Source organism: Tamandua tetradactyla, chromosome X (assembly GCF_023851605.1).
Source record: "Tamandua tetradactyla isolate mTamTet1 chromosome X, mTamTet1.pri, whole genome shotgun sequence".
In the NCBI taxonomy this organism is placed as follows: Eukaryota; Metazoa; Chordata; class Mammalia; order Pilosa; family Myrmecophagidae; genus Tamandua; species Tamandua tetradactyla.
In genome coordinates this window covers 122461028-122604382 of record NC_135353.1, presented here as the reverse complement: position 1 = coordinate 122604382, position 143355 = coordinate 122461028, and the positions used below count along the sequence as shown (strand labels likewise).

General features: G+C 43.3%; 6 protein-coding genes, 1 long non-coding RNA gene and 1 pseudogene across 10 annotated transcripts; 3 read left to right on the top strand and 5 right to left on the bottom strand.

Annotated features, from left to right (window-relative positions):
• Positions 1-1138: 1138 nt before the first annotated feature.
• On the top strand, positions 1139-5409 carry LOC143670229 (high mobility group protein B3-like; annotated as a pseudogene).
• Positions 5410-34041: 28632 nt separating this feature from the next.
• On the bottom strand, positions 34042-35540 carry LOC143671314 (uncharacterized). The gene is made up of 3 exons (XR_013169542.1): positions 35426-35540; positions 35206-35251; positions 34042-34628 (listed from the first exon to the last, which is right to left on the bottom strand). It is a non-coding gene; the product is annotated as an uncharacterized LOC143671314 (long non-coding RNA).
• Positions 35541-36003: 463 nt separating this feature from the next.
• Positions 36004-46818, top strand: ARAF (A-Raf proto-oncogene, serine/threonine kinase). Of its 2 annotated transcripts, XM_077145619.1 has the most exons (16): positions 36004-36112; positions 37439-37593; positions 37732-37835; positions 38576-38678; positions 38768-38922; positions 39034-39132; positions 40500-40641; positions 40745-40772; positions 40845-40996; positions 41090-41292; positions 43688-43864; positions 43968-44014; positions 44552-44670; positions 44878-45009; positions 45921-46055; positions 46235-46818. In XM_077145619.1, the coding sequence occupies exons 1-16, from the start codon at positions 36106-36108 to the stop codon at positions 46367-46369; spliced, it is 1893 nt and encodes a 630-aa protein (XP_077001734.1). In that variant the 5' UTR covers positions 36004-36105; the 3' UTR covers positions 46370-46818. The 2 variants fall into 2 exon arrangements, with proteins under 2 accessions (XP_077001734.1, XP_077001733.1); XM_077145618.1 differs by having other exon boundaries at positions 40745-40996.
• A 5-nt stretch (positions 46819-46823) lies between these two features.
• SYN1 (synapsin I) lies at positions 46824-88210 on the bottom strand. 2 transcript variants are annotated; one of them, XM_077145622.1, is made up of 13 exons: positions 87756-88210; positions 75886-75943; positions 75701-75792; positions 74614-74770; positions 74354-74443; positions 52879-52941; positions 51944-52086; positions 51778-51852; positions 51581-51683; positions 50090-50236; positions 49675-49762; positions 49002-49593; positions 46824-47911 (listed from the first exon to the last, which is right to left on the bottom strand). In XM_077145622.1, the coding sequence occupies exons 1-13, from the start codon at positions 88130-88132 to the stop codon at positions 47776-47778; spliced, it is 2121 nt and encodes a 706-aa protein (XP_077001737.1). In that variant the 5' UTR covers positions 88133-88210; the 3' UTR covers positions 46824-47775. The 2 variants fall into 2 exon arrangements, with proteins under 2 accessions (XP_077001737.1, XP_077001738.1); XM_077145623.1 differs by having other exon boundaries at positions 46824-47873.
• Positions 57023-60714, top strand: TIMP1 (TIMP metallopeptidase inhibitor 1). Its single transcript, XM_077145620.1, has 6 exons — positions 57023-57175; positions 57978-58106; positions 58894-58973; positions 59156-59282; positions 59513-59637; positions 60446-60714. The coding sequence occupies exons 2-6, from the start codon at positions 57986-57988 to the stop codon at positions 60614-60616; spliced, it is 624 nt and encodes a 207-aa protein (XP_077001735.1). The 5' UTR covers positions 57023-57175; positions 57978-57985; the 3' UTR covers positions 60617-60714.
• Positions 88211-95809: 7599 nt separating the features above from the next.
• On the bottom strand, positions 95810-101416 carry CFP (complement factor properdin). Its single transcript, XM_077145826.1, has 9 exons — positions 101269-101416; positions 101031-101181; positions 99599-99774; positions 98979-99149; positions 98650-98841; positions 98299-98472; positions 97840-98031; positions 97571-97682; positions 95810-96041 (listed from the first exon to the last, which is right to left on the bottom strand). Exons 1-9 carry the CDS (start codon positions 101345-101347, stop codon positions 95876-95878), a joined length of 1413 nt encoding a protein of 470 aa, XP_077001941.1. The 5' UTR covers positions 101348-101416; the 3' UTR covers positions 95810-95875.
• A 5277-nt stretch (positions 101417-106693) lies between these two features.
• Positions 106694-120618, bottom strand: ELK1 (ETS transcription factor ELK1). Its single transcript, XM_077145828.1, has 6 exons — positions 120406-120618; positions 112509-112782; positions 110101-110556; positions 109009-109449; positions 108180-108281; positions 106694-108095 (listed from the first exon to the last, which is right to left on the bottom strand). Exons 2-6 carry the CDS (start codon positions 112716-112718, stop codon positions 107997-107999), a joined length of 1308 nt encoding a protein of 435 aa, XP_077001943.1. The 5' UTR covers positions 112719-112782; positions 120406-120618; the 3' UTR covers positions 106694-107996.
• A 1180-nt stretch (positions 120619-121798) lies between these two features.
• On the bottom strand, positions 121799-132978 carry UXT (ubiquitously expressed prefoldin like chaperone). 2 transcript variants are annotated; one of them, XM_077146677.1, is made up of 7 exons: positions 132913-132978; positions 132623-132735; positions 131599-131680; positions 131413-131480; positions 131029-131136; positions 122102-122165; positions 121799-121893 (listed from the first exon to the last, which is right to left on the bottom strand). In XM_077146677.1, the coding sequence occupies exons 2-7, from the start codon at positions 132724-132726 to the stop codon at positions 121840-121842; spliced, it is 480 nt and encodes a 159-aa protein (XP_077002792.1). In that variant the 5' UTR covers positions 132727-132735; positions 132913-132978; the 3' UTR covers positions 121799-121839. The 2 variants fall into 2 exon arrangements, with proteins under 2 accessions (XP_077002792.1, XP_077002793.1); XM_077146678.1 differs by having other exon boundaries at positions 132840-132956.
• Between the last annotated feature and the right edge of the window lie 10377 nt (positions 132979-143355).

The window sequence follows — 143355 nt, the reverse complement described above, 5'->3', positions numbered from 1 at the left end:
CTGAATGAAGCTGCATGTGAGGTATAGGTTTTTTGTTTTTGTTTTTTTTGTTTTTTTTCTTTCTATTATTGTTTTAATTCTTATTCTGTTGTCTTTTTATTTCTTTTTCTAAATCGATGCAAATGTACTAAAAAATGATGAATATGCAACTATGTGATGTTATTAAGAATTACTGATTGTACATGTAGATTGGAATGATTTCTAATTGTTTTGTTAATTCTTTTTTTAATTAATAAAAAAAAAATAAAAAAAAATAAAATGGGTAGAGGGAAATACTAGTGGCCAATGAGAGGGAACGTAAGGGGTATGGTATGTATGAGTTTTTTCTTTTTTCTTTTTATTTCTTTTTCTGGAGTGATGCAAATGTTCTGAGAAATGATCATGGTGATGAATATACAACTATGTGATTATACTGTGAGTCATTGATTGTGCACCAAGTACGGAATAGTCATATGTTAAGAATGTTCATGTTGTATGTTGATTGGTTTTATTAATAAAAATTTAAGAAAAATGAATGGTTGTTACAGAATGAAAAACTACAAAAGAAAACTTAAATGAATATGGAAAGTTGTAGGAAGTTCATGAATAGAGAAATTGTGGTCAAGGTTAAGAAAAGTTTGATGGATCTATAATATACTAATACAAAAGTAAAACTTAGTTTTCTGTTAAACTGACAAAGTTTTCTTAAACTATCATTCCATCTTCAGTACAGAGTTTTCCTTAAGTAGTAGTGTCAAAGCAAAATGTTCATAGTTTGGCAAAATAACTTGTGTCTGTGTTAACATTAGCATAACTTTAGTTGTTCAAAATAAAACTTCTAAGTCTTCTCCTAACTTTAAATAAAAAAACATTGTTTCAAACCTGACTACCGCTAACATTTTGCTTTCTTAAAGTCAAACCCTAAAAATATCTTTTTATTCCAAACAGCTGCAAAAAATTTTTCTTTCACTTTATAAAAAGTAAGTGTTAAAAATAGCTAAATTCATTTAATATATTATAAGTTGCATAAAAGCATTCGCTGTTATAATTAAACTTCCCTGTCAACTACTTTGTTTCAGTCTAGCACTTCTCTAAAAGTGCTTGCAGTAAAATACAAATTAAAAATTCATCTTCGAGACTGACAAACAGTACTGTCAGGATGGCTATAGGTGACCCCAAGAAACCAGAGGGCAAGATGTCTGCTTATGCCTTCTTTGTGCAGACATGCAGAGAGGAACATAAGAAGAAAAACCCTGAGGTCCCTGTCAATTTTTCAGAATTTTCCAAGAAGTGCTCTGAGAGGTGGAAGATAATGTCCGGGAAAGAGAAACCTAAATTTGATGAGGAGGCAAAGGCGGGCAAAGTATGTTACAATTGGAAATGAAGGATTATGGACCAGCTAAGGGAGGCAACAAATAGAAAGATCCTAATGCTCCGGAGGGGTCAAGATGGCAGCTTAGCAATGTGCGTGTTTTAGTTCATCCTCCAGAACAACTACTAAATAACCAGAAACAGTACAGAACAGCTCCCGGAGCCACGTCAGTGACCGGAAACACAGTGTACCCCAGTCGGGACCAGCTGGACCAGCTACAAGCCTCCCCAAAACTGTGAATTCCCCAAGCTGTGGTGGCCGGTGCCCCTCCCCCACAGGTGGCTTCCAAGAGGAAAAGGAAAGAGACTCTAAACCTGGTCAAGGCAGAGGTCGAGCATTGGCCTCACGGAAAAAGAAGAAAGGGGAGGAAACGGAGGTTTTAGTGGCTGTGTCTCTACGGAGACTTGGCAGCTTCTGGATTCAGCAGCGGGGCTTCTCAGGCTGCAACTGCCCCAGGCATAGGTAGAAACGGGCTGCTTTCAGGGCTGTCTCCCACCTGTGCCTTCCCCAGGGGAGGGGTGAAGCCCAACTCAGGTGGAATCCCTCCATCAAAGAACTCAGACCCCAGGGCTTGGTAATTTGAAGCCATTAAAACCAGCCTACAACCTCTCCTCCATCTCCACCATGCCCCCAGCAGGGAGAGTCTTCCAAACTTAAAGGAGCCGGAACATCTTTGCTGGTGCAACCTGCAGGCAGACGCGCCACATACTGGGCAGGATAAGAAAAATAGAGCCCAGAGACTTCACAGGAAAGTCTTTCAACCTGCTGGGTTTCACCCTCAGGGAAAACTGGCGCAGGTGACTCCTTGCCCCTGATAGGAGGCCAGTTGGTCCGGGAAAACCCAGCTCGAGTCTATAATACCTACGTAGACCCTCCTGAGTGTGTGTGGGGGAAAGGCACCACACAAGCAGGGCAAGAAACAAGAAAACAAGAACTGAAAAATTCTCCTCTGTTAAACAAAACTTAAGCTAAAGGTCCAGATAAAGCTGAATGGAATGTCAAAGAACAGACAGACAACAAATTCATCCAGCAAGAAAACCCTAGATAAAAGAAGTGAAAACAATCTCCAGAATAAACTAATTAAGGTAATTAAATGCCTAGACACCAGCAAAAAATAACAGATCACACTAGGAAAATTGAAGATATGGCCGAGTCAAAGAAACAAACCAACAATTCAGATGACATACGGGAGCTGAAACAACTAATTCAGAATGTACGAAAAGACATGGAAAACCTCATCAAAAACCAAATCAATGAATTGAGGGAGGATATAAAGAAGGCAAGGAAAGAACAAAAAGAAGAAACTGAAAGTCTGAAAAAACAAATCACAGAACTTATGGGAATGAAAGGCAAGGTAGAAGAGATGAAAAAAACAATGGAAACCTACAATGGTAGATTTCGAGAGACAGAACATAGGATTTCTGAACTGGAGGACAAAACATACAAATGGCCAAAAGGCACATGAAGAGATGCTCAACATCCCTGGCCATTAGAGAAATGCAAATCAAAACCACAATGAGATATCATCTCACACCCACCAGAATGGCCATTATCAACAAAACAGAAAATGACAAGTGCTGGAGAGGATGTGGAGAAAGAGGCACACTTACTTATTCACTGTTGGTGGGAATGTCAAATGGTGCAACCACTGTGGAAGGCAGTTTGGTGGTTCCTCAAAAAGCTGAATATAGAATTGCCATATGACCCAGCAATACCATTGCTAGGTATCTACTCAGAGGACATAAGGGCAAAGACACAAACGGACATTTGCACACCAATGTTTATAGCAGCATTATTTACAATTGCAAAGAGATGGAAACAGCCAAAATGTCCATCAACAGATGAGTGGCTAAACAAACTGTGGTATATACATACGATAGAATATTATGCAGCTTTAAGACAGAATAAACTTATGAAGTATGTAATAACATGGATGGACCTTGAGAACATTATGCTGAGTGAGACTATCCAAAAACTAAAGGACAAATACTGTATGGTCTCATTGATATGAACTGACATTAGTGAATAAACTTGGAATATTTTGTTCGTAACAGAGACCAGGAGATAGAAATAGGGTAAGATATTGGGTAATTGGAGCTGAAGGGATACAGACTGTGCAACAGGACTGGATACAAAAACTCAGAAATGGACAGCAGAATACTACCTAACTGTAATATAATTATATTAAAACACTGAATGAAGCTGCATGTGAGAATGATAGAGGGAGGAGGGCTGGGGACATATTGAAATCAGAAAGATAGATGTTAAAGATTGAGATGGTATAATCTAGGAATGCCTAGAGTGTATAATAACAGTGAAATGTACAAGGTACAATTTTAAAAATGTTTTTGTATGAGGAAGAACAAAGGAATGTCATTATTGCAGGGTACTGTAAATAGATGGTAATTAATATTTTAAAATGTCACCTTCTGTGTGAGACTAAAGCAAAAAATGTTTATTTGCTACAAAATTAATATTTTGACTAGTGCATTTCCTAATATAACTTATGTAGATAGTTTGATTGAACGCCATAAGTACTTGGAATCTCACGTAGGACATGAGATTTTGTTGGTTTGTCCAGAGTGATGCCCCAATGAATCCCAGAGTGATTCGATCAGTGAGTGGAAAAGTATCTGCAAAGCCCCCTTCGGGGAGTGGTGAAAAGGGGGAGAAATTCAACTTCTCCAAGTTGAATTCTTGATATTCTCACAAACAGTGTGGACAACCAAACCTATAGGCAGAGCCCCCAGTCTTGGGGTTTGTTCATATGAAACTTAACCCCACAAAGGATAGGTCAAGTCTACTTAAAATTTAGGCCTAAGTCACCCCCAAGAGAGGCTCTTTTGTTGCTCAGATGTGGCCCCTCTCTCCAGCCAACACAACGAGCAGTCTCACCACACTGCCCCTCTCTACGTGGGACATGACTCCCAGTGGTGTGGACCTTCCTGGCAAAGTGGGATAGAGATCTTGGAATGAGCTGAGACTCAGCATCAAGGGATTGAGAAAAACCCTAGAATGAGCTCAGACTCAGCATCGAGGGATTGAGAAAACCTTCTCGACCAAAAGGGGGAAGAGGGAAATGAGACTAAGTGTCAATGGCTGGGAGATTCCAAACAGAGTTGAGAGGTTATCCTGGAGGTTATTCTTATGCATCAAGTAGATATCATCTTGTTATTCAAGATGTAATGGAGAGGCTGGAGGGAACTGCCTGAAAATGTAGAGCTGTGTTCCAGTAGCCATGTTTCTTGATGATGATTGAATAATGATATAGCTTTCACAATGTGACTGTGTGATTGTGAAAACCTTGTGTCTGATGCTCCTTTTATCTACCTTGTCAACAGATGAGAGGAACATATGGAATAAAAATAAATAATAGGGGGAACAAATGTTAAAATAAATTTAGTTTGAAATGCTAGTGATCAATGAAAGCGAGGGGTAAGGGGTATGGTATGTAAATTTTTTTTCCTGTTCTTGTTTTATTTTTCTGTTGTCTTTTTATGTCTGTTTATGAATTGATGCAAATGTGTGGGAAATGATCATGATGATGAATATGCAACTATGTGATGATATTGTGAATTGCTGAGTGTATGTGTTGCGAATGTTTGTGCTTCTTGTAATTTTTTTAATTAATAAAAAATTTTTAAAAATCCCACTGGTAATGCAAACGAAATATAAAATAACAAAAAATAAAAAATAAATTAAAAAAATTTAAAAATTGATCCTAAAGCTCCAAAGTGGCCATCGTCTGGGTTCTTCCTCTTCTGTTGAGAATTTTTCCCCAAGAGCAAATGCACAAACCCTGGCATTGCTATTGGAGACCTGGCCAAAAAGCTGGGTGAGATGTGTAACAACCTGAGTGACAATGAAAGCAGTCTTGCAAAGATAAGGCAGAGAAGCTGAAGAAGTAAGTAGGAGAAGGATGTTGCTGACTATAAGTCTAAGGGAAAGTTTGATGGCGCAAAGGGTCCCCCCTGAAGTTGCCCAGAAAAAAGATGGAAGAGGAAGAGGAAGAGGAGGAGAAGGAAGAAGACGAGCAGGAGGAGGAGGAAGATGAATAAAAAACTGTTGCCCTGTCTCTTCGTGAATACCTTCGAGTAGGGGAGCGCTGTACCAGACACAGCTGTTATTTGAGGCATGTCTGTTGGCCTCATTAGGTTTAATTACAAAATTGGATCATCATCATACTGTAGTCTCTCAAAGTGCTCTAGAAATTGTCAGTGTTTTTCATGAAGTGGCCATGGGTGTCGGGAGCACCCTAAAACTGTATCAAAATTGTACATATTTCCAAACAATTTAAAATGAAGAGGGTCTTTTCATTTTAAAATGTTTGGAAATATGTACAATGGTGTTCTCCTCACTCTGTGCACTTTGCTGTTGGTGTGACAGGCATTGAAAGATGTTTCTGGCATTTGTTGGTTTGTTTGTTTTCTAATTTGTAAGGTGGTATTAACTCTGGTTTCTGGTATAAATCGTGTTATCAACTGTATATATAGTTTGTAAAAAAAGTGAATGAAACGAGGGAAATTCTCAGATGGTTCATGCTGGGCGTCGAGCCAGTGGTGGAGATGCCTCTTGTCAGGGCCACAGCTCAGCGCATGCGCCGGGAAGCTGGGTGTGTTGACACTGCAGTGGGCATCCACTTAGTTTCAGGTTGCCTTGTTCTTGTATGTAGTGACATAGCATTCTGCTGCCATTCATAGCTGTTTAAAGAGGAGGGAAGGTCAGCTGGCATGAAAAGCGTTTGGATTTTTTTTTAACTAAGTGTGGTAGTTTTAAAACTCTTTTCCAACAAACCGTAGAACTCTTCATTGTCAGCAAAGTGAAGAGCCACTGAATCAAAGTTCAGGAACCATCTGTACTTAAACACAATTTGCAACGTTCTGTTATTTTTTTTTGTATGTTTAGAATGCTAAAATGTTTTTGAAGTTAAATAAACAGTATTACATTTAAACAAAAAATTCATCTTCAACAAAAGGAAACTTTTAAAAGAAGCAAGGCAAGTATTTAAATTATTGTTCTACCTGTTAACTAACTTAACCTTAGTTATATTAGCAAAAAAAACTAAACCTCTGTTTTAACCTAAAATTCCTAAAAGATAACATAAAAATAATAAAGCAGGCATAAGAGAATGTTGTATATGACAACTCATCATGGCTAGGGTCTATTCTATCTTATTTCTCCTCTCCTCTGAAGACAATTTTAATTCCACTTTGCTTTAATCTGCCAAAGCTGCCAGAATGCAACATACCAGAGATGGATTGGCTTTTAATGAAAGAGGATTTATTTAGTTAAAAACTGACAGTTCTTCAGAGGAAAGGCAGCTAACTTTCATCTGAGGTTCTCTCTTACAGGAGAAGGCATAGGGTAATGTCTGCTGGCCTTCTCTCCTGGCTTCTGGGTTCAAACAACTTACCCTGGGGCAATTCCTTTTTGCATCTTCAAAAGTCTGGGCTGAGCTGTGAGTGCTGAGATGAGGTGTGCTGAGCTGCTTGGGCTGTGCTGCATTGTGCTCTCTTCTGACCTCTCTTTTTTAAGCCTCCAGCTAGTTAAATTAAACATCACTCATTGCGGAAGGCACTCCTCTTAGCTGACTGCAGATGGAATCAACCATAGGTGACTTTCACATGCTAATATTTCAAATTCAAAGCAAAAAAGCTAGGTACCATCACTTGGCCAAGTTGACACCTGAACCTAACTAACAGACATTTTAAAATTTTTTTTTATTAATTAAAAAAAATTATAGGAAAGAAACAAAAAAATTCTTAGTATATGCTCATTCCATTTTATATATACAATCCGTAATTCACAATATCATCAGAGTTGCATATTCATCACCATGATCATTTCTTAGAACATTTGCATCAATTCAGAAAAAGAAATAAAAAGACAACAGAAAAATAAAACAAAAACAGAAAAAAAAATTTTACATACCATACCCCTTACCCCTCACTTTCATTGATCACTAGCATTTCATATTTTAGCATTTGTTCCCCCTATTGTTTACTTTTATTCCATATGTTCTACTCTTCCATGTTTCTTGATGATGATTGAATAATGATATAGCTTTCACAATGTGACTGTGTGATTGTGAAAACCTTGTGTCTGATGCTCCTTTTATCCTATTCAATCATCCTGAAGATGATTGTATAATGATATAGCTTTCACAATGTGACTGTGTGATTGTGAAAACCTTGTGTCTGATGCTCCTTTTATCTACCTTGTCAACAAAGGAGTAGAACATATGGAATAAAAGTAAACAATAGGGGGAACAAATGCTAAAATAAATTTAGTTTGAAATGCTAGCGATCAATGAAAGTGAGGGGTAAGGGGTATGGTAGGTATAATCCTTTTTTTTTTTTCCTTTCCTGTGTTCGTTTTATTTCTTTTTCTGTTGTCTTTTTATTTCTTTTTCTGAATTAATGCAAATGTTCTAAGAAATGATGAATATGTAACTAAAATGATATTGTGAATTACTGATTATATATGTTGATGTTTTATTTGGTTTGTTAATTTTTTAATTAATAAACAAATTTTAAAAAGAAAAAAGAAAACATGGCTACTGGAACACAGCTCTACATTTTCAGGCAGTTCCCTCCAGCCTCTCCATTACATCTTGAATAACAAGGTGATATCTACTTAATGTGTAAGAATTAACCTCCAGGATAACCTCTTGACTCTGTTTGGAATCTCTCAGCCATTGACACTTTGTCTCATTTCACTCTTCCCCCTTTTGGTTGAGAAGGTTTTCTCAGTTCCTTGATGCTGGGTCTCAGCTCATTCTAGAGTTTTCCTCCATCCCTTGATGCTGAGTCTCAGCTTATTCTGAGATTTTTGTCCCACGTTGCCAGAAGGTCCACACTCCTGGGAGTCATCCCACGTAAACAGGGGGATGGTGGTGAGTTTGCTTGTTGTGTTGGCTGGAGAGAGAGGCCACATCTGAGCAACAACAGAGGTTCTCTTGGGGGTGACTCTTAGGCCTAATTTTAAGTAGGCTTGACCTATCCTTTGTGGGGTTAAGTTTCATATGAACAAACCCGAAGACTGGGGGCTCAGCCTATAGCTTTGGTTGTCCCCACTGCTTGTGAGAATATCAAGAACTCACCTTGGGGAGGTTGAATTTTCCCCCATTCTCACCATTCCCCAAAGGGGACTTTGGAAATACTTTTGTATTCACTGTTCAAATCACTCTGGGATTCATCGGGGCATCACTCTGGACAAACCAACAAAATCTCATGTCCTACCCAAGGTTCCATGTTCAACCAACTATCTATATAATTTATATTAGGAGATGCACTAGTCAAAATATAAATTTTGTACCAGAGAAACATTTTTGCTTTAGTCTCACACATAGGTTGAAATTTTAAAATATTAATTACCATCTATTTTAAGCACCTGCAGTGATGACATTCCTTTGTTCTTCCTCATGCACAAACATTTTTTAAATTTGTACATTTAGTCACTATTATTATACACTCTAGGTATTCCTAGATTATACATCTCAATTTTTATCATCTATCTTTCTTTGACTAACACACGTTTTTAATACCCCTTCTCATAATTATACTACTCCTCATTTTAGGGCCCTATCTCTTACATCTCTTAATCAGTTTTATCTGCAGAACTCTCCAAGCAATGACAAATCTAGCTGTCAGTGACATGCTACTCCTCCGGCAAAAATACAGGAACCAGTCATTGCCTCAGGAGGAAATGTAGGGACAGCTCTATGCCCTCTACCATCCAGAAGCAGATACAGAAAACAGAACTTTGCTCTTCAGTATCCCAGGAAAATTAAAAGGAAAAGGCTGGAATGTTAGGCAGAACCCCTTTCCCCATGACGTGACCAACCCCTAGCAAATATTCCAGGAAACTTCCCCCGCCCATGATTTCCAGGAAACCACTGAGCCCACCCCAGCCCATGCCCTCTTGCCCTCTGGCAGCTGTAATCTTGCAAGAAACTCCTCTTACCCAATATCCGCCCTCTGACAGTTGCAATCCTGCATGACTACAGCGGCATTTAAATTTTAAACCTCGCTGATGAAAAGCTGCCAACTCCCTGTTTAGCCCTTGGCTTCTAAACCAACCAGTGAGAACGTGCCAATTTCCCACATCCAAATGGGACAATGAAAATCCATCATCTCACTTTCCTTATTTCCCACCAATCATACTACATAAACTGTACTCTTTCTCCTGCTCAGGGCTATTGCCATCTTTGGCTTTAGACTGCCTGTGATAGAGGTAGGAAGATAGCTTGCAATAAAGCTTCTTTGATCGAGTTTTAGTCTATTCTCTCTCCTGGGTGAAAAAAGCTATCATTTGATACATTTAATTTTTTTGTTTATAACATTAATTTTAATTTTAACAGTTAATTTTGAGTATTTAAGACAAGTAATTTTAAATGCTGAAAATCATTTTAATGAGTATGATTGCTGAATCATTATACTGATATTTCTTTTAGTCTCCAGTATCATAGAGCAACTAGAAGTAAAAACCTACAATTGTGGAATTGTAACCCATACCAAACTCTGAAATCTGTTCTACAACTAATTGTGGTGCTGGGCTTTGAAATTTATTGCTTTTTTGTATATATATTATATTTCACAAAAAAAAGAAAAAAATGATTAAAAAATAAATATTCCTTCTAGCCTCCAATGTTCTGGAGCAGCTAGACGGGAAAATCTGAGACAAACTCTGGGATCTGCCCTGCAACTACTTGTTGAAGAGTGCTTTGAAAACTATTGCTTCTTTTCTTTGTATATATGTTATATTATACAATTTAAAAAGCTTTTTAAAAAACTACAACTTTGACCATATTGTTCAATTTTATCATTACAAAATTTGTTCTTCAAGGTAGGAAGATGGAAGATGTGGGTAGGAAGACACAGCATACTTGTTTAGATTTTTAGTTTGACTTAGAACTTCAATATTGATATACATGATATGTAGCCTGTATTTGTTGTCTTGCTTCAGGACCTGCGAGTCATGGGCACAGGGTCAAGAATTGCCCAGACGTCCTTCTGAGAGAGAAGCAAGTTTGAAAGACTTGCTCCATCAGATGTCAGAATGTATATATTAGGGCAGTGTGGTAATGGTTCAGGGTTAGATGAATAGATAAATGAAGTTGATAGGAAAGCACAATAGCATGTCCTACATGGAGCTCGATTAAGATGCTATTACATTAAGAATTACTGATTGCATATGTAGAATGGTATGATTTCTAAATGTTGTGTTAATTTCTTTTTTTCTTTAATTAATAATAAAAAAAAAGATGCTATTACAGACTTCCAGGTCAAGATGGCGGCTTAACAACACGCGCGTTTTAGTTCATCCTCCAGAACAACTACTAAATAACCAGAAACAGTACAGAAAGCTCCTGGGGCCACGTCAGTGACCAGACACACAGCGTACCCCAGTCTGGACCAGCTGGACTGGCTGCGAGCACCCCCAGAACTGTGAGTTCCCAAAGCTGCAGCAGCCAGCACACCTCCCCCACAGGCCACTTCCGAGACGGGAAACGAAAGGACTTTACCAGCAGCAGGGACTGGGCACGATCAAATGCCAATTGTGGAACTAATTAACAAACTCTGACTACTAAAAATAGGCCCCCAGCTTAGGCGAACCTGATCAAAGCGGAGGTTGCTCATTTTTGCCCTGGCACCAAGGGGTCAGGACTGACAGAAAAAGGGGGAAAAAAAGAAAGAAGTAAACAGAGGTTTTTGTGGCTGTGTATCTACAAAGGCTTGACTGCCTCTGGATACAGCAGAAGGACTTTTCAGGCTGCAACTGTCCCAGGCATAAGCAGAAGTGAGCTCTTTTGGGGGATTATCTGGAGCTTGCACCTTCCCCAGGAGAGGAGTGAAGCCCTACCCAGGTGGAATCCTTCCATCAAGGAATTTAGACACCAGGGCTTGGTAATTTGAAGCCATTAAAACCAGCCTACAAATGGAATGATTTCTAAATGTTGTGTTAGTTAATTTTTTTTAATAAAAAAAAAACCAGCCTACAACCTCTCCTCTATCTCCACCATGCCCCCAGCAGGGAGAGTCTGCCAAAGTTAAAGGTACCGTATCATCTTATGCTGGTGGGACCTGCAGTCAGACAAGTGCCACATACTGGGCAGGATAAGAAAAACAGAGTCCAGAGACTTCACAGGAAAGTCTTTCAACCTGCTGGGTCTCACCCTCAGGGAAAACTGGCGCAGGTGACTCTTTCCTCCTGATAGGAGGCCAGTTTGGTCTGGGAAAATCTGGCTGGGGTATATAATATCTAAGTAGACCCTCCTAAGTGTGTGTAGGGGGAAGGCACCACACAAGCAGGGCAAGAAACAAGAAAACAAGAACTGAAAAATTCTCCTCTGTTAAACAAAACTTAAGCTAAAGGTCCAGATAAAGCTGAACAGAATGTCAAAGAACAGATAGACAACAAATTCATCCAGCAAGAAAACCCTAGATAAAAGAAGTGAAAACAATCTCCAGAATAAACTAATTAAGGTAATTAAATGCCTAGACGCCAGCAAAAAATAACAAATCACACTAAGGAAACTGAAGATATGGCCCAGTCAAAGGAACAAACCAACAATTCAAATGACATACAGGGGCTGAAACAATTAATTCAGAATGTATGAACACACATGGAAAACCTCATCAAAAACCAAATCAATGAATTGAGGGAGGATATAAAGAAGGCAAGGAAAGAACAACAAGAAGAAACTGAAAGTCTGAAAAAACAAATCACAGAACTTATGGGAATGAAAGACACAGTAGAAGAGATGAAAAAAACAATGGAAACCTACAATGGTAGATTTCGAGAGACAGAACATAGGATTTCAAAACTGGAGGATGAAACATCTGAAATCCAACAGGAAACAGAAACTATAGGGAAAAAAATGGAAAAATACGAGCAGGGACTCAGAAAATTGAAAGACATGAATATACGTGTTGTGGGTGTCCCAGAAGGAGAAGAGAATGGAAAAGGAGGAGAAAAACTAATGGAGGAAATTATCACTGAAAATTTCCCAACTCTTATGAAAGACTTAAAATTACAGATCCAAGAAGTGCAGCATACCCCAAAGAGAACAGATCCAAATAGACATACTCCAAGACATTTAATAATCAGAATGTCCAAGGTCAAAGAGAAAGAGAGGATCTTGAAAGCAGCAAGAGAAAAGCAATCCATCACATACAAGGGAAGCCCAATAAGACTATGCGCAGATCTCTCAGCAGAAACCATGGAGGCGAGAAGACAGTGGGATAATATATTTAAATTATTAAAAGAGAAAAACTGCCAACCAAGAATTCTATATCCAGCAAAATTGTCCTTCAAAAATGAGGGAGAAATGAAAACATTTTCAGACAAAAAATCAATGAGAGAATTTGTGACCAAGAGACCAGCTCTGCAAGAAATACTAAAGGGAACACTAGAGACAGATACGAAGACAGAAGAGAGAGGTGTGGAGAAGAGTGTAGAAAGGAAGACTATGAGTAAAGGTAAAAGGAAGGAAAATTAGATATGACATATAAAATCCAGAAGGCAAAATAGTAGAAGAAAGTACTACCCATACAGTAATAACACTGAATGTTAATGGATTAAACTCTCCAATCAAAAGACATAGTCTGGCAGAATGGTTTAAAAAACAGGACCCATGTATATGATGTCTCTACTCAAAGGCCACGAGGCCAAGGACACAAATGGACATTTACATGTTTATAGCAGCATTATTAACAATGACCAAGTGATGGAAACAGTCAAAATGTCCATCAACAGACAGTTGACTAAACAAACTGTGACATTTACATAAGATGGAATATAATGCAGCTGTAAGACAGAATACAGATATGAAGTATGTAACAACATGAATGGACCTTAAGGACATTATGCTGAGTGTGATTAGCCAGAAACAAAAGGACAAATACTGTATGGTCTCACTGACATGAACTGACGTTAGTGAATAAACTTAGAATATTTCCTTGGTAACAGAGACCATCAGGAGATAGAAATAGGGTGAGATATTGGGTGACTGGAGCTGAAGGGATACAGATTGTGCAACAGGACTGAATATAAAATCTCAGATATGGACAGCACAATGCTACCTAACTGTAATACAATTATGTTAAAACACTGAATGAAGCTGCATGTGGGAATGATGGAGGGAGGAGGGCTGGGGACATAAATGAAATCAGAAAGAAAGATAGATGTTAAAGATCGAGATGGTATAATCTAGGAATGCCTAGAGTGTATAATAATAGTGAAAGGTACAATGTACAAATTTAAGAAATGTTTTTGCCTGAGGAAGAACAAAGGAATGTCATTATTGCAGGGTGTTGAAAATAGATGATAATTAATACTTCAAAATGTCACCTTATGCGTGAGACTAAAGCAAAAAATGTTTATTTGTTACAAAATTTATATTTTGACTAGAGCATTTCCTAATATAACTCATGTAGATAGTTTGATTGACTGTCATAAGTACTTGGAATCTCAGGTAGCACATGAGATTTTGTTGGTTTGTCCAGAGTGATGCCCCGATGAATCCCAGAGTGATTTGATCAGTAACTGGAAAAGTATTTGCAAGCCCCCTTCAGGGAATGGTGAGAGTGGGGAGAAATTCAACTTCCCCAAGTTGAATTCTTGATATTCTCACAAGCAGTGTGGACAACCAAAGCTATAGGCTGAGCCCCCAGGCTTGGGGTTTGTTCACATGAAACTTAACCCCACAAAGGATAGGTCAAGTCTACTTAAAATTTAGGCCTAAGAGTCACCCCCAAGAGAGCTTCTTTTGTTGCTCAGATGTGGCCTCTCTCTCCAGCCAACACAACGAGCAGTCTCACCACCCTCCCCCTCTCTGAATGGGACATGACTCCCAGGGGTGTGGACCTTCCTGGCAACATGGGACAGAGATCCTGGAATGAGCTGAGACTCAGCATCAAGGGACTGAGAAAAACCCTAGAATGAGCTGAGAATTAAGATCAAGGGATTGAGAGAACTTTCTCGACCAAAGGGGGAAGAGTGAAATGAGACTAAGTGTCAATGGCTGGGAGATTCCAAACAGAGTTGAGAGGTTATCCTGGAGGTTATTCTTATGCATTAAGTAGATATCACCTTGTTGTTCAAGATGTAGTGGAGAGGCTGGAGGGAACTGCCTGAAAATGTAGAGCTGTGTTCCAGTAGCCATGTTTCTTGATGATGATTGAACAATGATATAGCTTTCACAATGAGACTCTGCGAATGTGAAAACCTTGTGTCTGATGCTCCTTTTAGCTACTATATCAGCAGAAGAGTAGAACATACGGAATAAAAATAAATAATAGGGGGAATAAATGTTAAAATAAATTTAGTTTGAAATGCTAGTGGTAAATGAAAGCGAGGGGTAAGGGGTATGGTATCTATAACCTTTTTTTTCTCTGTTATCGTTTTATTTCTTTTTCTGTTGTCTATTTCTTTTTCTAAATTCATGCAAATGTTCTAAGAAATGATGAATATGCAACTATGTGATGATATTAAGAATTACCGATTGTATACGTAGAATGGAATGATCTCTTAATGTTTTGTTTGTTAATTTTTTTTATTAATAAAAAAAGTTAAAAAAAAGTAAAGAGAAAAAATACACTAGTGTTAAGGACTAGAAATATTCACATTTAAGGAAAATGCCTTTTCAAGTCCTGATATGCATTTGAAAAGGCATTTTTCTTAAATGTGAACATTTCTAGTTTTCAGTGCTGTCCTTTTGCTTATTAAATATTGCTTGCCTAAATGACTTCCAAATTGCATGGGACTCTATATGTTTCTTTTATTTAAGTTCTTCATTAAAAGTGGTTAAGCACACAAGCTATTTTTGTTTGATATTTTGAATTTTATGACTGCATGAATCTAATGAAATCTCCAAATGTTAATGTGCTGTTTTGGTAATTATGTTTGGAATAAAGTTTGATTTTTTAAATTTGTTTGCTCTTTTATTTTTTAAAACTTAAAAAAAATTATATAATATAACATTGTTCTAGTTTGCTAGCTGCCAGAATGCCACACATCAGAGACGGATTGACTTTCAATAAAAGTGTATTTATTTAGTTAACATATAGTTCTTCAGAGGAAAGGCAGCTAACTTTCAACTGAGGTTCTTTCTTACGTGGGAAGGCACAGGACGATTTCTGCTGGCCTTCTCTCCAGGCCTCTGGGTTCCAACAACTTTCCCTAGGGTGATTCCTTTCTGCATCTCCAAAGGCCTGGGCTGAGCTGTGAGTGCTGAGATGAGGTACGCCGAGCTATTTGGGCTGTGCTACATAGAGCTCTTTCATTTAAGGCACAGGGTGATCTCTGCTGGTCTTCTCTTCAGGCCTCTGGGTTCCAACAATGTTCTCCCGGTGATTTCTTTCTGCATCTCCAAAGGTCTGGGCTGAGCTGCGAGTGCTGAAATGAGGTATGCTGAGCTGCTTGGGCTGTGCTACATTGAGCTCTCTCATGTAAGCACCCGCCAATTAAATCAAACATCATTCATTGCAGCAGGCACGCCTCTTAGCCGACTGCAGATGTAATCAGCAACAGATGAGGTTCATGTACCATTGGCTCATAGCCACAGCAACAGAACTAGGTATCTTCACCTGGCCAAGTTGACAACTGAATCTAACCACCACAAACATATACAAAGCAAAGAAATAAAATGTTTGCTCTTTTTAAAAATCCATCCTCTTTGATGTTCTCTTGTTGTTGGGTATTTCTTATTACTAGTATGTTCCTTTTTTGTGTGGTGAATTGGTCTATTAATTTTCATAGCAAATACATATAGCATACTAACTCGACACTTAGCAACTTCACCTGAGGACTTGGTAGGTAGAATAAACTTGTTTATCCATCTTTTTTTTTGGTTCCATATAAATTAATTTTCCAGATGGCTTAACTATAAAGCACTTTGTTTTTTAAAGGTTTTTTTTCCTCAAATATAATAAACTTTCCTTACAGAATATAAAAACAACAACAACAACAATACACTAGCAGCATACAATAGCAGATTTGAGCAGGCAGAAGAAAGGACCAGTGAGCTAGAAGACAGAACATCTTGAATTGGACAGACAAAAGAACAGACAGAGAAAAGAATGGGAAAAAATAGAGCAGCATCTCAAAGAATTGAGTGATGGCACAATGCACACAAATATACACACCATGGGCGTCCCAGAAGGAGAAGAGAAGGGAAAAGGGACAGGAAGAATGTGATGGTTTGAAGCTGTATGTACCCCAGAAAAGCATGTTTTCAAAGTTAATCTATTCCTGTGGGTGTGGATCCATTGTAACTAGGATCTTTGATGAGTAGGATCATAAATTAAGATGTATCCCACCTCATTCAGGGTGGATCTTAATCAACTTACTGGAGTCCTTTATAAGAGAATGAAATCAACACAGAGAGAAAGACACAGGAGCTGAGAGAGAAAGCTATAGAAACCGAGTGGAAACCACTGAAGCCAGAGGCTGGAATTAACAAAACCCAAAAGAGAAGAGAGACCAGCAGGCACTGCCATGTGCATTGCTATGTGACAGGAATGCAAGATCACCGGCAGCTTGTCATTGAATTGTCTGATGATGCCTTGACTTGGACATTTTTATGGCCTCAGAACTGTAAGCTTGTAAACTAATAAATGCTCCTTGTCAAAAGCCAGCCCACTTCTGGTATATTGCGTTTCAGCAGACTAGTGTTAGAAAGAACTCCGTACCTGAAAGAAAACAAAAGCGCATCCGATTGTGAAGAAGAAAATAATTTATTCACAGTCTTGCAAGAGCGGGCAACTAGCCAAACACAAAATGGTGGCTGGAACACCAAATAATAGAATGCATAAATATTTTACCTATGCCTAGCATGCGGGTCTCTCCCCTGTTTCTCCGCTGATTGGATGCTTCAGAAGTTACAGCCTATCTGGATAGTCTAACTAATTCAAACTTCCCGCCGAAGATTCCCCCTTTTGATTATGCTTTACATTTTAATGACCCTGGCCATTAAGGATTTGGTGCCAATCTAGGCTTGCATCAGAGGCTCTCCCCTTTCCCCACCTGCGTCACCTTGTGTGAAAACTAAACTTAGCTTAATTCTTACACTATCAGATTGTAACAAAGACTACTTGAGGAAATAATAGCTGAAAATTTCCCAATTCTTACAAAAAGACATAGGTATGTATATTCAAGAAGCACAACATATTCCAGACAAAATAAATCTAAAAGCACCCACTTTGAGACATATACTAATCAAACCATCAAATGCCAAAGATAGAATTCTGAAAGGAGCAAGAGAAAAGTGGTTTGCCACATACAAGGGATGCCCATTAAGACTACATCCTGATCTCTGATCAGAAAACATGGAGATGAGAAAGGAGTGGCATGGTATATTTAAGACGCTGAAAGAGAAAAATTACCAGCCAAGAATTCTTTATCCAGTAAAATTGTTCTTCAAAAAACAGGGAAGAAGGTGCATGGATGGTTCAGTGGTAGAATACTCGCCTTTCATGCGGGAGACCCGGGTTCAATTCCAGGACCATGTACCTCCCCCCCCAAAAAAAACATGGAAGAGTTTAAAATATTTACACTTAATCAGAAGCTTAGAGAGTTTGTTAGTTTGTTAACAAGAGACCTTCCCTAAAGAAATACTAAAGGGAGTTCTCCATATTGAAAAGAAGACTGGAGATAGAGGCTTGGAGGAGAGTGTAGAATTGAAGATCATCAGTAAGGGTAACTAAAAGGATAAAAAGAGAGACAAAAATAAGGTGTGACAAATAAAAGCCAAAGGATAAAATAGTTGAGGTAAGTAATGTCTTTACAGTAAAAATATTGAATATTAAATTGGGTTAAACTTCCCACTCAAAAGATGCAGAGGGTAGAATGGATAAAAAGTATAATCCATCTATATTTGAGCTACAAGAGACTCACCTTAGATCCAAAGGATACAAATAGGTTGAAAGTAAAAGGATGGAAAAAGATAGTCCACCCAAGCAGTAACCAAAAAAAGATCTGATACTAATATCGGAAAAAAATAGAGTTTAAATGCAAAACTGTAAAAGAGACAAAGAAGGGCACTATATATTAATAAAGGGGCAATCCACCAAGAAGAAATTACAATCATAAATATTTATGGACCTAATCAGGGTGCTCCAAATACAAGGCAAATACTGGCAAAACCGAAGGGAGAACTAGACACCTCTACAATAATAGTAAGAGACTTCAATACACCATTCTCCTCAATAGACAGAACATCTAGACAGAGGATCAATAAGGAAACAGAACCTGCATAATATGATAAATGAACTAGACCTAACAGACACATACAAAACATGAAGGATACACTTTCTTCTCAAGTATTCACAGATCATTCTCCAGGATAAATCACATGTTGGGTCACAAAACAAGCAGTTCTCAATAAATTAGAAATGATTGAAATTATGCAAAGCACCTTCTCTGATCATAAAGGAATGAAGCTGGAAATCAATAACAGGTAGAGAACTGAAAAATTCACAAATATATGGAAGTTAACACACTCTTAAACAATCAGTGGGTCAAAGGAGAAATTGCAAAAGAAATTGGTAAATATCGCAAGACAAATGAAAATGAAAACACAGCATATCAAAACTTACGGGATTCAGTGAAGGCAGTGTTGAGAGGGAAATTTATAGCCCTAAATGCCTACATTAAAAAGGAAAAAGAGATGTCTGCAATGGTTGCAAGATGGCATCGGAGATCATATCTCTGCTATGCTCACCTACCAACTGTCTGATTTTGTGTGAAAATCCAGAGAAAGACAGTTGTCAGCTCAGCTATTGCTAATGTAACCACAGGAGCTATTGACCTTCAAAGATGTATCTGTAGACTTCACCCATGAACAGTAAGCATTGCTACATGCATCTCAGAGAATGCTGTTCAGAGAAGTGATGCTGAAAAATATCAATAATTTGGTCTCAGTGGGATGTCAGGTCTGCAAATCAGATGTATTTTCCCAGTTGGCACAAGGAGAGGAAGTGTGGAGAGAAGGAATGGGATTTCACCAAAACCATAGTCCAGGCAGGAAAAGTGCCTGTAAACAGCAAGAAATGATAGTCATGCAACTTACCTGCAGGGAAAACAAATTTAACATCATGTCATTGCAGATATTTCACACTCAAAAGAATTCCTTTCAATGTAATTATTTGCAAGAAGATTCCACTATCATATCCACAGTGATCCAACATGCAATAATTCTCAAGGGAAAGAAACCTTATTTAAGCAACCACATGGAAAAGTCCTCTGTGACCAGTCACCTTTTAATTAACATAAGCAGATTCATGCTAGAAGTAAGTCATATGAACGCCATTGAAGTAGTCTTTAGTAAATTTAGTAAAATTTCTGGCCACAGACAATACAATAGAACTAAAACTGGAGATAAACCATATGAATGCCTTCTATGTGGGAAACTTTCACTGGATTTTTTTCAACTTAGACAACATGAGAGATCTCACCTTGGAGAGAGAAGCCCTATGAATGTTGTGATGGTTAGGGTCAACTTGGCCAGATGATATGCCCAGTTGTCTGGTCAGACAAGCTCTGGCCTGACTGATGCTGGAAGGATAATTCATGGCTTGTTTATAAACTGGAAGGATGGTGTATTAAATCATAAGTCAGTTGATTGCAGTTGTAGCTGATTACATTTGTGAACAACTAAGGGTGTGTCTCCTGCAAATGAGATAATCGAGTCAGTTGAAGACTGTTAAAAGGGAAGAGAGACTTTTTCACATGTTTCTGTAGCTGGCAAGCCTCTCCTGCAGAGTTTGTTGAGACCCTTCTTTTGGAGCTGCTAGCTTCACAGCCAGCTGTACAGATTCTGCACTCTTCCATTCCCAAGTTGCATGAGATACCTTTATAAACCTCATATTTAGATATCTCCTGTTGGTTCTGTTTCTCTAGAGAATCCTGACTAATACAAATGCCATCTCTGTGAAAAAGCCTTTAATCTTCTAATCAACATGAGAGAAGGCACACTGGAGAGAAAGCCTATGAATATTTTTTATGTAGGAAAACCTATGGTCAATATCTTCATCTTAGACAACATGAGAAAACACACACTGGAGAGAAACCCCATAACTGCCATCTACATGGGAAAGCCTTTACTCATTGCTCTACCCTCAGACAACATGAGAGAACACACACTGTGTAGAGAAACCCTATAAATGCCATAATATGTGGGAAAATTCAGTCAATACTCTTATCTTAGACAACACGAGAGAACACACACTGGAGAGAAAGCCTATGAATGTCATCTATGTGGGTAAACCTTCATTTATTGTTCTGCCTGCAGACAACAAAAGAGAACTCACACTGGAGAAAGAACCCATGAATGTCATTTATGTGGGGAAGCTTCCACTCAAAGTTCTACCCTCAGGCAACATGAGAGAACATACAGCGGACAGAAGCCATAAGAATGTCATTTGTATGTGAAAACCTTAATTTTTCTACCCTTAGACAATGTGAAATTATTCAAACTTGAGAGAAACCCAATGAGTGTCATCAATGTGGGAAAGCTTTCACTCAATATTCTGACATTAGATGGAACGTGAGAACTCACATTACACATACTGTCAATATGGAAAACTTCAGACATAGCTTTAAGCTTTAACCACACCAGAGAACTTCCATACTGAAGTTTGTAATCAATATGGTAGTGCCTTTAGCTATCTCTATTATTTCAGTTAATATAAAGAAATTCATATGGGAAAGAACTTTTATGAATGTCATCTATGTATCAAGGCCCTTAGTAGCTGAACTGATGATATAGCATATGAGAGAACTCACAATGTAAACTGAATGGAAGTACAGAGTCCTTATCTATCACTCTGACAAGCTAGAGAAATTACACATGAGGAATTCTATGTACATAAAGCAGGAATGCTGTAATTTGTAACTTATCTCCTAATATATATATATATTATATATATAATATATCTATATATATAAATATATATTTATACATATATAAATATATATATATTATATATATATATAAAAGAGCTAAAATAATGGACCTAACTGCATACTTGAAGGAACTAAAGAAAGAACAGGAAACTAATCACAAAGCAAGCAGAAAGAAATAAAGATTAGAGCAGAAATAAATGAAATCAAGAATTAAAAAAAAAATAGAGAGAATTAACAAAACCAAAGTTTGTTCTTTGAAAAAAATCAATAAAATTTGCAGACCTTTTGCTAGGATGACAAAGAAAAAAAGAGAGAAGATGTAAATAAATTAAATTGAAAATGAGAGGGGGTCATTATTACTTACCCCATAGAAATAAAAAGGACCATAAGAAGATACTATGAACAACTGTGGCCAACAAATTAGACAACTTAGATGAAACAGACAATTTCCTAGAAGCACACGAACAACCTGCTAGATATATACTCAAAAAATAATTGGAATCACAGGTGCGATTACACACCAATGTTTATAGTGGCATTATTTACAATTGCCAAAAGATGGAAGCAACCCAAGTGTCCGTCAACTGATGAATGGATAAACAGATTGTGGTATATACATACATGATGTAATATTAATCAGCTATAAGAAGGAATGAAGTCCCGATGCATGCAACAACTTGGATGAACCTAGAGGACATTATGTTGAGTGAAATAGGCAAGGCAAAAAGGACAAATGTGGTATGATCTCACTAATATCAACTAAATCTATTGAGCAAACTCGTGGAGTTAATTTCAGTAATATAGGTTACCAGAGGATACAGTGAGGATAGAGAATGGGGAACTGATTATTAATTTGTGTTGAATTTTTAAAGAAGTTTGACTGCAAATGTTTGAAAAATGGATAAAGGTAATGGGAGCACTTTATCATATGTGTAAATAACAGCATTGAGTTCTGGGTATGATTGGGATGGAAAGGCAGAGTTTAGGGTGACGTATATCACTAGAAGAAAAGCTAGAGGATGAAACGAGGGACTGTATAATATAGTGAACCCTCTTGTGGATGATTAAGGTGGCTAATAGTACAAATATGAGAATGTGTTTCAATGAATTAGAACAAATGCATGTCACAACTATAAGGTGTCAATAATAAGGTGGTATATGGAGAAAAATATATCTGTGATGGTTAGGTTCTGGTGTCAACTTGGGCAAGTGATGAGGCCCAGTTGTCTTGTCAGGTGAGCACTGGCCTGACCTTTGTTGCAAGGATATTTTGTGGCTGGTTGATAAACCAGAAGGCTGGTGTATTAAATCATCAGTCAGTTGATTGCATCTATGGTTGATTACATCTACAATCAACTAAGATGTGCCTCCCACAAGATAATCCAACCAGTTGAAGGCTTTTAAGAGAGGAGACTCACAGCTTCTTCAGCCAGCGAACCTCTCTTGTGAAGTTCATCAAGACCCTTCATTGGAACCACCAGCTTCACAGCCTGCCGTATGGATTTTAGACTCTTCCATCCCCACAGTTGCATGAGACACCTTTTTTTAAATCTCATATTTACAGATCTCTCCTATTGGTTCTGTTTCTGTAGAAGACCCTAACACAGAAGGGAAGAGGGAAAGAGGAAGGGAGGAAAGAAGGATAGATAAGTATAGACAGATAAGCGTGATGTGCTATTAGGGCTCAACTATTTGCTGTGTGATGAAGCAAGTTACTTGACTATGTCTCCATTTTCTCGAGAATGATGTTTCATCCTCTGGGCTTGAGAGGGCAGCAGTCCCACCCTTTCCAAGGGCCTATGCAGTGGCCCTGTTCCCTCCCAACACCAGGACGAGGGTCACAACAATGGAGAGGACTGGGGAGACAGCCTTGTTCTTGGCCCCACCCTCTCCAAGCATTTGAGCAGCACCCAGACTCACTGCCGCTTAGCATCTCCAAATGTCTGTGTCTCTTGGTTTCTTCTCTCTGCCCTCCGTGTCAGCTCTGAGCTCTCTCCATGTTTTCTGATTTGTATTCTCTTCATAGAGGACTCTGGTAAAAGGATTAAGACCCACCTTGAATGGCTGGGGTCACATCTCCATGAAACCAATCCAATCAAAAGGTCCCACCCACAACTGGGTGGATCACATCTTCATGAAAACACTCTAATCAAAAGGTCCCACACAAACAATAGGACTGCCCACATAACAGTGGATTAGAAGAGCATGGCTTTTCTGGGGTACATAACAGTTTCAAACCAGCACAATGACCATTATGTGATCTTTGAGTCTTTTTTTCATGGCTATTGCTGTGAAGGTCTAACAATACATTATTGTTGTTATTAAAATATATACACATTAAATATGTGGAAACTGAGGCACTGAGAGGAGAAAGAAGTTTTCCAAGGTCACGTAGCTACATAGTTGGACCTGGGGATACTGACACACTTCAACTAGACAAGGAATTCAATCTTAAGGTAAAGTATTCTGAGTAATTTCAGAATTGTTTTCTCATACTACATGGTCATACACAGCATTTATATGGGAGACACAAAAATCATTAGGGATTATTTTATATCTACCTGGGTCTATATATAACATATATATTGTATCAAGAATGATATGTAGCAAAGACCACATGTGGATTATTTGTGCAGAAATAAACATGCTCATGAGAACTTGTTTGGATTACATTTATTTGAAATTTAATTTACAATGGTTTTGTAAATTGAATGCAAAGTTATTGAATACTTGTGATGCAAACCAGCAGATGTTCATTTTTTCCCCCACCTATGATGGGCATATGGGTCAGTGTGTCTGTTTGTGCTTGGAATAACTGTTTTAACCATGACAAAATGCTTTCCTGATCAAAAACAAAAATGCACATTTCAGAACCACTTCCTTTGGGGACATGATTTGTGTTGGTTTGTTTAATTAATTAAAATTTTTTAAAAAATTGAACAGATTTGTTCTAGTTTGCTAGCTGCCGGAAGGCAATATACCAGAAACTCAACAGCTTCTAAAAAGCGGAATTTAATAAATTGTAATTTAACAGTTTTTAGGCAGTGGAAATGTCCATTAAAGCAAGTCTATAGAATGTCCAAGCTAAGGCATCCAGGAAAAGATATCTTGATTCTGGAAGGCCGATTAAGTTCAGGCTTTCTATCTCTAGTGGAAAGGTACATGGTGAACACGGTCAGGGTTTCTCTCTCAGCTGGAAGGGCACATGGCGAACATGGCATCATCTGCTAGCTTCCTCTCCAGCTCCCCCGGAGGCATTTTCCTTCTTCATCTCCAAAAGTCACTGGCTGGTGTTCTCTGCTCTCTCAGATTCTGCTTTCTCCAAAATGTTTCCTCTTTTATAGGATTCCAGTAAAGTAATCAAGCCCCACCTAGAATGGGTGGAGATATGTCTCCACCTAAAACAGTCTAACACGCACTCGAGTGAGTCACATCTCCATGGAGACAATCTAATTAAAATTTCTAACATACAGTACTAAATAGAGATTAGAAGAAACCGTTGCTCCCACAAAATGGGATTAGTATTAAAGCATGGCTTTTCTGGGGTACATAAACTTTTTCAAACTGGCACAATATTGAATTGCAATCTTTTCCAAGGGTTGGGCCAGGGGTGTGTCACTGCCCACGGCATCCCAAAGGTTGTCTCCACTGCTCAATGTTTGTAGGTTTATGCTACTTCCTTTGTTTGACTATTAAATATTTCCATTCCTGAACTTTGTTTTATTTTTAAGAAATAATAATACTAAAAGATTTCCTCATCAGAGTAAATATTTAATAATAAAATTGTTTCAAAATTATAGGACTGTTACTTGGATTAATTTTTCCCCAGTGATTTGATCCTTGGGTTTGGAAATTGCATATATAGAAACCTACACATTTGTTTAATTTTATGAAAAAATGCATATGCCTATAGCACACAATGAATTTTAAAAAATAAATTTAAAACAAAAAAACTCTATTGGTGTAATGATGTGTTTTTCATCACTTCAGATCATAGGGATAAGAAATTCAAATTACTGCTCAATGACTCTTTAGGAGTGATTTTTTTTCTTTGTATGGTACAGTCACATTTCATTATTTTTCCATGTATCTCGTTACTGCAGCACCATTCGTTGAGTTTTTGTTTGTTTGTTTTGTGGAAGTGCATGGACCCGGAATCCAACCCGGGTCTCCCCTATGGCAGGTGAGAATTCTACCACCGAACTGCCCTTGTACCCCCAGGAATGAATTTTTAATAAGGAAAATGCAAGTTAAAAGTAATGTATAGGTGCACTTACTTCTAAATTTCCCACCCTTCTGACCCCAAGTCTGTGTATCAAAAATCTCTTAGGGCGGGCCACGGTGACTCAGCAGGTAAGAGTGCTTGCCTGCCATGCCCGAGGACCCGGGTTCGATTCCCGGTGCCTGCCCATGTAAAAAAAAAAAAATCTCTTCAAGGAGAGCCTCTATTGTTGCTCAGATGTGGCCTCTCTCTCCAGCCAACACAACAAACAAACTCACAACCCTCCCCCTGTCTATGTGGCACTTGACTCCCAGGGGTGTCGGCCTTCCTGGCAACGTGGGACAGAAATCTTAGAATGAGCTGAGACTCAGCATCAAGGGATTGAGAAAACCTTCTTGACCAAAAAGGGAAATGAAACAAAATAAACTGTCAATGGCTGAGAGATTCCAAACAGAGTGGAGAGGTTATCCTGGAGGTTATTCTTATGCATTAAGTAGATATCACCTTGTTAACCAAGATGTAATGGAGAGGCTGGAGGGAACTGCCTGAAAATGTAGAGCTGTGTTCCAATAGCCATGTTTTTTGAAGATGATTGTATAATTATACAGCTTTTGCAATGTGACTATGTGACTGTGTGAAACTTGTGTCTGATGCTCCTTTTATCTACCTTGTAAACAGACGAGTAGAACATATGGAATAAAAATAAATAATAGGGGGAACAAGTGTTTAAATTTAGTTTGAAATGCTAGTGATAAATGAAAGCAAGGGGTAAGGGGTATGGTATGTATATATTTTTTCTCTGTTATCGTTTTATTTCTTTTTCTGTTGTCTTTTTCTTTTTCTGAATTGATGTAAATGTTCTAAGAAATGATGAATATGCAACTATGTGATGATATTGAGAATTACTGCTTATATATGTAGAATGGAATGATATGTTAAAAAAAAATCTCTTCAAGGAATATCCAGAAGTGGAAACTTCCATTCTTTGCCTTATTAAAGCCTTATGACAATTACAGTTGCACCGTCACTACTTTAAATGTAACATTAAATTGCTCTTTTCTAAGCAGGTCTGGGGAACATCACCTCCCACTGCCTGGGACAGCCAAAGCCCACCCCACCCCATCCCACCCCGGTGAATATCAATTGGTCTGCAAATAGTTGCTCAGGTTCTGCGTGTCTACTTTATCTTGTCACTCACAATCAGAGCTGAGATTAAGCCTATCAATACCCGCGGCATCCCTAAACCCGCCTGCACTGCACTGCCATTGGCTGACCTCATTGCCATTCTGAGGCGTGGAACCGAGAATAGATTGGTGCAGATCCCTCCGTTAGCCTAAGGTAACTAGTAGTAGAGGTCTGAGTCAGGCCTGTGAGGCCCTCATCTAGGACTCGGTGTCTACCTCTGTAAAATGGGTATGCGAGATCATTTCCCCTCCCCACGCCCCCGAAATGTGCAGTTGAGAAAGAGATGGTGCGATGGGGTCTCAGCAATGGCATTTTCCTGGCGGCAGCAGGGGCAGGCGAGGTCAGTGGTGTTGGGAAATGAGTGTGGCATGTTTTAGAGGACACTCTCAGGCAACCAGGATTGCTGGGGTTAACCTAAAATTCCTTAAGGAATTGCTCCTAGCCTGCACCCTTGTGAAACTCTTTTTAATTAAACTTGGTTTCCTGGAGCTCTCTCTTCTCCACCCCCCCCCCCCCCAAGACCAACATGAATCTCAGTCTACTCAACTGTAAAATATGTAGCATTGCAACAGCGTTGGTGAACACTTACGATTTTTAATTTTTCCAACGACATTTTTTTAACTCTGAGAATTTCAAATGAATAGCAACAATAAAAACCAATAACTACTTTAAAATTTCTAGGTGGGTGATTTAGATGGGTATGTCAGAATAATCAGCTAGGTCAGGTTTTAATATATGGTGCCTCTGATGGTTTTAATGCACTGCTGCTGATAAAACCTCAAATCACTTAAAAATCCTTCATGTCGCAAGATAGCGGCTTAACAATGTGTGTGTTTTAGTTCGTCCTCCAGAACTACTAAATAACCAGACACAGTACAGAACAGTTCCTGGGGCCACGTCAGTGACCGGGCACATAGTGTACCCCAGTCTGGACCAGCTGGACCGGCTGCAAGCCCACCCAGAACTGTGAGTTCCCAAAGCTGCTGTGGCCGGCGCCATTCCCCCACAGGCTGCTTTCCAGAGGGGAAAGGAAAGGGACTTTACCAGCAGCAGGGACTGGGCACAATCAAACACCAATTGTGGAATTACTTAACAAATTCTGACTACTAAAAATAGGCCCCCAGTTCAGGTGAACCTGGTCAAAGTGGAGGTTGCTTATTTTTGCCCCGGCGCCAAGGGGGCAGGGCTGACAGAAAAAGAAAAAAAAAAAAAAGGAAGGAAACAGAGGTTTTGGTGGCTGTGTTTCTACAAAGGCTTGACTGCCTTTGGTTATAGCAGAAGGACTTCTCAGGCTGCAACTGTCCCAGGCATAGGCAGAAGTGACCTCTTTAGGGGGCTTTTCTGTAGCCTGTGACTTCCCCAGAGGAGGGGTGAAGCCCAACTCAGGTGGAATCCCTCCCTCAAGGAATTCAGACACCAGGGCTTGGTAATTTGAAGCCATTAAAACCAGCCTACAAACTCTCCTCTGTCTCCACCACGCCCTCAGCAAGGAGAGTCTGCCAAAGTTAAAGATACTGCATCATCTTACGTTGGTGGGACCTGCAGGCAGACAAGCACCACATACTGGGCAGGATAAGAAAAACAGAGTTCAGAGACTTCACAGGGAAGTCTTTCAACATACTGGGTATCACCTTCAGGGAAAACCAACGCAAGTGACTCTTTCCTCCTGATAGGAGGTCAGTTTGATCTGGGAAAATCCAGCTGGGGACTATAATATCTAAGTAGACCATCCTAAGTGTGGGGGGAAAAAGGCACCACACAAGCAGGGCAAGAAACAAGAAAACAAGAACTGAAAAATTCTCCTCTGTTAAATAAAACTTAAGCTAGAGGTCCAAATAAAGCTGAACTGAATGTCAAAGAACAGATAGACAACAAATTCATCCAGCAAGAAACCCTAGGAAAAAGAAGTGCAAGCAATTTCCAGAATAAACTAATTAAGGTAATTAAATGCCTAGACGCCAGCAAAAAATAACAAATCACACCAGGAAAATTGAAGATATGGCCCAGTCAAAGGAACAAACCAACAATTCAAATGACATACAGGAGCTGAAACAATTAATTCAGAATATACGAACAGATATGGAAAACCTCATCAAAAACCAAATCAATTCTCTCCAGCCAACATGACGAGCAGTCTCACCACCCTCCCCCTCTCTGCATGGGACATGACTCCCAGGGGTGTGGACCTTCCTGGCAACGTGGGACAGAGATCCTGGAATGAGCTGAGACTCAGCATCAAGGGACTGAGAAAAACCCTAGAATGAGCTGAGAATTAACATCAAGGGATTGAGAGAACCTTCTCGACCAAAGGGGGAAGAGTGAAATGAGACTAAGTGTCAATGGCTGAGAGATTCCAAACAGAGTTGAGAGGTTATCCTGGAGGTTATTCTTATGTATTAAGTAGATATCACCTTGTTGTTCAAGATGTAGTGGAGAGGCTGGAGGGAACTGCCTGAAAATGTAGAGCTGTGTTCCAGTAGCCATGTTTCTTGATGATGATTGAACAATGATATAGCTTTCACAACGAGACTCTGCGAATGTGAAAACCTTGTATCTGATGCTCCTTTTAGCTACTATATCAGCAGAACAGTAGAACATATGGAATAAAAATAAATAATAGGGGGAACAAATGTTAAAATAAATTTAGTTTGAAATGCTAGTGGTAAATGAAAGCGAGGGGTAAGGGGTATGGTATGTATAATCTTTTTTTTCTCTGTTATCATTTTATTTCTTTTTATGTTGTCTTTTTCTTTCTCTAAATCGATGCAAATGTTCTAAGAAATTATTAATATGCAACTATGTGATGATATTAAGAATTACTGATTGTATATGTAGAATGGAATGATATCTTAATGTTTTGTTTGTTAATTTTTTTAGTTAATAAAAAAAGTTAAAAAAAAACCAAATCAATGAATTGAAGGAGGATATAAAGAAGGCAAGGAATGAACAAAAAGAAGAAATTGAAAGTCTGAAAAAACAAATCACAGAACTTATGGGAATGAAGGCAAGGTAGAAGAGATGAAAAAAACAATGGAAACCTATAATGGTAGATTTTCAGAGACAGAGCATAGGATTAGTGAACTGGAAGACAGAACATCTGAAATCCGGCAAGAAAAAGAAAGTATAGGGAAAAATATGAGCAGGGACTCACGGAATTGAAAGACAATATGAAGCTCACGAACATACGTGTTGTGGGTGTCCCAGAAGGAGAAGAGAAGGGAAAAGGAGGAGAAAAACTAATGGAAGAAATTATCACTGAAAATTTCCCAACTCTTATGAAAGACTTAAAATTACAGATCCAAGAATTGCAGCGTACCCCCAAAGAGAATAGGTCCAAATAGACATACTCCAAGACATTTAATAATCAGAATGTCAGAGGTCAAAGAGAAAGAGAGAATCTTGAAAGCAGCAAGAGAAAAGCAATCCATCACATACAAGGGAAGCCCAATAAGACTATGCGTGGATCTCTCAGCAGAAACCATGGAGGCAAGAAGACAGTGGGATGATATATTTAAATTATTAAAAGAGAAAAACTGCCAACCAAGAATTCTATATCCAGCAAAATTGTCCTTCAAAAATGAGGGAGAAATGAAAACATTTTCAGACAAAAAATCAATGAGAGAATTTGTGACCAAGAGACCAGCTCTGCAAGAAATACTAAAGGGAACACTAGAGACAGATACGAAGACAGAAGAGAGAGGTGTGGAGAAGAGTGTAGAAAGGAAGACTATGAGTAAAGGTAAAAGGAAGGAAAATTAGATATGACATATAAAATCCAGAAGGTAAAATAGTAGAAGAAAGTACTACCCATGCAGTAATAACGCTGAATGTTTATGGATTAAACTCTCCAATCAAAAGACATAGTCTGGCAGAATGGATTAAAAAACAGGACCCATCTATATGCTGTCTCTACTCAAAGGACATGAGGGCAAGGGCACAAACGGACATTTACACGCCAATGTTTATAGCAGCATTATTTACAATTACCAAGAGATGGAAGCAGCCAAATGTCCATCAACAGACGAGTGGCTAAACAAACTGTGACATTTACATAAGATGGAATATTATGCAGCTGTAAGACAGAATAAATTTATGAAGTATGTAACAACATGAATGGACTTTAAGGACATTATGCTGAGTGTGATTAGCCAGAAACAAAGGGACAAATACTGTATGGTCTCACTGATATGAACTGACATTAGTGAATAAACTTGGAATATTTCGTTGGTAACAGAGACCATCAGGAGATAGAAATAGGGTAAGATATTGAATAATTAGAACTGAAGGGATACAGATTGTGCAACAGGACAATAATTTTAATAATTAAAAAAACTCAGAAATGGACAGCACAATATTACCTAAGTGTAATACAATTATGTTAAAACATTGAATGAAGCTGCATGTGAGAATGATACAGGGAGGAGGGCTGGGGGCATTAATGAAAGCACAAAGAAAGACAGGTGATAAAGATTGAGATGGTATAATCCAGGAATGCCTAGAGCGTATAATGATAGTGACTAAATGTACAAATTTAAAAAATGTTTTTGCATGAGGAAGAACAAAAGAATGTCATTACTGCAGTGTGCTGAAAATAGATGATAATTAATATTTTAAAATTTCAACTTACGTGTGAGACCAAAGGAAAAAATGTTTATTTGGTACAAATCTATACTTTGACTAGTGTATCTCCTAACATATCTTATGTGGATAGTTGATTGAACACCTTAAATACATGGAACTTTGTACAGGACATGAGATTTTGTTGGTTTGTCCAGGTGATGCCCTGATGAATCCCAGAGTGATTTGATCAGTGAGTTGAAAAGTCTTTGCAAAGACGCCTTCGGGGAATGGTGAGAACGGGGGAAAACTCAACTTCCCCAAGTTGAATTCTTGATATTCTCACAAGCAGTGTGGGCAACCAAGGCTATAGGCTGAGCCCCCAGTCTTGGGGTTTGTTCATATGAACCTTAACCCCACAGGGGATAGGTCAAGCCTACTTAAAATTGGGCCTAAGAGTCACCCCCAAGAGAACCTCTTTTGTTGCTCAGATGTGGCCTCTCTCTCCAGCCAACACAGCAAGCGAACTCACCACCCTCCCCCTGTCTATGTGGGACATGACTCCCAGGGGTGTGGACCTTCCTAGCAACGTGGGACAGAAATCCCAGAATGAGCTGAGATTCAGCATCAAGGGATTGAGAAAAACTCTAGAAGGAGCTCAGACCCAGCATCAAGGGATTGAGAAAACCTTCTTGACCAAAAGGGGAAGAGTGAAATGGGACAAAGTGTCAATGGCTGAGAGATTCCAAACAGAGTCGAGAGGCTATCCTGGAGGTTATTCTTACGCATTAAGTAGATATCACCTTGTTATTCAAGATGTAATGGAGAGGCTGGAAGGAAGTGCCTGAAAATTTAGAGCTGTGTTCCAGTAGCCATGTTTCTCGATGATGATTGTATAATGATATAGCTTTCACAATGTGACTGTGTGATTGTGAAAACCTTGTGTCTGATGCTCCTTTTATCTACCTTGTCAACAGATGTGTAGAACATATGGAATAAAAATAAATAATAGAGGGAACAAATGTTAGAATAAATTTAGTTTGAAATGCTAGTGATCAATGAAAGGGAGGGGTAAGGGGTATGGTATGTAAACTTTTTTTCTGTTTGTTTTATTTTTCTGTTGTCTTTTTATTTCTTTTTCTGAATTGATGCTAATGTTCTGCGAAATGATCATGATGATGAATATGCAACTATGTGATGATATTGTGAATTGCTGAGTGCATGTGTTGGGAATGTTTGTGTTTCTTGTAATATTTTTTAATTAATAAAAAATTTTTAAAAATATTTTTATTGTGAAATCATCACACACATACTGTCCATCCACAGTAAGCAATCAGTGGCTCACAGTATCATCATATAATTATGTATTCATTCACCTTAATCATTTTTAGATTCGCATCACTCCAGAAAAAGAAAAATGAAAAACTCATATATCCCATACCCCTTACCCCATCCTCTCATTAACCACTTGTATTTCAATCTACCCAATTTCTATAACCCTTAACCCCTCCCCCCATTATTTACTTTTTTATCCTATTTTTTTACTCATCTCTCCATACCCTGAATAAAAGGAGCATCAGAACCAAGGTTTTCACAATTCACACAGTCACCATGTAAAAGCTGTATAGTTATACAATCATTCTCAAGAATCAAGGCTACTTATTTAAAATTAGGCCTAAGAGTCACCCCCAAGAGAACCTCTTTTGTTGCTCAGATGTGGCCTCTCTCTCCAGCCAACACAACAAGCAAGCTCATTGCCCTCCCCCTGTCTATATGGGACATAACTCCCAGGGGTGTGTACCTTCCTGGCAACGTGGGACAGAAATCCTGGAATGAGCTGGGACTCAGCATCAAGGGATTGAGAGAACCTTCTCGACCAGAGGAGGAAAGGGTGAGATGAGACAAAGTAAAGTGTCAATGGCTGAGAGATTCCAAACAGAGTCGAGAGGTTATCCTGGAGGTTATTATTACACATTAAATAGGTATCACCTATTTAATAATTTAACTAAAAGTTAAGGTATATTGGAGAGCCTGCAGGGAAGTGCCTGAAAATGTAGAGCTGTGTTCCAGTAGCCATGTTTCTTGAAGACGATTGTATAATGATATAGCTTTCACAATGTGAGTGTGTGATTGTGAAAACCTTGGGTCTGATGCTCCTTTTTCCTACCTTACCAACAGACAAGTAAAATATACAGCATAAAAATAATAATACGGGGAACAAATGTTAAAATAAATTTAGATTGAAATGCTAGTGATCAATGAAAGGGAGGGGTAAGGGGTATGGTATATATGAATTTTTTTTGTTTTCTTTTTATTTCTTTCTCTGAATTGATGTAAATGTTCTAATAAATGATCACGATGATGAATATGCAACTATGTGATGATATTGTGAATTACTGATTATATATGTAGAACGGAATGATCATAAGAATGTTTGTGCTTATTGCTATATATTTTTTTAATTTAAAAATTAATTTAAAAAATGTAAAAAAAAAAAAAAGAATCAAGGCTACTGGAGCACAGTTCAACAGTTTCAAGTACTTCCCTCGAGCCAGTCCAATACACGATAAACTAAAAAGGGATGTCTACAGAATGCATAAGAATAACCTCCAGGATAACCTCTCAACTCTGTTTGAAATCTCTCAGCCACTGAAACTTTGTCTTATTTCTCTCTTCCCCCTTTTGGTTAAGAAGGTTTTCTCAATCCCATGATGCCAGGTCCCAGCTCATCCCTGGAGTCCTGTCACACATTGCCAGGGACATTTACACCGTGGGAGTCATGTCCTGCAGCGGGGCAGTGCAGTGAGTTTTCCAGAGTTGATTTTGCACATCTCTTCCCAACTTTGGTTTGATGATGTCATATTAATAATTTGAAATAAGTCATGGTGAGAGTATTTATGATATAAAATGACGACTGCTAAAAATTAGTTTTTTTTCCGGAGAGCTGGTTTTTAAACACTTACCAAACACCATTGGACATGTGTTTTCATTTTTCTCGGGTAAATACCTAGAAGTAAGATTGCCAGACTGTATAGCAGGTCTATGTTTAAGTTAATAAGAAGCTGGCAAAATGTTTCCAAAGTAGTTGTACCATTTTACCTTCCCACTAACAAAGTATGAAAGTTGTTCCACATCCTCATCAACTTGTGGTATTGAAAGTCCTTTCAATTTTAGCTATTAAATGATGCAGATCTGAATGGAAAAGGGGTAATGGGAAACAGATATGACAGCCAACTAAGTGGAACTTCTGTCTTTCTTCCTATACACAGAGAAGATACTCAGTGAATAAAAGTTGAAGCATGTTGAGGCCCCTTACGTAGTGACCTAATCTCATTTCATTGTAGAGGGATGCTGAGGCTCCAAACAGGAGAAGGCAGTCATCTCAAATACCGCAGGCAGTTCATACTGTTGGGGGGATAATTAAAATTAAAATCTGCCAACCCAAAGACTCTCCTCCACAAAGGTAGAAAGAATGAAGCAGTTGTTTTATGAATAAGCATTAAATCAGACTGCAATACACATCACAAGAAATCTGCTAAAGTGATTGCAAAGAGAAAGAAATTTCACCCTTTTATATAGCCAAGCAGATACAGCCCATTACATGTTTTCATGATAAATAATAACTTATCCTCAGGTAAGGAAATATGACAGCATACACTTCCTATTGCTCAACTTAAATTCACCTATTAATTGGGGATGGCCATCTGTGTTAGTTAATTGCCTATATACAGAGGAAAAAAATAAACCTCATATTTCTATGACATGCAGGTAGTTACACCTTAGAGCCAGGCACCTAGGCTAAACTCGCATAGAGACCTGGAGATAGGGCTGCTATCTTCCTTAATGTTTACATTTCAAAGAGATGGATGGCTCTAAGACCCTCAAGAAAAGCCTCCCTGAGTTGTAAAGTGGCAAAAGGTTTATTTAGCTTTTAAAAGACTTACATGGGTGGGCAATGGTGGCTCAGTGGCAGAGTTCTTACCTGTTGTGCTGGAGACCCAGGTTCGATTCTTGGTGCCTGCCTCATGCTAAAAAAAAAAAAAAAAGATTTACATATATCTCAAAGGGACAGAGAAAAAGTTTACAATTACAAGTGTTTGTTTTTTAAAGAAAGTTCTAAGAAAAGGGAATGAGGGATGGGGTGTCTCTTTCCCTTTTGGCACCAGGGACAATTCTTTTATTTATTTAAGATTTGTATTTACCCTTACGATACTTCCAGGTCCACACTCCCCTGCCCTCTTCATCTGCCGGTCTCATCTTTCAAAATTCTTATCGACCCCGTTCCTCAAGGAAGCCTCCCAGAACAGCAGGCCGCCTCTCCTAGCGCCAGCCCCCACCCCACACCCGAAACCCGCCTTATCAAAGGCCATGATTGCAGCCTCCAAGAACTGGAAAACACTGCAGATCATTTGGTATGGTTCCGACCCATTTCAAAGAAGGAAAAACTGAGACAACAAGAAAATCCCAATTGGGTGCGTAAGGCTCCCAGTCATTGGCATGAAAAGGACGCTTAAGGACATCCCGTCCAGATTCTGAAACCCCCAAGGTCAGCCCCAAGTGACCGAAAAACACCCAGCTTTATTCCGCCACGGCATTACTGGGGTTAAAGTTTCGTAGTGCTCAGACCTCTCCCCGATTGCGCCTGCGCGAGTCGGGACCTGCGAATTTGCCATAGACTATGACGTTTCAGACAGACCCTCCTAATCCGGAACACGACCCACATTCCGCCGGTCCTGCCTTGACAGGCATGATCTCAACCCAATAAGCATGGGGGGCTGAGTCCTGTAGAGCCAATAGCGAAAGCCAAAGCGGGGGTGGAGGCGGGCCCTGCGAGGAAGCAAGAAGACAGGCTCAAGATGGAGGCGGCGGCAGCCGTGGCGGCATGACAGGTGAGGGCGGGCCCGGCAAGACTCGGTTTCTCGAGCAGCCGCCGGGCACGAGCAGGGAGTCTGAAGCGAAAACTCAGATCCAGGATGGCTGTGCCTAGGTCTTGGCGCCCCCCGCCCAGAACCGGAGGAGTGGTTTGACCTGGGGCGATACCATCGTGGACAGCGGGGGTGGGGGGGTAATAGACAGGAATTGGCTGCCGGTGATGGTTTCACCCGCCTTGTCAGCGCGCCTGCGCAGAGCCCGGTGGCCCTCGGTAGGCGGGGCAAGGCCGACCCAGTCCTGGGCTGAAGCGCGGTGTGTTCCTATTTCCCTCTTAACCATCCTAAAGTGTCTGATGATTCTTATCAACTCCAGGCGGTGCATGGAAATGTGACTCCTCCCTACTCGCTTCCCTTATTCTGGATCAATGTTTGACCGGACAATGTCAGGATTTCTCCACTACCCATCCTTAATTCTCCCCAGCACGTTTGGATTCCTTCCATCAGTCCTTTTCACTTTACACCAATATTATATCTGTGACCCGTCATTAAGTTATCAGGGAGAATGTTGGAGACGTTACTTCCCATATAGCTCATGAAAACAATGTCTGATGTTGCACCTCCTTTTCTTTTACCCATGTCTGAATATCCACCATCACCCCACCCCATTGAGCTCAATGTCTGGTGATCCCCATTTGCCACCTGTCTCCTCATTACAGCTTCTAGTGACCCTGATTACATCTCCCTTCCGCACAGTGTCTGATGACCCCATATGAACTCCTCATTACATAGTCTGGTTACTTCCCATTATCCATCTAACTTATGGCCTATGATCCTCCCATCAATACTACACCCCCCCCCCCCCCCAGTGCTTAAGGATAACCACGGTACCCTTTAAGAAAACTGGTACAGCCACATTCCCCCTAAACTAAGGACAGTGTCTGATTATCCTCTATTCCCCACTCCTCCCTCACCACAGAACCTGATAACTCCACTAAAAAGCCAAGAAAGTGTTTATTCATGTCCTTGATGTACCTAACTCCCACAGTACAGCGTGTGCTGACTTCCCCATTTAGTCCCCAGAAGAGAGCCACAGAGTCTTGTGTACCCTGTGCCCTCCAGTACAGTGTGCTGCTTCCACTCCCTCACCCTACCCCCACCCCCACCCCCACACAGTAAATCTGAGACCTTGGAGCTCAAGAGTGAGACAAGCAACAAGGTCTGAGCAGAGGAAGGGCTGGATCAACGTGGAGCCTGGAGATTGAATTTTATTTTGTTCCCTGCTACTTTGCTTCCAGACTACTATTATTGGACCTCTGAATTCCTTCTCTGCCTCTCTTCCCCTAGGAGCCCCATGGCACCCACCCAGCCCCACCTCAGCCCATCTTGACAAAGTCCTAGGCTCCATGGAGCCGCCACGGGCCCCCCCTGCCAACGGGGCTGAGCTGTCCCGGGCAGTAGGCACCGTCAAAGTGTACCTGCCCAACAAACAACGCACAGTGGTGAGTCTGATGGGGGCAAAGCTGGCAGGGGTTGGGAATGGACCCAATTGTAAGTCTTTGATCAAAAAGATGACAAGGGATGAGGGTGAGGTCTTTGTGGAGGGATGGGGCCCCCCACCTATGCACACACATACGCAGGTGACTGTCCGGGATGGCATGAGTGTCTACGACTCTCTAGACAAGGCCCTCAAGGTGCGGGGTCTCAATCAGGATTGCTGTGTGGTCTACAGACTCATCAAAGGGTAAGTGTGGCACTCCTACACCCACCCACTGGGTACCCAACCTCCCTGCCATCCTCTCTTCAGAGTCATCTGACTCCCCTTTCACTCTGCTATGGAGTTTTCCATTCACTTTCCTTGGACTTCCATTAGTTCAGTTAATTCACGAGTTCATCCATCTTTTATATCATTACTTCACTATTTTATTGGCTTGTGAGTTCAACAGCTCATTCACTGCTTGGTCCCCAAGTCTTCACCATGCTCCATTGCCACCTCCTGGAGTTCAGCTGTTTTGTTCATTCACCATGTCATTAATTCATCAGTTCTGGCCTTCCTCAGTTTCCCCACTTTTCTGAATGGGGCTTTGCTGACCTATTTATTCCTCTGTTTGGGGGCTCCTTACTTTTTTCTCCACATTTTGCTTTATATCTGTTGGTTCAGTGTCTCTTCAACCCTTTCTCAGCTTTTGTTCACAGTCTTATTTGAGTCTCACCCCGTGGTTAAGAAATGGACTCTTCACACTCTCCTACCACTCATTACCCTTGTGAACTTGGGCAGGTCACTTTACCCCCTCTGGGCCTTGGTTTCTTCATCTATAAAATGGGGACAAGGATGGTAACTAGTTTCTAGGGTTTCTGTGATGAGAATTAAATATGCCAGATATTATTCTATGTATGGCAGGCTTAGAGGGACTTCTGGGAGGTTTCCTGCCTCTCCATGGCCCTGTCTACCCTCCCACTCTTTCCCTTCCATGCCCTCTGTAGGCGAAAGACAGTCACTGCCTGGGACACAGCCATTGCTCCCCTGGATGGTGAGGAACTCATTGTTGAGGTCCTCGAAGACGTCCCACTGACCATGCACAATTTTGTGAGTGTAGGGTGGATAGTGAGGGCAGGCTGTGGGAGTGGCGGGAGGGTCCTTGACCAGGCTTCAACCTCCCTGCTTTGTGGCAGCAGGTACGGAAGACGTTCTTCAGCCTGGCGTTCTGTGACTTCTGTCTTAAGTTTCTGTTCCATGGCTTCCGCTGCCAAACCTGTGGCTACAAGTTCCACCAACACTGTTCCTCCAAGGTCCCCACAGTCTGTGTCGACATGAGCACCAACCGCCGACAGTGAGCCTGGCCTAGGGTGGACGGGGGGATGGGAAGAACAGAGGCCTAGCCACAAGACCCTTATAAACAGCTGACCCATGTTCCCTCCCTCTATACCTTTTTGCCCTTAAGGTTCTACCATAGTGTCCAGGATTTGTCAGGAGTCTCCAGACAGCACGAGGCTCCCTCGAACCGCCCCCTGAATGAGCTACTAACCCCCCAGGGTCCCAGGTAGGGATACCTTAGCTGAAGGGCTATTGTCGGGAGAAAAAGATCTGGGGGCCCCAGTGGAACACAAGTCATATTTTATTCATTTGTTTACATGACAAATGTTTATTGAGAACTTACAAGCACAATCAAAGTGATTAAGGGCATGGAGCTATGGGACCTTGGGCAAATCCCCTAATCTCTCTGGGTCTGTTTTATCTGTAAAGAAAGGGTAGTGATACTTTCAATTCTTCTTACTATTAAAGACTATTAATTTTAAATATATATAACCGTCCTACTACTTTGTTAATTCTTACAGTATAACCACAGCCAAGCCTTTCAATTTTGAAAAACACATTATTTTATCAAAAATTACTTCATTTTTATTTCTCCTTTATGTGAAGTATTAAAATACTACAGTATTTATATATCAAATATAGTATTGTACTAATATATCATGAGTTTATATATTATCCATTTTTATATATGTCATGTATTTTATAATGTACATATTTGTATGATATATTTAAGTATTGTATCATGTATTATGTTACATAGTCATATTTGTATTTTTATATAATATATAAAATAGTAAAGTGCAGGCATTATGTTGATTATTTTTAATTATGGGTGTCTGTCGATTAATTACCTGTGAATTTCATTTCAGGATAATGAAAGGAGCAATAAGAAATAATTTTGCATAGGGTGCATGAGTGGTTCAGTGGTAGAATGCCCACCTGCCATGCAGGAGACCTGGGTTCGATTCCCAGCCCTTCCATTCATTCCCTTCCATTCTCTCTGCAGGGAAGAAAAAAAGAAATAATTATTTAGCATAATATGTATAACATTACATGTGGTATTATAATATGTATTTTAAACATTTTAATATCGATAATATATTGCATATTGTATAATAACATACTTGAATAGCATACATGATTATAAAGTATTCTCTATTTCCCTATCCTCACTATCCATGTGGCTTGTTATTCCTCCTTTAGGTCTTTGCTCAAATGTCACCTCCGCAGTTCTGGGTGCCCAGTGATACTTTTTGTCCCTGTATTTTGCTCTGTTCTTTTCTTTAATTGCATTTATCACCATTGGAAATATTAACTATTTCTTGGTTTATTTTTAATTTCTTATTCCCCCTACTGGAATGTCAGCCCCTAAAGGGCAAAAACTTTTATTTGTTTTATTCAGTTTTTTTTTTCTAGTACCTCTAGAACAGTGTCTGGCATATAGCAGGTACTCAATAAATGTTTATTGAACAAATGGATAATAACCTTGGACGTTTATACTATGTGAGCTAACAACATGTTTACGATGGGGCTGGGGACCTTATTGGCTCTTTGAGTCATTCAGCAGTGATTTCAAAGCCTTTCCCCTGTCAGCTCCCGCATGCAGCACGGTGATCCTGAACACTTCCCCTTCCCTGCCCCGGCCAATGCCCCTCTCCAGCGCATCCGTTCTACATCCACTCCCAACGTCCATATGGTCAGCACCACAGCCCCCATGGACTCCAGCCTCATCCAGGTTGGTGCCCGCGGGCAGGGGCAGTTGGGAGGCCATTGGGCAGGAGGGCAAGCCATTCCCGTTGGCACCCATGTCTCTTTGACTCCCATCCCTCTTCTTTCAGCTCACTGGCCAGAGTTTCAGCACTGATGGTGAGCCAACCCCTGCCTACACCCTGAGCCCCACCCCTGCTCCACTACCCTCCACTCACATACTCTCCACAGCCTCAGCTGCTGGCAGTAGAGGTGGTGGTGAAGGAGCCCCCCGGGGGAGCCCCAGCCCGGCCAGTGTTTCTTCAGGGAGGAAGTCCCCACATTCCAAGTCACCGTCAGAGCAGCGGGAGCGGAAGTCCCTGGCTGATGAAAAGAAAAAGGTGGTAAGCTTGAGGGGAAACATCTAGGGGGACATCACAGGCGGTGGGATGAGGGATGTGGGCAGGCCCCTAAGGTGCTGCCCATCTGGCCCACAGAAGAACCTGGGGTACCGGGACTCAGGCTATTACTGGGAAGTGCCACCCAGTGAGGTGCAGCTGCTGAAGAGGATTGGGACAGGCTCGTTTGGCACTGTGTTTCGTGGGCGGTGGCATGGAGATGTGGCCGTGAAGGTTCTCAAGGTGGCCCAACCCACCGCTGAGCAGGCCCAGGCCTTCAAGAATGAGATGCAGGTGCTTAGGTGAGAGCACAGGTGGGTGTGGATGGGGAGGGGTGAGGGTGGCAGGGACAAGCCTTGGTGTTATCCTTCTGGGAAGAGGCCGTGCTCAGGGTGCTTTGTGGATTTCACCGGTTTACATTGTGCTATAATCATAATTATGATTATGTATCTTGTTTCTGTATCAAGAATGTCCCCTTCCCATCTGGGAAGTGGGTCTATTTAGAGGACGTCTGATGATGTTATTGTTTATGTTTGGATCAATCATAATATTAATTAGAGGTTATGGCCCTCTTCCCCAAAGGCGGGTCTTCCCATTTCTGTACTGTGAAATGTTTTTAATTATGGGATGTCCTTAATGTTATTATGTACACTTATTAAAAGCATGTTAGTTAGCTGTGCTACCAGGAAGGCTCGTGTCCTACCTTCCCCTATGCTTACATGATATCATTACCATCAGTGTTGTGTTTTTTAGGTTGCGTTCTTGTTATTCGTTCTAATAATACCGTCATGTAAAGGATAGTATTAATGTTTAATTTATCATCGTTCAATTATTATAATTGCTATGATTAACATGCAGTTAGCACTCTGTTAATTCATTCATACCGAGAACCCTGGTGTTCCCCATTTGCTGCCGTAGTTACTACCACTTCTGGGGATGCTGGCATGGACTTTTCCCATTTGTCAGATGGGTATAATTGTGTTGCAGAGTTGATGTTGTCACTATTACTTGTGCTATATTAATATTTATCCTCCTAATGGATGCCACATTGTAACATAATGGATGTCCCCCTCTATGAGATGAGGATGAGTTGAGCACACTGCTAATTTGCATTATATTTTGAGCCATAATCTTACCATCACTAAGAATCCTCGTGTGCTCTGCTGACCTCTGACAAAAAATATTACAGCACATTACCGCTGTTATGTGCATTTTTGTTGCCATTACAATTGCAGTTGATACTTCTGTGAGGAATAAAGACTTTCTTCTAAACTAGGGTGAAACAGATCATATGGGACAGAGTTACCAAGAGGTAGACTTAGGTGCCCAATAGCAGTAACAGCAACCAGGAAGGACAGTGAAATACTCAGAGTGTTTACTGTGTGTCTGACGTGGTTCAAAGTACCTTGCAGATCATTCACTCACTCCTCCCAGCATCCTTAGAAGGGAGCCAATATAATTATCACCATTTGACAGTCAAGAGTAATGAGGCCCAGAGAGGTTAAATATCTTCTCTGAGGTTGCACAGTGAGTACCTAGTGAAACCTGGATTTGAACATAGGATATCATTTGAGTCCAAACTCAGTTTCCTTACCTCTAGGCCTCTGATGGAGATGAGATGAACAGGAATAATTAATTGTGTGCCACCAGTATTTTTACCTTGTACTCATCCATACGATATTGATATATCAGTAAAGAAGGTTGATATTTCACTTTTTCATCTGTAAAATGGTCACAGGCCCAGGTGGTGGTCAGAGTCAGCAGCGGAGAGGATGGTATTGGGAGGCTGTCAGTCATGATTAGAGATACCATTAGGGGGCAGAGAAGTGGAAATGGTAAATGCTTTTGTCAGAGGACTCTGACGAAGAAGCTCAGGACATAAGCCCCCAGCACAGAATCAGAGCGTGGCAAACATACATGTTTCACAATTTTGTTTCCTCTAGCAACCATCTGGCCCTGAGCTGCCTAAAAGACAGGGTGAAAATGAATGATAGAAGGTGGTCATGAACAGTGTCGTTCTTGTTTTTTTTTTTGTTAATTTTCATTAGAAAAAATGTGGGTTTACAGAACAATCATGCACAAAATACAGGATTCCCATATACCACCCTGTTAACACCTTGCATTGGTGTGGTACATTTGTTATAATTGGTGAAAGCACGATTTTATGTTAAACCTAGGGTTCACTGTATAGTGCAGTTTCTTGGATATTTAAAAATTTTTTATCCTGTTACCATATATACAATATAACATTTCCCCTTTTAACCACATTCAGATATATATTTCAGTGCTGTTAATTATGCTCACAGTATTGTGCTATCACCACATCCATTACCAAAACACTTCCATTGTTCCAAATAAGAGCACTGTAAATTTTTTTTAAGAAAATTAAAAGTAAAAAGAACATCCAAAACATCCCATCTCCTCCCATCCCCCCTATTGTTTATTTTTTGTCTTTATTTTCTTATCTCTCCATACACTGGATAAAGGGAGTGTCCGTCCCAAGGTTTTCAATCACACAATCAGACCTCAAAAGTTCTATAGTCGTTTCCAGGTGCCTGCCCATGTTAAAAAAAAAAAGTTCTATAGTTACTCAGTTGTCTTCAAGAATCAAGGCTATTGGGCTACAGCTCCAACTACAGTGCCATTCCTGATGCTCATTTTTCCTCCCTCACCCTCACCCTCACCCCCCACCTACAGGAAGACACGTCATGTCAACATCTTGCTGTTCATGGGCTTCATGACGCGGCCAGGATTTGCCATCATCACACAGTGGTGCGAGGGCTCCAGCCTCTACCACCACCTGCACGTGGCTGACACACGCTTCGACATGGTCCAGCTCATCGACGTGGCCCGGCAGACCGCCCAGGGCATGGAGTGAGCCTCCTGTCCCCGGGACTAGGGAGGGAAACGAGGGAGCTGGGGGTGGAGGAGATAAGGTGGCTCGCAGAAAACTCATCACCCACCTCCACCCCCACAGCTACCTCCATGCCAAGAACATCATCCACCGAGATCTCAAGTCTAACAGTATCTACCTGCCCCTGTCTGAGGGCTGGGATTGGGGTGGGGGGTGGGGAGCAGGGTAAGGGCTTAGAGGGATAGTCCTTGTGGGTGTTTCATGGGGGTGAACAGGGAGGGAGATGTGTTGTATGGCTCCTTGCCAGGGCACAGAGCTGTGGCTGATGAAGCAGTCTAAGGGGACTGCTTCATCAGGAGTCACAGGTGTGGCTGGTTTGGATGCTGCCCCTGGAGAGTTGGGTCAGGGTATGAAGTGTGGTAGTTGTGGAGGGCATTACAGGGAGCTCCTGATCAGGGTCATATGCATGGTGGGTTTGGGTACCATTAGAGGGGCTTCCTGGTCAGGCATCACAAGGGGGCCAAGTGTAGGGGCTATTGATTGGAGTTTCCCACCAGAACCAAAGCTGTAGATAATTTGTATGGCATTGGAGGGCTTCTGGTCAAGGTCAGCAGTATGACTGGTGTGGGGCATTTAATGGGAGCCTCCCAATCAGGGTGAGAGGTGTGGTTATTGGGAGTGTCCATAGTGGTCCTTGACCCTGCCGGACATCTTCCTCCATGAGGGGCTCACAGTAAAGATTGGTGACTTTGGCCTGGCTACAGTGAAGACACGGTGGAGTGGGGCCCAGCCCTTGGAGCAGCCCTCGGGTTCTGTGCTATGGATGGTGAGTTGGGCCAGGCCAGACAGGAGGCCTAGAGGGACATGGGCTCCTGGGTTGGGACATAGGGGGCCAAGTGGGGATGTGGACACCTGTGCCAGGTGTGGGTGTCGTGTCACCTAGTGTGAGTGGCTCAGGGTTGTACCCAGTGGCATTGGGACTATGGGCCAGCTATCGACCCCACGGTTCCCTGCCTGGTCTGGTCTATCGAAGGCGGCTGAAGTGATCCGTATGCAGGATCCGAACCCCTACAGCTTCCAGTCGGATGTCTATGCCTACGGGGTTGTGCTGTACGAGCTCATGACCGGCTCACTGCCTTACAGCCACATTGGCAGCCGTGACCAGGTGAGCCCCACACCTTACCCACAGTTCCCCAGGCTGAGAAAGATCCCCTCAGGCCTCTGTACCTCAGATCCTCCCTTTGCACAGACCACAACTGCTATGCTTCTCCAAGAATCTTCTGGGATTTGGAACTCCCAGAATCCTCTGGGCTCCAGATGCCCTTAATCCTCTGGATTCTCAGAGTCCTGAATCTCCTGAATCACCTATATCTACAATCCTCTTAGGCTGCCCAAATACCGAGGAGTCCTCTGGACCTCTTGTCACCTCTAGTCCTCTGGCGTGGGTGCTTAAAATCTCCTAAGCCCCCAGTTCCCAGACCCCTGTTTCTCTCAGAAACAATCCTTTTGTGCTTCCACACACTCACAACCATCCAGGTCTGGGGCATCCAGCAAGCATCTGGGCCCTGGTACCCACAGTACCCTAGGTCCAGACTGCCCCAGTCTCCCTGGTTCAAGGCCCAGTTATCTCCCACTGCCTCAAAAACGCAGTATCTTCTAGGCTCCAGATACCAACAGTCTTTGAGCTCTGAGCACTCAGAATCCTACAGGCCACAGGGACCTATAATCCTCTGGGTCCCAGGTATCCACAAACATGCAAGCTCCTAGGGACTAGAATCCCTTACCTGCCCTACCCTACCCCCCATATTTTCCTCCAGACTCAGTATTTCCCAGGCTCCTGAACTCCCTAGAAACCTGTATACCCATAATCCTCTGGGCCCCAGATACCCAAAATCTTTCACTTCCCTAAACTTAAGTCTCTCTGTTTCACAAGCAGAGAATCCTTGGAACCACGCAATATCCACACTGCCTCAGGAAGGAACCTGTCAAGTCCCTAGAGACCCCAAATCTCTTAGGACTGGCCTAAACCCCAAGATCACTCCAATCCTGCTCCCTCTCCTCTCCCCTGCCCTTCAGATTATCTTTATGGTGGGCCGAGGTTATCTGTCCCCGGACCTCAGCAAAATCTCCAGCAACTGCCCCAAGGCTATGCGGCGTCTGCTGTCTGACTGCCTCAAGTTCCAGCGGGAGGAGCGGCCCCTCTTCCCCCAGGTGGGCCACATAGAAGGGCGTCAGGGGTGAGGTTCTGAGGAGGAGGAAGACACAAAGGTGTGGATGTGAACTGTGTTCAAGGCTCAGATATATACCGTGCATGTGTGTTTCCCCATTAATCTGGGGTGTTGGATTGCCCTGGGGGTCTAGACGCCCCTCCTCACCCCACCTGCCCCTAGATCCTGGCCACGATTGAGCTGCTGCAGCGGTCACTCCCCAAGATAGAGCGGAGTGCTTCAGAACCCTCCTTGCACCGTACCCAGGCTGATGAGTTGCCTGCCTGCCTACTCAGCGCAGCCCGCCTTGTGCCTTAGGCCCTACCCACAGCCACCAGGGAGCCAATCTCAGCCTGCCTCGCCGAGGAGCCCCACCCACCAACCAATCAATGTTCTCTCTGCCTTGATACTGCCTCAGGATCCCCTACCCTCCCCACCCATGGAGGGTGAGGGGGGTCCACATGTGCTTTACCAGTTCCTCTGGAATTGGGGGGCCTTCAAGGACTGAGGCCTTGCCTCCTCCATTATTTGGGTTCCTTTTGGCTTCCGGGGGTACTTCTAAATTTGGGGAGCTCCTTCATCTCCAATGGCTGAGATTTATGGCAGAGATTCCACTCAGAACCACTCTGGGATTTGTGCCTGATGTGCCTTCCACTGGATTTTGGGGTCCCCAGTACCCCATGTGGATTTGGAAGGGGGGCCCTGTGTCTCCCCTTCCATTCAAGGACTCCCCTCTTTCTTCACCAAGAAGCACAAAATTCTGCTAGGCCTTTGCTTGTTTATTTTGCTTCCGGACTCTTCTCTTGGGGTTCAGAGCCGCTGAGGGGCAGGGGTCAGTCCAGGCAGGGAGTGGAGGTTGTGGGGAGGTGCGTACCACACAAACAGCATCACTGCACGCGTCACCACAGGCGGCACGATGAACGAGGACCACATATGCCAAGCACGGCACAAGAAGAGGCCACGTCAGTCACAGACACAGACATCACAGCAAAGGTGGGGAAGTGGGGGACCACTGGCCTTCCATGTGCAAAGGATTCTGGGAGGGTGGGTGGAGTTTGCATATTTCACGACAGCTGTCAGAGGCAAGAGACTGGGGAGGGAGTGGTCCCTGTGGGAACTGAGGGGTCCTAGAAATGGGAGGAGATCCCAGTGTGTTGAATGGGTTCGAGGGAGGGTGAAAGGAAATCCTCCTGGGGTTGGGTGTGGTTTTTGAAGATGTGGATCTCCAAAGAGATCCATGAAAAGGGGTTGAAAGGAGGGATTTCTGAAGGAGTTGGAAAATTCTGATGAACAAGGTATGCTTAAGAGATTAGAGAACAGGAGTAGGGTTTTCCAGGAATTTCAGGGTTCCAGGAGGAGATTCAGTGGTATAAGGACCAGAAAGAGGTTGTCTGGTATTTGGGAGCTTCCAGGAAGGAAAACTGTACCCTGGGTACCTGGAGTGGACATCTTCAGGAACTTGGAAGTTCTGAAACCAAGAAGGAGATACTGAGGTGAACAGGGGTTGAGTTTTTAAAGGACTAGGGGATTCCCAATGTAAGAACTAGATTTAGGACCAGGAGTGAGGCTTCTCAAGGGATTTAGGGAGCTCAAGGAATGGGAAGTAGGATCTTGGAGAACCAGGAGAAGGATTCTCAAGGGATTTGGAGGTTCCAAAAGTGACAAATGGATTCAGGGCCCAGAGTGGGGTTTGCCAGGGATTTAGGGATTCTCAGAGTGGGGTGTCAGTCGGAGAAGAGGCTGGCGAAAGACTTCCTCAGGCTGCGGATGGTCTCAGCTTTCACCTCATCCTGGCTAAGGCTGGGCCTGGGCGGGGCTGGTTCTGGAAGGTTGAAGGCATTGGTCAGAGACTGGGATTTGCTAGAGAGAAACAAGGTGGAGTAATGGGAGGAAGGGGGGAAGAGGAAGGGGAGGAAGGGGAGAGAAACACAAAGTTACCCCAGGCCCGGCCCCAGCCCTGCCCCTCTGATCCTGGGGCTGTGCCTGTGACCTTCCCACCCACCCCCAGGGGTCTGGTCCCTGAAGGATTCTCAAGACTGGGAGGACTCAGAACAGGTGGTACCTTGGGCCAAGAAGGTAGGATCTAGGACAGGCTGGGAGGACTTGGACCGGAGGCCAAGGAATCTGGGAAGAGCTGAACTTTCAAATTCTAGGCTAGACTCGGAGGAATTTCAGGTAAGGGGAAGTGAGCTGGAATAATTCCGGTCTAAGGGTGAGGAGTGTCTAGGATGAAGTAGGAGGAACCTTGGATGAAGGAAATGGAATTCTGGACAGGCTGGTAGGCAAACCTAAGGAAAAAGCAGCAGGATGGGGCAGGGAGCAATTTTGAACTGAGGAAGAGGAGTCGAATTCATCAGAAGAGGTAGGGCGAAGATGGTGTAATGGTTTGGGAGGAGATTGAGATGGACCAGGAGGATTTGGGGATGGACCAGGAAAAAGCCTACCCTGCAGGGAAAAGTATTAAGAATCAACTGGGAAGAGACTGAAGTGACATGGGAGGACTATGAATTGGGCCAGGAGGAGTCTGAGATTGGGCAAGAGGAGGGTGGGTTTGACAGGGAAGACTCTGAGATGGCTGGGAGGAGGAGGTGATGGGCAGGGAGACACCAAAGGAGGGTCAACAAGGTGCCTGAGATGGGCTGAGAGGGACTGGATGAGGGAAATTTCTTTGGGGCCTTTTGGGAGAATGTGAACTGAAAGGAGTTTTTCTGGGAGCTTGGGACCAAATCCTGAGATGAGGGGAAAAGTATTGGGGTGGAAGTGGGGTGTCTCTCATGGACTAGGAGGAGCAGTAACTTGGATGAGAGTTTTGGCTCCAGTTAGAGAGGGAGTTCTCTTGAACCCCCATAGGACCTCGGTCTGAGGAGTATGGGAGCTGGGGCTGCCACACAGGTGCAGGAGCCCACTTTGTGAGCAACAGGGTTAGGGCTGCTGTGGGGGGACCCCTTACTTGAGCTGGGGGTGCGGGGGTCCCCCGGCAGCGGCGGTGGCAGGTGGTGGCACGTCCTGGCTGGGTTTCTGGGCCAGCTGTGGCTTGGTGGGACGTCCAGAGGGGCCTGGGCCACTGGGCCGTGGCTGCTGTGTGGTGGGTGGCCCAGTGCGGGGCCCGGGACCTGCCTGGCTGGCCTGGCGTGTGGGACCAGTGGGGCCTGGAGGTTTCTGGGGTGGGCCCTGGCGTTGCTGCCCACCCTGTGGAACCCCTGAGGCCTTTGGAGGAGCCGGACCAGAGACGGATGTCTGACGAGTAGCCTGTGGGGGACCCGCCTGACGCTGGGGTGAGGGAGAGGCAGGTGGGCGGGCTGCTGGAGGCGCCCCAGGTCCTCCTGCCACCGGTCGAGATTGGCGGCCTTGACCCTGGGTCAGTGGTGGGGTCTGGGACACAGGCTGTTGGGCCGCCGATGTGGGGCTTGGTAGGCGCTGGGGCACGGGGCTGCCAGCTGGGGGTCCAAGGCCCGAAAGATGCTGCTGGCCCTGCGGGGGCGGGCGCTGCTGCAACGGGGGTCCCTGGCGCTGGGGGCCTGGCCCCGACTGTGGAGGGCCACCTGAGGGACAGAGAAAGAGCGTCCACATGAGAGCAAGCAAGTAAGAGGTAATGAGAGCTGCTGGGAAGGACTCTCACTTACCCTGTGGTGGGGGTCGCTGCTGAGCCGGAGGCCCTGTGGGTTGCTGGGAGGTCTGGCGGCCCAAGGGCAGGGCCCCAGGGGATGGAGTCTGTGGGCAGAGGAGTAGAGCAGGAGAGAAGTTAAAAATAGCAGCCAGTGAAGAATCAGCCAATCAGTGCCAGGGGTTCCCTCTGTGCTGGGTGTTGCCCCATTTGCGGCTGAGCAGAGGGGATGTTGGGATGGGGGAGGTTGCCATTCTCAGGGGAGAGGGTCAGGAGGCACTCAGGGGAGTCAGGGTAGCAGCTTTCTCTGTTTTGTTTGTTTTTGTTTTTTTCCCAATGATTGGTTATTGCTGCCACTGATTAGCAACTCTGTTGTGCCCTGTGACCAAGGGCTGGCCTCCCCTCCACTAGCCCCAGGAGGCCAGGGGCCTGACCTGGCCATGGGAACCCCTGCCGGGGGAGGCATCTCGTGGCCGCTGCCGGGGCAAGGCCTGGGCCATCTTGTTGACAACGAGCTCTACAATGAGCTGCTTGTCTTCATCCTGGTGGTCTCCAATGAGCGGCATGGAGGAGCCCACCACCTGGGGGAGGAAAAGGGATCCAGTGAGGATAGAAGCAGGAAGTGCGTGTGGAGGTGGCAGTTACCAAGAGTTTTAAGATGGCAAAAGGCTTGGAGATGACCAAGGAAATGAGCTTTGGTTTAAGAGGTACTCGTTGTGCACCATGAGGACGGCTTGTCTTTAGATTTGCCTTACAGCTTATGAGCAACTTTAGAGCAGGAGTCAGCAAACTAGGGCCCATGGGCCAAATCCAGTCCTCTGCCTGATTTCTTTTTTCTTTCTTTTTTTTTTTATATGACCAGTGAGCTCAGAATGGGTTTTACATTTTTTCATTAGTTGAAAAAAATATCCAAAAAAATTTCGTGATGAGTGAAAATGATATGAAATTCAAATCTCAGGGTCCATAAATAAAATTCTGTTGGAACACAACCACACTTACGTGTTTACATATAGTCTATGTAGGAACTGTGTAGTTTCGACAGAGACCATATTGGCCCGCAAAGCCTAAAATATATACAATCTGTCTCTTTTCAGAAAAAGTTTGCCAATTCCTGCTTTAGGGTTTCCTAGGTGCTTGCCCTTTACAGAGGACTTTGTAGTATACATGGTACTTTACAGTGTACAAAGCATCTTGCCTTTTAAAAAGGACTATGTGATATATGGTATGTTTCGAGTTAAGGACACCACTGCTTTACAAAAAACTCCAGTGTTTACAAAATATTTTAACATATATAAAGCACTGCTGTTAACCAGGCAGTGTCTGATTTTCAGGGCATTTTACAGTTTACAAATTGCTTTACAATTTATCAAGGGGGCACCACTGTTTACATAGAGCTTTAGAATTTTAAAAGCACTTTGCTTCATAACAAGGGCTTCCCAGTTTACAGCGTTTATTTTTAATAGTTTTACAAATCACTTTGTAGTTCATCAAGCACTTCCATGATATATAATGTTCTTTACAGATTATAGAGTGCTTTACTCTCGATCTCCACTCTTTACAAAGTATTTATAGTTTACAAAGTGCTTTTCTGTTTGCCAAAGACCTCCCAGTTCACAGAACACTCTACAGTTTACCAAAAGCTTTGCCATTCACCAAGATGTCTTGGTTCACAAGGCACTTGATAGTTTAACAAATGTTTTGCAATTCACCAAGGACACTGAAGTTCATAGAGTGGGTTAGAATTTACTGAGTGTTTTGCCATTTGCCAGGCACAGCCTAGTTTACAAAGCACTTCACAGTTTACTAAGCAACTTGCCATTTGCTCAGAACCTTTTGAGTCACAGAGCATGCCACAGTTTACAGGGTGTTGCTGCTGTGCTCCTGCTCCTCTCTCTGAGCTCTCACTAATCCCTCTGTGCTCTTACCTCAATGATGTGATCCCTTCCATCCTTGCCATGCAGAGCTTCCACTGCGCAAATGTCCAGTCCCCCAAAGATCTCTGAGCACGTGTCCACCCATAGCTTGTACCTGCCAAGGCATGGGGCAGGGAAACCCATCAGGGCCCTGCCTGGGTGGCTGTGTTGCCACCCTCACTCTTCTGTCCCAAGCTTGAGCAGCCCACCTGTCAGACATGGCGATCTGCTCAAGCATTGCAGAGCCAGTGTTCGTCTTCCAGTTCCCCGACACTGATGTCCTCCTGGTAGATAGGGTGAGAGAGGGTCAGAGAGGTCTGGGGTGGACGGGACAGGGCAGGGGACCCCTCCCTGGGCCTCAGTTTCCCCACTCACATGTAGGCCTTGTAGTTCTGCCCAATCTTCTGGACACGCACATCATATTTGGCATCGATGAAGGGCTCAGCAGTGGCATATGTTTTGGTCAGTGCCACAACACTTGCGATGTCCTGGAAGTCATGCTGGTTATCCACCTTGACCTGTGAGAGTGGGGGTGGAGAGCAGGGCCTGGTCAGGATTGGGGAAGCAGTGGGAGTACCTCAGGAAGTGGGAATACATGACACACAGGGGAAGTGAGTGCACAAAAATGAGGTGGACACAGTATAGTAACAGACACACCAAGGTACTCAAACACGCATAATTCTAGGCCTTCTGTTTTTTACATGAACATGCAGACACAAAGATGTATACAACTCTGTGAACATGAAAAACCCAGAATTGTACAATTTAAAAGGGTGAATTGTGTGGCATATATCTCTTAAACTGTTAAAAAATTGGATGTATACACAGTATACACACATGGGCCCCAGGCAGAACATCGGTTGTACACACAACATACAAACATACAGAAGCACTCAAACATACAAATTACAAGTCCATTTTCTAGGTACACACAGAGACAAAGTCAGATGGATGGAAGCATACAAGGACCCCAAGACCCTTGAGCATAAGGATTATGGCTGTGGATGTTCAATACAAAGGCCTTCAGATATGTGTTTACACAATGCTGGATAAACTAACAAAAATTGCACAAAATTGGCCGAGTGCAGGATAGAAAATTGGGCCCACAAGAAAAACCAGCTGAATGTAGAAAACAAATATACAAATAGATAAAGCCCGGCCTCCCCCCGTGGGAACACAATCATACAGAATTACTGATATATGCTGAATACACAAATCACATCTATATATAAACATATGATGCCAGATGCATGCACTGTGTTCAAATACACATACACATGCAAACAACCTCCTGACCCTCAGGGACTCACCTTACCCATCCCAGAGTGTGCATGTCCCATCTTCACAACCACAGGGTACGTTGTACTGCTGAGCTGAGTAGGGTGAAAAGACAGAGGAGGTCCAATCAGGGTAGGAGGGCCCTGTGCCAGGGGCAAGAGTGGTGCGCAGGGGAACCCATCCAGTGGGAACAATGTAATGGGCCATTTCCCAGAAGAGGCAGGTCAGAGACAGGCAGACAGCAGCTAGGGGTCACACAGTGCCCTTCGAGTTGGGAATTGAACCCAGAGCCCTGCCTGCCTACCCCTCCTCCCACCACCCCCAAGTCTCCAGACTTCCTGCCCATGCTTTCCCAGGAAGAAGCATGGGATAAAAGTGGGGGACTTTCCGGAAAGGGAAAGTTTGTTTTCACAGTGGGTGAATGATGGGGAGGTGAGTGTGTGTGCATGTGTGTATAGGGGTGTGGTGGTGAGCATGTGGCAACTGGACCCCACAGCTAGGCCTTGCATGCAAGCCTTGTTCCCCACCCACACAGCCTAGAGCTACACACATTCAGAACTACACAACCAAAATCAGAGATGCCCACGCACATTGAGACACGAGATTGAGAGACCCACAACCAACACAGGCTCCAAAGCACACCTAACCTCTCAGGACACCCACAACAGTCATTCATCCAGCCACATGCTCAGCACGGGAAAGTGACCAGCCTTTTTGGCCTGCCTCCTTACCCAGCAACACACACGCAACACTCCTGGACTCACAATCAACACTTTGGGGTACAGACACAACACTGCCCCCCTCCTCTCGCCTAACCACATAACAATCAGAGGGACTCACACGATAACCCAGGCAACACAGAAACAATCCTCAGGGGCACAGCCAAAGGATACAAAGGCACATACAGCTCTGACAGGCACAGATACAAAATTGGACACATCTTCACTCACAGGCACACATATCACACCCTCAGGTACCTGCAAAACAAACAGAAGGACCTGCACAACAGAGGTACACACACATAATTCTAGGTGTTCACATAGCCGCTGCAATCCACACCACACTCCTGGACACTAAAAGTATATTTGGACGCACACAGCATGCCTTGCCATATACACAACACAGAGAGGCATACAAATGGTCAGGGACATCCCCAGTACTCCTAAGTACAAAGCTAGCACTCTTGGGTGTGTGCACACAACATTCCTAAAGCGCATGTGCACGCGCGCGCATTCACATACACATACTCGGGTGTGGGGGACACCTCAAGTCTCCCCAGGCCCTGGGCGGGATAGAAGGGATGGGGTTGGATGATCCCAGCCCTGCCATAGCATGTATGCTATGCAGGGTCTCTCTTCACGCCCCTCCTGCTGTGGAGACCAGTGTCTGACAGGGTAGAGAGATGCCATTCCCGGAGGGGATGCTGGGGCGGAGGCAGTTCCCAGTTCCCGACAAGCACAGGAAGCCCGCAGGCTCAGAGTGACCGACTGACCTTCAGACCTCACCCTCCCTCTGCCTCACCTCCCCCCCACTCCACGTTCCTCATTTCCCAAATGACTGACGTCATTATGGGGGGGGGGGGGTAGTGCTGAGAGGCTCAGTGTTGGGATGGGGTATTCCGGGTCCTCTAGGTAGCTTGCCAGGGAAACAATGCAGAGGCATGCACATGATGTAACCCTGAGGCATACACCCAGCACACAGAGAGGGAATCAAACTTTCACAATTACATAGACAACACAGATACAAAGGCAGAAACACAACTCCCAGAAGCAACAGAACACACAGGGATATACAAAACACTCAGGTAGGCATGTGACTCTCAGAAACAGACACATAAGTCTCAGAAGCACACACACAACTTTCTTAAGCACACATACAACTCTGAGGCACACATAATTCTTAGAAGCACATGCACAATTCTCAGAGGCACACACACACACTCTCAGAGGCACACTCAACTCTCAGAGGCACACACACAACTCTCAGAGGCACATACACAGAAGTCTGAGAAGCACACAGTGTTAGAGGCTGAAACATACCAGACGGCTACTCACACACATGCACACACCCCAAGGTTTCTAGATCCTTCTTTTCAAAAACAGCCCTTGTTTCCTCTGAACCTGAACACAAGACTGTGTATATGTGCCTTCACATGTGTGTGCATGAATGGACCTTTAGATCTGGGGTCCTCCTGGAGAGTTCTCAAATCTTGGCCTCTCTTCTTCCTAAGGCCATGTAGGATCCCAAGAAAGTCACTTAACCCCTCTCTGTGCCTCAGTTTCCTGATCTGTACAAAGGACATAGTCAAACCCAAGCTCTTGTTATGTTGTGGGGATTGTTGAGTGTTAGCTGTGCAGCCACCAGCTGGACATCAAGGGCCCCCACCCCCATCCGGCTCCTCAGATTATCCAACACCCAGACACCCTGCTACAAAACTTCACTGATTTCACAATGTGTGTGATAACCCAGACCAACACAGCCCCTCACATCTAAGTAGCAAACTGTGCTGACGTACGTTTCACAGAAACAGAACTAGGGTCAGCGAGGGGCTGCAGCAGAAATTTCCCTTCCCTCACTTCTCCCTCAGTCACGCTACTGACTTACTCAACCCCATCTCATTCACTTTTACTACCCCCAGGCACTCATCCACTTTCACAGCTAGCTTCTCCAAGGTCTTGGTTTACTGCCGCCTCTCCTGCCCTTCAAGAAAGTAATTTCTTCATTCATTTCTAGGAAGGTCACTCAGCCCCTTTGTGTCTCAGTTTCTTCATCTAACTCACTGGAATGTTGCTGAAGAATAAATTCGTTATTTCCAGTGTAGGGGAGGGGAATTTAGCCCAGTATCTGGCTGGCATAAAGAAAGTCTCAATCGTCAACCAATGTTGGACATTGTTATTATTATTAGTTTAATATCCCTTCATAACCAGCATTCTTTAACAAGGTAATCTAATTGGGATTGACTGAATGAGATAATGAACATACAAAGACTTTGAAAGGATGCTTGATACCTAGTAATCTCGAACTGTGAAGGCTAGTTGATGTCATCCTCCTTACTATTGGTCTAGGTGCCCTGAGTTAATCTAGTTTAATTAGCAAAGGGGGAATGGAGATTAAATAAAATAATTTACACAAAGACTTTAGGGCACAGTATACAGTAAGTGCTCAATAAGTGGCGGCTATTAGCACTATCATCTTCGTTATTATTGGTCTACTGTCCCTGAATTAACCAGGGATGTTAACCAGCTCTCAGGCCCCCAGAACCCCAGGGAAGATTCAGGCATTATCTGGAGGCTGGTGGGCAGTGATTGCCTCACCTCATGCCCCACCAGGGCTGTGGGAGGGTTGGTGGGGAAGGGGCAGGGCAGGATGGGGTGGGGATCAGTTTTCTACTGACTCACTGGCCTCTTTCACCACATTCTACTCTCTCCCTCCATTCCCTCCTTGCCAGGACTGTGCCCCGCCTGGGTTAAGAGCCTGGTGCTAGTGAGCTAGTTCAAATCCCAGCCATAACTTGTGACTCTGAGAAGGTTCTTCAGTCCTTTCTATGCCTCATAGTTTCTCATCTGTAAAATGGGAATACTACAAATACTATCTGAATTTTAAACGAGATAAACTAGGCTGACTGCCTGGCAAACAGTAGTTGCCATATAAATGCTGGCTATTTGCCTATGTTTTTTGAGGGTGGGTTAAGACCCAGCTCAGTGAAATCCCAATTCTCCCCCTAATGAATTCTGTGATCTTGGATAAGTCACTTAACCACTCTGTGCTTCAGTTTCTCCACCTTGTATTCCTCCAAGTCCCTTATCTCCTTCACTGCTTTGACTTGATTGGTTTCTCTCCGCCTCCCCTGCTCTTCACCAGAATGTCAGGAAAGGGTTTTCTGTGCATGTGCTTGGCACACAGTAGGTGCACAATAATAAATGCTTGTTGAAGGAATAAACTAATTAGGATTTCAGCCATCCCTGTGGCTGAGGAATGTGGAAGGGGTCTGGAAATTTGAGAGGACTTGGAGGAATCCTGCCTCTAAGCGCTCCATTGAGCCTGCTCGAAAGGACTGGTGCTCCACGTGGAAATGGGGGAGGGGGAAGGCTAGGGCCTGAGGCCCCGGGGGGAGGGAGAGGAGGAGGGTGCAGCCCCTTTTCCGCAGCCCAGCGGCCCGCCCCTTGGCCTCTGCAGTGATGGTGGGCGGATGAGTAATGCATCCAGGAAGCCTGGACGCCTGTGGTTTCCGCGCCGTTGCCACCCCCGCCCCTCGCACGGGCATTTATCCTGTACCGCTCAGACCCTGCCGCCATCTCCGCAGACCCATCGCCTAGAGAGACACCAGAGGTAGGCAAGGGGCCTGGGTGGCACTGCAGAGCCTGGGGCTGGGCGGGAGCTTAAACGGCAACCAGGTCTGTCCATTTCTGTGACCACGGTCTGGCTGTGGGCATCAGGATCCTGGGCTGGTCAAGGGAGAAAAGGGTGGAAGGAACTGATCCTCTACCCACACCCCCTCCCAAAACTCTCTCTACCCCTTATATCCATACCTGTGACCCCTTAATACCACAAACTCCTCCCAACCTACCAACTCCCCTAAATTCCTCCAGTTCCCATTTCCCAAACTTGTCAAACTTCAACCCCCTAAATCTGAAAACTTCCTCTACCCCCAAATCCCCCAAGCACTCTACCCCCTTCACCCCCCAAACTCCGTCAATTCCCTAAATCCCCAACCTCCAAATTCTTTAACCTTCCTAAACCTTAAACTTCCCTAGCCACCTATACCTCTCAAAGTCTACAGCCTCTAAATAATTCCCAACCTCCCCCAAACTCCTCCAGCCCCCAAACCCCAAATTCCTTACCTCCAAATTCTCCCAATTCCCCTAAATCCTCAAATTCCCCTAGTCCCCTTAAACTCTGCAGCCCTCTAATCCCCCAATTCACCAGAACTTCACAGCCCCCTAAACTCTCCCAACCCGCTAAACTTCTTTGAGTCCTCCACATCCCCAAGCCCCTTAAAATCCTCCAAATCCTCCTCCAGGACGTACTGGGGTAGATTGGGGTAGGAAGCCTGCCCAGGCCAGCAGATCAGTTAGGCTGGGAGCCTACTGACCTCCCCTCCCCTCCCTTCCCCTCCCCTCCCCTCCCACAGAACACATCATGGCCCCCTGCACATCCCTGGCCTCTGGTATCCTGTTGTTGCTGTGGCTGATAGTCCCCAGCAGAGCCTGCACCTGTGCCGCACTCCACCCGCAGACAGCCTTCTGCACCTCGGACCTTGGTGAGTGTGCACCCCATGCTGCCCATACACTCCATGTTTCTGTTCCCTCTTAGTCTGATTAGGTTGACAGTGGCACACCCAGCTGAAGAACAAGATTCCACCCATCCTTCCACTTACTCTGCTCTAGCCACACTGGTCTCCTCCCACTTACGTGAGTACACCAGGCTCAGTCCCACCTCAGGGCCCTTATACTGGCTGCTCCCTCTGCCTGGTACACCCTTCCCTCCGGGTATCCATATGGGTGACTGCCTCAAATGTCACCTTCTCAGGGCAGCCTTCCCTGACTGCCCTATTTAAAAATTTAGCCCCTGCTCCCTAGTACTCCTGAACAGCCCCCCTCCCCCACCTCTGGAATTCTCTACCACACTTAATACCTTCCAACATCCCATATACTTATTTATTTTGCTTGTTTCTAGTCTGTCTCCCCCCTTGGCTAGCATGTGAACTCCACAAGGGAAGGGATTTTTGTGTTTTGTTCACTGTTGTGTCCCTACCACCCAGAACAGTGCTTGGCACAGAGTGGGTGCTCCAAAATATTTGTGGGGAAAATGACAAAGGGATATATGAACAAGGCTTAGAGCAGTGCCTGGCAAAGAGTAGGCTGTCAATATTCGGATGGATCCATTAACCGGATGGATCCATTAACAAAGGCATAAAGCGCTAGTGTGCTGTTGGCCAGTCAGTAATCCCTATTTAAGAATGTGCTCTGCTAGTTTTATTATTGTGATTATTTAATTTTTATTGTCTGCGTGCCGTCCATTTGACTCCTTTCCCTTTTCTCCTGCAGTCATCCGGGCCAAGTTCGTAGGGCCCGCAGAAATCAACCAGACCTCCCTACACCAGCGTTATGAAATCAAGATGACCAAGGTATTCCTCCTACCCGTTCCCCAGCAATTCCTAACATCTACCTCCCCATCAAAATAGAAGCCTGAGGCTACAGGTCGAGGAGGAAGTTGGCTGTGATCTCAGGATGTTGTAGGACTTCAGCAGAACATGGAGCGGGAGATTATATCAGTAAAACAGAGATTTTTCCCTTCATCCATCAACAGATGTTCAAAGGGTTCGATGCCTTGGGGGATGCTCCTGATATCCGGTTCATCTACACTCCAGCCATGGAGAGCGTCTGCGGATACTTCCACCGGTCCCAGAACCGAAGCCAGGAGTTTCTCATCGCTGGTGAGGTCCCTCCCTGTGCCACGCCAACCCATAGCTCGGACGTTGCCTAGCAACCGCGGGGAGGGGGAGCGAGGTTTTCAAAGATCCCAGTTGAAACGGGGACCGCCCTAATTTCAGCCTATCAGAAGGCAGGGGCTTTCGTGCACGAGGGACGCCAATCAGGCGCCGCCCTTGCCCTGGGCCAGCCAATCAGAAGCTTCCTGTTGACTCTCTCCCTCTGCCCGTTCCAGGACGCCTGCAGGAGGGAGGCTTGTACATCACTACCTGCAGCTTCGTGGTTCCCTGGAGCAGTCTGAGCTTTGCTCAGCGCCGGGGCTTCACCAAGGCCTACTCTGCTGGCTGTGAGGAGTGCACAGTGAGTGCTTGGGCCCTGCTGTCATCCTGGAGATAGTTCCTTGGGCTCGTCCCCAAACCCTGGGATTGTTTCTTACTCCTCTGGCGACTTCTTATCCCTAAGGCTGCTCCCCAAATCCTAGGACCTTCCCTGATCTCTCGCTATTCCCCCAAACTTGAGGCTATTTCCTTGGAAATTCTGATTGTTCCCTTGCCCTGTGTCTGATACCTTGGGATTGGCTGTTCCCTGTTCTTCCCACTCTTTCTTGCGACTTTTCTCCAGTCCCTCTGTCTGTCCCAACCTTCTGGATTCCCTGGAATGTTCTCCAAGAACCCCAAGTGCTATTCCTCAAATCCACTGATTGTATTCTAGCACATCTGATTGTTGCTCTGCTCTACAACCTTGACTTTCCTGACACAAGGGACTGTTACCTTGATTTTCTGACTGTTCCAAGACTGTTCCCTCATGGCTCAGAGTTGTCCTCTGATGCCCCACTGGCTAAGTTTGCCAGCCACCTCCTGTTCCCTACTACTGTCAGTTGTTCACTATCCTTTGGACTGTTTGCCAGGAGACCTCCCTGCCTGACCCCCACCTAGTAACTGTCCTCAATCACCATTCCCAGAAAACTGGACCTTTCACTGGCTTAACATTACCCTGCAGAGATCAATGGCTGTTCCCCTCCAATGGGATGGGCTGTTCTTGAGTCTGTGCCAGGTGGGGCACAGACTCCCTGGAAACTTGATGATTAACGTTAAGGAGGGGAAAGTTCTGCCCCATGGGGATGGTAGGGGAGGGCTTCTCTGAGATGTGCCACCCTTCTCTCCTCCAGGTGTTTCCTTGTTTATCCATCCCCTGCAAGCTGGAGAGCGATACTCATTGCCTGTGGACTGACCTGTTCCTCACAAGCTCTGAGAACAGCTTCCAGAGCCGCCACCTTGCTTGCCTTCCACGGGAGGCAGGGCTGTGTACCTGGCAGTCCCTACAGCCCCGAATGGCCTGAATCCTACTCCCAGCAGAAACCTGAGCCTGCCCAGTGTTCACCCCCTTTCCAACTCCCATCTTTCTCCCCGATAATGAAATAAAAAGAACTACCACCCAGCAGGCAGTGTCCATGTGTCTTGTTCCACACAAACATATTTCACTGATGACCTGGTGGCGGCATTCTGACCAAAGTTGTGGGGGTGAGGGCTGCAAAATTAGTGTTTTTTAAAAATATTTTACATAAAGTTTGATATTTTGGTAATAATTCTCAACACTGACATTAACATTGGTGACCTACAACATGATTTTTTTAAATTAGAGAACTTGTACTTTGGCAGAAAAATCATGCTTAAATACAGAGTTCCCATATACCACCCTATTATTAACATCTTGCATTAGTGTGGAACATTTGGTACAATTCAGGAATGGTAATTTAACCTGCATTATCAACCACAGCTTACTGCATAGTTTCTCTAGACAATAGTTTAAAATGTTCTAATGTACTAATTTATAATTCCTATTTGCACAGGGCTCTCTAGTTTATACATTCTTCCCACTGCTGACAAATCACTATCTCAATAGTAAATTCCCCTAGTCACAAATGTCTCTAGATAACAAGCTCAATGACAGATGCCCTATGGATTGGCAAATAGCTCTCCTTGCCTCAAGCATTGTCCTGATGTCAAGTGAGGGTGTCCCATCTAAACCTGTGGGTGCTAATGTTTCCACCCTTAGGGTTGAATATATATATATATAAAATATATATACATATATCATTTTTTTAATTGGAGAAGTAGGTTTACAGAAAAATCACAGAAAATATAGAGTCCTACCTTAGGTCTTGTACTGTGAGTCTGATTTGAGTGAAAGGGGGAACCTCCAGAGAACAAGAGCCCGCAACATAACCTTGCTGAGGAATTTGGAAGAAAGTAACTCTGCCACCCACGACCACCCGTGGCCTGTAGGAGATTCCTTGAAAGTGGTATGGGAATAGGAGGGATGGGATGGGGTGAGGTTGTGTTCTCACAATCCCCAACCTCTGCCCTGCTTTTTCCGCTTCTCCAGATCCTACCTCTCCTCTCCTCACTGCTCTGACCAACTCTGAAGAAATTATTTACAATAATAAAATACACCTAAGGTTCAAAATCAGGACCATCCAGGTATGCCATCCACCTGCTGCACACACCTCCCGCTGCACAGCTGCCCCCTCCCCCAAAAACGAGCCTCTAGATCTGACCCTCACTTCTCTGGTTCATCTTCCTCCATAAAACCTGGGTGAGGGACCTTTCAAACACTCCCTTCCTTAGGCCTTCCTGTAATCTCCAGTTGGGCCTAGGCTCCTTTGGGCCCTTCACCGTCCTTAGCTATTGGTCCTTATATTCCAGAAGACCTCAGATTCAAATGAGATCACTGGGGAACCAGAATTTCAGACTGTTGGAAACACTCAATGGACCACCCAGGAGTCTTATTAGTTTGAATAAAAGACTTCAGTATATCTTCTTCGGTGAAGAAAAGGACACTCAAATTCTCTCCCACTACTCTAGACCTACCAGTAACCCAGGGCACCCTCAGGACATTCTGGGCCACCAAGGTGGCCCTCTGGATCCTCTCTGGTCCTGCCCTAGAGTCTTTTGCACCCCTGGAAGGTTCTTCCAGGGCCCAACGTATATGCTGGATCAGGACGGGTGGAAGATTTTGATCATCCAGCGCTTATCTATCTCAGCAAGAGACACTCACCACAATTCTGCCATCTGCACCCTGACTATGCCCTGGGAGGATCTGAACCCGTTTCACCAAAAGGGATGAATAGCATTCTTTGCTGATGGGTACAACTGTAAGGGGAGGGTCCAGTTTTTGGACTTGGTGACCTTGATGCTATTTCCTCAGTTTCCTGCAAGAGTTTGACAAATTAGCTCCCTGCATTTCCATACTGTTCCCTAATTCCAGGGCTGGTTCCCTGAGCTTCTGCTATTTTGAGCCCTGGGAGGAAGGTCAGGTAGAAGATGGGAGGGGAAGGATGGAGCCCAGTGTGGAGACCCTGCCCCTGTCAATCTGCTCACCCTGCAGGTGGTGCTCTGTACCAAGACCCAATGCAGCATGGACAGCACTAAATGACCCTCAGGGCCACCAGGCCCTACTGTGTCTTTTCACAGACTTTAGAACAGTGTATAATACCTGCACCAGAGCCCTGGAATGAACTATTGGCAGGAGCTGCAGTCCTGAGGTCACTATGTCCCCCTCATCACCCTTCTAGAAAATCCATTAAAGTGAGCACCCCCAGCATTTGGTGTGTCTATATGTGAATCTCTGCTTGGGAGAGACTCTGACAGTTTGAGAGGAAGCATGTGGGGCTTACAGCTGTGGGAGACATGGGGTCCAGCTCAATGGGACGGACCCTTCCTTTACTTGGGTCTCAGTAGTTCTTCCTAAAAAATGGGCATCAGAATCCCTCCTTCAGAGGTCTATTATAAGTTTGGGAGAAGATTATTGAATATATGGAGACCTTGGATATTTTTCAGGTAAAAATACATGAAACTCTCATAACAATAACTTAACTTGTAATATTACTAACAACAACTTTATTTCTAGACAGTCAGTGAAGTGTAGTGGTTAAGAGCAGGGACTCTGGAGCCAGGCCATCTGCATTCAAAAAGCCTACACCTTCCATGCCCTAGTTCTGGGTCCTTGGGGAAATCGCATTACCGTTTTGTGCCTCAGATTCCACATCTGTAAAATGGAGGATAAAAATAATGCCCAACTAAAAGGGACAATGTGAGTATTAAATGAAGTTGTATATGTAAAGTGCTTAGAACTGTGCTAGCTCTCTTCCCACTACTCTTTTTTTAGAGAGTTATAAATAATGGTAAATATAATTTAATCTATAACTTTAATAGTGATGCTTCTTATCAGCAATGATTGTTTACAATACTGCAAATAATGCTTAATATCAGGAATAATTTTATGATATTAAAAATAATGTATAATGTTAATAGTAATAATTTAATGGACTCTGGAAACCTTAGCTAAACTCATGATCCTGATAATCTCTCCAAAAGATGTTACAAATATTTAAAATGCTCATTTGCAATATCTTTCTTATTATGATGATGCACACACACTGCTTTCTAGTGTGCAAATTCACCTAACAATAAATACCAACATTTTCAAAGACTTTGGAGGACAAGTATCCTCCCAGTGGTAATGTTCCCCACTATGAGGTTCTCACTGTGAACATTTATAAATCTCTACTGATTCCACAACTACAGATAACAAATCCCCAAGCCCTTGGTAAATCCTTCCTTTGAAAAGTCCCTTCTCACTGTGACAAATCCCATCTTTCACAAATACCCCACTGACAAATACCACTGTTGAGCTATTTTCTTATTCATAAATATCTCATTGACATATCCCCTTTGATACTCCCCACTGACAAATCTCCCCATTCACAAATGCCCAGCAGCAAGCTGTCACTCATTGATGGACCCCAGTGATACATCTCTCTTCAAAACTACCTATCCATTGGCATATTTCCTTACTGACTACCTAGTTGACAAATATCTCCACTCATAAGTATCTTTCCATGATATAACTCTCATTGATCACCTCTGTTGACAAATCTTGACCCACTGGCACTTCTCCAGATGTCCACTAGGAATGATAAATCTCCCCATTCAGTCACGCCCATCCAGATGTTCCCATTCATGAGCTCCGTTGTTAAATCTCCCCATTCAAAAATACCCACATTGATATTTATCTCATTGATAAGCCTGGTTGAAAATCTTTCCATTCATAAAATCCACCCATCAATATAGCCCCTATTGATCGATCCCCCACGGACACATTTTCCCATCCCTAGATATGTCCTTCAAAGGACATATCTTGGAAAATCCCCCTGCTGAAACAGCTCCAAATATATACCCCATAATGGTGACATATATCTCATGTTCCTCCAAAAGACAGATGCACAGGTAGATTTATATAAGACAAGTCCTTTTCTTTTATCAATAGTGATGATACCAACTTCTTATGATCTAGCTCTGGACACCTTCTATGGTGGTGAAAATCTGTGGGTCAAACTACAGTTACACAGTAAAGTCCCACCACAAAGGAACAGATTAGGGCACATGTTCTCCCTGGATGTGGGGGTAAAGTTGGGACTTAATAAAGAAGACTGGGTGAAAGGGTGGATAAGAAGCTATTAGAGCCCCAGAAACATTCCCCAACTTCCAATGCTCCACTCCAGTAGAAGGATAAAGGTATGATCTTTTGAGATAGTAAAATAGAGGGGGGTGGTTTATGCTGCCCAGGCTGCACCTCTTTATTGACTATCTACCCTTGAGCTTGAGCTTCCTGAGAACCTTTGTGGGGAGCTATAGCTTGACAGATGAAGGGGGGCATTGGTACCAGGGACCCCAGATTCAGTGTACTATCCCTCCAGACACCATGGAAGCCACCCCTTACCCCAGGTCCCTGGAAAGCAATAGTGTTAGATGCTTCCTGAATCATCCCTTCCTAATGGTGGTGGTGGTGGGGTGGGGTGGTAGTGATATGGGCTAGAAAAAGTTTAAGCTTCACCTTTGCCCCCATGTCCCTCAGGCCCCTGCTATGAATCCCACCTTGCTGTTGACCTTTGCTTTGCTTCTGGCTCTGTCTGTGACCAGCTCTAGGCAGGCCTATGCCCCCATGCTGTTTACTGTAACTTAGACTTGGGTAAATCTGGGCAGAGCAGACCTCAGAGACGCCTCCAACAGGGGTTCATGATGAGGTTCTGGAAGAGTGGAGAAAGCTCCAGGAGGTGGTAGAGCCAGAAAAGGAGATGTTCTGCAAACTTTTTTTCAGGAAACTTGGAGATAGGGAAATCTTAAATGCCTGAACCCCAAAGGACTCCTCCCCCTGACATACTTCTCCCACCCCTTATCATCATGGCTTAACTCCTCGGGTTTATCTTTCTCACTGAGACCATGCAGCATTTTGAGATAAAAATCACCAAGGTACCCTTCCCACCTCCTTCCCATACCTGTTTCTCCACTAAGACACAACCCCTGACCTTTCTCTGACTGAGGGAGTAGCGTGGGTCTCTGAGGCCCAGAAGCTCCTGATGTAATACTAACACCCCAGCCTCCCATCCCATAATGTTTCTCAGTTCCAGTGTCCCTCTATCCTTTCTCCCCTACCCCCCTTACCAACAATTAAGGCTCTAAGGGGGCCCCAAACCTCTGGTTCATGGAAATGCCCCAAAATGAAGACTCACATGGTTATATGTATTTACACACCCACCAATGACAACTGGTTACATCCATGAGGAGAGGATACCCTTGAGAAATTCCCCATCACAGGTCAGTCAGCCTGTCCCCAAATCTTTGGCGCTGACCACTTGACCACAGTACGTCCTCGCCGAGGGACATCTGGTCACATTTTACTGACCCTTGAGGTATGGCCTCTGTCCCTTCCAGGCTCTTTGAAGGATGGGAACTTGCACTTCACAAAATGCATCCTTGGAGGAGCTCAGTGAGGAGCAGAGAAAGGGCTTCCAGAATATCTGCAGGAAAGGATGCAACTGTGCCTTGAGTGTGCCCCTCAGTTATCCCTGCAGCCATAGGTGTCCCCTGTGTGCCCCAGCTGTTCTCTTCTTTCTGCTCCCTGCTCCTGTTTGCTATTGTTTACTTTGTCCTATTCCCTGCCTTCTCTCCATGTTCCCTACTCCCTGCCCCCTGGTCCTTTTCTTTGGCCTGTGCTCTCTCTTCCTATTCCCTGTTCTCATTCCCACTCCCTGCTCTCTGCTTCCCTCCACATTCTCTGTGCCTTTTCCGTTTCCCACTCCTCCATGTCCCTTCTCCCTATTTGCTATTCCATTTCACTGTTTGTTGGCCCCTCTGGCAGTCCTTAGTTCCTGCTCCTCTTCTTCTAGGAGCAGGAACTATGAGAAGAATGGTGTGAAATAGTGATATACCCTTGTGTTCTCCTCCCCTGCAAAGTGGCTTGTCTGAATCCCAACTCTCATAGTGTTCCTGGAGTGATACCTGCTTCTCTGAGCACTGGCAAGAAGGCTATGAAGCCATGCACTTGGCTGCCTTCCCTAGTGACCCACAGTCTGTGATCGGACCTTCATGTTTGACAGTCTACTGCCTCAGACCCAGATTTCTGCTCACAGTCACAATGAGCTAGGACTCTCCACCTTCTTCAAACGTATAAACTTCTCTAGGCCCATCAACTTCTCCCAACAGCTCCCTGCTTAAGCCTCTCAAACACCATCAACATCTAACTTACTAGCGGGTTTCTGGTCATATTCTGCTTTGTGATCTGGGTATAGGTGACAGGTGGGTGTACACTTTGTGAAAATTCAATGATCTGTACACTTATGATATGTCCTGCTTTTGGAACTTGTCATATCTCAATAAAATTGCCCACCTCTCCCCCTCAACCCCTTACATCTCTCCCCTGCTCCTTTCTTCAATTCCTCACTCACCCCTGCCTCTCTTTCATATAATTCTCACCTCCCTGACCCTGTTGATCTCACTCCAAAGCATCTTCTTTCCTTACTTCACAGGGACCATGAATCTTACTCCCAGAGAAGGAACTGGGTCCAGAGAGAACTTCGAGTCAGACTCCACCTTTCACATCGTAAACTTTCTACAAATATTTGCTGAACCATGAATGAACTGGAGTAGGGGTGGCAAAGAAGGGGAATTCCCTATTATCATAGCATCCCCACCCCAACCCCTAGGTCTGTATGACCAGGTTGATGTAAGCAGAGTATCAGAACAGGGAAGTTGGGATGGAGAGATGCCAAATTGCACTTGGTAGCATTCTCCCATGACCTCCCCTGCTGCTACCTTTGGAAACTACTTAGACACAATTGAGCTGAGCAGCGTTCAAAGGATTCCTGGTGGCTTGCAAACGGGGTGGGAATAGATGGAGGACTATCAGAACTAGTCTCAAGATGTGCCTCCCACCACATGATGGAGAGTGGTGTGGTGGTTTCGAGCTGTTATATACCCCAGAAAAGGCCATGTTCTTCTTCTTTTTAAAAAATTAATTAAGTAATTAACTAATTTAGTATTATTTTTTTGGCCACGTTCTTTTAATCCATTCTTGTGGGTGGCAGACCTATTGTGGGTGGGACCTTTTGGTTCAGTTGAAATGTGACCCAGCCCGTTCAAGGTGGGTTTTAATTCCTTTACTGAAGTTCTTTGTGAGAGCATAAAAGAGAGGACCCACGGGAGCTTATGGAGAAAGCCACTGAAACCAGGAGCTGAAGCAAGGAATTCTGAGAGTGAAGGACCAGCAGACACTGGTCATGTGCCTTCTCATGTGACTGAGGAACACTGGATGCCAACAACCTTTCTTCAGAGAAGGTATCTTTCTCTTAATGCCTTAATTTGGACATTTTCACAGCCTTAGAACTGTAAATTTGTAAGCTAGTAAATCTCCATTGTAATACCCACCCCATTTCTGGCATATTGCATTCTGAAAGATTTAGCAAACCAAAAATAACTGGGTAACCTTCCCATCAAAGCTTCAAAACGTAGGATGGGAGAAGACTGATCCCACAAATCCAGGCCTACATTTTGCCCCTCTATGCTGCACAGTGGAGTGGGAAGCAAAGATGGAAATAGGCCTGCACAGAGTCTAATGCTTCTGTTACTACCACCTCCAAACCCAACATTACCCAGCATTAATTCTGTCTTCTTCCTGGCCTCTGAGGTCCTGTTCTCTCTGTCCTGACAAAAATAGCCTGTACACATTTATAGAAGAGCTAGGAGGTGCGACCTGATCTATCAGATATAAGGAACTTGTGCAAAAACATAGTGATTAAGATAGTGGGCATTGGCATAGGTATAGAGAAACTGATCAATAGAGTTCAGAACCTGACCCCATTTATATGAAACTTAATAGATGACTGAGGTGGCATACCAGATCAGTGGGGGTGAAAAGGACTACCTATAAGGAAAAAGCTGAACATGGAGCCCTACCCAGTTCACAGGAAAAGCTGAACCTGGAGCCCTACCCAGTTTACACTGCATGTGAAAATCAGTTTCAGAGGGGTGAAGAATTTAAATGTTAAAAACAAAGCTTTACTAAAGAGTTCTTCTTTGCCCTAGTGACTTGAGTTGCCTCTTACCATATATTAAATTTCCTTATGCACATGGATCTATATCTGGACTTTTTATTTCTCTTCTTTTGGTCTGTCTAGTCACATGTCAGTATCATACAGTTTAAATTATAAAAGCTTCATAATGTTTTAAAATACGGTACAGTTAGTCCCCCCTCATAGCTCTTATTTTTCTGGGTTTTCCTGATTATTCTTGCATGTTTGTCTTTCCATTTGTACCTTAATATCAACTTATTTAGCTCCAAATAAAAGTTTGTAGGTATATTTTTGGAATCACATTAAATTTGTAAATGAACTGAAGATGAATTAATATCTTTATGATTTTAATTTGTTCTGTCCAAGAACAAGAAATGTCTTTCTGTTTGTTCAAGTCTACCTTTTGTCTTTCAAGAGTGTTTTAAACTTTTCCTGATACAGGTTTGCACATCCCTTGTTAACTTTATCCCTACATATTTTATACTTTTTGTTGTTATCATAAATGGGATTTTCTCTTCCATTATATCTTCTGATTATTCATGTATATGAAAACTGCTGGCTTCTGTATCCTGATTTTATATTCTGCTATATTACTGAACTCTTTTAATGTTTGGATTAGCTTTAGGGATTTCCATGTACACTATCATATCATCTAGAAATACAGATGGTTTTATTTCCCCTTCACATATTCTTACATCTGTCATCTATAATTGTTTTCTCTGGCTTAATTGCACTGGCTTAATACCTCCAGAACAATGTTGAAAAGGAGTGAAGATGATTGTAGGCATTACTGCCTTGCTCCTGATCTTAGTGGACATGTCTTCAGTGTTTTCCCATTATATTAAGATGCTAACTTTAGCACTGATATTTTATCATTTTAAGGAAATATCGATTGATTTTTAGTTTTTAAATGCTTTTATCAGAATGGGTGCTGAATCAAGGGGTTTAAAATTATCTATGGAGATAATCATATATTTTCTCCTTAGATCTATTAACATGTAGTATTATATGAATGCATTACTATATTTAACCATGCTTGCATTCCCAGAATGAAATGCATTTGTTCATGCTATATTCTTTTCTTAATGTGGTCCTGAATTCTGTCTGCTAACAGTTTATTTAGGGTTTTTGCATTGATAGTTAGGTCTATAATTTTCTTTTCTGTGCTATCACTGTCATACTTGCTTTATAAAAATAATGTGGATGTTTTCTTTCATTTTCTAAGCTCTGAACCAATTTATATAGCATTGGGACTAACTGGTATCTAATGGTGTGGTAGAATTCCCCTGTGAAACTATCTGGGCCTGATGCTTTCTTATGGAGGTAGTTCCTTAATAATGTTCTCCATTTCTTTTTTGAAAATTGCTCTGGTAAGCTCCAATATGGTAAATTTTGGCAAACTGTATTTTCCTACAACATTATCCATTCCATCTAGGTTTTCAAATTTATCTGAGTATGCCTTTCTATATTTTGATTTTTGGAACCATACTAATGGCTCACACTGAAAAATAATAGTCAATAAGCATGGATAGGAAAAACTAAAATTGAATGCAAAGAGAAACGAAGTATATTTAAAATCAAGTGAATTACATAACCATGTTAAATGAGGAATAAAAAGACATGAACCAAATAACTTTTGAATATGTGACTTTGACTGTATTCCATCTAATGACATAAAAAATGCATACAAATCCCCATCTCTACCTTAGTAGGTTTATTTTTCATAGTTATATGGATATTGCAATTCTGAAAACACTTTCTGCGTATCATATGATCAAGCAAATGGGCAAACACTCCAAATAAAAGGCAGAGATTGGCAGAAAGGATGAAAAACATGAACTAACTATATGCTGTCTACAAGAGACTCACTTTAGATTAAAAGACACAAATAGGTTGAAAGTTAACAGAAGGAGAAAGATATACCATACAAACAATAATCAAAAGAGAGTTGGAGTGGCTATAGTAACATGAGACAAAATAGGCATTAAAACAAAAAGAATCAATCCATCAAGAATATAAAACACATAAAATTTATGTGCCTAACCACAGAGCCCCAAAATACCTTAGACAAAAAAGGACAGAACTGAAGGAAGAAATAAACAATTCAACATAATAGTTGGAGGTTTCACTTTCAATAAAAGATAGAACAACTAGATAGAAGATGAACAAAGAATGAGTAGACATGAACAACACGTTAGGTTAACCTAACCTATAAACCAAATAGACCTAACAGACACCTATAGAACACTCCACCCCACAGCAGCAGAATGCACGTTCTTCTCAAGTACACAAAGAACATTCTACAAGAGAGATCATATGTTAGAACACAAAACAAATCTCAATAAATTTAAAATGATTGAAATCATACAAAGTTTGTTCTCTGACCACAATGGAATCTCTGAGCACAGTGGAATGAAATTAGGACTCAATTACAGAAAGAAATTTAGGAAATTAACAGATATGTGGAAATTAAACAACCCACTCTTTAAATGACCAATGGATCAAAGAAGAAATCACAATGGAAATTAGAAAATACTTTGAGATGAATAAAAATGAAAATGCAACATACCAAAATGTACAGGATGTAGCTAAAGTGGTATTTAGAGGGAAATTTATAGTTGTAAATGCCTATATTAAAAAAGAAGAAAGATCTCAAGTCAATAACTTAATCTTCCATCTTAAGAAATTATAAAAAGAAGAGCAAATGAAACCTAAAAGAAGAAAATGGAAGGAAATAATAAAGATTAAAGTGGAAATAAATGAAACAGGAGTAGGAAAACAATGGAGAAAATCAGTGAAGCCAAAAGTTGGTTCTTTGAAAAGATAAACAAAATTGACAAACCTTTAGCTAGACTGACCAAGGAAAAAGGAGGGAAAAAAATGCACATTACTAAAATCAGGAATGAAAGAGGAGGCATTACTATTGGCCTTACAGAAATAAAAAAGTTTCTAAAGGAACACCATGAACAACTGTATGCCAACATATTACAAAACCTAGCTGAAAACGAAGAAATACCTGAGACCAGATGATTTCACTGGTAAACTCTACCAAATGTTTAAAGAAAGATTAATTTAACATCAGTCATTCACAAACTCTTCCAAAAAAAATGGAAGAGGGGAGAACACTTTCATAAACAGAGAACTGTTTATGAGGTTAAACAGTATTTACTCTGATACCAAAACCAGGCAAAAATATCATGAGAAAACTATAGACTAATATCCCTTATGAGTACAAGATACCACAATCCTGAACAAAATTCTAACAGGAGTATCCAGTGACATAAAAAAGGATTATACACCAAAACCAAGTGGGGTTTATGCAAGATTCAACATCTGAAATCAATCAGTGTAATGCACATATTCATAGAACAGAGGTTCAAAAGCACATGATCATGTCAGTAAACACAGAAAAAGTATTTGACAAAGTTCAAAACCCTTTCACAAAAAAAACATTCAACAAACTAAGAAAAGAAAAGAACTTTGTCAAAACTTAGGTAGCACAAAACTTATATTTTGACTAGTGCATTTTCTAATATATCTTATGTAGACAGCTTAATTGAATACCATAAGTACATGGAACCATGAGTAGGGCATGAGATTTTCTTGGTTTGTCCAGAGTGATGCCCCGATAAATCCCAGAGTAATTTGAACAGTGAATAGAAAAATATTTGCAAAGTCCCCTTTGGGGAATGGTGAGAAAGGGGGAAAATTCAACTTCCCCAAGTTGAATTCTTGATATTCTCACAAGCAGTGGGGACAACCAAAGTAATAGGCTGAGCCCCAATCTTGGGGTTTATTAATATGAAATTTAATCCCACAAAGGATAGGTCAAGCCTACTTAAAATTAGGCCTAAGAGTCACCCCCAAGAGAAACTCTTCTTTTGCTCAGATGTGGCCTCTCTCTCCAGCCAACACAACAAGCAAACTCACCACCCTCCCCCTGTCTACATGGGACGTGATTCCCACAGGTGTGGGCCTTCCTGGCAACGTGGGACAGAAATCCTAGAATGAGCTGAGACTCAGCATCAAGGGATTGAGAAAACCTTCTTGACCAAAAGGGGGAAGAGTGAAATGAGACAAAATAAAGTGTCAATGGCTGAGAGATTCCAAACAGAGTCCAGCGGCTATCCTGGAGGTTATTCTTACGCATTAAGTAGATATCACCTTGTTAATCAAGATGCAATGGAGAGGCTGGAGGGAACTGCCTGAAAATGCAGAGCTGTGTTCCAGTAGCCATGTTTCTTGAAGATGACTGTATTATGATATAGCTTTCACAATGTGACTGTGTGATTGTGAAAACCTTGTGTCTGATGCTCCTTTTATCTACCTTGTCGACAGATGAGTAAAACATATGGAATAAAAATAAAGAATAGGGGGAACAAATGTTAAAATAAATTTAGATTGAAATGCTAGTGATCAATGAAAGGGAGGGGTAAGGGGTATGGTATGTATGGTTTTTTTTCTGATTTCTTTTTATTTCTTTTTCTGAATCGAAGCAAATATTCTAAGAAATTATCATGATGATGAATATACGACTGTGTGATGATATTGTGAATTACTGATTATATATGTAGAATGGAATGATCATAAGTTAAGAATGTTTGTGTTTGTTAGTTGTCATATTTTTAAAAAAATTTTTAATTAATTAAAAAAAACTTATGTAGTAGTTACCAAATGCAGATGCACTGTTCTAACCATTTTACATTTATATTTGACAATTTAATTATCACACCAACTCTATGAGACAAGAACTATTATTACACACATTTTACAGATGGGTATGCTGAGGCACAGTATTTAAGAAACTTTTCCGATGGCAGGCGGCTAATAAGTTGTGGAGCTGACATTCACATTAAAAAATTCTGGCTACAGAGTTCATGCTCTTAATTGTACTCAGCTATATTGTCTTTCAAAGAATGTGGAATAGTAAAAATAATATAAAGATTGAGTTTAATTAGAACTAGTGACTCAATCTTTACTAGTAAATAAATTTAATTCATAACATTGATACTGTTAACTTATATCAGTGACCATAATTTGTGATACTGGTAAGAATTTGTAATATTAGCAGCAATGCTTACTTCATCAAGTTGGTAATGTTGGGTCAATCTTGATATTTAACTTATTTATTCCACAAAACTGGTGATAATTATATAAATAAGCATAATTTATAACTCTGGTAAAATTTTGTAAAATTAGTTGTAAAATCTGATGACATTAGTAACGATTCAATTTTTATTTGTAACTACAATTGAATTCACAACTGTGCTATTCATGATTTATATTAGTAATTATAACTTTAATATTAGTAATCATTTATAATAGTTGGAATGTTAACCCAATTAATAATGATTTCTATTAGTAACTATAATACAAAACATAGGTACTCATAATTTATACTAGTCATCATCTTGATTCATAATAGTTTGTGTATCTCTAATGATATTTACAATATTTGTACTAACACTTTAGTTTCCTTTAGTAATTACAGTTTAATTCAAAACATATCTTTTATAATGATGATCTTAATTAGAAACATTGGTAATAAATTATAACACTAGATATTAGGATTTTCTGATATACCACTGATAACACACCTATTGGTAATATTATTGCAGTAATCAAGACGTTACTCCTTTCTGCCCACTCTCCTTCCCCCAGACTCACCATCTCTTTGTGATTGGGATAGAAGGTCTGATCGATTAGGGGAAATTCCTCAGTCCCCAGTTTCTTGTGCAGTCGAACCATCTGGGCAAACTATGAGAGCCAGGAAAGATGAGTCAGCAAGTCCTTCACTTAGAGTGAGTCTCCAAGCTGGGACTCCAAGGTTTTAAACTTCCTCACATCCCCCAAATCAGAGTGGTTTCAGACTTCCACATGCATGCATGAGCTGTTTCATCTGCCAGTAGCACCTTCCCATCACTTACCACCCAGGGCTTGTCACAGAAGTTGTAGACAGAATGCAAAGAGTTAACACTGGGGATTCCGGCATACTGCAGCCCAATGACCAAACTGCGGTAGTCTCCATTCCGAGCCATGCTGAAAGCATGCTGGCGGATCAGCACAAAGTCCGGCTTCAGAGACCTGAGGTGGTAGGGATAGGAATATTGAGGGTCCCCCCAGAAGCTCTTCACCACTCTTGGAACAAAGACCAAGTTTCTAAATCTCCACAGTTCCAAGAAATTGCAAAGTGGTTTCTCACCTCCGCAGACATGCACAAGCTGCTCCCTCTGCCACAAGCAGCTTTTGTATTCTTTCTCCATTTGGTGATCTCCTTAACCCTTTCCTACCTGCTTCTCTCTCCTCACCAAGGTCAGCTCTAGCAGCTCCTGGTCACAGTCACTTAGACCACTAGTTCTCCTCAAAGTGTGCTGCCCAGAATTAATTCCAGCTTCAGGGCCTCTACACTGGCTGTTCCCTCTACCTGGAACATTTCTTTCCCTAGAAATCGACATGGATCACTCCTTCACCTACTTCAGTCTCCCACACTATTGGGCCACCCTTTTCAAATTGCAGACCCCACCACCATCTAACAATCCGTACACCTCCTTACTGGTATGCATTTTTTTCTTAGCACTTTAATACTATTTAATTTTCTTATTTATATGTTTATTGTGTGTATCCCACATTGGAATCTGTAGAATGTAGGCTTCATAAGGGTAGCGATTTCTTTTTTCCTTTTATTTTTGGTCTGTTACGTTTGCCGCTAGGTCCTCAGCACCTAGGACAGTTCCTGGCACCCTCTAAGTGCTCAATAAACATTTGTTGAATGTAAAATGCTCACAGCAGTGCCTGGCATGCAGTAGATGCTCAACAAATATTTATTGAATTAATAAGAGACAATTTTTACTTGTGGGTTGCTGGGATCCTTGGCTCTTCAGAAGAAGAAAAGCTATCTCTGTACATTTTGTCACTATGATCTTGCTCACAGAAGGATAGGTAGGGAGGTGGGGACTCTTGTAAGGGAGTCCTTATGCTTCTCCCATTATACCAAGGTAACCTTTTTATACTCACCGCACGACCTTCACCCCATTCCGAAGAACTTCCATGTCCACAGAGAATCCACCATTGGCATGAGCCACAAGGTTAAGATCAGAGAATTCAGCCTAAGAAAGGGAGTAATTTGTGATTTTCCCAAATCACACAAAAATAACCACTCAGTTTGCAGTCTGTACAGTTGACCCCGAGGCTCAACTAACCTGTTCTACTTTAATGTCAATTTCTCCATGGATCTTTTTCCCTTTGAAGTATTTTGCCCTGGAGAGGAAAAGCAGAGCACATCAACGCTCAAATCCCAGAAAGGAAGACAAAACCCAGCCTGGTCCCTTGATCTCCAGCCTTTGCCCCTTCAGTGTCACTATAGAAACTACAAAGTGCATTGTTTTGGATGATTACATGGTATGTGAATATATAATATATATCAATAAAAAATAAATAATTAAAAAAAGATCAAAGCAGAAGATGGAGTTATAAAAGAGAGGATAGGATTTAACAAATGGGTATGATTCCTGAATCATTATATTGACATTTTTTTAGTATTCAGTGTCTTGGAATAGCCAGAAGGAAAAACCTAAAAATTGTGGAACTGTGACTCATACCCAACTCTGAAATCTGTTGTATAAATAATTGTTGTGGTGTGCTTTGAGATTTATTGCTTTTTTGTCTATATGTTATTTTCCACAATTAAAAATATTTTTAAAAGTGCACTGTAATTGTTGAGATACTTTGCAAAATGAACAATACTTTGCAAACATAAAGTCTGTTGTAATCCATATAGAGGTGTGTACATGTCAAAGGACACTGAAAAAATGTAAAATATTTCCTTAAACCACAGAGAGCAGGCATTTCCCAAGTATAGTCTGCTAGTCACACTGCTATTGTAAATGTTGAAAAGCTTATCAAAATGAGTAGTGTTTTGCAAACTATAAAATACTTTGAAATTGCGTGGAGGTTTGTAAATGGCAATGAACCTTATAAAATACATACATGTGAAGCGTGTGCTTGGGCACACTTCAGTGCCTGTGTATATCTCTGTGCCTGTATCTGCCTGTGTATCTGAAAGCATTTCTCAGCTTTCTGGCCCTTTCCCAAGGGGAAGCACATTCACCATTTGGTTATGTGCTGAGAGGATAAAACCACCATGGATGGTCAGCTGTATCAGAAAAGGAGAAGCAGATTGAGGGACGTGGGTTGGGATGTTTTTTAAAGTGGCTGTAACCAGCACTGATGGGCCGGAAGGTGGGGGAAGGAATGAATGCAGCTGAAAATGAGGAGATGCCATAGGTGGGGAGAGGAGTTGGAGCAGCAGTGAGCACATCACGAATTGCTATGTCACTGTCCCTGGGCCCATCCCTAGCTGGGCTCAATTTCCAGTTGCCTCCTTCCCCAAGCCCAAGATTACTGCGTGACGGGCTTCTTCACAGACAGAACCTCACCTCCGGTCAGATTCTCACGGAATGGGATTGAGGGGAGGACATGGTGCCAGGGTCACTGACATGTACAGAGTCTCTGACATATACAGCACAAATGGGTCCTAGTGACATCACCAACACATGTGAAAGTCCCCAAGCACAGCTATTTTCTCTCCCCCAACACACAACCAAAAGTGCCAGAAGAGACTCTCTCAGATCTGCACATTTTTCATCTATAAAATGAAGATGAGTTCAGAGTATATCACCGTTTTTCAAACTCCTTTGATCAACATCGTAGAAGTTACCGTGGTGGTGTGCTCAGATCTCCTCTTAAGGGCCAGTGCACCCATCTCTCAGCTGCTGGGAATAACAGTTGTTAAGAGCTCACAGTTTGCTCCCACTGGGAATTGTCCACTGTCACAGACGACTGCCATGGCTAAGGTTACACCTACTTACTGAGGGCAGCCCTTAGCCTGTATCTGGTCTCTGAGGTGGTACAAAGATCAGCCTCCTTTCTTCAATATGGGCTCCCCCTAGGATCATTCGAGGCTTCTGATGCAACCACATGGTGAGCCCGCTTCTTCCTCAGTCCAGTCGTACCCTTCTTACAGGTGTTGATCTCAAAGGAACTCCCCACTAAGTCACCTACATGTGAATCTCTGACTCAAAGTCTGACTCCAGGAAACCCGACCAAAAACAATGGGCAAGAGAAACAAAACTACAAAGCATACTCTAATGTAATTCTCGAGCAGGATCACTCAACAGTCCATTGGTGATGAACATCCATCACAGGTGGGAGGTGGAGCCCAGATAGCCCCTGTGTTAGATTCAGTTGTCAACTTGGCCAGGTGAACATACCTAATCTTATTGCTGCGGACATAAGCCAACGGTATGTGAACCTCATCTGTTGCCAATTACATCTGCTAGGAGGCGTGTCTGCTGCAATGAGTGACATTTGACTTAATTGGCTGGTGCTTAAATGAGAGAACGCAATGTAGCACAGCTAAGCAGCTTGGCATTCCTCATCTCAGCACTTGCAGCTCAGCCCAGGCCTTTGGAGATGGAGAAATAAATCACCCCGGGGAAAGTTGGAACCCAAGGGCCTGGAGAGAAGACCAGCAGAGACCATCCTGTGCCTTCCATGTAAGAAAGAGCCTCAGTGGAAAGTTAGCTGCCTTTCCTCTGAAGAACTAACAAAATAAATCCCCTTTTATTAAAAGCCAATCCATCTCTGCTGTGTTGCATTCCAGCAGCTAGCAAACTAGAACAGCCCCTGACAATCTATCTTGTATTTGTAGCAATCTAAAGGGCTCTGCAGCAGTTTCAGGCTGTGATGCAAGCAGCTCTGCCATTCAGGCTGTAGGATCCGGCAGATCCTCTGATACTGGAGGTGTCAGTAGTAGGAAAAGATATAGTGTGGGGTTTATGAGAAGCCCAAGCAGGAAAATCACAAGGCAGACCCCTGGGGTGCTGGAGCAGCAATGACTTTTTACCAATGGCAGACTGTAACAAGATACAGGTGGAAGGGAATGCAGTGGCTGGTGAACATCCCTAGCAATTGAGAGGTGTAAGGGAAATAACCAGAGTTGGGGGACTATTTGGTAAGTGCCATTGATTAGCTGAAGAAAGATCTGATGTGCTCAGGGTGAACAGTTACCAATTCAAGGTAAAATGCAGAAGCCCAAGGTCTTCCTTGGCTACATTTAAAGAAATCCTATTTTCTGCAGGCAGAGGGACAGAGAGGAGGACCAGGCTTAGGACTTAATTGTAAGTGTAGCAGATTCAGAAAAGGTTGAATTATCAGGCCCAGCACTTCTCCTATACCATACTCGGGGCCCTATAAGAGAAGGAGACTTAGCATGGGGATATATGAGCAGATGCAGTTAAAACTCTTGAATTTACAGATTCACCTGGACCCATTGGGCCTGCATTAATATCTCACCCCATTCCCTTGTTAGAACATAGAGTCCTTCTGCTTGAAGATAGTTCAGGGGCCTCAAATGAAGCAGGTGACTTATAAGACAATGTTTGATCTTCTCAGAATCTATCCCTACCTCCCCTCCCAGAAACCAGATCTATGACCAGGGTCAAATCCTAGCACAACCTGACTGAAGAAACTAGAGGCTTATAATGGAAGGAAAGGAACTTTATACAAAATAAGCTGAAGAATCTGGTTAATATGTACTGGAAGGAACTGGAAAACTATGCATGGGACTGGATCCCGGTGACAATGGATCAAGGGGGTGGAACATAAAATTTTCTTCTGGAATACAGTGTTTAAAACCCTGGCAAGGATCTTAGGAGATCTTGCTAACACATGCTAAGATGAGTCTTGGAATTCTGGAGAACACAAGGTCCCACACTAAATGAAGCAGAAATGTCAGAACTTCCATGGCAGATTGTGGACAAAAGGACCAAAGGGCTCAGAGAAATAGACTACTAAAGTAGATATACTATTCAAGTCTGGAAATATGACTATGATCCATGAGAGAGCCCAGAGGAAATATATACAACTTAACAAAGCAATAAGGAATGTGCAGGTGAGAGCGGCACCAGCAATGTCCAAAAGCACAGTAGGGGTAAGGTAACAAATGAAGTCCTGGCTCAGGTCCTGTTCACGGTGGGTCCACTGGATCCACAGACCCACCCAGTCATCATTTCCCCAGTTCACAAATGCATAATTGGAATGGACATAATTTGTAGTTGTCTGAAGCCTTACAGGTCTCCCTCTTGGCCTGTGGCATAAGAGCTATTGTAGTGGGAAGACCAAGTAGAAGTCTCTGAAATTGCCTTCCCTTCCTGATCAAAGCAGTAAATTAAAAATAATATTGAATCCTAGGGGTAATGGTGGAAATTTGTGACACTATTAAAGATTCAAAGGCTGCAGGGTGTTGGTTCCACTTGGCTCTTGAGGAGACTGGATGGATCCTGTAGAATGACTGTAGGTTACCATAAGCCTGACCAAGTAGTAGCTTTTACTGTAGCCGCTATACTGCCATGCTGTCATTGCTAAAGCAGCTTAATAAGACCTTAGGTACATGGTATGTGGCCACCTATTTGACAAATGCATTATTTTCTATTGTGATTAGAAAAGAGGACCAGAAAAGTTCACATTCATGTGAGATTGACAACAATATTCATTTGTGGTCCTGCCAAAGGGTTATGTTAACTCTTGCCCTGTGTCATAATATTGCCCAAAGGGACTAGAGCATCTGGATATACCATACAATATCACATTGGACCACTATATCAATCACATCATGCTCATTGGCAAGCTGAGCAAGAGCTGGCTAGCATGTTGCTTTCTATTGCTGTCTATAGGAAATATACACAACTTAACAAAGCAATAAGGAATGTGCTGGTGAGAGGGGCACCAGCAATGTCCAAAAACACAGCAGGGGTAAGGTAACAAATGAAGTCCTGGCCCAGGTCCTGCTCACAATGGGTCCACTGGATCCACAGACCCACCCAGTCATCATTTCCTCAGTTCACAAATGCACCACTATTCTATTGTGATTAGAAAAGAGGACCAGAAAAGTTCACATTCATGTGAAATTGACAAGAATATTCATTTGTGGTCCCGCCAAAGGGTTATGTTAACTCTTGCCCTGTGTCATAATATTGCCCAAAGGGATTAGAGCATCTAGATATACCATACAATATCACACTGGACCACTACATCAATCACATCATGCTCATTGGCAAGCTGAGCAAGAGCTTCCTAGCATGTTGCTTTGGTAAGATACATGCACTTCTGAGGGTAGGGACAAATCCTGTGAAGACTCAGGGAGGGGCCTGACACAATAATAAAATTTTTAGGGATCCAGTGGTCCAGGGTATGCCAGGACAGTCCTTCCAAAGAATAGGGAAAATTATTGCATCTTACATCTCTAATCATGAAGACAAAAAGCACAATACCTGGTAGATGTAGGCCTCTTCAGGTTCTGGAGGTAGCATATTCCACACCTGGAAATACTGCTCTGACCCATATATCAGGTGACACGTAAGGCTGACAGCTCAGAGTGGGGGCCAAAGCAGAACAGGGCTCTACAGCAAGTCCAGGCTGTGGTACAAGCAACCCTGACACTTAGGCCATATAATCTGACAAATCTTATGAAACTGGAGGTAACAACAGTGGGAAAGATGCAGGGTTGAGCTTTGGAGAAGCCTGAGTGAGAGGCCCTTGGGGTTGTGGAGCAAGGCCATGACATCTGCAGCAGGGAATGATATGCCTTTCAAGAAACAAATCCTGGTCAGTACTGGGCCCTGGTAGAGACAGAATACTTGACATGGGCACCAAGTGACTATGCATCCAGAACTGCTCAGTATAAGCTGAGTCCTGTCAGACCTGCCAAGTAATAAAGTAAGGAAGCCCAGCAGGAAAAAGTAAGTTGCATAAGTAGGTAATCCAGATTTCCACGTCCATCCACAACTGTTACATTGGTGTCTCCCACTCTGTTCACCAAAAGGGTTACTTATAACCAGGCGATGAAGGAAGAAAAAGCCCAAGCTTGGTTCACAAGTGGGCTGTCTTGGTGTTTGGGTAGAAGACAAAACTGGACAGTGTCTGCACTATAGCCCCACTTGGAATGGCTTTGAAAGACAGTGGCAGAGCTCCTGATGGGCAGAGCTTCAGGCAGTGTAACTGGTCATACACTTTGTGTAGAAAGAGACGTGGTCCAAGGTTAGAATATATATTTACTTATATGCAGTAGTGAATGGCTTGAGTGGTTGATCAGGCATCTAGAAGGAAAAATACTGGAAAATCAGTATAAGGCGATCTAGGATATAGGAATGTGGGTGGACATATGGGAGTGGGCAAAAAGTGAGAAGTGAAGATTTTTGCGTTGCATGTTAACACTCACCAGACTAGCATCCACCATGGAAGTGGCACTAAACAATCAGGTAGACAGAATGAGTCAGCAAGATGACATCAGTCAGCCTTTTTAATCAGTTGCCCCAGTGCTAGCAGATGGGCACATAAATGAAGCAGCAGCAGTAGCAGAGACAGGCTATCTCTGGGGACGTGCCACCAACAGAGATCAATGAAGAGTCCCTGATAAGGCACCATTCCTCAAAGAGATCAACCAGCCACTGGTGCCAAACTGATTACATTGAGCTATTTCCACCCTGGTAAGAGTAGCGATTCACTTTGACTGGAATATTCCACATATGAGTTGGCCTTTATATGGAAAGGAAGGACTATCACCATCCAAGGACTCACAGAGGATTTTACCAACCAGCACGGGATCCCATATAACACTGCTTCAGACCAAAGGACACAGTTTAAGAAAAGGAGGTATAAAAGTGGGTGCATGGGGCAGGCAACGGTAGATCAGTGGCAGAATTCTCGCCTGCCATGCTGGCGACCCAGGTTCGATTCCCGGAGACTGCCCGTGCAAAAAAAAAAAAAAAATGTGGGTACATGATGATGGGCTCCACTGATTATATCACATAGCACATCAGCCAGAAGCATCTGGCCTAACAGAGTGACAGAACAACTTGTTGAAGACACAGTTAAGACCCCAGCTTAGAGGTGATACAGTACAAGAATGGGGCATCATCCCCTCAAACATTATATATCTTAAATCAATGACCATTGAACATGTGGTGTTTCTAACAGGTAGAATACATGGATCTGGGAACTGAGAGGTTAAAATAGAAGTGGCCCAGGTTACCATCACCTTCAGTGATTCAATTTTGTAATCTGTGATTCCTATTCCCTCAGGACTCTGTAAGATTAAAGTTCCTGGTTCTCCAAAAGGGAACACTGCTACCAGGGGACAGAACAAGAATCTCATTAAATTATAAGATATGGCTGCCACCCAAACACTTCAGGGTTCTCATGTCAAGGAACATGAGGAGGAGCCATTGTTTTGGCAGAGATAGTTTACCCTGACCATAAGGAGAAAATAGGGTCACTGTTGCACAGTGGGGGCAGAGAAAAATGTGCTTGGTATGTTGGTGATTAATTTGGGCATCTCTTGGTAATCCCTGCTCAACTTTGATGACAAATGGACTAATGCAGCAGCCACAGCCTAAGAAGGGCACAGTGACCAGGGGCTCAGACCACCCAAGTATGAGAGAATGGATCAGCCACCAGATAAGTAACTTAGACCAAAAGAGGGGCTGGATGACAGTGAGGGGAATCTAGAATGTATAGTAGCTGAAGTAGACAGTGAATAACATGTATGGTCTTGTAATCAATTGCAACAGTGGAGGCTGTAGTCTGTTTCACTAACCTTGTTCTTTGGAATTTCCCCCAGAACAAAAGACCAATGAGAATCATGGAAATGCTGTCTCCACATGGCGTGAACTTATTATAAGAAGCAATTGGATCTGAGTGATACACGGGGTGGGCTGAGAGCTCCACTTAGATCTTTACCTCCCTTCTTCCTTCAGGTTCTCATATCTGTCCCTCAGGTTCAGGGAATATCTGCTGCTGAAGGCTCACTCACTGAGAATTGCCCTCTGTAGTAGAGTTTGCCTCACCCAACATGGCACCTCCTTCTAGGGGACAGCCTGCAGTCAACGACCAACTGATGCAGGAATACAAAAGCCTGGCCACCCCTCCTCAATTAAGAAAACTCAGAAGGACCATCCCAGCTCCAGAGTTTCCCAGAGGGTTGACTGAGGCCTCTATGGGGATTACATCACAGCTCAACTTTTCCCTCTGCCTAGTCCTGCTTCCCTTACTCCACCACACGTGTTGTTTCCAAGAGCTCTCCCCAATAAATCTCATACAAACAAATCTCAGGGTCTGCTTCCAGGGAATCCTAAGAAAACAAACCACAATAAGAAATATAGTTTATATAACTCACTATATACATATACATACATATATATATAATAATCCACCCTATATATGTAATATATATTATACAATACATATATGTTATACAGCAAATAAAATATAATACATCTTATGTAATATATAACATGTTCTATATTATATACTAAGTGTATATGTATATAGAATGTATAGTAGAATGCATATATATATATAATTGAAATGACAGTTTCTGTAAATAATTACCTTTATTTTATGCAACGCAGTCTGATATTTCCTGTTCTATTTTTCTTTTTTTCCTATTCTATTTTATTCCATGTCATGAAGAAAAACACACACATGTATATGTATAATATACTTAATAAACCAACTATGTACCACATGGTTTATATGTAGATTATATATATTGGAACAAACAATTTTGCTAAACAATAATTATCCTTACTATGTGCAATACATCCTGTTATTTTCTATTCTCATTTATTCTACTTTATGAAGAAAATAAAAGTCTTGTCATAAGTCAGTAGACGACCCACAGTTTGAAAAACACTGGAGGTGAGTTTCAATTCAGTTTTCAACTTTAAACCACAGAGGAATCAAGATTTAGGAAACAGAGGGGTGTGGCTTCGTGAGAAAGACATTGGACTGCACATAGGCATTCACTCCATTACAGAGTTTGCACAATTTCTCCTATATTCCAGGCTGAAGTCCTTGAAGTCCTTGCATGGTTAGAGTGTCATTAATTTGATGGTACAGAAGTGTCTGTTAACTACACTGAACCTGGTAATCATAAGTGCTCTCTCTCTTTGTCCACCTTACCCCACATATAGTAGGCACTGAGTAAATATTTGCTTAATGTAATTCATATATTACAGCAATAATTGTTTATAGCAAAAGATAATAAATATTTGCTAGATTGACTGGAAGTAAAGATTTGTGGTGATGCTGGGATAAAAGGGGGCTTCTAGTATGGAGAAAGGGAAGGGAACCCTCTTTTACTGAATTCAGCAGGTGCTCAATAAATGCTTGCTGAACAGATCAGAGGAAAAAAAACGCAAAATACCGGAGTTGCAGTTATGGAAAAGAGAATACTTTTCAGTATTCAGTAGATAATAAATAAATGCTTGAAAGAATGAAGGATGAAGCAGCAAAGAAACTGCCTGGAGGATGGGAGTAGAGAAAGAAAATCTAAAGGAGGGCGGTTACCAATATACAGAAGGGACCTCATTAAGACTTTCTGACTTCAGTGAAGCAAATTTGGCCAGGAAGATGGCACCAGCGTGAGTGGATATTGGTGACGGAATCACAGCAGGTGCCCAATAAATGTTTTGTGGATTGATGGAAAAAAAAGAGTGGAGGAGTCTACCGCAGGGATAGGAATGTGTTGTTTGAACAGCATATGATAGGAGACTAATAAGGACTTTCTGGATTAATTGGGAATAAGCTGTAGTTGAGGAGATGGCTACTAAGGGGGAGAGGGGAACTAGCCAGGATACAATAGGTGTACATCATGAGCTTTCAGGATTGTGTAGTGTGAAAGGCAAGATGGAGACTGCTGAAGAGGGAATTAAGGCTACAAGAGGGGAAGGAGAAGAGACATTGAATATGGGGTTCTTACTCGTATACAATAAGTGCTTACCAAATTATTGTGGAGTAGAATGGAGGAAAAGGTATGGAGAAGCCAGTTGGTGGTTGGGATTAGAGGGAAGGGGAGCTGAAAGAGGGTTCTTCCTAGTATACAATAGTGGTTAACAAATGTCTCTTGTACTCTGACACATAGAAAGTATGCAATACATATCTATGGAAAGAATAAATGGCCTTGAAACAGAAGGGTAAAGGCTCCTGGGGGAGCGGTTATCTAGCCAGTAAACAGCTGGTACTTAATGAGTGTAGGCTGAAGTAGAGCCCTAGAGAGAGAGAGAGAGAGAGAGAGCTCTTGAGGCAGGGGCGAGAACTTTCAGAGATGTGGAAAGGGGAAGTTCAGAATGACTCACCTAGTAGGTGGTGCTTAATAAATGTATACTGGCTTACATGGAAGAAAGGCTCTTTGAGATATGAACTCAAGGTCGGCAGAAGAAATTCTAGGGGTCCTGAAGGGAGTGGGAAAGGGGCAACCCCTATAATGTGAGCTTTGAATTTATCAAAGGACTGGACCCTGGGGAGAGGCCTTACAGTTGGGGCAGGTTCTTCAAGGAGTAATGAAGGGGAGTATACTCCCAATATACAACAGACACTGAATACATGTTCACTGGGTCTACTGGGAGAAAAGGACTTTGGGGAGGAGGTGTGAACTTAGGGCACACTGAAGGCACTCCATAAATGCTCACAGAAAAGGTCTTCAGGGGAAGGGGATTAGAATGCAGCACATGACAGACAATGAATAAATATTCACTGGATCCATGAAAAAAAAAAAGCCTTCAGGGAGGGGGGATCGAGACTGACATACAATCACTTGAAAAATGCTAACTGGATCCATAAGAGGAAAACTCCTGTGGGGAAGGGGAATGGGGGGGGGGGGGTGCAGAGACTTGGTCTATGTAAGTGTGATTCTCCATCCATAAGAGAGAGGAAAAGTTTTTCTAGAGAAGACATAGAATCAGGCACACAGAAGGTGCTCCATAAATGTTAAATGGAGCAATTAAAAGAAAAGGTTTTTGGAAAGAGGGATTGAAATGAGGCACACAAATACTGGATATCTGGCAACCAGATTAATTAGAGGCAAAGGTCTTTATAGAGGGGGGCTAAGGTTGGGTCATGCAGAAGGTGCTCAATACATGCGGAAAGAATTCACCAGAGAAAAAGTCAATGGAAAAAGAATCTTTGGATGGGGTACACAGCAGGTACTCAATAGGTGCTTGGTGAATATACTGGAGGGAATAGCCTGTAAGGAAAGTTCACGAACGAGGCAGTTGATAAATGCTAGATGATCCACTAAAGGAAAGATCTTTGAAGAACTGGCTTGAGAATTGGGGCTACTCAACTGAGGAGGTACTCAAACATTTTCTAGATCCATTATAGGAAAAGAAATGAGTCACTCAAAAGGTCAAAAAATGCTCATGAGCATGAGGTAAAGGGTTTGTTTGGGAAAGGGGTTTGGGGGTGGGGTATTCAGCAAACACTTAATAATCATTTCCTAAATACTTTCAAGGAAAAGGCCTAGGAGGGGGATCTGGAGTTGGGGCACACAGAAAGCATCCAATAAAGGCTCACAGGATCCACTAAAGAAAAGCTTTTGGCAGGTACTCAATGTTCACTGAACAGTTTAAAAGGTCTTTGAGGAGGGGGCTGAGAGTGGGACACACAGCACAGACTGGATACATACTCCTAAGTTTCATTAGAGAGAAGGCTTTAGGTAAAGGGTTGGTGGTGGGTGGGGGGAGCAGGGCACAGACCAGGTTCTTAATAAATGTTCACAAAATTCAGTGGAGCTAAAGGCCTTGAGGAAGAGCTCCTCTATGAGGCACACTGCAGGTATTTGATAAATGCTCCCAAGATCCATTAGGGGAAAAGGCTTTTAGGGTGAGGGTTGGTGCGGGGTGGGGTTGGGGGACAGTGTTTAGGAAACAGGTTAGGCTTTCAAATAAATGTTCACAGGATGTATTGAAGCTGCAGGCTTTGGGGAGGGGTATTGGGGAAGAGGTACACAGTAGGCATTCCAAAATTGCTCCCTCTATCCATCGAGAAGGCCTTGGATGGGCGTGGGAGTCAAGGCCTGGGCATACAGAAGCGCCCAGCATAATAATTTAAAGGAAAAGGCTTTGGGGGACGTGGCCAGATGACCAGCACACAAATTGCGTTTGATAATTGCTCGCTGCGGGACGATCTGAGGACCCAGGCCCGCGAGGAGATATCCTCGACAGTGGCTTACCAGTCAGTGTGCGGCTCGTCGATGACCAGCAGCACTCTGGCGGCGGCGCCCCCACGGCCTGCGCCCCCAGCACCGCCGCCCACCTGCTCGCTGAAGGTGGCGGCCGCGGCTGCTGTTGTCTGCTTGACCGCGTTGGACAGCGACGAGAAGAAGCCACCGCCTCCTGAAGACCCCGGGCTAGGGGCGGCCGGAGAGGCCACAGGGGCGGCTGCGGAGGCCCTTTCGGCAGTGGCGGTTGCGGGGCCGGGCGTGGCTCCGGGGCTAGGGGCAGCCGGAGGCGGCGGGGGCGGCTGTGGGCGCTGCAGGTCTGTCATGTACCCATTTGGCAGATTGGCCATGAAGTTGCTGTCCGACAGGCGGCGCCGCAGGTAGTTCATGGCTGCGGCGCGGGGCAGGTGGTCCTGGGAACAGTCTGGCTAGGGGACGCGGGGGCGGACCTTGCGGGGCCCAACCGCACAGCCGCGCTCTCCGATACGATGCGACTCCTCCGCTGCCCGCCGCAGACTGAGGCAGCGCTAAATCGCCGCCGCCGCAGCGCGGATGGTCGCGCCCGTGCTCCCCTATCTTGCGCGCCGCGTGGTGCAACCCGGCTGGGCCGTCGGCAGCGCGGACGCGACCAAGGCAGAGGGAAAGGGGAGTTTGCGGAGGACCAGCGAGTGACGTCAGCGCGCCTTCAGTGCCAGGGAGGCGGTGGCGTGCGCCGACAAGCGGGGGCGAAGGCTCTGTCCGCGGTGCTGAAAGCGGCAGTGCGCACGCGCCGCGCCGCATCCTGCTTCCCCTCCCCCTCCCGTTGGGGATGCGCAATTTGGGGAGTGGGGGTGGGGTGGGTGATTTTTCCCGAGGGTCTAGGCGGATTACCAGGCAGGATCCTCCAAAACCGCCTTAACCTGGTCCTCACAACCCCTCGGTCACGCAGGACCCTCCGCAGATACTCGGTTTCCAGCGTCGATATTCACTATAGAAGGCAGATTAGGGGAGAGAGTGGAAGGCACACCCCAAGACAGAGAAGTGGGGAAATGAGCCCCTCTCAATGAGAGGTGGATCAAACGTAGTGCCCCACGAGAAGATCAGTCTCCTACATCCACACAGGCTCAGCAAGGCATAAAGAAGTGTGCGGGGGCAGCGTAGACAGCATCAGACATGCAGAGGTGGACATCTGGGCGTGGTACACACACTTGTCTCTGGTGGAGGGGTCCCTGGAGGCACACAGGGAATGACACACACAAAAGCAAGGAAGCACACGGGTCATGCAAGGACAGAACACACCCAGATCTAGGTTTAAAAAGCCCGGAGTAACACACATGGGCATGTGTACATACATACGCGTGCACACACAAACAGGTACTGCACAGACACACAGAGACCCAGGGGTATGCACACGAGTATGTACGCCCAGATAAAACACACATCCACAGGCAATTAGGGACACACCTAGATCTACAGCACACATTCCCTGCATCTCTAGCCCAATGCCTGTCCACCCCTTTCCCTGCTCACCGCCCCCACTCTGTTGATATATTTCCATTTCTCTGCCCTGGACACAGCCAAAACCAGGGTAACCACCTGATGTCATCAATGTTATGACTGTAGCCAGAACTTCCCACAGATAGAGGCAGACCCAGCCCAGGGCATGTAGTCAGTAGGTGCCAAATAATATTTGCCAAGTGAGCAAATGACCTTTGTAGTCAGGACAGAGGTGGACCATGAAGGCCATCCTGTCAACCCCTACGAGAACCTGAATACAATGAAAGCACAAATCCATTTAAAAATAATTTATTGACTGACTGTACCCAAAACTAAACTAAATTATTTACATACATATTCGTTCAACCCACACAACAATCCTATGGGGCAGGTAATATTGTTTCCATTTTACAGTTGAGGGAAACTGAGAACTCCAATTCATTCCTGCATGAATCACTTTGTGATTCATGTTTGTTTTTTCACTTTAAAGAATGTGTCAGGAAGAAGGAACTGCCAGTGCCAGTGTGGCTGGAACAAAGCACCGGAGGGAAATCGTGGTAGATGAGGTCAGGGAGGTTAGCAGGGGCCGGATTAGGTTAGGCCTTGTGGGTCGTAGAGAGAGCAATAATGGTGGACAAGCTGAGGTAGCAGAAGATATGGCAAGAAGTAGGCAGATTAGGTGTCTCTTTTGCCTGCAGGATTTCCAAGTGAATTATCCACCGATTCATTTGTTCATTCTTCATTTATTAAGTCACTGGCCAATTTTAAAGAGGCAGTATATAGTGTGAGGCCTGACGACTGAGTGCCTGAGTTCAAATCCGGTCTCCATCATTCTCTTGGGAAGGTGACTTAGCACCTCTGACACTTAGTCTTCTCAGTTGTAGCAAAGGGGTGATCATCTGACTCACTCCAAGGAGAAGGGGAAGGGAAGCCTTTATACTTTTAAATGTGCTGTGACCTCTGCAAAGATGCTTTTTCATTCCCTCTCTCAAGAGCCTTCTTGAGAGCCTTCTTGACCAAAAGGGGGAAGAGAGAAATAAGACAAAATAAAGTTTCAGAATGGGGGAAAACTCAACTTCCCCAAGTTGAATTCTTGATATTCTCACAAACAGTATGGACAACCAAAGCTATAGGCTGAGCCCCCAGTCTCGGGGTTTGTTCATATGAACAAGGGATAGGTCAAGCCTACTTAAAATTAGGCCTAAGAGTCACTCCCAAGAGAACCTCTTTTGTTGCTCAGATGTGGCCTCTCTCTCCAGCCAACACAGCAAGCAAACTCACCACCTTTCCCCTGTCTACATGGGACATGACTCCCAGGGGTGTGGATCTTCCTGGCAACGTGGGACAGAAATCGCAGAATGAGCTGAGACTCAGCACCAAGGGATTGAGAAAAACTCTAGAATGAGCTAAGACCCAGCATCAAGGGATTGAGAAAACCTTCTCCACCAAGGGGAAAGAGTGAAATGAGACAAAGTGTCAATGGCTGAGAGATCCCAAACAGAGTCAAGAGGTTATCCTGGAGGTTATTCTTATGCATTAAGTAGATATCACCTTATTATCCAAGATGTAATGGAGAGGCGGGAGGGAACGGCCTGAAAATGTAGAGCTGTGTTCCAGTAGCCATGTTTCTTGATGATGATTGTATAATGATACAGCTTTCACAATGTGACTATGTGATTGTGAAAACTTTGTGTCTGATGCTCCTTTTATCTACCTTGTCAACAGATGAGTAGAACATATGGAATAAAAATAAATAATAGGGGGAACAAATGTTAAATTTAGATTGAAATGCTAGTGATCAATGAAAGGGAGGGGTAAGGAATATGGTATGTAAAATTTTTTTTTTCTGTTTTCTTTTTCTGTTGTTGTCTTTTTCTTTCTTTTTCTGAATTGATACAAATGTTCTGGGAAATGATCATGATGATGAATATGCAACTATATGATGATATTGTGAATTGCTGAGTGTATGTGTAGAGCAGAATGAGCATGTGTTGGGAATGCCTGTGTTTCTTTCTTGTAATTTTTTTTAAATAAAATAAAATAAAGTTTCAGTGGCTGAGAGATTTCAAGCAGAGACAAGAGGTTATCCTGGAGGTTATTCTTATGCATTATATAGACATCCGTTTTCAGTTTATGGTGAATTGGAGTGGCTAGAGGGAAGTACCCGAAACGGTTGAACTGTGTTCCAGTAGTCTTTTTTTAATTATTTATTCATTTTTAACTTTTTAATTGTATAATATAACATATATACAAAGCAAAGAAAGGAAAAAAGCAGTAATTTTCAAAACACTGTTCCAAAAGTAGTCACAGGACAGATCCCAGAGTTTGTCATGGGCTACCATACCATCATCTCAGATTTTTCTGAGAATATATGTATTTTTTATCATCACTTTTTTCTTTTTTGTGAGAAATGCCATATATACAAAAAAGCAATAAATTTCAAAACATAAATGAAACCATTAGTTGTAGAACAGATTTCAGAGTTTGGTATGGGTTACAATTGCACAATCTTCAGTTTTTACTTCTAGCTGCTCTAAGATACTGGAGACTAAAAGGAATATCAATATGATTCAGCAATCAAATTCGTTTGTTAAACTATCTTCTCTGTATAACTCCACCTCCTTTCTCCCACTCTTAAGGGGTATTTGGGCTATGGCCATTCTAACTTTTCATGTTGGAAGGGACTGTCAATAATAAGGGCTAGGGAGAAGGAACTAGCTGATGTTCTGGAGAGGCTGGCCCCTCTAAGTGTTAGGACTTACCTGGTCCAGGGACCCATCTGGAGGTTGCAGGTTTCTGGGAAGTTACACTAGTACATGGATCCTTTGTAGAATCTTATATATTACCCTAGGTGTTCTTTATGATTGGAAGGAATAGTTTTGGTTGAGGTTTGGCAAATTATGATGGGCAGCAATGTCTATCTGAAGTTTGTTTAAGAGTGACCTCCAGAGTACCTTCTTAACTCTATTTGAACTCTCTCAGCCACTGATACCTTATTTGTTACACTTTTTCCCCCCTTTTGGTCAGGATGGCATTGTTGCTCCCATGGTGCCAGGGCCAGACTCATCCCTGGGAGTCATCTCCCACGCCGCCACGGAGACTTTCAACCCTGGATGTCACGTCCCACATAGAGGGGACCAGTAGCCTCGATTCTTGAAGACAATTGCATAACTATACAGCTTTTACAACATGACTGTGTGATTGTGAAAACCTTGTTTCTGATGCTCCTTGTATTAGGATATGGGCAGATGAGTAAAAAAATAAGGAAAAATAAATGATTGGGGGGGATAAAGGGTAAAAAAAATGGGTAGATTGAAATACTAGCGGTCAATAAGAAGGAGAGGTAAGGGTATGGGATGTGAGTTTTTTAGTTCTTTTTATGGAATGATGCAAATATTCTAAAAATGATCATGGTGATGAATATGAAAATATGTTAAGATATTGTGAGCCATTGATTGTATACTATGTCTGGACTGTATGTGTGTGAAGTTTCTCAATAAATAAATATATATATATATTTAAAAAGAACCTCCAGAAAAGCAAACGTACCAATAAAAACACATAAACAAAAATGTACCAATAAAAACACATAAACGAAAACGCACCAATAAAAACACATAAACGAAAAAAGGAAAGAGCTCCTCTTCCCCTAATATCCCACAGTCCCCAAGTCAAATACTTCCCAAATCATCCTCTGCATCCCTCCTCCATCCCAAACAGCTTCAGTCCACCTCTAGGCCTTTGCTTTGGCCATTCCTTCCCCATCTCTCTCGAATATCCTCTCTGGCATTCCAAACCCTAGTGTTTCCCAGATGGGAAACTCCCCATGAATTGGGTATTTTTCCAACATTTTGAAATGTGTGCTTCCCAGTTTTTCTGCTCAATAACTGGAGCGAACAGGCTATGGTGGATCCACGGTGCCTTCTCTGGGGACAGGAACAGATGTTGGCTTACAGACCTTCCTGGCTCTTCTGGGCTCAAACTTGTGTTCCTCAGGAACCTGTCTTCAGACTCCTTCCCAGAAGCCCTGTTCCCAGTCCTCATTGCCCTCAAAGGCACCACTTTTCTGCAGGTGGCTCAACTTCCAGAAATTATTTTTTTGTGATTAGTTTGCAGAGGAATGAGGAATCCCCCTAGGAATGCCTCAACTCTCTGAGGCAGAGGTAAGACTCCTCTGCACTATCTCCATCTTCTCCAGTAGGAATGGGTGTACGGAGGGTACTCCAAGAATAATTTTGTGTGAATACTCAGTACTGGACCCACGATTATGACTTACACACATACATGTCCATACCATTATCTAGAACTCTAACTTATTTGCACAGCCACAATGAACACCCTAATGATAGATGACATATACATGCTTTTACATGCCACCCATAATTCAGTTATATGGTCCCTATAGTTGTAACCCCTTCACCATATACACTCAATACAGCCTTAAATCACATATGCCCTCTACTTAGCACATGTGTACACACATTATAGTGCACACACTCACATACACCCTTAACAGTTACAAAATACACTCAAACCTGCCTCCTACACAGAATACAAACACATCATACACCCCTATTCCCACATTCATGTCTACATAATGCACACAAAACTCACACGCATTAACCATAGTTGCAACCCTGCACACCATAAAATACACCTTTAATTCATATACACCCATCTACTCACATCACATTCCCATATTTACACCATAATGTGTACACACACAAGCAAGACACACACATGCAAGACACAGGCACACCTTGCACTTCCATGTCCCCCACACTATTGTAACCCACAAACACATCATGTGCATTCAAGACAGCCTAAATTCACACACCTGTACACCTATCTCACATATACAGATAGGTAGACACCTTAATGTACATGCACATATGCATACACACACATACTCACATATAACTATAACTCACATATTGCTATGCCACACACATGGTTGTAACATCACACAAACTCTACATACATCCAATACATCCTTAATTCTTGCACAGACCCATAGTCCTGCTTATTACACATACACAAAGATATGCACCTTATAGTGCACACCACAGCCAAACTGCTACTTTCCTGTAAGCACATATAACCTCTCTCATACCTTGGAGTATCAAACAGAATCTCTCACATTGCCCCTGTCCTCTTTAGATCACCAAGTATTCAAGGGCTTTGTTTTTGACTGACCCATTTACACAAGAAGAAACTGACTCAGAGAAGTCAAGTGAGCTTCCTGACAGACTCCTGGTATCACAAATCTCCTATCCAAACCTTCCCACACAGAGGGGTGACCCTGCACTCACAGTACAAAGTCCTAAACTCTGCTGCTGACATTTAAAGCCTTGCCACAATCCATAGCACTTCAGATTTGTGTAGCCCACTACATTTCTGTGCCACTGTTTCCCTCCTTTGTAAAATAGGGATAATAATAGTACTGGCCCTCATGGGTTTGCTGTGAAGATTAAATGAATTCATGCTATGGAAAGCCTTAAAACATTACTAAGCACATACTAAGATCTTACTCTCTATTTCTCAAATTATGATTGTTCTTATTATTTGTCTCACCACAAGGGGCCCAGCATTCAGCAAGTGTTAAATGAGTAAATGCTAACAGCATTGTTGTCCGGGTTTGTTCCCTATCCCCATGGTGTTCAGCACTATTGGTAGCATATAGTAGCCCCTAATAAGTGCTGAACAAATGTTCAAAATAAAGGATCACCTATTCTGCGTCTGTTTTTTTTTGTCGTGGATAACAGGTACACCTCAGACATCTCTTTACCTCAACACCCCCATAATTCTCAGCTCTGGCTTTAGTGTGCAGTTGGTGCTAAGGGAAGGATGACCAAATGCTGAAAGGTATGTCTTGGCTTGTGTATGCCCTCACTGGGGAGGCAGGTCCTGGTTCAGACATCCTCTCCTATCAGCCCTCCTTCAGCCTTAATACTCAGACTTAGCTCTAGTGTACAGGAATGACTCCAGCCTCCTTCCCAGCTCAGAGCACATCGTAGGCACTTCGTTGGTCCGCCTCCCACCCCACGAAGCTATTTGCGCTGCTAATTGCGGCGTTGGAGTTGGGCTGTTGGGAGTGGGTGGATGCAGGTGTTCGCGCAGCGGGGAGCCAATCCGGACAACTCCTCTGTCTCCATTCAACACCAGATCACTGCTGAATCCGCTAGCCCCGCCCGGGCTCCGGGCTCGGGCGGGTGGGAACCTAGACATTACTTCAGAAGGCTGGGAGATGGCAACTGACAAGTACACCAACCAATCAGAGAGTACATCTCAGGACGAGCAGCCAATCGAAAGTCCCATAACACAGAGCTCTGCAGAGGGATGTGTGGCCCGCCCTGGGGCACCAAAGGAAGTGGGGGTGGGGTGGGGTGGGCACAGACACTGGGGTTCTGGCAGCCGAAGGCGGTTGGAGCTGTATGCTAGCCTTCACTCCTGCCAAAATGGGGCCAAACTGTTTTCTGAAACAGGCCTCTGCGACTTTGACCGTGCCGTGCTCTTTGACTTAGACGATGCCATTGCCCAACTCCTAGGGAGGCGGATGGTGAGCTTTTCCTCCTTCAAGGAACATTAGATGAGCCCGAAGAGGCTGGTTTATTGAGGTCTGGGAGGTTAGGGGGTCAAAGTTGGAGGAAGAAGGGTTAGGGCTTCACCTCCTCAGGGTCATTGCAGGGAGGTACATGTAGACATGGCCGCTTCTCCTCCACCTCGAACTTCTGCCCTTGCAGTTCTTGGCACTGGGGAAACGGCCTCCCCGAGAAGGTCAAGTTCTTCTCACCCTGGCCTTCTACCGCGGAAAAGGTGAGCCTGGAATGTTGCAGAGGAAGGGATGAAGAGAGGGGAGAAGCTCAGGGAAGGCAAGAGTGCATTCAGCAAACTCTTATCGAGTGTCTACTGTGTGCCTGACACTACTTTTTTTTTGGGGGGGGTGCATGGAATCGAACCCGGGTCTCCCGTATGGAAGGCGGGCATTCTAACTACTGAACTACCCATGTACCTCGACACTACTTTTTACCTGTGCAATACTGGGCAATTGATTTATCTTCCTTACACCTCAGTTTCCCTAATCTGCAAAATGGAATAATAATAATAAAAATAAAAATAATAATATCCACTTCACTGGGTTGAGTAAGGATAAATGAGTTGATTCAGGTAAAGTGCTCAGAGCAGTGCCTGGCACACAGTTAAGTGCTCAATAAATGCTTGTAATTATTGTTGACACAGCTACTCCCCCCCCTTTTTTTAACAGCTATACTTTTACACCTCCCAAACTTTTTACATCTCATCCCACTGCCTCCTGATAAAACTAAAACTATATGGCATGTCCTGACACTCAAGGCCTTGTTGCTGTGCCCCAATCCCTGTCCCCAAACTTGATCTACACTTCTGTCCTCTACTTTATCAGTTGTAGTCGCATGTCCCGAAAGGCTTTTGAGTTACTTTTCCTGTTTGACAGGCAGGCTCTTCATTTACTCCTACCCCAATCCTCTCAATCACTCCTTTCTCCAGTTACTCTCTCAGTCAAGTCCTATATGCCTCCCTTCAACACCCCTAACTCATCTTCCCACTCTAAATCCTACTGTTAGGACATCACTTCCCAGAGAGCAGGCCTTCCATGAGTTGGGAGCAGCCCACTTAATCTAGTAGCTTGATGTATGTAGACATACATACAAGAAGGGATGAATGAATGAGTCTTAACCCTCTCCAATACCTGGGCCACTTTGGTTACATGGAAATACTTTGGGTGGCTGACTATCCTGTGTCCAGGACTCTGCTCACACAGACTTGATGCCAGGAATGCCTTTCTTAACCCCTACTTGTTGGAGGGAGGTCCGATCAGCTTCCTGGACTAGGTTAAGGTGATGGTCCCTTTTCCATGTACCAGCTGTCCCTCATATGCCTTCTATTAGGCCCCTGCCCACCTGGGATCCCTTGGAGAATCCATGGGATCTGGGTTCTTTGTGTCTGCAACTTTTGGCTATCAGGCCTTGGAGTGCCTTGGGGCAGTGAGACAGTGAGTGAGTGAATGGGGGCATAAGCGACCAAGTGACTGAATGAGGCCATCAAAGCCTGGGTATCTGAGAAATAAGAGTAAATGGATACCTGAAGGACTGAGAGAATGTTAGAATGGCTGAGTGACTGAATGAGTGACTGAGGGGCACAAAGGCTGCTAACTCTCCCCCAGCATCTTTTTTTTCTCATTTTCTTCTTTAGTTTCTCCTCTCTTCCTGCGGCTGAGAGATGGCCTCCGGCAAGGCAGGCACGTCAGGCTGAGAGGTGGTAGCCCTGGTGACTTCCCCACCCTGACTGCTGAAGCACTCTGTCCCTTCACTCACGGGAACTTGGGGAGCTGGGCCGTGCAGAGGCGCTTGCGGCTGCGGGTAGGGTTGGGCCCACACGGAGGTGTGCACAGCCCCCAGTCAGTCCACTCTGACCATGAGCCAGTATCTAGAATGAGAGAAGAGGGTCACAGAGTCAGAGTCAGAGGTCTCACTGGGAAGGTGAGAGAGAGGCTACAGGGACATGGAGTCCAGGAAAGAATTCTGAGAACCTGGTCCGTACATGGGCTGCCCCACCCTCATAGTGTAGTCTGTGGGAGACTCACAGCGGCAGCGGTCAATGTTATAGCAGTGTCGGATATCCTGATGATTCCCTGGACATCGCTGTCCATTGAACTTGCGGCCCTTGCAGATTCTCGAGCGTGTCTGCTGCCCTGGGATTTCCTCACATCTGATGGTCTTCATGCTTGGGCGGGAGCAGACGGTCCATGCTCCCCAGGGCTCCCACTCACCATCCACTATAGAGACAGGGGCGGGGGGAGGATGTTGGGAAGAGGGGCACAACAGCGGCTTGGACCAAACCAGGGAGCGAGAGAGGGGTTCAAGGTCTGGGGCAGGAAATGGAAACTATCAGATGTGGGCAATGGGGGAACCAGAGGTGAAACCAAGGCATTGGGCCAGGAATGGAGGAATTAGAGGCAGGAATAGGGTATCGGCAGCAGGAACCAGGCAACAGATTGGCAGGGAAGCTTAGGTATAGAAATGGTATGTCCTGAGGTGCTGACCAGGGCAGGGCACGTTTGTGTTGCAGATATGGGTCTGGGTCGAGTCACCGGCACAGTAGGAACCTCCATGTTGGGGAATAGGTTGATCGCATGTCCGCTGATCCAGGATCAGGCCCAGGCCGCAGGTCACAGAGCAGGTGCTGATATGGCTCCATGGCCCCCAGCCCCCAGCCACTGTTGGGGAATAAGAGAGTAAGGAGAGAGTCCACCATCCTGTAGGTAGACTGCCCCCAAATGAAGAGCTATGGAGTCACATTATTTGGGACTTTTAGCTCCTGCAACTGGCAGAAAATCTGTGCATGGAATCAAGAGCTCTGTTGGCAGAGTGTCAAAGTCCTCATGTCTACATACCTGGACAGGGTGGCAGGTTGGTGCAGCCCTGCTGCTCGTAAGCTAGCCCTGGGCAGGGCTTCCCGGGAGGCACTGTAGAGGGCTCAGGTGCAGTACAGGTGCGGCTTCTTTTCTCCACAGGTGCGTGAGGTCCACCATGGCAGGAGCCTGAGCAGGGGCCCCATGGGCCCCAGGCAGCCCAGGCCCCATGTGCTGTAGTGGGATGGGGGTGGGGAAATGCCAGGTGTGGCCATGCATGCTGAGGTCCTTCTACCCTGGCATTCCCTGCTGTAGCCCCACACATCCACCCTAGGTGCCCCCATTAGTGCCCTGCGGCTGCCCTCACTCACTGGGGCAGACTTTCTGGGTGTCGCAGGCCTCTAAGTTGCGTGCTTCTCCTGGGCAGCTGCCCCCACACTTGGGAGCAGGGTTGTCACAGGCTCGCTGGCGGGCCCGGGTCCCTTTGGCGCAGGTGACAGAGCAGGAGCTCCAGGGACCCCAGTTGGACCAGCCTCCCATCTCTGTAGGGGAGAAGAAAGGAGGATAGGATGGAGGTGGGGGCATCATTCAGGGCTTCCTGCCTCCTCATGTACCCCACATCTGGTCTGTCTGCCAATCTGTCCCTGCATTCTCTGGTACCACACCTAGTTCTCTGTCATGGTCAGGCTGGGTTATCGTGGTAAGCTTCATGCTGACCCCTCCTTTATAGCTCAAGTCAGATCATGTCTCTCCTGCCCACAACCCCAATCACTGAGTGAAAGCTAAAATCCTCTCCTCACTATGGCCCATGAAGTCCTATACAATCAGGCCCTGTCACTTCTCTGACTTCCCCTCCCATCACTCTCCCCTTCACTGGCTCTCCTCCAGCCACACTGGCCTCCCCGACTGCTCCTTGCGAACATCAGGCATGATCCCACCGTCAGGGCCTCACTAATGGAGAGTGCTTGCCCGCCTCACTGCTCCTCCTCACCAGGACAGCATGCCTGGTCCTCACATGCCTGCAGCTGCCACTCGAGGGTTCCAGGCTCTTCCTTCTCAGAGCACTGCCCTCCCTGGCCCACGCAGCGCCGGTGCCGCAGCTGGGAGCCCTCGGAGCAGGTCACTGAGCAGGGGGCCCACACAGACCACTGTGACCATCGTGGGCTACTGCAAAGAGGAGCACAGGTGTTCCATTCTGGCTGTGTCTGGTACCATTGAAGTGGCAGGAATGGCGTGTGGCACATGGGGGATGCTGTATATATGTGTGTGGAATAGATTGATAGGAGCACCTACCTCTTAGGAATGTTGGAAGACTGAGAAGAGGTGCGCACACAGTAAGTGCTTAATAAATGTTATTTATCTTCATGTCTAGGGACCTGGAGCCACCCTTGGAAGTCCCCCAAGTACAGTGCCAGGCACACAGTAAGCAAATGTAGGGAATATGGGCCCAGAACTGCTGTCAGAAACCCGTCAGGCCACCACCCTGCATGGGAATAGGCAAATAGTAAGTGCTTAATAATAAGAGCCATCATCCTGATAAGGGGCTCAGGCGCCCCCCCCACCTCAGAAATACCCCAAGACCTACTCCCAGCCTTCTGCACAGCACTGAGCAGGTTGTTAGTAATAATTAATAGTGAAGTGCTGACATGTCTAGGGGCCCAGAACTGCCCTCAAAAATCCTCACAATATGTCTGGTATATACAGTAAGCATTTAGAAAAAACATCTGGTATACAGTAAGGGCTCAATAAATGTAAGCTGGCATCTTGATTGGAAGACTAGAGCTACCCTCAGGTTGCCCTCCCACATCGACAATGCATCTGGTATGCCAAAAGTGCTTAATGAATATCACATGTCATCCTACTTAAGAGCCAGGAGCTGCCCTCTGAACTCCCCAGACTCTTTCACCTCCACAATGTATCCATATACAATAAGCATGCAATAAATAAGAGCTGTTATCACAATTAGGGGACTAGGGATACCTTTGGCCCCACCTGCCTCACCCCACCCTGCTTCTAGTATGTAGGAAGGGCTCAGTATGTGTGAGCTACGGTGGCAGTTCTCAACCTGGGGTGGTTTTGTCCCACAGGAGACATTCAGCAATGTCTGAAGACATTTTTGGTCATCACAATTTTGGGAGAGTGTGTGTGTGCTGCTACTGGCGTCTATTGGGTAGAGGCCAGAGATGCTAATAAACATCCTACAATGCACGGGGCAAAGAATTTTCTGGCCCCAAATGTCGCTAGTGCCAAAATTGAGAAATCCTGAGCTGTGGTCATAGTCAGGGCCTCAGAATGACCCTTGAAAATCCCAGAGAAGGAAAGAGCTCAGCCCTGGGTCATCCTGCAGACAGCTCTTTCTACCTACCCCTTGCCACCACCCCCAAACCTCCCCCACCAATGCTCTGTTCCAGGTTCCCCCTTACCTGCAAGCTTGACAGGGCCCACCTCCTGGCTCCTGGAAGGCGTAGGCAGCATTGAGGCAGCAGTCTTTGGTACTGACACCTCCCCCCAGGAGGCCCTTGCACTTGGCCGAGGATTCCTCATACTGGGTGAAGCAGAAAACCGGGTCTGAGCCTGTGATGAGGCCAGGTGGGAAGGTACAGTCAGGGGTGTGAAGAGCCTAGGCACCCCTGGGGGCCAGCGAGGCCTTTCCCCACTTACCTGTGGTGGGCAGGGTGAACAGCAACAGTGGTAATGGCAGCAGCAGCAGCAACCGAGAGGTCTGTGTTTGAACGGTCATGCTGAGCACTGTGCCACCACCAGAGAGGAAGCCTGGCTTTATCTGCTCTGCCCTGCCTCCTGGAGTCAGCAGGGAAAGAGGAACCAGGCTGCAGGAGGAACTGGGAGGGCACTGGGGCAGATGGGGGTGGGGTGGGGCACGGAGGAGGGTGCTGTGCAGGTATCTGCTGCCCTGACCTTGCCTTTGTCCCATCTATGTCCTCGCCCTGTTTCCTCTCTCACTTAGTCCTGTTTTGTTTGTCGTCGCATCCCCAGTACCTAGCAGTCTGCCTAGCAACCTTTGAGTGCTCCCATCAGTGCTCTTTAGGCAAATTCTCACTTAGGGGAAATGGAGCACAGTATGGAACAAGACAAACTTCCTAGCTGTGTAGCCTTGAGCAAGTCACTTAAACCACTTTGCGTCTCAGTTTCCCTATCCGTAAGACACATAATCTATACCATAATAACATAACCACGAAGTTGTTGAACAAGGATGAAATGAGTGTGAAGTGCTTACAGGGTGGAGGGGACATTGGGGTAATTGCTTCATCCTCTATCCTGACTTAACCTCAGCCATGGTCTTTCAGGAAAATGAGGTTCCCTGCAGTCAGCATAGTGGAGAGGTCAGCACAAGGGAAGTGAGAAGGGGAAGTGATAGGGGTGTGGGAAGAGGGATGCAGAAGCAGCCAATAGGGTTGTCTGCTGCCTTGGGGGCCCAGTTGGGGACACTTGCATGGTCTGTGGAGTGAGTAGTTAGGAAAGAACTGGCTCTGCCATGTTCCAACTCTGCCTTCCTTGAGCCTCAGTTTCCTCCTCTGTAAAATGAGGATGTATATTGTAGAGTTTGTGGCAAGGATTGGGAGTTAAGATTTTTAAGTGTTTAGAACAGTGCCTGGCATATAGTACGTGTTCTGATTGTTAGACAAATTCACTCAACAGTCATTTGTTGAGTACCTGTTAGGTGCCAGATGCTGTTCTAGGCATTGGGCAGTGCAGAGAACAAAACAGACAAAAACAAACAAACAAACAAAAAAAACCCTGGCCCTCAAGCTTACATTCTAAAGGAGGAGACAGATAATAAATGTCACCTCTCTGAGGGCTTCCCATCTACCCTCTAGTGTGGCACCCTTGTCACTTTCAAACCCAGTGGTTATCAAACATTAGTGTGCCTCACAATCATCTAGAAGGCTCATTGAAACACAGCTGAGCCCCATTCCAGAGTTTCTAATTCAGTCAGTCTGGACTGGGGCTTAAGAATGTGCATTTCTAACACATTTCCAGGTGTTGCTGGTGCTGCTGATTCAGGGCCCATATTTTGTGAACTACTGTTCTAGCCTCTGACCCCTCTCTTCTTTGTGGTTTCATCTATAGAAAACAACTCTACATGCTCCCTATTTTACTGTTAATAATTAATTCCTCCAATCCATTTTCCATGCAAGTAAAACTGAGTTCCACAGACCTGTTATTTATTTTTTTAATAAACTCTAATAAGTGAAACTCCAGAGCCTGCTTTAGAATGAGAATCTTTAACAAAAAGTTGTCTAAGAAAGACATGAAGGCAAGCTCTCATTTCCCCTACATTCATGGAGAAAGAAACACCATTCTGTAAATTAAAACGAGATAAAGGAATTTGATTTGGTCAGGTGTTAAAACACAACTTCCACAAGAATATCTGTGTTTTTTAATGGGCAATAAGGTGTGTGTTGATAATTGCATCTGTTACAGGTATACTTTGTTCTCTAATAATATAAGCCCATCTTTGAAACTGTGAATTGGACAAAGGGGTCTTGTTAGATTTGAAGAATTCAGACATCAGTGCTGTGTTACCCTGTGAAAATAAACTACCAGAGAAACCTGTAATTCTGGCTGGCTGCTTTATTTAATCACCTGCTGCCCTGGTAATAAAGTTATAATCAGTATTTCCTTTGTTCCTAAATGGCATAAATACAGGATTCTCTGTTGAAGAGGTTTGCTGGCACTTTCACCTTCTCCCACACGAGTTCAGGCAAAAAATCAATCTGCAGATTCCTTATTTAAAAAAACAGTGAGAGTCTTGTCTCATTTAATGACTGCCTCACTATCTATTATTTTATATTCATCTGTTTCTTGTCTGTCTCTGTTACTAAAATATCAGCTCCATGAGGGCAGGAATTTTTGTCTCGAATGTTAACTGCTGTGTCTGTAGGGCCTAGATCAGCACTGGCATGCAGGAGGTGTTCAATCACTGTCTGCTGCATGAACAAATAAAGGAAATAAGCAAATAGATCTTTAGAACTCCTGATAACTGCTAAGAGGAACAGTTTGGTGTAGAGACGAAAATGTGGGCACCATTTGGGGGGGGGGGTGTATATTGGATGAATTTACCTAAAGAGGGCTATTTTTTTGGTATGCTGTATGGCAGGGTCACATTTCATTCTTTTTCCATGTGAGTATCCCATTATTGTAGCACCATTTGTTGAATTTTTGTTTGTTTACTTGCTTATTTTTTAGTGGGGGGGAATGCATGGGCTGGGAATTGAACCTGGGTCTCCCGCATGGCAGGTGAGAATTCTACCACTGAACTACCCTTGTACCTCCTAGAGAGGGCTTTTGAGAAGAGAGAAGGGAACCTGAGGCAAAGCCCTGGGGAAGCCCCACATTTCAAGTTTTGGAGAACTGGGAGAAGCCAGAAGAGGAGGGGGCTGGGAAGGAAGAGGACAAACAAGAGGGTTTTTGCTAGATCTGGCAGATGCAATAAGTGGTTCTCTCATATAATGTCTCACACAGTCTCAGTAATTCATTCACTTTTTTTTTTTTTACATATATGGACACAGTTCTAGATTTATAGCCTCAACTGTAGTCTCTTACAAACTGGTTCACATGCATATTCAATCAGACAGGCTCTCAGATATTCCCTGTTACACAGGGAGTCATTTTCTTTGTCACAGATTCAGTCTTAGTACAGTCTCCCACTAAGAGTTTCACACACACAATCATAATATCTCATATCTTGTTTTATTCAAGCTCACCAACATTTTCTCACCAGTTTTTCACATACACGCAAACGGAGTCACATTGTCTCATTTGTTTTCTCAGTTACACAAATAGTTACTGATTTAGTTACTAGTCTCTCATGAAGTTTCTCATATAAGTGTACAAAATCGCCATCAGCATATCTCATACCCCTTAACTCAAGCCACTTTTTCTCACCCCCCACAGACCCTGATTATGTCCTCTACTAGTTTTCCATGAAGTTTCACGTGCACACACAATCAGTCATAGACACTGTTTCAGTCATCTAGTCTCCTATTTCTTCATCACCTTCCAATATACCCAGACCTTGATTTTACCACCTTTTATTCTAAAGTCCCTCGCGAAGAGTTTTACACATACCCACATGATCTGTTTCTCAGACTCTCAAACCCATTCAGTCTCATGATTACTTTCTCTCAGTCAGCTTCTGATGTATGTGGACACTGATTCAAAATCACTAGTAGTATCTCAGTAAGTTTCACATATATGACCAGTGTCTCATGCCGTTCTCATTCACATCATCATTTTCTTTATATAGTTGGCTTATTGTGTACACACACGCACAATTACAGTCTCATAAGCTGTTTCAACCACATTTAGTCCCATTTTCTTATACATGGTCACTAATTCAGTCTCTTTTAGAGTTCCATTGGCACATACAATCACAGTCCCTGACCTTACACTAAGTCTGACTCATTTTTCTCTCACATTTTTTTCTTATAACACAAATGCAATCCACAATTTATAGTCTCAGTGGCAGTCTCTCATCATTGGTCTCACATTCATCACAACCAGTCTCTCAGTCATTTTTTCCCTCGAAGTCATCTTCGCATATTTAGTATTTGATCTACAGTTAAGACTACAGCCTATCCCAATAGGTTCACACCCTCCCACAGAATCCCAGTCTTTGACACTGTTACCCATTCAGTCACAGGTCCATTTTCTATGTGTTGACTTCTACTGTACAGTCATTGATTTACAATTGCTATTATGGTATCTCACTAACAGTTTCATACACGACTATAAAAATTTTCTCTCACAGTCCGTTTCACCCCACCCACAGTAATAGTCTCCTAAGCTGTTTCAGCCATTCATTGAGTTCCAATCATTGTCTCAGTCTTCTACATACAGTTACTGATTTACAGTCAATAGTACAGCCTTTCATGAAGTTTCTCTTATACACTCAATGACATGGTCTCTCAGTGTCTCATTCACTCAGTTCCTGTCACTTTCTTGGTTTTTCAAATTCACAGCCCCTGATTTAGTCTCTTATGAAATGTTTCACATACCTACACAATCTGAGACACTGTCTCAACCACTAATTTTTACTCTCTCAGTTTCTCACAGTTACTGACTTCTGGTTGTCACTACTTGCAGTTTTTCTTGAACAGTTCCTCTTCTGTCTCACAGACACAATTATGTGGTCTCTCATACCTTAGTCAGTCTCATCATTATTTTCTCTCAAATTTTCTCATATATACAATCACCGGACCTGTTGGAACAGACTGTAAATCGATTTGCTTCTTGTCTCTTAGTTTCACATACAAACAAACACAATTAAAGTCTCTCATAGTCTCCAAGTTCTAACCATTTTTCTGTTTCTCACATATACAATCTTTACCATAGTCTCTCACGAGAAGTTTTCATAGACACAATCATACATTCTCATCTCTTGTGTCTCAGTCACCCATTTGGCTTCACAGTCATTTTTTCCTCATATCTCTCACACATCTACTCCCGTTACTTTAGATGACACCACAGCCTCACAAGAACAGTTTCACACACAATTCATTTCTCAAACACTAAGTCACCTTCTTATGGACAGTAACATTTCTTGCCTTCACACTTTTGGACAATTATTACCAGTTTCCTGCCCAGTCTCTCATACACTGTTTCAGTCACTCAGTCTGTCTTGTTCACTATCGGCCCAGTCAAACAGCAATTGATGTGCATGTGCAGTTCCTACTACCTTCTCAGAAACATTATTTCACACATATCATCAGTTTCTTGTACGGTAGCTTAATTACTCATTCAGTCTTACAGCGATCTTCTGACACAGAGCCACAATTTCTCACATAGACACAAATTCAAAAGTTTGTGGTGACAGCTTCTACCCTCTTGCACATGGTTTCACACATCTATACAACCAGTCACAGCTTTCTGCAGTTTTTTTCTTTCACACACACATACACAGTTGTCAATTTGTATCTCTTCTACCGCTTTTAACACACATGCCATAAAGCTGTTTCTCTTCCAATTAATCTCTGCCTCACACCCTCACTGCCTTTCACACAAAGCCATGCCTATCATCTATAAGTTCTGATATCAGGGAAAAAAATGCCAGCAGCCTCCAGCATCACCTTTAAAAATATATATTTACAGGAACAATTCCCCATTCTCTGGGACTCTTACAAAAAAAGATCCATGTTGGGGAAGTAAAACAAACGGTGGAGACAGGTGTAGCACCGTCCCCCAAATCACCAACCTCCAGGTCCCCAGGCCTGGGCTAGGCCATTGCTGATAGGAGGTGAGCCTAGAAGTCTTTTGAACCCACTCTCTCTAGCCTGGAATTGATAGGACAGGCTTTATGTCCCCCATTCCTCCCTCCCAACTCCAGGGACACTTAAAGGGTCCTTTGTACCCGCCTGCAGGAAATTGGGGGGCTGGGAGGGAGGGAATTGAAAATACACGTTTGGTATCAAAAATAAACACTTGGGGGGGTGGCAGGAAGATTCCCCCCTAAATCCCTTCCTTCCCACCCACCCTCATCTCAGATACAGGAAGAAATAAATGATCCCCTCTCCCCTATTTAAAAGCCCTGTTTAAAAATAGATTATACTATCAAAATGGCAGGGGGTGAAGGAGACAGGGAAATCTGCAGTACTGGCTGGAGGGGTCCCCCAGACGGGAACCACCCCCCAAAAAAAAACCCCTCCATTGGGAGGTAGCAGGCAGGACTCCAGGGAGCTTGGCAGACAAAGGAATGGCTTCTCAGGGGGGAGAAGAGGAAAAGGGGCATTCCTCCCTGGTCAGAAGGTTGGCTGAGAAAAGGACAAACTGTCTAAAAGAAAGGTTGGGGAGGTGGAAATTCCTATTCCAAGGGTGTGATTCTTCCTTGGCCAGGACTCCCAAACCATTAAATGGTGCAAATTCTTCCTGGACCCTTGGGTATGTCCAGGAATAATAAAATAAAACAAGCTTGCTTTCTACCCAAACCCCCAAATGAGAAAGGGCCCCCTTACCTTCCCAAGGGCTGGCTGAAAAATAAATAAAGAAAAGTCCTTCTCATGCCAGACCCCCGAGTATCTTGTCTTGGGGGAAAAAATGTGGAAATGGGGGAAATGTCCTAACCATTCTCCCCAAAGGGTTGGGTGAGGCTCTTCCCAGTGGCCTTCAAAAAATAAATAAATAAACCGCCCCTACCGCTAAGGTAAGGGATGTGTAAGGGCGGCCACTGGGGAACTGACAAGGAAGAACAAAGTTGCATGTATGTGGGGGTGGGGTACTGAGAAATTCTTTTTCCTAAGAATCCCCACCCCATCACAATCAGATCACAAGTCTGTCAGTTGAACTGTGGCTCTTCTCAAGACAGCTGGCTGGAAAGAAGTTTGGGGGCCGGATGAAGTTACTCCAGCAGGAGGCTGCGGTGGTGGTGGAAGTCATGGCTTCTGGGGCCCTGGGGAGAGCACCACGGGGGTCGAGAGTCCGTCCACGCTGATGGAAGGGATGTGTACCTGGGTGTTGCCACTGGATGGAAACTGGGGGCAGAAATAGGGAAAGTCACAGATTGGGGCCATGGTAGGGTCTCTCACCCTCTCCAAGATGTGCAGAGGAGATCCTACCTGGAAGGAGAGCTTGGCCGGGCTACGGGGTGCGATGGGACTCAGGGTGCTCCAGAAGTGAATGCTGGGGGGCAGTGCGCTGGGCGTCAGCAGCACTGGGGTCTGCGGGGAAGGGTGGTCAGAGCTCAAGTGAGTAAAGGGCAGATGTGTGCAAAGAGGGAAGGAGCTTGGTTCCAGCTCCACTACAGATTTCCCATTCAAGACACCCCCAAGTCACGCCTCAAAACTTCAGAGGCTTAGACCATAACCAGCTAAGGTCATGCCCATAGGCATCTCTCAAACTTTATGCAGAGCAGCCCCCTCCCCCAACTCCCTAGAGCACACTGGCCCAGTTCCTGAGACCCTATCAGGCAAGACTACCCACAAGAACGCGTCCACATTCCACTCTCAAACCTCACAATTCTTGAGCCCAACAGCTCAGGCCCAACCTCCCAAACCTTCGGCTCTACCTGTATACTTCACAAGAAATCTCCCACAAAAGTTCCTAAGTCTTGCCCCAACCCGGAAACTGTTCCCACAAAAGGGGGATTCACGCTCCTCAGTTCCCGCGCACATAATTCCCCAGACCTGACCTTCCTTCGGACAGCCAATCCTCCAGCACTGGATTCTCACTCGCCCTCAACTAATCAATCAAGCTCCATCCCTCCAACCGGGGCCTCAGCTCAGCCGGTCACACTCAGCGGCTCCACCCTCCCGTTTACCCACCGGGCCCCGCCCCCTCAGAGATAACACAGGCCTCCTCACCGTCAGCCTACCCTCACCTAGTCGCCCTCCGTGCGTCAATCCCATTCGTCTCGGCCCTTAGCCCCGCCCCACTGCAGGCACTCACCAATGTATGTGTAGGCAGCAGGGACGGCGTCAGCGCCGGCCCGGGAGCCTGCAGGCCAGAGCCAACTCCGGATCCGGGCGTCCGTTCGGGTCCCGGCCCAACCAGCAAGCTTGGGCTGAGTGGAAGCTCCAAGTCCCGGGGCTTCCTGCCCTTCTGTGGCTGGGCGATTTCTGTGTTGGGAGCTGTGGAAGCCGCTAGGCCCTCCTGCGTTGCCGTCTCCATAACGACCCCGGCCAGCCGGGCCGGGGCACCCTCTGTGGGAGGGATTTCCGGCCCAGCCTTAACGGCTTCCGGCACAAGCCCCGCCTCCCTACCAGCTGCTTCTAATTCTTCCTTGGGTTCGTCCACTTTCACTTCTGGCGGCAGTGGGCGGCCCAGACCCGGCTCCATATTCAGCTCTTCCGTTTTCGGGTTCGGGGCCTCGGGCGGAGTCAGGATGACCTGGGAGAGAAGTGGGTGTGGGAGGGGCGCGTAAGGACTCCTAGGGTAAAGAGGATTTCCCCTGCGGGCCAGCTAATGTCCCTCGGAAGGCAGACTTGGTACTGCTGGTGTGACTGCCCGTCCAAGGAAGTGAGGCTTCCTCTGGGGGTAGGCTCCCCTGTTGGCCTGGGAGAGACAACCTGATGGGACGGGGCTGTCCCTAGGGGCGGGACTCCCAGAGATATCTCCCTCATTCATTAAAACAGTGGCTCTGAAAAATTTGCCCTAAGCGCCAGGAGCACTTGTGAAAATGTGAATTTTGGGGATCCTCCCAGTCCCACTCAATCAGAAAGTCTGGGGCTGGCGCCCAGCAATTTGTGTTTTAACAACCATCCAGGTGATTCTGTGTGAGAACCAGTGTGTTAAATGAATATGTTCAGGGTACGTGTACATGCTGGGTAACTACTGATTGTAGTACATTATATCTCCCTCTTCCTTCTTAGGGCTTCCATAGGTCTCCTTTACGAATGGAACTTCAGTATCCTGTCCCCCACCCCACCTCCTCTAACAGGACTTCCACGTCTCTTTTCCTATTAGCCTTCCTCCTCAATTGGGAATTGTACATCCCTCCTCTTCATCCCCTGCTCTTAATTTCCATATTCCATTCCTCACCTGCAGAGGCAGGCCAGCCTCCTCTGCTTCCAGGCAGGCCTCCAAGGGGCTTGGACTGGTGTTCCTGCTCCCTGAGGGGGGTGCTGCTGCTCCTGCAGGGGCGGTGTTGGGAAGCACTGAGGCAGGCCGAGGATGAGGGGGTAGCTGAGGTGGGGGCTGTGGCTGCAGGGACTGGATGGTGAAGGTGGAATAGAGGCCTGAGCGCATGTACTCATTCCGGCTGCTGCGCGCCAAGCTGCCTGGGCCTGCCATTCCTGTGCCCTTGGGTGTGCCTGGCTTCCCTGAGGTGGTGTCCCCAGGGGTGGCATGTACAGCAGCAGGGGCCACATTTGCCACAGTGGAGGCAACAGACACCTCGGGCTGTGGCAAGCAGTCCTCAGTAGAGCACCCTGCGACTTCGGGGTAGGACACAAACTTGTAGACGAACTTCTGGCCGCTCACCTTGCGGATGATGTTCTAGGGAGGGAGGAGACAGGATAGAGGGCCTTAGAGGAAAGAGGCAGGGTGAAGGGAGATGTGGGTGGAAGAGGAGGGGGTAGAGGGGTGTGTCCTTTCTTCTAGTGTCTTTCTTCCCTCTTGCCCCTCTCCTGTCTTTTTTACATATACACTGTCCATCATCTGTGTCTGCCCCCCCACATGTTCCCCCTCCCAGCCCATTTCACTTTTCACTCATCTTTTTCTCAATTTTGGGGCTCCTTCCTTCTCTTCCCTAAGTATCCACCTCAACCCCAGTATGTCTCCTCCTCCCTCTTCCCCAGATTCCCCTCTGTTAACCCTCCCTGGTCTCTCCTTCTTCTCAATTCTCCCCTCCATGATTCTTTCTTCAGTCTACTGCCTTTCTCTCCCTTCCCTGTCTCCTTTCCATCCATCCTGCTAAAAGTTTCCTTGTTTTTCTTCATTTACATCTCTCAGACTCCCCTCTGCCCCTCCACCTTGGATACACATACACAGACTCCTCACCACAATAGGGCCCATCTGGGAGAGTAGGTACAGGAGCAGGCTTTCCTATTGGCTCTAAAAACCAGGGGTGCCTGTGGGCTGACAGGGTGAGGCCTTGGGGGTGTCTGTCAGGGCACAGTCTTGGAGACAGGAAAATGAAATGCCTGATACGAATGCTGGAAGAGACTAAACTGACATAGAAGAATGGTGTGATGTATTATTATTTATACAGAGGATTATTTAAAGCTGTCGACACAGAAATGGAACAAAGGAAGATTATTCTAGAGAACAGGCTGAGTCATTATTAGTACTATTGTGGAGGTTTTAGCTAAAGCAATAAGAAAATGAATTAACTGAGAGTAATAAAATAACATTAAAATTCTGGCGGGCTCTCAAGGCTGGTTTGAGTGGGTCATAGAGTATGTTTGGGGTATTTCAGGACAGTTCTGGGAGGCCTCAGGGATGCTCTGATGGCCCCAGAGGACAGGGTGAGGTAGCCTCATTATTAATATTGTTTTGGAGGTTTGGGCTTAAGGAAATCAACGTGAAATGGAATAAATACCATAAATAGTAAGAATGTACAGCTCAGGACTAGGGCTGTTCTGGGGGCAAGAGGAGCTTGGGGAGGGGGTCAGGTATCTGTGCCAGGTATATCACAGAGAGGGTTTGTGTTTCTCAGAAGAGGAATGAAAAAGGATATTTATTAATATTGTTTGGGAAGTTTCAGCTAAAAAAATAAAATAATTGGTATAAATATTGGGGGGGATCTAGTGCTGGTTTAGGGGTCTGAGAGGATAGGATGAGGAATATTTAAAATTTAAGTATAGGAGTGAGTTGATAAGATAAAATAATTGATATAAATATTGGGGTGGACCAGTCCTAGTCTGGGAATCTAGGAAGATGGGGTGTGAAGCTGGCTTTATATATATTGTTTTGGAGGTTTTAGCTAAAGGAATAAGAGAAGAAAATGAAATAATTGATAAAAATGTCAGGGGTCCAGAGGATGGGATAAGGAAAGATCAGTATGAAATTGGTATGGAGGTTTTGATTGTAGGTATAAGATAAGAATATGAAAGAACTTGGGGAGCCCACCATTGATGCAGGGGTTCCAGAAGACAGAATGAAGGAGGGTCATTATAATTTGTGTTTTCAAAGTTTTGGCTATAGGAATAGGGCAAGAAATTTAAGTGTTGTGTGGGATATGGCAGGAGAGCCCTGTTTGGGGATTTCAGAGGAGGAAGTGAGGAGGGGCCAGTAGTGCTATGAAGCCAAAGCAGTAAGACAAGGAAATAAATTAATTGATATAACTATTCAGGGGTTCAACATTGGTCTGAGGGTGCCAGAGGAAGGGGTAAGAAATTGCAACTTTTAATATTGTTTTCAAAGATACAGCTACAGTAATTAAGAAAGAAAATGAAATAACTGATATCAATGTTGGGGGTTCCCAGCACTGGACATGGAGGCCTTACCTTGTCGTAGTAGTACCGCAAAGCCCGGCTGAGCTTGTCATAATTCATGTTGGTCTTGTTCTTGCGCAGTCCCCACAGCCGGGCCACCTCCTCTGCATCGACCAGCTTGAACTCACCACCATCCCGTGAGGTCCAGGAGATGATATGGCCATTGCCTTGCTCTCTTAGCAGCTGCAGCAGAAACTGCCACAGCGTCACAGAGGGGTCCATCACTGGGGGAGTGCTCACGCCATTCCAGGGGTACCTGGAGGGCAGACAGCTCAGAGCTGAGAGGCTGTGGACACAGGAGAGGGCAGAGGTCAGCAGGAAGAGGATTCCTTTCTTGCCATCTTGCCTTTACCTCTGTCCCGAAACCCCATCATCATTCCCTAAACACTCTCAGACTAAATTCTAAGTTCAGCAGCCTGGCTTTGGAGGAGCCTTGTAATGAGATGAGACTTTTGGGGACTTTGGGATGATGTGAATGCATTTTGCTCATCAGGCAAAATGTGAATCTTTAGGCCAGAGGGCAGACGGTGGTGGGTAGTTCTAATCCACGGAACCTATGAGTATGTTAAGTTACATGGCCAAAGGAACTCTGCAGATGGAACTTTAGAATAGGGGACTATCTTGGATTAAATGAGTGGGCCTAATTGAATCATATGAGCTCTAATATGGAAGAGGGAGGCAGGAAGTTAGCTCAGAGAGATGTGATGACAGAAGAGGTAGAAATTCAAAGCATGAGAAGGCTGGCTTTGAAGATAGAGGAAGGGGGGCTATGAGCTAAGGAATAACGGCAGCCTATTAAAGTTGAGAATGGCCCTCAGTGGATAGCCAGTAAGGAAGTCCTACAAAAGCAAGGAATTGAATTCTGCCAACAATTTGGATAAGCAGGAAATGGATTCACCCCTAGAACATCTGGAAAGGAATGCAGCCCTGCCAATACCTTGATTTTAGCTCAGTGAGTCTTGTGCTGGACTTCTGACCTACAGAACTATAACATAATAAACCTGTGTTGTTTTATGCAACTAAGTTTGTGATGTTACAGAACAAATAGGAATCTAATACAATCCTCCCCATGTGAACTTTATCATTCCATCTTCTACCACAACAGTTTCAAAATTTTCAGGAGGTTTAGTTTGTCTGACCTAAGCAGAGGCTGTTTACTCTCCATCTGGGCTCCCTTCCTCTGCCTAACAGCCTTCCTCATCTTTCAAGTGCCAGCTCAAGAGTCCTTTCCTGTATGAAACCTTCCTGGAACTGTGTATCTGTTGTCTTCCATTGTTGCTCTACTCCCTAGGTCCTCTGACTGGTTATTGTCTCTGAATGTTCTTCAACTTGATAATAACATCAGTGACAACAATGAACATTTAGAGTGCTTTATACATGTCAGGCACTGCTTTCAGCAGAACAGCAATATAGTGTACTGGTTAATCACCCAGGGATGGGGGCCAGACTGCCAGGGTTCAAATCCTGGTTCTGCCCCTTATTAGCTGTTTGACTATAGGCAAATTCTCCCCCTTGCTTTAAACTTTTTATTTTAAAATAATTCCAAGCTTACAGGACAGTTGGAAAACAAATACAAAACCCACACAAAAAACTCCAGCCCCACCTACACCTCCGCCTCAGATAGCCAAACCTACCAATCTGAGGAACATATTAATCTCTTTATACCTTTTATCATCTATAAAAAGGATAATAACATTCTCAACTTTAAAAGAGAATAATAATATCAATTCATAGGGTTACTGTGTGGATTAAATATAATATGGCTGGGATAAGGTAAGTTCTAAATAAATATTTGGTACTAATTTGTTCATAATTCTTTATCAGCTATTTCAAAATTCAAAAAGCTCTAAAAACAGAAAGCTTTTTTCTAAGTCTCTTGGCAGGTTGCTAGCAGAACCCGATTTGAAATGAAACAAGGCCCATTCTGGTCTTTACTGATCCTCAAGTAGTACGAATATTCATACATTTCACTGCAGAAATATGAATGTGGCTGATTACGAAGCTACTAAGGGTGTTATGTAACCTGTATATGTACCGTGTCACCTTTCTAAAATCTGAAAAATTCTAAATTCTGAAACACATCTGGCACCAAGGGTTTTGGATAAGTCAATATAGACCTGTACTGTTAATTTTATAGATCATGACTCATTTATCCCTCACCAGAACTCTGAGAAGTAGGCATTCTTAATATCACTAATTATATTATTGATGAAGAAGCTGAGGCACAAAGAGGTTAAATGATTTGTAGCTATAAATGGCAGGGCCAGGATTTGAACCTGGGTAGTCAGCTTCCAGTTGTCAAAGACCTTAACCATTAGTCTAAACTGTCCCTCACAATGACAGCCTTCTCTTAGCATGTTCCACAGAGAACAGGATCCCTCCCTGCAACCACTGGGAGGTGGAAACAGGAAATAAACAGGAAATAAACATGAGTTTCTTATTCCTTAGGGGAATGAGCTTTAATACATCAAACTGTTCAGCTGACTGGGATGGTTGGGTTAAGGATAAAACCTTCCAAATCAGCGGGTTTCGAAGAATCTCCCTCTGTTATTTACAATTTGATTCATTAATCTCTAATGAAATATACAAGATGATCCTCTTATGACTGAATTGTTTTGAAATTCATTCAGTGGACACAGCTTTAGTCAATTATACAAGTCAAGGCCATGAACAGTGTCCAGACTGGAAAGTCTTGTCATTGGAGACTTCACTGATTTTGTTTTGAAGCCCACTTCGAAGCTCCAAGAGTTCAGTGTGACTCCCAGTGGCTAAGATAGGCAATTTCACCAGTTCCTCATTCAGCTGCAACAGAACACATTGGTTAAGTGAAAACTGATTGTATGTTTCAAACCTCAATAGCACACAGGGTTTTGTATTGCATTTATTACCACATCTTTCACCTTGACCTCTAGTAAGAGTTTTAGTAATTTGCCTTATTCAAATGTGTTTATTTCTCCTCATCTCATTTGCTTAGCAAACATTTACTGAGTGCTTACTGTGGGCCAGGTCCTGGGGATACAGGCATGAACAAAACAGTGGTGGAATTCACGTATTAGTGGGGAAGATAGACAAATGAAGAATATGTCAGATGGTGATAAGAGGCATGGATAAAAATAAAGCTGGAAGGAGTTTTTATTTTTAAAATGGTAGTCAGGATTGTACACTTAAAATGGTTAAAATGGGAAATGTGTTTTATATATATGTTACCACATTAAACATTTTCAAAATTACAAACATATAATTTAAATATAATTAAAATTAAATGTTTTGTAAAAAAAAAAGTTTTTTTTTAAATTACAAAATGTTCCCCAAGGAGGGAACATTTGAGCAAAGCCCTCAAAGAGGTGAAAGAGTCAGGTGTGTGAACATCTGGGGAACAGTGATCAGACAGAGGGAACAGCCAGTGTAAGTGGCCCTGAGGCTGGAGAGTGCCTGGCATGTTAGAGGAGGAGAGTTCAGTGCAGTTAGAGTGAGATGAAGGAGGGCAAAAGTAGTAGGAGATGAGAACAGAGAGGTAATAGGTCAGACTGAGGAAGGCTTTTCCAAGCACTGTAAGGACTTTAGCGTTTACTCTGAATGAGAGAGGAGCCAGGGGAGGGTTGAAAACAGAGGGGTGACAGGCTGTGACTTGGAGTTTAATCGGATCCCTCTGGCTCGTGTGAGGAGAGCAGACTGTAGGGGCTGAAGAGGCTACTGTAACAGTCCAAGTGAATGATGATGGCGGTAGAAGCAGAACTCGTGAGAAGTGGATGAATTCTGGATAACATCTGAAGAAAGGGCCAGCAAGATTTGTTGACAGATAAGAGAAAGAGAAATCAAGGGTGACTCTATGTTTTTGGCCTGATCACCTGGAAGGATGGAGCTGTGATCAACTGAGATGGGGAACACTATGGGAGAGCAGGTTGTAAGGGGGAGATCGGGAGGCCAGTTTTGGAGATGGCCAGTTTCAGAGGCCTGTTAGACATTTATGTATATGCTATGAAGAATATTAGTTTTAAAAATAGCAACCAGACACATAGCCCTTTCTATGCATTACCTATCATTTGAATTCTTTTCTTCATTTAATCTTCAAACCAACACTATAGGGTGGGTATCATCAGTATTCTCTCCATTTTTAAGGTGAGAACATGGAAGCACAGAGAAGATAAGTAACTTGCCCAAGGTCACAGAGCTGGAAGACAGCAGAGCTGGGATTCAAACCCAGGAGGTTTGGCTTCAATTAGTGATCCTAACCACCTTACAACACTAGCTCTCTCTGAAGAAAATAACAGAAGGGTAAGATCCCAGAGAGTAATGGGGTTGCCTTCCCTGAACAGGTGACAGTGAACAGTGACCCGAAGGGGAGGAAGTAGCAAGCCATGTTGTCTGTGGGAAAGGTGCTTCAGGAAGGTGCAACAGCATGTACAAAGGCTCTGAGGTGGGCACAAGCTTCACATGCTATATCATGGCTACCCTTAACTATTCACAGTTCCCCTAATGCACCAGGAGACTTCTCACATCTGAGGATACACATGTGCTGTTCTCCCTGCCAGGGGTGTCCTTTTTCTGTCCTGTACCTGAAGAACCCTTTATTACACAATCATCAAGTTCTGTTTCCTCTCTAGACAGAATTCATTCTTCCTCTGCATGATCCAATGTGCCGAATAACCCATCTGCCCTTGCAAAACTACTTCTTTCTCTCTGGATCTTCAACATCATACTCCTTGGTCCTGTTCTAGCTGTGTGACCTTGAACAAATTACTCAACCTCTCTGTGTTTCCTGAGCTGTAAAATGGGGGTCTTTTTCTCTCAAAAAGTAAAATATGCTCAAAAACACAACTACCCTCAAAGGTTTTTGTGAGGATTAAATGTGTCAAGGATTTAGATATTTAATTCCTTGTGAGGATTTAGAAAGCACACATAAACGACTTGAAAAAGTATCTATGGCACATGGTAGATACTCAACAAATGTTAGCTATTAGCTAGTATGTCAATCTTCTCCCTCCCCAAACAGCTCCCCCTTCCCCCGCCCACACCATCTGGCTTCTGTCACCAATGTGACATCACCTCCTACCCTTATCCCCTTCGCTCATTCCACTCCATCTGTCCTGGCCTCCTTGATGCTCCTTGAACATGCCACGCACTAGCCAGGGACTTTGCACTGGCTGTTCGCTCTTTTGTACAGTATTCCCCTAGACATTTTGGTTCTCTCTGTCACCTCCTGATCCAGGCCTTAATTCAAAAGTCACCTTCCAAATGAGGCTGCCCTGGCCACCCTAAGATTTCTTTTCTTTTTAATGTTTTTTAAAAATCGCAAATATAACATATTTACAAAGCAAAGAAAGAAAAAAGCAATAATTTTCAAAGCACTCTTCTACAAGTAGTTACAGAACAGATCCCAGAGTTTGTCATGGGCTACCATTCCATTATCTCAGATTTTTCCTTCTAGCTGCTCCACCTTAACATTTCAAACACCCCAATACTCAATGTCTACCTTCCTTTCTTCTCTTCATACTTCTCTAAAATACCATCTAATTTTATTTACAGTTTTATTTATATAGGCTGTCTCCCTCAATAAATGGCTGCTGCACAAGGGCAGAGATATCTGTCTGTTTTGTTCCCTCCCAAATTCTCAGCACCTAGAAGAGCATCTGGTACTCAGTAAATGTTTGTTGAATGAACAGATCCAGCTAACTAGCCTCTTAACTAGCTCTCATGTCCCCTCTTCATCTCCATCTGTCTCCCACCCTGATTTGTCTGAAATTATTTTTCCATTCATTCCCATAATAAATTCTTATTGAGCACCTACTACATGCCATGTACATTTTTAGGTGCTGGAGACACAGCAGTGAATAAGCAGACAAAAACTATAAACCCCATGGGACTCCCATTCTAATGGGGAGAGACAGACAGAAAGGATAGTGAACTGGTAAATTATGCAATGTGTCAAGAGTGTGACAAAAGGCAGAGACAAATACAGCAGGGAAGAGGCCTGAGTACTGCTGGGTGTGTGGGTCCAGGGATCTCTTTTAAACAAGATGGTGGGAGGACCTCATTGAGAGGCTGACATTTTAACAGAGCTGTAAAGACAACCATGCAGATATCTGGGGGTAGAGTGTTCTTGGAAGAAAGAAAAGTCAGTGCAAAGGCCCCAAGGCTTGGTGTATTGGAGAATCATGAGGAGGCCAGTGTGACTGGGGCAGAGTTAGTGAGGGGGTGGAGGTCTAGGAGGTGAGGTCAGAGAGGTAACTTATTTTATTGTTACTAACTCAGGTATTCTTTATAAATACTGGGCAGGGGTGGGGTGATGGGGTTCTCACCCTATTCTCCCCATCTTGGAAGAGAGAAAACAGGCACAGAGAGAAGACAGTTAATTTACTAATCTAAGGTCACAGTTGCTGTAGGACTGGGGATGGGTGGGTGCTGGGACAAGGTGTGGAATGGAGACATCTCTGCAGGCAGAGGGAATTGCAAGAATAAAAGCTTGGAGATAAGAACTAATTTGATTTTAACGGAGTGGGGCTTATGCGGGGTTTGATGAAGTGACAGAGGGGAGCCTCAAATATTATCCTGTGCCCTAAGGGGCAACCTAACCTGGTTCTTTCTGAGATTACCTTTGAGTAAGGTATCTAACCTCCCCATGCCTCAGTTTTCCATCCGTGAAATGGGGAAAATGATAATACCTATCTCATAGGGTTGTGGTGAGGATTAAATGAGTTCATTAATATAAAACACTGAAAAAGCATGCCTTACATACTAGGTGCTTGATAAATTTTAGCTCCTACTAGCATTATTATCATTATCACTAATGTATTCATTTATTTTAGTAAGGAAGAATGTCTTGGTGGTTAAGAGTGTGAGGGGGTGTGTTCCAGAGTAAAAAAGACCTAGGTTCAACAATCACACAGACTTATCCACTATTATTGAAGGGGGGGGGGGGCAGGGCATGGACTGAGGCACCACAAGGAAAGGAGGGGGAATATAAAAGCATTGGATTCATAGATGGGCAAGTGGGGGTAGGGACGTGAATGTAAGCACACAGGTAGCAGGAAGGCCATTGGACAGATCCACTACAAAGAGGGGATGGGGAGTAAGGCCATGAACTCACCTACTGGCAAATAGGGCAGCAGAAAAGCTCACTAACTGATACACTACAGTGGAGGGGAAGAAAAGCCATCACACAGACTGATAAAAGGAGATAAGCACAAGGCTATGGCCTGCGCTCCTGGAAGTGGGGAGATACAAAGCACTAGACTGATTCAGAATTAAAAGGATAGGAGAAACCCACGAATTGACAGTGTACAGAAAAGGGAGGAGAGACAGGGCAACGGACTGATGACTAGGGGGATGTAACTGATCCACTATAAAATGGGGTGGGTGGGGGGAGAGGGAGGACGGCAGATAAAGTCATGGACCGCTGCACTTGGGGACTGGAGGAGAAAGGAATATAAACTGACAGACTATTCAAGAGGGGTGAGGGTACAACGCCACGGATTAATTCACTACAAGGAAGAGGAGGGGTAGAACAAACAAGGCCACAGACGGGTCCCTTGAAAGTTGCGGACAGAAAAATACAAGCACCCAGACTCACCTATATATAAAAGGGGTCCGACAGTGCCACAGACTGATCCCTAATAAGTGGGGATGGGGGCTAGAACATGGACGGGTCCACTGTAAGTTGGGATGGGGAAAAATTCAAGCACGCAGGCTGATCCATTACAAAACGGGAGCGGGGGATAGACCACACTCAGATATACTACAAGGGGCGAAGGGAGGGGACAATGCCACGGGCAGTTCCACCAGCGGTGGCGGTACTGTGGGGAGTCGAATACCAGTAGGCGATGGGCCAAGCCACATCGCCCCACGCGGGGGCGGGAAGGATACAAGGGGTCACGGACGCGGGCCCCCACCCTCCAGGCCCAGGGCTCACCTGTGCAGAGCGGTGCAGCGGCGTGGGCAGTGTTGGCAGCTCCGGGGGGCGGGGGCTCCATGCGCGGCCCCACCGCCCCCCAGGCTCGGCTCTGAGGCGGCGGCGGCGGTTGCGGCGGCGGCGGCACCCACAAGCCGCCCTTGCGTTTCCCTACCGCTCACGTGGGCCCATGGGGGCGGAGACAAGCGTCCTGCCACTCGCTGGTTGGCCCAAGCAGCACAGATCAAACGTGCGATTTCGGGAGGTGGGAGTGAGGGGCGGGCCCCACAGCCTCAGAGCTGTGCCTTGATTGGCCCAAGCGGAACTGTTGGAACGCGGATGGCCGCCCGAGGGTCGGGGCGGGGGAGCGAACCCAGCCCCACAGATGCCCTGTGCTGATTGGCTCAAGGACTGATAGACAGTGGGCGGCTGACAAGGGTCTGGGGGCTTCTGCCTGCACGGATTGGCCTAAATAGGATTGATGGAAGAGATAGCCAGCCTCGGAGAAGAGGGTGGGCCCTACCCTTTGCTGATTGGCGGAAAAGTGTCTCCTAGACAGCTGCCAAAACATCAAGGGGGCAGTGCCGCACTCCACGCTGCTCAGCGGAAGCCGGACTTCTATAGAAGTGGGAGTAGCAGTGGACCTGGCGGCCAGCGTAACTCTGAGGACTGGCTAGAAAATACTAATTTAGATTGGAGCGGAAGTAGGAGGGCGGTACGGCTGCTAGACACGAGAAGCGCTGAGTGGAGGAAATCAAATGCCTACGAAGAGGGCAGGGTCGAGCCGCGGCCAGAATTACAAAGGGGAGGAACCTGGCTCTACTCTGATTGGCGGAAGCTGGACTCATCTTAGCTTAGAGGCCCGCGCAGGGCTGGGGAAGGGCGGGACCCAACTCTGCACCTATTGGCAGAAGCTTGAACCATTAAGAAGTAGGGGTGAGGCCGAGGTTGGGCCGAGAGGAACTAGGGCATAATTAGGGTATTTGCGGAACGACTACGGCGCAGGGCAGGGGTAAGCCTTAGCGCCAGGAGTGAAAGGGTGACTGTGTTGGTACCAAATCTTCACCCTGAACTGGCTCATTCTCTGTGGAAACTCAAAGGGTGGTTTCCAGGAAAAGGAATGGAATAAAAGGAATGGAAGGAAGGGTGAGGTGGGGGGTCCAGGTTGTCAAGACTACAGAAGAGAGGGCAGAGTATAAAGGCCAGTGGTAAACGCTGCCAGGCAACCGGGCAGAGAATTGAGGCAAGTGGTAAAGGTTGCCAGGCAACAGGCTGGAGGCGGGACTTCTGGGATGCTTTATACCTTCCATATGGAGATTGGAGCTCCGAGCCTCCTAGTAACAGTGTGCTCTAGAAACGGCACCTTGGCAACCAGTAGGGGTTAAGGAGAAAAAGAAGGGCCATGGAACTCAAAGGCATTCAGGCTCTTTAATGTCGGAGAAGGAGGGCAGGAAGTCAGTAATGAGGCATCTCTGGGAAATTCTGCAGGCCTTGTAGCTCTCTAAGCCCCTAAAAAAGAGGACAGAAGAGTTTGAACAGACACTGGGTCCAGGCCCCACCCCAGGGTTGCTGTGACCTCTCTACCCTTGGAGTCAGCCAAGCTTCAGCTTGGCTCCAGCTCAGGTGAAAAGATGGTTCTTCCCTTCTCAGGTTCTCTCCCTTCCTCAGGTCATCACCCTAAACACATTTGGAGATAGAGTCTGTGAGCTGCTCTCACCTCTAGCAACATGTGGATATGGGCCTTGATATTCATGGAGTCCCTGGTGAGGCTGTCGCTGAGCCTGGAGAAGGGAAACAAGAAAGGGCGAAGTGGGCCCCACATGAGATTATGAGGATGACTCTTCTTCACTTTAAGAACTACCTATAACCTGGATAACTTTCACAGGTCACCAGGCCTGGCAGCCACCTGGACTTCACTGATTCAAAAGACATTTACTGAGTGCCTGCTGTATGTCAGGCAGTTCTAGGCATTGGGGGTCAACAGTGAACACAACAAAAATCCTGGCCTTGTGGAACTCACATTCTTATTATGAGACACAGATAGATAAATGATGGAATAAAATATACAGTATACATATGGATTAAAAATAAATAAATAATGGGGGAACAAATGTTAAAATAAATTTAGCAGATTGAAACGCTAGTGATCAATGAAAGGGAGGGGTAAGAGGTATGGTATATATGAATTTCTTTCTGTTTTCTTTTTCTTTTTCTGAATTGATGCAAATGTTTTAAGAAATGATCATGATGATGGATATACAACTATGTGATGATATTGTGAATTACTGATTATATATATAGAATGGAATGATCATATGTTAAGAATGTGTTTGTATGTTGGTACATTTAATAAATAAAATAAATGAAAAAATATATACAGTATGTCAAATGGATATAAGTGCAATTAAAAGATTTAAACAATGGCTCTCCTGCCGTGCTAGAGACCTGGGTTCTATTCCTGGAGCCTGCCCATGCCAAAAAAATAAACAAACAAACAATGAGGAAGGTTAAGGAGTGCAGGAGTAGGGTCTACAATTTAAAATAGAATGCCCAGAAATGGATTCACTGAGAAGCATCTGAGCAAAGACTTAAAGGAAGGGGAGAAGTTAATTACGTGGCTACCTGGAGGATGAGTGTTCTAAACAGAAGGGATAGCAAAGGGTGCTGAGGTGTACCTGGTATGTCTGAGTCACAGCAAAGAGGCCAGCATGGCTGGAAAAGAATAAGCAAAGGGGGACTGTAGTAAGAGGTGAGGTCAAAGAGGTTAAGGATGGGAGGCAGGTTGTATAAAACCTACAAGGCCATAGTAGAGACTCTAGCTTTTTTTTTTTTTTTTTACATGGGCAGGCATCAGGAATGGAACCTGGGTCCTCTGGCATGGCAGGCGAGCATTCTTGCCTGCTGAGCCACCGTGGCTGGCCCGAGACTCCAGCTTTTATTGTGAGATAGGAGCCATAGAAAAGTTTTGAGCAGAGGAAGGCTGTGAACTGACTTGGGTTTTAAGAGAATCCATCTGGCTGCTGTGAGAAGGATTAATTGGGGGTAAGGGGAGAAAATGTGGAAGCATGAAGTCCAGTGATGAGGCTGTTGCAAAAGTCCAGGTGAGAGATGATGGAGGCTCAGACCACAGTGGTAGCAGTTGAGGTGATTAGAAATTATTGGATTTAGGATATATTTTGAAAAAGGGTTGGATATCAGATGTGAGAGGACTCAAGGAGGATGCCAAGGCCAAGCAACTGGGAATCTGGTGTTGTCATAGACTGACAAGGGGAAGACGGCATACAAGTTAGTGGGGAGGAAAGGAAGATCATAAAATTTCCTTTGTACATATTAAATTTGAGATACCTCTCAAAGACCTTAAACTGATGACTAAAGGTAACATTATCCTGAAAAACTGTTCTTCTAAAAGAAATGTATTCAACAGCCTGATTTCCAATGCCACTCATGGTGGCAGCCAGTTCAAAAGCACTACCCAGGCAACTCGTTTTGGCAACTTCTAGATCCTTCCGCTCTTCCACTTCCACCTTAATCTCCAAGTCCTCCTACTAGCATTTCCGTCTTCAGTTTAGAGTCCACTGCCTATCATATTATCACAATCGCGGCAATACCTTTAGTTTTCTTTCCTCTCTGACCTGTGACCATCCCCTAACACTGCACGACCCAAACTATTCACCAACTGTGTGCCAGGAACAGGGTTAGCAGGTTGCTCTTTAAAAAACTGACAGAGACACTATCTAATATAACTTGTACGGTTAGCTTATTTGAACACCATAATTATATGGAACCATGAATAGGGAGTGAGATCTTGTTGGTTTGTACAGGTTGGTGTGATGCCCCGATAACCCCAGAGTAAGTTGGGCAAAAGATTAAAAAGTATTGGCACACTCCTCTTGAGGGACTGGGGAAAAGGTGGAAATATTAAACTTCTCCACCAGGGGAAGACCTGATATTCTCGCAAATATTGGGGACTGCCAATTTGATGGGACAAGTCCTTGATCTTGGGGCTTGCTCTTATGAAACTTTTTCCTGCAAAGGAGAAGCTAAGCTTACTTATGATTTTGTCTAAGAGTCACCCTCAGAGAATCACTTTTGTTGCTCAGATGTGGCATCTCTCTAAACCAACTTTGCAGGTAAACTCACTGCCCTCCCTGCTATGTAAGACTCCCAAGGGTGTAAATCTCCTGGCAACATGGGACATGACTCCTGAACATAAGCCTGGCCCAGGAATCATGAGAGTAAGAAAGCTTTCTCGACTAAAAGGGGGAAGAGGAATGAAACAAAATAAAGTTTCAATGGCTGAGAGATTTCAAATAGAGTTGAGAGGTCTTTCTGAAGGTTATTCTTATGTAGTATATAGATACCCCATTTCAGTTTTTGGTGTATTGGAGTAGCTAGAAGGAAATACCTGAAACTGTTGAACTGTAATCCAATAGCCTTGATTCCTGAAGATGACTGAATAACTATAGAGCTTTTAAGGTGTGAACGTGTGAGTGTGAAAACCATGTGACTGACACTCCCTTCATCCAGTGTATGGACAGGTGAGTAAGAAAAAAAAAAAGACATGGGAGGTATGGGATGTTTTGGGTATAGTTTTTTTTTTCTTTTTTTGCATAGGCAGGCCCCAGGAATCAAACCCAGGTCTCCAGCATGGCAGGCAAGAACTCTGCCTGTTAAGCTATCGTGGCCTGCCCTGGGTATACTTTTTTACTTTTATTTTTATTGTTTTTGGAGTTAATAAAAATGTTCAAAAATCTATTGTAATGATGAATGCACAGCTTTATGATGATACTGTGAACCACTGATTGTACACTTTAGATGATTATATCTCAGTAAAAAATCATTGAAGAAAAAAGAATCAACAGATCTTCCTAGTTAAAAAAGTGACAGAGAGCTGCAGCTGGGTATCATTTCATAGGATTTCTAAAAGTATGGATCAAGAATCATTAAATAGAATCATCCAGGACCTTGTTAAAATGTACTCCTAACTCTCAGAGATCCAAAAGTTTGTAAATCATGCATCCTAAATTCACCAACCTCCATGGGGCCCTCAGTGCTGCCACTTACTCCTTTCTCTGGCCAACTTGTCTGCCATGACTATTTCAGAGCCTTTTTTTTTAGATCACTGAAACACACTGAGCTCCTAGTGTATAAGGCATAGTTGATGAGAAAGAAAATTGCATGTGGATATATGGGGAGTGAACAAAACAAAGGAAACAATAGCTCTTTTAAGAGTCTATTGTCCCCTGGGGGAGAGAGAAATAAGGCAACTAAACAAATGCTATAAGTGCTATGATGAACAAGCATTGTGTTCTCTGAGAGAAAAACAGCAGAGGTCTAATAAATATTGTGGTAGGAGAAAAGGGTAGAAAGTGGGTCCTGATCAAATCATTTGAGCCTCGGATCAAGTAGTGCCTGGAATTGCTCTGATCCTGGACTACTGAGTTACATAAACCAGTAAATTCCTTATGTTTAAGCTAGTTTGGATAACGACTTACCCAAAATAATTCTAATTGATAGAAAGGGTGAAAGAAGGTCTTTCTGAAAATGAAGAATGAGTAAGAACTGAGAATGAGTAAGAGTTAAACAGTGGGAGGGACTTTTCCACAAAAAGGCCAAGAGGCAGGAAAGAGTTTTTTTGAGAAACAGGCAGGAGGCCAGAGTGTTAGGGATTAAGTGAATGGTAGAAGGAAAGTGGTACATTCAAGATAAGGTCTAGGAGGGAGGGAAGGGCAGGATCATGCAGGTTTCAACAAATGATTGTCAAACATACAGAGAAACAGGAAGCAATGGCTTAGGCAAAGGAGAAGATTAAAGCATTAGAAACCATCAGTGAAGAGGATCAGACCTAGGACATTCTAGACAAAGACTTAAAAATAATGGTCCTACCTTCCTGGCAATGTGAGACAGAAATCCTAGAATGAGCTGAGACTCAGCATCAAGGGATTGAGAAAAACCCTAGAATGAGCTGAGATTCAGCATCAAGGGATTGAGAAAACCTTCTCGACCAAAAGGGGGAAGAGTGAAATGAGACAAAGTGTCAATGGCTGAGAGATTCCAAACATTGTCGAGAGGTTATCCTGGAGTTTATTCTTACACATTAAGTAGATATCACCTTGTTATTCAAGACGTAATGGAGAGGCTGGAGGGAACTGCCTGAAAATGTAGAGCTATGTTCCAGTAGCCATGTTTCTTGAGAATGATTGAATAATGACAGAGCTTTCACAATGTGACTGTGTGATTGTGAAAACCTTGTGTCTGATGCTCCTTTTATCTACCTTGTCAACAGACGAGTAGAACATATGGAATAAAAATAAATAATAGGGGGAACAAATGTTAAAATAAATTTAGTTTGAAATGCTAGTGATAAATGAAAGTGAGGGGTAAGGGGTATGGCATGTATAAATTTTTTTTCTGTTTTTGTTTTATTTCTTTTTCTGAATAGATGCAAATGTTTCAAGAAATGATCATCATGATGAATATGCAACTATGTGATGATATTATGAATTACTGATTATATATGTAGAACGGAATGATCAAAATAGGAATGTTTGCATTTGGTGTTTTTTGGTATTTAAAAAATAAAATTAAAAAATTAAAAAAAAATAATGGTCCTAAATATGCGCAAAGAACTAAAGGAAAATATGGACAAAAAAAATAAAGGAAATCAGGGTGCATGGGTGGTTCAGTGGTAGAATGCTCGCCTTCCATGCAGGAGACCCAGGTTCGATTCCTGGACCATGCACCACCCCCCCCCCCCCCCAAAAAAAAACCAAAAACCTAAAGGAAATCAAGAAAAAGACAGATGAACACAAAGAGAATATTAATATAGAGATGGAACCAAATAGAACTGAAGACAACAGTAATGGAAATTTAAAATTCCCCAGAGGGGTTCAACAGTGGATTGGATCTGAAAGAAGAAAAGACTCAGACTTGAAGATAACAATTGAAATCATCCAGTTTGAGGAGCAGAAAGAAAGAAGAAAGGAGAACAGAGACTGAGAAACCTGTGGGACACCATCATGTGTACCAAAATATGTACTGTAGAATTCCCAGAAGAAGAAAGGAGCAGAGAGAATATTCAGAGAAATAATAGCTGAAAACTCCCCAAATTTAGCAAAAGACATGAATATACATATCCAAGATATTCAACAACCTCCAAACAGGATAAACCCAAATAGACCCACACCACAGTATGTTAACAATCAAACTGCTTGAGTGCCAAAGAAAAAGAGAGAATTCTGAAAGTCACAAAGAAGCAACGTGTCACATACAAGGGAGCCCCGATAAGATTAAATGCTGATTTCTCATCAGAAACCATGGAGGCAAGAAAACCATGGGAATACATATTTAAAGTGCTGAAAGCAAAAACTGCTAACCAAAAATTTTATATACAGCAAAACTGTCTTTCAAATATGAGGGATTAAGACATTTCCAGATAAACAAAAGCTGAGGGACTTTATCACTACACGACCTGCCCTACAAGAAATGTTAAACTCTGCAGGTTGAGAGAAAGAATGTTAGGCAATAGACTGAAGCCACTTGAAGAAATAAAGATTTCCAGTTAAGATAATGACATGAGTAAATACCAATACCAGTACTACTGTATTTCAATTTGTAATTCCACTTTTTACTTCCCATAGGATCTAAAAGGCAAATGCATAAAATGTATGAGAAGTCAATGGTTTTGAATTAATGTATAAATAAATAATTTGTGACAAGAACTACAAAAAGGTGGGGGGACAGAGAGTTATATGCTATTGCATATATATATATATTATTGAAGTAAACTGGTATGAAAGCAAATGTAATTGTTATGGTTCTAGGATGTCAAATACAAGCCTCATAGTAACCACAAAAAAAATCAGAGAATATGTAAATTCATAGACACAGAAAGTAGAGTATAGGTTAGTAGAGGTGGGGGGGCAGGAGTAATAGGGATTTAATGCAAAATAAGTGTAGGGTTTTTGTTTGGGGCGAAGGGAAAGTTCTAGTAACAGATGGTGGTGAGGGCACTGCAACATTGTGAATGTGATTAATCCCACTGAATGGTACGCTTGAGAGGGGTTGGGAAGGGAAGATTAATGTTGTATATAGGTTTCCACAATTTAAAAAAGGAGATAAAGTAAAGACATAATGAAAATTAAATGCAATAAATGATCTTGGATGGGATCTAACAAGGGAGGAGAGAAGACTCAAAAGGACATAATGGAACATAAGAAAATTTTGGCATATAGAATGTAAGCTTTATATCAATATTAAATCTCTTGAACTTGGTAATTGCATTTAAGGTGATTACATAAGTGAATATCCTTGTCTGTAGGAAATCTACCTGAAATATCTACAAGGAGTATGATGTGTGCAATCTGCTCTCAAATGTTCAGAAAATAGATAAATAAATGAACATATAAATAAGATATATAAATGATAGGTAGATAGGATGAAATGGCAACTATGGCAAAATGTTAAAATTGATGGATCTGAGTATTTGGAGCGTAGGGGTATGTTGGAATTCTCTGTTTGGGGTTTGTATTATTTTTGCAGCTGTCCTGTAAGTTTGAAATTATTTCAAAATAAAAAGTAAAAAATTAAAATCTACTTTAAAGGCTCAGGAATCCTGTGATATAACAAGGAAAGCTTTGGTATAAAAAATGGTCTTGGCTGGAATGACCAACAGCTCAGAATTGCACTGGCCATGAAAGCAGGCCCCCTACCACACATCTCAGTGGGTCTAAGGTTCTTTTAGGTCTACTAAGACTGAAATCTTGGGAAAGTCTGAAAGGAGAAAAATCACTGAAAGCCTAAGGAAGGAAATAAATATAGGAAAAAAGAGAAATAGAACTCAGAAGGAATTTTTAGATTAGTGGCGTTCACACTCATGAAATATTGTTAATCTAAGTATATCAGTCAGTGTACCCTTGCTCACTTCATCCCAGTCACGCTATTCTCTTTTTGTAGTTTCTCTAACATACCAGGTACACTTTTCCCCTTGTCAGAAAATGCTCTCTCCAGACATCCATGCGGCTTGTTCACTCAACCAAGTAACTCAAATTTCACTTTCTCAGAGAGGATTTCACTAGCAACATTTCAAACCCCTCATCCACACTCCCAAACCTCCTTCACTGCTTTATTTTCCCCCGTATTACTTACTACCATCTAACATACTTATAGTTTACTTAACTAGCTCGTTTATTGTGTTTTCTCCACTAGCATATAGGATCTACGAGGAAATGGATTTTTACCTGTTTTGATCAGAGGTACCTCTAGGACTTCTTAGCATTATGATCACTGATTTTGGGGGGGGGTGATTTGCATGGTCTGGGATTCGAACCTGGATCTCCCACATGGAAGGCAAGCATTCTACCACTGAACCACTCGTGCACCCTTTTGTTTGTTTTTTAAGGTTTTTAAAACACTTAAGTGAATTGGATATTAGGTGAGATTTTCAGTAAATATTTAGCAGTGTTCGAGGTAATTGAAGTTTAATTGGGGACACTGTACCTTTTTCAACCTGTTTTGATCTGTTCTTTTTTGTGTGTATGTTACTATGTAGTGCCATGTTGACTGTAATAAATCCATAAGATTAATAAGTAACCAAACAAAATAAAAACAGTGTTGAGTATTTCTTTCCATGAACAGGGAACCCTCAGACATTAAACAATTCAATCCACTGGAGGGCACAAATTCGGAGCCAGAAAGCCTGGGTTTAAATCCCATCTCCACTTCTAACCTTTTTTGGGCCTCAATCATGCATCTGAAAATGGGATAATAGTACCCACTTCATAGGGTTGTTGTGAGGGTTAAATGAGTGAAAAATGTCCAGTGCTTATCCTGGCATAGTAAGTGCTATGTAAATGTTTGCTATTATTATTTTTATCACTATTACTAGACCATTCTTGAAAACAAACACCTCCTCCTCCCTCCCATTTCTCCCACTGGGTACACATCTTTTTCTCCTTTAATTCACATCTAAACTTCTGGGAGAGAAAAAGGTTGTATATAACCCTATCTGGTTTTCTATAGCCATCAAAATAGTTCTCAATCCTAGAAAATGAAATAAAGTAATAGAGACCTAAAAGACCTATCAACCAAGTGTGATATATGGACCTTGTTATATGGTCTTTTGTGGATTTGAACAAATCAACTGTAAAAATTTTTTGAAGCTTTTCTTTTACTTTGAAAAATTTCAATCCTACAGAACCAATGAAATAGTATAATGAACACCTGTAAACCCTTCACCCAGATTCATAACTCATTAATCATCTGTTACATCTACTTTCTCTTTTTCTCTACAAACTCATGCTTTTTTTGCTGGACCATATGAAAGTTCCAGGCATCATGACACTTTACCATTAAACACTCCTGTGTGTAAATAAGGCCACTGTCCTTCAAGAGTGCAATGCCATTATCACATCCAAAAGATGCCCAATAAATATTTGTGCAAATGAACAATACAAAGACCATAACTGAATGCTTATTAGGTGCTGTGTTTGGTGCTAAGCTTTGCATTCTCACTTTCTTCAGCCCCAGCCCCGAGAAGGAAGGGAGTTGGGTCCTAAAGTATCATCCATGGTAGCCATGGGAAGAGGAAGAAGGGTATTGATAATGGTGGTGTTTTTAGACACTGTCCTCATGAATGGAACTTACTCTGTGAGAAGGCTGCTCTTACGATCAATGAACTTGAGAGCTTCTGCCAATGTCAGCTCCAGGAAAAAGCCATATCCAATGGCCACAAAGATCCGTGAAGTGTCTGGGCTAATGAAAGAGTGGTTAGAGGAGGTGTAAAGTTCTTTACATCATTTAGCATACCAGCCAGTTTAAGATGTTTTCTGATTCCTCCCTACCCCCAGCCTGGCCCAAATTGAAGCTCTGGGAGGGCAAGACTTTTGTCCTACTTTATTCACTGTCACATCCCCAGAACCTAGCATGGTGTCTGGTATATAGCAGATGCTCAAAAATATTTTGTTGAATGAAGGAGGGGGGATGCTGAACCTTGTAGATTCAAAGGTAGGTAGATGGGTAGGCACTCACACCACTGCGTCAACGAAGAAGTTACAGCCCAAATCCACCTGCATATATAACTCCGAATGGTTAGTTTCCTATGGGGTGAGGGAGAAAGAGGTAGGGGTCAGGTGTCAGATTTTATGTCAGGTGACAGGTCTTGCTCTGGAGTTTCTTCTCCCATCTCCCAAAGGTACCCAACCCTAGTGTTTTTACCTGGAGTTTTTCAATGACGTTTCTCAGTTGAAGGTATTTGGCCAGCTGCTCATATACCTTGTCACGATGGTCCAGCACCTTTCTGATGGGGTGAGAGTCTAATTGGTGACCAATACGTGATCCTGTCCCTCTGGGGATACCTGATATCATGACCCTCTGAGACCCTCATGTTACCACGCCATGAAGAGGCATTTTGGTGCAGAAGTTAAGATTTTGGCCTCTGGAGTCAGACTACCTGGGCTTGAATCCAGGCTCTCCCCTTTACTAGCTTGTGTGACCTTGACAAGTAACCTCTCTGGGACTCAGTTTTCCCATCTATAAAACAGGGATGACAGTGTTACCTCAAATTCATTAGGAAGATTAAATGAGTGTTTCATATAAAGTGCTTAGAATAGTGACTGCCAAACAGTAAGCTCTACATACATGATAGCTATTAATTATTACTATTATTATTATACTCCAACCCAAATATCTTCCTCGATGAGAATGTCCCATCTTTACCCTAGAAAATTCTCATAGCCCTAGTTCTGAGCACTCTACTTCCTGCTTGGATTATGATACATTAATAACAATTCTTCATACTCGTTGAGGCTCTAGTATGTTTCCAGCATTCATGCTAAATTCTTTACAATGATAGGATTCATTGAAAACCCAAGGCCACTGCATGAGGTTTATCTACTTCTCCATTTCACCTCTGGGGAGACTGAGGCACACAGAGGCGAGGAACAAGGTATTCACACGGATGGCAAGTGGCTGAACCGGGATTCGAACTTGGGTCCAGAAACCTAGCTCTGAACCATTACGCGATATCATAGGCTACGTAGGCGCGGACGTGCCTGCCACTCTGAACGCCAAGTCCCAGCCAAACCTCACCCCAAATGTAGTCCTTCCTTCCGGATAGCAAGGGGCGAGGGGACGAGCTCCAAACGCCCGCTCACCAATCAGAAGGTTCGGCCCTGACTCTGAACACCCCGCCCACCACGTGGAGCTTTCCAAACGTCCTGCCCCGTATCCAGTCACTCACTGCAGGTCCCGCTGTAGCACGTCGCTGATAAATGCCTCATAGCGCAGCACTTTCTCTGCCGTGGCTTCCAAGGCCCGCCGTTTAGGGGGCGGGGGCGTCGCCATGATGGGCTCCTGGACAGTTAGGAGGGGGAAGACATGTTGATCACTCCAATTCGGCCTCATGACCAGCACATCTCCACCCTCCTGACGTTGGGAATGGGCTCGTCCGACCCAACCTGGGGGTTCCGCCTTCCGTCCCTCCCAACTCTGGGACACTGCCATTCAGGGACATCCAAATGCGGCCCGTACCTTAGAACCGCCAGGAAAAAGAACGGCGAGTTGGTATGAACCGCGGCTTCCGGGTGGCGCGGATGAATGATGTAATGGCAAGCCGGATGGCCAATCATATGGCCAGGTATGGAGGGGGCGGTCCTGAACGGAAGAAGACTGGCCAAAGCGGAGAAGAGAAGGGCGGAGCTTTATGTATCCGAAGCGAAGTGAAGACTGCGGAGCGTGCGAGTAGGGGCTGTTTTGGCAATGAACCAGCTAGTAGGGACAATGAAAGTTACGTGCGGAGCTTATGGGGAGCATGCAGAACTCGTAGGGGTGGGGTTTAATGGGATTTGGCGGGTTCTGGGGGAGGTGGGACTCACAGGTAGAGATAGAGAAAGGGAGTAAAGCATTTGATATTTAAAAGGAAGGGCTGTGGAAAGAGACCTGCAAAAGTTAATTATGGTTCTGGTCTGCAGGGAAGGGAGTACATCCCATGTAACCTATCGACCTGGATTTGATTTTTACTCACCTGGGAGATTTGAGTTTGAATCACGGTAATGGTAATGAGTGTGAGCATTTAAACTTTTTTTTTTTTTAACGGAGTCAGATTGTCTCAAATTCATCATTGATGACTGCAGCTTTGCGGCCCACAATCCATAAATGGGGTTCAAGTGGACATTAACCTGTTATGTCTAATTGCCTCTAATTGCCTCTTGTAGTAGGGAGGTCATATGGAGGGTCGATGACGTTTTCCACTCACGTTTGGCTATCTCGTAGTAGAAATAGTTCCTGTGTGTTTTATTTAAATTTGTAAGCTTTTTTTTTATTGTTACGTTCTTTTTTAAAAAATATTTTTTATTGAGAAATCTTCAACATACATACAGTCCATACATGGTATACAATCAGTGGCTCACAATATCATCATATGGCTGTGTATTCATCACCATGATCTTTTTTGAACATTTGCATCACTCCAGAAAAAGAAATAAAAAGAAAAAAAGAGTAAGCTAGCAGGATAACATTTTAAAAAGCGTTTTCATCCATCGACATTATGCCACTAAAACAAGTCCTTTCCAAAAAATGTTTATTTGGTACAAAATTTATATTTTGACTAGTGCAGTCCCTAATATAACTTATGTGGACAGCTTAATTGAACACAATAAGTACTTGGAACCTTGAGCAGGACATAAGATTTTGAAGGTTTGTCTAGAGTGATGCCCCCATAAATCCCAGGATGATTTGAAAAGTGAATAAAAAAGTTATTTGCAAAGTCCCCTTCGGGGAATGGTGAGAAAAGGGGAAAATTCAACTTCCCCAAGTGGAGAATTCTTGATACTCTCACAAGCAGTGGGGACAACTAAAGCAATAGGCTGAGTCCCCAATCTTGGGGTTTGTTTATATGAAACTTAACCCCACAAAGGATAGGTTAAGCCTACTTAAAATTAGGCCTAAGAGTCATCCCCAAGAGAACCTCTTTTGTTGTTCAGATATGGCCTCTCTCTCCAGCCAACACAGCAAGCAAACTCACTGCCCTCCCCCTCTTTACGTGGGATATGACTCCCAGGGGTGTGGACCTTCCTAGCAAGGTGGGACAGATATCCTAGAATAGGCTGGGACTCAGCATCAAGGGATTGAGAAAACCTTCTCGACCAAAAGGGGAAAGAGAGAAATGAAACAAAATAAAGTGTCAATGGCTGAGAGTCCAAACGGAGTCGAGAGGTTATCCTGGATGTTATTCTTACACATTAAGTAGATATCACCTTGTTATTCAAGATGTAATGGAGAGGCTGGAGGGAACTGCCTGAAAATGTAGAGCTGTGTTCTAGTAGCCATGTTTCTTGAAGATGATTGTATAGTGATATAGCTTTCGCAATGTGACTGTGTGATTGTGAAAACCTTGCTTCCGATGCTTCTTTTATCTACCTTAATGACAGATGAGTAAAACATAAGGATTAAAAATAAATAAATAATGGGGGAACAAATGTTAAAATAAATTTAATAGATTGAAATGCTAGTGATCAATGAAAGGGAGGGGTAAGGGGTATGGTATGTATGAATTTTTTTCTGTTGTCTTTTTATTCCTTTTTCTGAATTGATGCAAATGTTCTAAGAAATTATGATGTTGAATATGCACGTATGTGATGATAGTGTGAATTACTGATTATATATGTAGACCAGAATGATCATATTTTAAGAATTTTGTGTTTGTTGTTATATATTTTTAAAAAAATTAAAATTAAAACAAACAAAAAACCAAGTCCTTTCTTGAGCAGCTTTTGTTGATAAAGAGGAGGACACTTCTATAGTTTAAGTTGCGTAGCTGTTACAAAAGACAAATCATGTCTCCATCTCCAGTTTTATCATGGTGCTCTATGAGGATTGTTTTGAACTAGATCTATTTAGGCAATATATATTTGTAAGCAGGGAAAGAGAAAATAATTTAAAATGGATACAACTGGTAAATACATTTCAAAATCAGTTGCAGCAGCTTGATTATGGGGTGTTTGTTTCCCAAAGCTGGGCCCAGTGAAACTGGGTTTGGGAATTGGTTGGTCATTATCCCTCCTTCTGTTCCAACAGTGGCAACAGCCATTTTTCATGAGGGATGAGCTATAAAAAATGAAATATCTACAACAGGGAGGATTTCTGCAACTTCAAGAGCAAGCTCCATAGAAAACCCAGCTACCTGCTTATCATAGTGGCCAGAGGAAATATAAGAGTTATGGATTTGGAATTAAACCATGCAGTGCTAATTAGGGATTAAACCATACCGTAACCAGAAAACGCCAAAAGGGAAGGTTTATAAGTTCTCTGGGAAGGCATGCATTTCTTCCTGTCTCTGGGGCCAAATGAGAACCTAGTAAAAGGCCTTATACTTGTTCAAATGGGCACCCAAAATACTTGTACGATGAATGAATAAATGAAAAAAATGAATGAACCTCCTCCTTAAAAAAAACAACTCATACATACCATACCTCTAACTGCTCCCTCTCATTGACCACTAGTATTTACCACTAGTATCTCCATCTACCCAATTTATTTTAATCTTTGTACCTCTTATTATCTGTTTATTTTTTATCCACATTTTTTACTCATCTGTCCACACCATAGATAAAAGGAGCATCAGACACAAGGTTTTCACAATCACACAGTCACTTTGTAAAAGCCATATCATTATATAATCATCTTTAAGAAACAAGGCTACTGGAGCACAGCTCTACAGTTTCAGGTACTTTCCTCTAGCCACTCAAATACACCATAAACTAAAAAGGAATATCTATATAATTTGTGTGAACAACCTCCAGGATAATATCTTGACTCTGTTTGAAATCTCTCAGCCACTGACACTTTATTTTTTCTCATTTCTCTCTTCCTCCTTTTGGTCAATAAGGTTTTCTCAATCCCTTGATGCTGAGTCCCATCTCATCCTGGAATTTCTGTCCCACATTGCCAGGGAGATTTACACCCCTGGAAGTCATGTCTCACATAGGAGGGAAGGGCTGTGGGTTCCCTTGCCATGTCACCTTAGAGAAAGAAACCACATCTGAGCAACAAAAGAGGTTCTCTGGGTGTGTGTGTGTGTGACTCTTATGCCTAATTTTAAGTAGGCTTAGCTTATCCTTCGCAGGAATAAATTTCATAGGGGCGAACCCCAAGACTGGGGACTCAGCCTATTGATTTGGTTGTCCCCACTGCTTTGTGAGAGTATCAGAAATTCTCCAAATGTGGAAGTTGAATCTTTTCCCCTTTCTCCCCATTCCCCTAAGGAGAACTGGCAATTACTTCTTTATTCACTGTCTGAATCATTTTGGGATTTATTGGGACATCACACTAACCTGGACAATCTAACAAAATCTCATGCCCTATTCAAGATTCCCTGTACTTAAGGTGTTCAACTAAACTGACCACACAAATTAAATTAGGAAATGCACTACCCAAAATATAAATTTTGTCCCAAATAAACATCTATCCCTTTAGTCTCACACAGAAGTCGAAGTTTTAAGATATGAATGATACTGTCCTTTTCCCAGTCTTCTTATATACCTTAGTCCTGTCCAGATCAGCTTCATTCATATCTCTACTCAATGTCTGATCACTTTTTCAACTTTTTAAACTGTTCCTGTACGGGGTACTGCTTACTTTCATAGCTTCAGAGCTCTGACTCTGAGTCTTAGGTGTCACATAAATACCCGAAGTTTCTGGGAAAGATCATGTTACATGCAAGCAGCTCAGTATCTCAGAATTTAGAATTAACAATTACATCTCCTGAATATACGTGACTGCTGTAAGAGCCTAGAATCTAGGACCCTTTACAAAAGCCCCAACCTGATAACCCATGCTCTCAACTTTAATTCAGTGAGTTTTTATATTATAGTTAGACCATATAATTGAGGCATGACAATATTTTTCTTTATCCTGACATTTTATTCAACATTCAGTTCTTAAGGTTCATTCATCTTATTGCATGCCTTCCAACTTCATTCCTTCTTGCAGCAGCTCAGTAGTCCATTGTATACACCATTGTTTCCCCTTCCAGTCCTCAGTCATTTTATCCTTAGGCTACCCATTCTTTGTGGATAGTGATCACTGCCGCCAGAAACACCAGTGTGCGAATGTCCATTCATTTCCCCACACTCAGTTCCTCCAGGTCCAATTGATTTTTGACAACAATGCCAAATCCACTCAATTGGGAATGAATAGTCTCTTCAATAAATGGTGCTGGGAGAACTGGATAACCACATGCAAAAGAACGAAGGAGGATTCCCATCTCATATCATATTCAAAAATTAATGCAAAATGGATCAAAGACCTAATATAAGAACTAGGACTTAAAAACTGGTAGAAGAAAACAAAGGGAAGCATCTTCCAGACGTTGTGTTAGGCAGTGGTTCCCTAGACTTTACACCAAAAGCATCAGCAACAAAGGAAAGTATAGATAAATGGGACATCAAAATTAAAAACTTGTACATATCTAAGGACTTCATTATGAAAGTAAAAGTTAATCTGCAGAATGGGAGAGAATATTTGGCAACCACATATCTGATAAGAGTTAAATATCAAGAATATATAAAGAACTCTGTATTCTGATTTACCATTGTCCCAGCCAGATTGGCTTCATTTTTATCCCTAATTGAGGCCTGATCTCATTTTCAGCTACTTTAACTATTGTTGTATATACTATGCTAACTTTCAGGACTGCAGCACTCCATTGCTGGGTCTTGGGTGTCACAGAGTTGATCAGACTTCCAGGGAAATACCAGCTTATACACATATAGCTCAGTGTCTCAGAATCTGGAAATACACTTAAAACTTCAGAGTAAATGTGGTTGCCATAAGAGCTTACCATCTTGGCTCCAATTTTCTTGTAAGCATTTTCTGAAAGAGACCTTAGCATATTTGTTCTTTTGTTTCTGGCTTATTTTGCACAACACATTGTCCCCAAGTTTTATTCAGTTTGTTGTGTGCCTCTTGATGTCCTTCCTTCTTGTAGCTGCACCATATTCCATCATATAAATTCTGCATCTCAGTCAATGTGTCCTTCAGTTCTGTCCATCTATTGGGCAAGATGGATAATGTCCAAAATAAACAAGCCATGTCTTATAGTATATATAAAAAAGAATATATGAAGAAATCTTGCAGCTCAACAACAGAAAGACAAACACTCTAATTACAAAATGGGGGAAATACTTGAATAGACGTCTCTGCAAAGAATATATAAAAATGGCTAAAAAGCACATGAAAATATGCTCAACATCATTATCCATGAGGGAAATGTAAATCAAAACTACAAGACACTGTGCTGGGGCTAACAGGCTCAAGAGAGGTTTGCGTGGTGCCTTTGAAAAGCCTCAGGGCATGGTGACCAGAGTCCACATCAGCTAAGTCATCATGTCCATCCGCACCAAGATTTCAAACAAGGAGCATGTAATTAAAGCACTGCACAGGGCCAAGTTCAAGTTCCCTGGCCACCAGAAAATCCACATTGCTAAGAAGTGGGGCTTTACCTAGTTCAGTGCTGACAAATCTGAAGACATGGTGGCTGAGAAGCACCTCATTCCAGCTGGCTGTGGAGTCAAATACAACCCCATTTGCAGCCCATTTGACAAGTGGTGGGCCCTGCACTCATGAAGGCTTTGCCAGCACTGTCCTTGCCTGATTTGTGCCTCCCCACCCCCAAAAAAAGAACCTACTTCCTGACTGTCTAAAAATAAAAAACCACATGAAATACCATTTCACACACCCTAGAATGTAAAATCAGTGTTGGTGAGGATGTAGAGAAACAGGAACACTCATCCATTGTTGGTGGGAATGTAAAGTGGTACAGCCACTGTGGAAGACAGTTTGGTAGTTCCTGAGAAAGTTAGGTATAGAATTACCATATGGCCTGGCAATCCACTTTAAATAATTACCCCCAAAATTGAAAGCAGGGACACAAGCAGATTTTGCACACTTAATGTTCACAGTGGCATTATGTGCAATTGCCAAAACATGGACACAACCCATGTATTCTAGTTAGCTAGCTGCTGGAATGTGATATACCAGAAATGGAATGGGTTTTAAAAGGGGAATTTAATAAGTTGCTAGTTTACAGTCCTAAGGCTGGGAAAATGTCCCAATTAAAGCAAGTCTATAAAAATGTCCAAATTAAGGCACTGAGAGGTTACCTTCACTCAAGAAAGGCCAATGAAGTTCAGGCTTTCTCTCTCAATTGGAAAGGCACATGGCAAACATGGCAACATCTTCTAGCTTATTCTTTAGGCCTCTTGCTTCTTAAAGCTCCTCCAGTGGTATTGTTCTTCATCTCCAAAGATTGCTGGCTGGTGGACTCTGTAATTCTTGTGTCTCTGCTGCTCTCCTCATTCTCAAGCTTTCTCCAAAATGCTTCCTCTTTTAAAAGATTCCAGTACTCGGGCGGACCACGGTGGCTCAGCAGGCAATAATGCTTGCCTGCCATGCCAGAGGACCTGGGATCGATTCCCGGTGCCTGCCCATGTTAAAAAAAAAAAAAAAGATTCCAGTACTCAAGACCCACCTGGAATGGGTGGAGTCACATCTCCCTCTGTCAAAAAGTTAATACCCACAATTGGATGAGTCACATCTCCATGGAGATAGCCTAATCAAGTTTCCTAAAGCCTAATCATGGCTAAAAAGCACATGAAAATATGCTCAACATCATTATCCATGAGGGAAATGTAAATCAAAACTACAAGACACTGTGCTGGGGCTAACAGGCTCAAGAGAGGTTTGCGTGGTGCCTTTGAAAAGCCTCAGGGCATGGTGACCAGAGTCCACATCAGCCAAGTCATCATCACCTAGAACTGAATAGGGATTAGAAGAAATGGTTGCTCCCACAAGATTGATTAGGATTAAAACATGGTTTTCCTAGGGCAAATAAATCCTTTCAAGCAGACACACTAAGTATCCATTAACAGATGAATGGATAAACCAAATGTAGTATACACATACAATGAAATATTATTCAGCCATAAATAGGAGTAAAGTTATGATACATGCGACAACATAGATGAACCTTGAAGACATCATGTAGAGTGAAATAAGTCAGATGGAACAGGACAAATATTGAGAGATCTCACTGATAAAAAATAATGAGAATAAGCAAATTTATGGAGTCAGAAACCAAAATACAAGTTATCAGTGGCCAGGGTGGAGGTAGGGAATGTGGAGTAAATGCTCAATTGGTACAGTGTTTTTCTTTGCAGTGATGGAAAGCTTTGGTTATGGATGGTATTGATGGTACCCCAATATTGTGAATGTAATCAATGTCCCTGAATTAGATATTTGAATGTGGTTAAAAGGGGAAATTTTAGGTTGTATATATGTTACTAGAATATAAGAAAAACCACAGGACTGTAAAACACATTGAACCCTTATGTAAAGTATGGACTATAGTTAATAATATAATTATAATAATATTGTTTCATCAATTGCAAGTAAGTTACCACACTAACATAAAATGTTAATAATGGGGAAAACTCCAAGTGAGGGGAGGTATATGGGAACTCTGTATTTTCTGCATGAATTTTCTGTAAACCTACAACTTCTCTAATAATACAAAAAATAATTAAGTGCCAATCTCTTATCTGAAACCATGGGGGCAAGAAGACAGTGGGATGATGTGTTTAAATCCTGAAAGGAAAAACTGGCCAACCAAGACTTTTATATCTTGCAAACCTGTCTTTCAAAAATGGGGGAGAGATTAAGATATTCCCAGTTAAACCAAAGCTTTCTAGACTGGCAAGAAATTCTAAAGGGAGTTCTGCAGTTTGAAATGTAAAGGACACCAGACAATTGACCAAAGCTGTATGAAGAAATAAAGATCTCTGATAAACATGATGACATGGGTAAGTATAAATACAAGTACTATTGTATTGTTGATTTGTAACTCCGCTTTGTATTTCCTACTGTATGTAAGGTACAAATGTAATGATAAATCAATGATTTTAGACTCATAATATATAAAAATGAAATTTGTGACAAGAAATACATAAATGTGGATGGATGGAGGTTTATAGGAGCATAGTTTGTGTTTGCTATCGAAGTTAAGTTGGTATGAAAGTAAAATTGTTATAGATTTAGAATATTAAATTTAAGCCCCATTTTAACCAGAAAGAAGATATCAGAGAATATGCAAACTCATAGAGACAGAATGCAGAGTGAAAGTTATCAAGGGGTATGAGGGGCAATGGAGAGTTAATGTAAAAGGGCCATAGGGTTTATATTTGGACCAGAAGGGAGTATTGTAATAATAGATGATGGTGAAAGTACTGCAACATTGTGCATGCAGTAATCCCACTGAATAGTATTCTTGGGAGGTGTTAGGATGGGAAAATTTCTGTTGTATATGTGTTTCCACAATTAAAAAGATAAAAGGAAAGAAAGAGAAACTAAAGTGATAATGACAATTAAATGCAATACATGATTCTGGATGGTAACTAAGATTGGAGGAGAAAAGGCTTGAAAGGCTATTTTGGGGACATATAAAAAATAGAATATAGGTTGTAAGTTTTATATCAATGTTAAATTTCTTAGACTGAATAACTTCACTTGAAATGGTTACATAAGTGAATAACCTTGGTCTTGGGAGGTGTACATGGCAGTATTAAGAGCTCAAGGATGTGAATGCAACCTATACACAAGTGTTCAGAAAATGGATCATATATAGATAGGCAACAGACATATAGATGGATAAATAGATAGATGGGTTGATGGATAGATTGATAGGGAGAATGATATGGCAAATGTGGTAAAATATTAAAATTGGTGGGTCTAAGTATCTGGAGGAGATGTAGGGTTATGTTGGAGTTCTCTGTGTTGGAATATATAACATAAGATATATATCAGTGTTAAATTTCTTGAACTTAATTGCCCATAAAGTGATTCCATAAGTGAATATCCTTATTCTTAGGAAACAAATATGGGAGTATTATGTGTTCAAGGAGTATGATGCATGCAACCTACTCTCAATATTCAGAAAATAGATGCTGGTTTAATAGATAGATTAAATGATACAGCACATGTTGCAATATGTTAATATTGGTGGATCTGGGCATCTGTCTATGTGTGTGTTTGTGTGTGTGTGTGTGTTGGTGTTCTCTGTATAGGTTTTGTTTAATTCTTGCAATGTCTTCTAATTTTGAAAGTATTTCAAAATAAAGTGTTTAAAGAAAAAAGAATGACAGGTGAATTCACTGCATATATTAAAAAGGATATATAAAACTATAAAAGGGAATTTACACAGTGAAAATGGTGCATTAAGGACCTCCATAAATGAAATGAAGAAAACTGGAAAAAATTGTGAAAATCAATGTTTTCATAACTCTGGATATTAACCAAGATCTTACAGCTTCCTAGGAAATATTTAGTTAAGAAAATCTGCTGAATATCGAGAACAGTGAACTTACGGATTTTAACTTACCCTAGTCCAACCCTCACACTTCCCAGCTCCGCTGTAACCTTATAAAATATCAGCCTGATTGCCTAGTGCTAAAAGCCTCTCCCTGGTGAACTTTTGTCAAATGTTTCTACATCTCAGCTACACGAGGCAATTTTATAAACTTTTTTTATCATATAATATAACATATATACAAAGCAAAGAAAAAAAAAAAAGCAATAGTTTTCAAAGCACTCTTCAACAAGCAGTTACAGTACAGATCCCAGAATTTGTCATGGGCTACCATACCATCCTCTCAGATTTTTCCTGTAACTGCTCCAAATATAGGAGGCTAGAAGGAATAAATACATCTTAACATCACATCGACTTCTTTTTTCTTTATTGTGAAAAATAGCATATACAAAACAGCAATAAATTTCAAAGCACAGCACAACAATTAGTTGGAGAACAGATTTCAGAGTTTGGTATGGATTACAATTCCACAATTTTAGGCTTTTACTTCTAGCTGCTCTAAGATTCTGGAGACTAAAAGAAATATCAATTTAGTGATTCAAAATCATACTTGT

Coding starts and splice junctions, on each gene's coding strand:
- ELK1 (XM_077145828.1), bottom strand. CDS start 112,718: ATGGACCCCTCTGTGACGCTGTGGCAGTTTCTGCTGCAGCTGCTAAGA. Junction 109,450..110,100: donor AGGCTGGCCTGCCTCTGCAG/GTGAGGAATGGA, acceptor CTTCTCTCCCAG/GTCATCCTGACTCCGCCCGA. Junction 108,282..109,008: donor TGCTGCCTACACATACATTG/GTGAGTGCCTGC, acceptor CCTTCCCCGCAG/ACCCCAGTGCTGCTGACGCC.
- SYN1 (XM_077145622.1), bottom strand. CDS start 88,132: ATGAACTACCTGCGGCGCCGCCTGTCGGACAGCAACTTCATGGCCAAT. Junction 50,237..51,580: donor GAAGGGATCACATCATTGAG/GTAAGAGCACAG, acceptor TTCCTCCCCCAG/GTGGTGGGCTCCTCCATGCC. Junction 47,912..49,001: donor CCCCCGCACCCCCAGCTCAA/GTAAGGGGTCCC, acceptor GTTTCTCTCTAG/CAAATCCCAGTCTCTGACCA.
- UXT (XM_077146677.1), bottom strand. CDS start 132,726: ATGGCGACGCCCCCGCCCCCTAAACGGCGGGCCTTGGAAGCCACGGCA. Junction 131,681..132,622: donor GTGCTACAGCGGGACCTGCA/GTGAGTGACTGG, acceptor TCACCCCATCAG/AAAGGTGCTGGACCATCGTG. Junction 121,894..122,101: donor ATATCCACATGTTGCTAGAG/GTGAGAGCAGCT, acceptor CCTCTTTTTTAG/GGGCTTAGAGAGCTACAAGG.
- ARAF (XM_077145618.1), top strand. Junction 38,679..38,767: donor CACTGACCATGCACAATTTT/GTGAGTGTAGGG, acceptor TTGTGGCAGCAG/GTACGGAAGACGTTCTTCAG. Junction 38,923..39,033: donor ATGAGCACCAACCGCCGACA/GTGAGCCTGGCC, acceptor TTTGCCCTTAAG/GTTCTACCATAGTGTCCAGG.
- TIMP1 (XM_077145620.1), top strand. CDS start 57,986: ATGGCCCCCTGCACATCCCTGGCCTCTGGTATCCTGTTGTTGCTGTGG. Junction 58,974..59,155: donor ATGAAATCAAGATGACCAAG/GTATTCCTCCTA, acceptor ATCCATCAACAG/ATGTTCAAAGGGTTCGATGC. Junction 59,283..59,512: donor CCAGGAGTTTCTCATCGCTG/GTGAGGTCCCTC, acceptor TGCCCGTTCCAG/GACGCCTGCAGGAGGGAGGC.
- CFP (XM_077145826.1), bottom strand. CDS start 101,347: ATGACCGTTCAAACACAGACCTCTCGGTTGCTGCTGCTGCTGCCATTA. Junction 99,150..99,598: donor GGACCAGGCATGCTGTCCTG/GTGAGGAGGAGC, acceptor TCTCCCCTACAG/AGATGGGAGGCTGGTCCAAC. Junction 97,683..97,839: donor TAACATTGACCGCTGCCGCT/GTGAGTCTCCCA, acceptor CTCTCATTCTAG/ATACTGGCTCATGGTCAGAG.